This window comes from Copadichromis virginalis, linkage group LG4 (genome assembly GCF_057382275.1).
Source record: "Copadichromis virginalis isolate Kocher_CV1m ecotype Utaka linkage group LG4, C_Virginalis_male_GT1.1, whole genome shotgun sequence".
NCBI classification, from domain to species: domain Eukaryota; kingdom Metazoa; phylum Chordata; class Actinopteri; order Cichliformes; family Cichlidae; genus Copadichromis; species Copadichromis virginalis.
The window spans coordinates 21,519,913-21,624,134 of NC_140621.1; the positions used below are offsets into that span (position 1 = coordinate 21,519,913).

General features: G+C 39.7%; 5 protein-coding genes across 5 annotated transcripts; all 5 read right to left on the reverse strand.

The window, feature by feature from the left end:
- Positions 1–12,977: 12,977 nt before the first annotated feature.
- On the reverse strand, positions 12,978–38,261 carry LOC146711363 (nuclear GTPase SLIP-GC-like). The gene is made up of 22 exons (XM_085454209.1): positions 38,126–38,261; positions 37,966–38,010; positions 36,570–36,594; positions 36,291–36,354; position 36,189; positions 34,877–34,898; positions 33,652–33,739; positions 29,990–30,209; positions 29,574–29,846; positions 27,670–27,876; positions 27,387–27,562; positions 26,591–26,675; positions 26,424–26,511; positions 26,160–26,281; positions 25,704–25,874; positions 25,463–25,611; positions 24,907–24,957; positions 22,069–22,168; positions 21,816–21,924; positions 15,573–15,703; positions 15,351–15,432; positions 12,978–15,221 (listed from the first exon to the last, which is right to left on the reverse strand). The coding sequence occupies exons 1-22, from the start codon at positions 38,126–38,128 to the stop codon at positions 15,157–15,159; spliced, it is 2,277 nt and encodes a 758-aa protein (XP_085310335.1). The 5' UTR covers positions 38,129–38,261; the 3' UTR covers positions 12,978–15,156.
- Positions 38,262–50,409: 12,148 nt separating this feature from the next.
- Positions 50,410–52,584, reverse strand: LOC146711364 (nuclear GTPase SLIP-GC-like). Its single transcript, XM_085454207.1, has 7 exons — positions 52,534–52,584; positions 52,293–52,447; positions 52,066–52,183; positions 51,863–51,971; positions 51,667–51,797; positions 51,449–51,530; positions 50,410–51,345 (listed from the first exon to the last, which is right to left on the reverse strand). The coding sequence occupies exons 2-7, from the start codon at positions 52,421–52,423 to the stop codon at positions 51,281–51,283; spliced, it is 636 nt and encodes a 211-aa protein (XP_085310333.1). The 5' UTR covers positions 52,424–52,447; positions 52,534–52,584; the 3' UTR covers positions 50,410–51,280.
- Positions 52,585–53,642: 1,058 nt separating this feature from the next.
- LOC146711365 (nuclear GTPase SLIP-GC-like) lies at positions 53,643–61,249 on the reverse strand. The gene is made up of 13 exons (XM_085452959.1): positions 61,211–61,249; positions 60,888–61,072; positions 60,400–60,591; positions 59,168–59,232; positions 58,947–59,039; positions 58,697–58,784; positions 57,619–57,832; positions 57,257–57,508; positions 56,205–56,402; positions 55,955–56,127; positions 54,562–54,616; positions 54,385–54,472; positions 53,643–54,299 (listed from the first exon to the last, which is right to left on the reverse strand). The coding sequence occupies exons 1-13, from the start codon at positions 61,247–61,249 to the stop codon at positions 54,130–54,132; spliced, it is 1,812 nt and encodes a 603-aa protein (XP_085309085.1). The 3' UTR covers positions 53,643–54,129.
- A 10,896-nt stretch (positions 61,250–72,145) lies between these two features.
- LOC146711366 (uncharacterized) lies at positions 72,146–77,663 on the reverse strand. Its single transcript, XM_085454201.1, has 8 exons — positions 77,521–77,663; positions 77,176–77,294; positions 77,024–77,096; positions 76,799–76,914; positions 76,401–76,475; positions 75,396–75,464; positions 75,079–75,147; positions 72,146–74,987 (listed from the first exon to the last, which is right to left on the reverse strand). Exons 1-8 carry the CDS (start codon positions 77,591–77,593, stop codon positions 72,948–72,950), a joined length of 2,634 nt encoding a protein of 877 aa, XP_085310327.1. The 5' UTR covers positions 77,594–77,663; the 3' UTR covers positions 72,146–72,947.
- A 9,280-nt stretch (positions 77,664–86,943) lies between these two features.
- Positions 86,944–92,425, reverse strand: LOC146711367 (uncharacterized). The gene is made up of 8 exons (XM_085454202.1): positions 92,283–92,425; positions 91,938–92,056; positions 91,786–91,858; positions 91,558–91,673; positions 91,160–91,234; positions 90,158–90,226; positions 89,841–89,909; positions 86,944–89,749 (listed from the first exon to the last, which is right to left on the reverse strand). Exons 1-8 carry the CDS (start codon positions 92,353–92,355, stop codon positions 87,746–87,748), a joined length of 2,598 nt encoding a protein of 865 aa, XP_085310328.1. The 5' UTR covers positions 92,356–92,425; the 3' UTR covers positions 86,944–87,745.
- Positions 92,426–104,222: the final 11,797 nt, after the last annotated feature.

Genomic DNA, 104,222 nt, shown 5'->3' on the forward strand with positions numbered 1-104,222 from the left:
TTTGTGGATGAAAAAGTTATTTTTGATCTGATATGAGTTTCTTGGCTGTGCGGACCAATCAGTTTCAGTTTATACTGTTTATTCTTGTGCTCTGTGTGCAGCTGGGTTTGCTAGTTCACAGACTTTATAGAGCGTATTAGATCGTGACAAGAGGAATGCAATGTACATTTTATCTCTTACACCCTAAACCTCCCCACCCCCAACCTCCTGGCGCATCCCACGGCTCTGGAGAATGTACAAAATGTTTACATTGGACTGCAGAACAATGTTGCAGCACTTTTAGTAAAAGATTTTATGTTTCACAGTTAACACATCACATCAGTATGCCTGCTTTGATTAACCACGCTACCATGTTCCTATTGGCTTCAAATGCTTTTTCATTCTGCTTGCCTGCTTTTCTGTCTATAGAATATCTGTACCCATCAGGGACACATTTCAATACTTCACCTTCAAATCTCTCCAGCCACTTACTTAGGCCCAATTTTTTTGCACAAAATTATCCATATGCAAGAAACTAAAACTAAAAGATAAACTGTAATATTTAATTTTAAAAGTACTGCTTGAAAATGAGGCCTTTGTAATCAACTGCTCCTTAAATGCATTGGCTCTGATTCTATATTCAGATAAACTTTTATTCAATTCAGATTAAAAGTTGAAACTACTCACAACGCTAAACCTAGACAGAGTAAAGTGGGTGTGCAGGGAAAAGCAGAGCTGAGAAAACAAAAAAGGGGGTGGGGGAGATGAAGAAGTGGTGTTGATGCATGTAGAAAGCGGTTTTGTTTGGTGACAAAAAAATCGAATGGATTAAAGTTTACAGATTATTACAGATTAAAAACAAAAGACAAGAAATAAGAACACTGTCTAATATATGTATATAGCAAAAATAGTGATAAAATCGCACAATTATGTCCCGTTTTCTAAGCTTCATTCCGTACTAACAAACAGAGGCGTCATAAGGGTGAGAAAAGTGATAACATGAGCGCTAGAAAAATAGTAAACCGTCAATTACTTTTAGTTTTAAAAAATATTATTAACCTATTAGAATAAAGGCATGTTTGTTTCATAAGGTACGTGTTGGGGGCGTTACAGGAGTCAATTCCGTTTTGTTCTGGCAGCAAATAATGAAATCGAGTCAGCGTCTAACACTGCCCCCCCTCCTTATCTCATGATTTGGCTCGGTCCAGTGCGCCAGGCTGAGCTCCAGAGCACTAACGGATCTGGTGTTTCATAAGAGTGAGAGAGAGAGAGAGAGAGCAATGGAAATAATAAGAAGATAGCGAAGTCCATATGAATGAAACTGCTCGACATTCCTGGTATTTGTAATGTGTTGTATTGTCGGTTTATTTTGGTTTTCCAAAACAAAAGGAAAACCAAACAATAATGATTATTAAAAAAGAAAAAGAAAAAAAAGAAGCATAGCATAAGTATAAGCTTTTTTAATCCCACCCTCTTTCCAGTAGTAGGTGTCATGGAAAATTTAACAATAACCTGCATCACACCCAGTGAGCTTGATTTGAAGTGGGTTTAATAAACACATTGCAATGTGGAGAGAGCACCCCAGTGAAACACCAGGACCATCTCTGAATTGTGGCCACCGCCCTTACATCTTATATACAGAGACACAGACAAAGAACATTCCACAAACTCTTACATGTTGGTATAGCCCCCCTCTCACGGGGGGCTATACCTTCTCCCTCACAGAGAGAATTATGACCTTGTTTTCTGCTTGGCCATCACCTAAAGATTTACATCCCTGATAAGCAGAAGGAGTCTCACTATCTGTTTAACGTCTCCCATTACAACGGCCTCACTGTGTTAACTTTCCACATTCATGTAAACTAGTGACAGGAGTGCTCTTACTATAGTAAAGTGAGAAAGTGATATTACTATAACTGATGTAATATTATTAAATATGTGATTAATATATGAGAAAAGAAATCTGCCACCACATTGGTTACTAACAGTCAGCACTTTTTCTTCCTGTTTATCGATCATAAATTCTTCCTTACAATTTGTTACATGTATTTGCTTTTATAACCCCAGTAACGCATGTAAAATCTAAAAAATACAAAGCAATGATAGGAACAAAGCATGATGATAACAACAACAACAAACTTTATTTATAGAGCACATTTAAAAACCAGCGGTATACCAAAGTGCTTAACATAAGAGACAGAGAAGTAACACGAGTATTATAAGGCTTTAGCAAAGTATCAAATATACTCACAGGTCAATGCCACTAATACACAGGGGTAATATAAAATGCATATCAAAATAAAAACATAATAAAAGCACAAGCCATAAAAAATAACTATAAGAAAAAATAGAGTAAGTCTAAAAGTCAGGTGCGAGCATTAACAAACAGGAAAGGCGAGATTAAACAAATAGGTTTTTAACCGTGATTTAAAAGATTGGATGGAATCAGACGCCCGGATCACAATCGGAAGGTTATTCCACAACTCTGGTGCAGCCAGGGCAAACGCCCGGTCACCTCTAGACTTCAGCCGAGATCTAGGCTGCACCAAGAGTAACTGAGTAGATGATCTTAATGCTCTGGCAGGAACATACGATTTAAGGAGTTCTAAAGAGAAAGAGAAAAGTAAGGAAGCATAATTAAACAACTGGAACTACTGTAATCACAGGAAACTATTCTGTTTACCTGGGAGTAAGCACTCCTCAGCCTTGAATGTTCAGTGGATTCCATCATGGTTTTCTCCGGCGACTTCAGGATGTGTACCTAATTTAAAACTGTAATCATTTATCATAGATCAAAATATTGCTCTTGAGTCAAACATGACTTCTTCAGATGTGTATTTAGAAGCTTCTCATACTGAATACTGAAATATTAATAGTAACGTACAGTTTCGTATAGACCTATTCCACTAACACAGAGTAAAATGGGTTTAAGTGAAATTGTGGCTAAAAAGCACATGTGTAACAAAATAATGATAATATTTCTTTATAAAACATGACAAACCATCAAATCAGGCAACTCTGCCAACATGGTGTTTTTTTGCCTCTTCAAACATGTCCTTCTTTGAGTGCACATGGAATTCAATAGTCTCCCTCATGTTGTCCAGCACGCCTTCTCCACTAAATACAGCAACATCTACAATAACACATAAAGCTCCAATCAGATTTCTCTTGGTGAATAATGATAAATGTGGCACACCCAAAATACATGGCCAGTTTTGTGTTAATCATTTAATGTAATTTATTTAATTTGTTTATTTGTGATTTTCTGTGACTATGAATATTCACAATGACTTTGGAAACATGACCAATTTATGCAGTATATTATTTTGTCACATGGACTGTACAGAAGGACAGAAAAATGGAGCAACACCTCAGGTGGAACTATTATGTCAAGGCAGGTGCACCCCAGTTGCTTTAAGGGGATGGACGTCCACCCACTATTCAGATGTATTTGCAAGTTAGTACTTTGTAAAAAAAATACTACCACTATGTATGTATATATATACATATGTGTGTGTGTGTGTGTGTGTGTGTGTGTGTGTGTGTGTGTGTATGTATACATCTCACTTACACCCTGAGCTGTTTCCTGTTGTTTTCGTTATAAGGCCCATGATCATGAGTTTCACATCCTGAGCACATCCTGTACCAAATTTACCATATGCAGTTACAAGCAGAAAACTTCTTTTAATACCCTATGATTTGCACATTTATTAACTTCTGGATTACTATGTATATATTATATTACTATATAGCTATATATATCTATATATATCTATATATCTATATATATATATATATATATATATATATATATATATATATATATATATATATATATATATAAGTAAACAAAAATATCACAAAAAAAGAAAACAAAAAAACTGTGCGATAGACTGACATCGTGTGGATGTGGAGACTAAACTGTGCACAAGTCATTGGTGCACAACAGTTGTTTAATTGTAGAAACAAGCAATTTCTATAATATTTCACATCCCGTAAGCTTAATCTGCAAACATTGTGTAAAAGCAAAGCACATCATTCAGTTGTTACAATACACAGTTTTTGGCAGTATTTAGTTTAATGAAACTTTTTTAAAGCAACAAAAGGACTCCGTGAATTCAAGAACTTTTTTTTATGTGATTGTTAAGTTTCTCCACCCACCCATCCCACTATCTTCCATCATCTATCATCCATTCATCCATCCATTCTCTTTCACTTATCCAATTCAGGATTCCAAGAGCCTATCCTAGCTACCATGGGGCTAGAGGGTGTTTATTAATGCAAATTGGACATGTGTACAGCATGGTGTATTTTTTTTAAAATCAAATATACTTCATTGATCGGAGGAGTGTGAGTATATTACATGCAGAATCGAATCGAATTAAATCGAATCGTGGATCGAATCGTGGATCGAATCGTGGATCGAATCGATTCGGGACCTTGTGAATCAGAATTGAATCGATTCTAGAAATCAATGACGATACCCAGCCCTAATCAGAACGCTTGTATTCCAAAGGTTTCTCCATGTAACAATCTGCTAGGGAGTGTGGGGAGCCATAGCCCCGTCCACCAGGGCATGAAGCAAGTATGGAGGAGATCCAGGCCCCAGACATCCAGAGGCCCCAGAGTACGAGGACCCAAGGAGGACCACCAAAGGGGGCAACCGTGCCACCCTCCTGGGAAGACCTGAGTGGAGCCCCAAACGAGAGGTCACCCAGCAGCCACGTTGCAGAGGCCAGAGGGGGTTGCAGTGGCGTGCCCGCAGGCTCTGCCAGGCCACAGGCGCCAGGCCCCGCCAATCGGCCACCAGGAGTGAGCCGGTACATACATGAGCGCCCAGCCCCAGTCGACAAGAACCACCAACACACCAACGTCTGAGGGCATCAGCCACCGGCAGGGAGTGTGGTGAGGGGAGATAGGCCTCCGTACTTTGGAGGGCCTGAGATGTTCCCAGAGAGGTCGAGTCTAAGACACAACCTGACATATAGACACAGACGAACAGGCGCACACAGACACAAACGTGCATTCCCACCCCCATATACACAACCAAATACTCGGCACTCACCCAACGTGTAGACAGACACAAATAGACACTGCACAGACAGTCACACTCCCTAAACATACTCTATATCCCAGGTCCAGGTACCCCCGCCCCCAGAGGGGCAAGCCGCACCTAGACCCAGGAGATGTAACCCTTCTCTCTGGGGTGGAGGCAAGCGGACCGCCTCCTTATCTGCAGTAGCAGGAAGGCCCCACATCCCAGACCCCAATCTGATGGCCAGCACCTCCTCCCAACCCCCCAACCCTGACGGTCAACAGAACCGGGGTGAGTGAAGACCCCAAATCCCCCTCCGCCCGCTGATATGTAGTGTTGCTGTGTGCTGTTCTAAAGTGCATTTAAAACACAGGAGGGCATGGTGCTTCCTGCCAGAGAGCAGCACGGCTCCTTCCGAAAAAGGAAGAGGGAGGCAGCTGAGGAGGGGGAGGGGAGAAAGGGAGGGGCAAGCGGCCCCTCCCTGGGGCCAGCTCCCCCGCTGACCCCAGTAGGCACCCCCACAGTCTGGAACCCACCAGGGCAAGGGGGCCCAGGCCCATCCGGACCGGGGCCCACAGCAGTAGCACCGCCCAGCCCCACAGAGTCTGGGGCAGCCCACCCGACTCCATCGCAGAGAAAACTGCACCCACCCCATCATCCAATCATCTCCCAAACTACACAAGACAATAGACACCCAGGTTGAGTTCATTCTCTACCTCTCCTATATCTCTCCTCCACCTGCAGAGTGAGCCCCTGTAGAGAGGAGACCTCCTGCAAAGACATAACAGAATTTTAATGAGCTTAAAATTAAAAATGTCATATGAGCTACTTTAGTCTTCAACACAGATTGAACTCTCTTAACCAAGCTTTCTGGATGGTGATGTCTTCTTTTTATTGAATTTCTTTAAGCATGGTTCAGGAATAGTTCGCCAGGCTTTTTGTTCTGTTCTCTGTCAAGATGATCCCACACAACTTTAATAATGCTGAGGCCAATCTATGCATTGTGATAATGTAATTATGTCATCATCATTTATATGTAATTTAACTAAATAATTTACAAAACATTCTGGCTTTGCAGTAAATATCTTTGCCTGTTTGAGGAAGAATACCTGCCAGATGACCCCGAGCTCCAAGAAGCCATTTCAAGGTCTTTAGACTCAAGTGCATGTGAAAGGTCAGTACAAGAAAAGCTTTTACTTGTCATGTTGAAAGGTCAACATATTAACCGTTATTTGATGTTTGTTGCAGAAAAGGAGTCACTTACTGGCTAGTTTTGGATCAGTTTGAATAAGCAAACTACAAACTGCAACCTGTGATTTGAAGATTACCAAGGCCATCAGATTAATTATATTTTACTTGATATATGTTTTGTTTTTTTACTTTTTTGAATGGTGGTTGGTTGTCAGTGTTGGATCTTGGTTTTTTTTGTCTTGTTCTACTTGTATTTATGTAGTGTATTATATATATATATATATATATATATATATATATATATATATATATATATATATATATATATATATATATTTATAAATACTAGTGTATTTATGACAAGATAATTTTTGACAAGATTTGTATCTCTTGTTTGTTAAATTACAGTCGGTGGTACCTCATTAGTCTGTTGGTGGGTTATTGCCATTGAAACAAGTATATTTCTTTACCGGTTGTGTGTGTGTGTGTGTGTGTGTGTATATATGTACCTATACATCTCACTTACACCCTGAGCTGTTTCCTGTTTTTCTCGTTATGATCTTGAGTTTCACATCCTGAGCACATCCTGTACCAACTTTACCATATGCAGTTACAAGCAAAAAACTTATTTTAATACCCTATGATTTGCACATTTATTAACTTCTGGATTACAATGACACTTACTGAAATACTGCTACACAATATATATATATGTATATATATAACTTAACACCCAGCACGCCCCTGCGGGCGGTTTATCCTTCAAGCTCGGGTCCTCTACCAGAGGCCTGGGAGCTTGAGGGTCCTGTGCAGTATCTTAGCTGTTCCAGGACTGCGCTCTTCTGGACAGAGATCTCCGATGTTGTTCCCGGGATCTGCTGGAGCCACTCGCCTAGCTTGGGAGTCACCGCACCTAGTGCTCCGATTACCACGGGGACCACTGTTACCTTCACCCTCCACATCCTCTCGAGCTCTTCTCTGAGCCCTTGGTATTTCTCCAGCTTCTCGTGTTCCTTCTTCCTGATGTTGCTGTCATTCGGAACCGCTACATCGATCACTATGGCCGTCTTCTTCTGTTTGTCTACCACCACTATGTCCGGTTGGTTAGTCACCACCATTTTGTCCGTCTGTATCTGGAAGTCCCACAGGATCTTAGCTCGGTCATTCTCCACCATCCTTGGGGGCATCTCCCATTTTGACCTTGGGACTTCCAGGTTATACTCGGCACAGATGTTCCTGTACACTATGCCGCCCACTTGGTTATGGCGTTCCATGTATGCCTTGCCTGCTAGCATCTTGCACCCTGCTGTTATGTGCTGAATTGTCTCTGGGGCATCTTTACACAGCCTGCACCTGGGGTCTTGCCTGGTGTGATAGACCCCAGCCTCTATGGATCTTGTACTCAGAGCTTGTTCTTGTGCTGCCATGATTAGTGCCTCTGTGCTGTCTTTCAGTCCAGCTTTGTCCAGCCACTGGTAGGATTTCTGGATATCAGCCACCTCCTCTATCTGCCGGTGGTACATACCGTGCAGGGCCCTGTCCTTCCATGATGGTTCCTCGCCTCCCTCCTCTTTCTTGGGTTTCTGCTGCCTGAGGTATTCACTGAGCACTCGGTCAGTTGGGGCCATCTTCCCAATGCATTCTTGGATGTTCGTTGTCTCATCCTGGACTGTGGTGCTGACACTCACCAGTCCCCGGCCCCCTTCCTTCCGCTTAGCGTACAGCCTCAGGGTGCTGGACTTGGGGTGAAACCCTCCATGCATGGTAAGGAGCTTTCTTGTCTTTATGTCAGTGGCTTCTATCTCCTCCTTTGGCCAGCCTATTACCCCAGCAGGGTACCTGATCACGGGCAGGGCATAGGTGTTGATGGCCCGGATCTTGTTCTTACCGTTCAGCTGACTCCTCAGGACTTGCCTGACCCTCTGCAGGTACTTGGTGGTTGCAGCCTTTCTAGCGGCCTCTTCATGGTTCCCATTTGCCTGCGGGATCCCCAGGTACTTGTAACTGTCCTCTATGTCTGCAATGTTGCCTTCGGGTAGTTCAATCCCCTTAGTTCTGACTACCTTCCCTCTCTTTGTTACCATTCGACTACACTTCTCCAGTCCGAACGACATTCCAATGTCATTGCTGTATAGCCTGGTAGTGTGGATCAGTGAATCGATGTCTCGTTCACTCTTGGCATACAGCTTGATGTCATCCATGTACAGGAGGTGGCTGACAACTGCTCCATTCCTTAGTCGGTATCCGCAGCCAATCTTGTTAATGATCTCACTGAGGGGGTTCAGGCCTATGCAGAACAGCAGTGGGGACAGAGCATCTCCTTGGTAGATCCCGCACTTGATGGTGACTTGTGCTATGGGCTTGGAGTTGGCCTCTAGTGTTGTACGCCACATCCCCATTGAGTTCCTGATGAAGGCTCTTAGGGTCCTGTTGATCTTGTACAATTCTAAGCATTCCAGTATCCAGCTGTGGGGCATTGAGTCATAGGCCTTCTTGTAATCAATCCAGGCAGTGCACAGGTTGGTCAGTCTGGTCTTGCAGTCTCGGCTGACTGTTCTGTCTACCAGTAGCTGGTGTTTTGCGCCTCTGGTATTCTTGCCAATCCCTTTCGGTGCCCCATTCATGTATTGACCCATGTGCCTGTTCATCTTAGCCGATATGATGCCTGACAGGAGCTTCCATGTAGTACTGAGGCAGGTTATTGGTCGGTAGTTGGATGGGACCGGTCCCTTCTTGGGGTCCTTGGGGATCAGGACCGTTCGACCTTCGGTTAGCCATTCCGGGTGTTTCTCGTTAACTAGCAGCTGGTTCATTTGTGCTGCCAGACGCTCGTGGAGTGCAGTCAGCTTCTTCAGCCAGTAGGCGTGAACCATGTCGGGCCCTGGTGCTGTCCAACTCTTCATACTGGAGACCCTTTCTTGGATATCTGCCACTGTGATGGTTACTGGACCCTGTTCAGGGAGGTCGCTATGGTCTGCCCTCAGATCCACTAGCCACTGAGCATTGCCGTTATGGGTTGCGTCCTTCTCCCATATGCTCTTCCAGTATTGCTCCGTCTCCAGCCTTGGTGGTGCTGTTCTCTTATTGTTCCCTTGCCACTGAGAGTACACCTTTGCTGGTTCTGTGGAGAACAGCTGGTTTATTCTCCCTTCTATCTCTCTGGTGTACCTCCTCAAGCGGCTGGCCAAGGCTGTGTCTTTGCTTGGCAGTTTCCAAGGCCTCAGGTATGGACAGTTTGCTATATTTCTTATGCACCTTCTTTGCCGCACCTTTCTGCAACTCCGTTAGTTGGCTAACCTCCCTCCGTGCTACTTTGATCTTGCCCTCTAGCCTCCTTCTCCATGGAGGGTACTGCCCCTTGTGGCTGTTCAACTTGTAGCCAAGCATCTCATCTGATCACTGCTGCCGTATTGTAGATCAGCTTGTTAGTGTCGGTAATCGTGGTTGTAGGTATCGTCCATAGTGCTGCATTAACATCATCTAGCAGACCTTCTGAGGGTACTTCACGTAATCTTGGTAACCGGCTACGGGGGATCCAGGTTTCAAGCTTGGCCATGATCCTATTTTTCAGGTCAATTCCTCTCGCACTCAACGATTCTTCTCCTATCGCACTTGGGGCTATGTACCCAATCTCGGGTAGGGGTGATGATATCTCCCCCCTGACCTGGCGTCCTTACTCCTCCTTGCCGTAGCATTTATGTTGTACCTCGTCAATCTCTAGCTGTCCCTTCTTTCGAATGTTGGAACACTGAGCTACTAGTTGTTTCGCCGTCATTGTGGATGTTGGGTATCAAAGAATCCATAGGTCCCTCATCCTATTCGTGTAGCCCCTTCCGCTAGGGTTACTTGCGTAGTAGCATTTCAACAACGCCCTGTTTTCGTCTCTTGCCCACCGATGCCTCCTTGTTCCAGTAGCCCACTTGTCATCAGGGTGCCCTGGTTCCTCAACACCTGACGCGGACCTTGTTGGTCCGGGCGACGTCCGAGCTGGCATGCCTTCATATTTATCTGTCTCGCTCATGTCTGCGGTAGGCTCGCTTAGCATAGGGGGTCTAGCCTTAGGACCCTTACTGGATACAGACGCCCCAGGCAGGAATCGAACTTGCGATCCTCTGCTCCAAAGGCGTGTAGTGTAACCACTACGCTATCCAGCTGCTATTTATAGATTCATAGATTACATTAGCTTAGATGAAACTTTATTTATCCCTCGGGTGGGTTCCTCCGGGTAATTCAGTTTCCAGTTGCACAGCACCGACAGAATGTGAGCAGAAATATACCATATATACACATATATAAATACAGAAAATACAAAAGGGATAAATAGAATAAATAGGAATAAGAATATACAAGGGAACGGCACATTTCAAGTATTGTGAGTCTATTACACCGTTGGTTATTAACAAAAACTATTGCACAGTGAAAAGGCACTACAGCTTACTTGTTCCCCCCTCCGTTGTCCCCGTTTCCCCTCCCTCTCCCCTCCAGCGAGGAGTTTAACAGTTTGATGGCGTGTGGGACAAAGGACTTTTTAAGTCTGTTGGTTCTTGTCTTTGGGAGAAGCAACCTGTCACTGAACAGACTCCTCTGGTTGTTTATGGCCATGTGCAGAGGATGTCCAGCATGGTCCATAATGTCCATATTGCACCTTAATTTGTTTTTATATAAGTGCGTGAAATGAGTCTTCAGTTGAATGTTTTTTAATAGGCAAAAAATACTTAAATAAGTAAATGGCGAGTCGAAGTTTTGTCTTTTTTTTCTATTTTTGCTGATCCAATCCGTGACTTAAAACCGTGATCCGATCCGAACCGTGAGATTTTTGATCCGTTGCACCACTACTCGACACCACCGAACAGAGGCAGCAATATAACATAGCTAACATTAACAGTGCAGTGAATCCTGCTTGTGCCGTGATATTCAGGACTGCAAACCGAGCAGCATCACTGACTTTCAGCTTGTTGTGTTTGTGGATATATGACTGACTTTAATTATCCACAAAATCATCACATTCTCTGTAGGATTAAGGTCAACTAATGGACGGTGTATATTTTAAAGCAATTATTTTTGTTGCTGAGAATTTTAATTGTAATTTTTGTATTATTGTTTCTCAACAGTACTTGTTTGTTTTAATTTGTTTACTGGTTTGCATGCACTTTTTATTTAAGATTTGTCACCGCTACTGCACATCACTACCCCTCAGTCTGTGAGTGAGACGATAGATAGCCGTGAGGAGGAGAGTGTGAGTGCATTGCAAAAACATATGTTACCCGTACACGAAGCAGCGTCTGGCTGCAGTTTTAAAAAAGAAGCAGATACTAGCTAAGAGGAAAAAACGGATAAGCCCATCCAAGCTGAGGCATTTGATTTTTCTGAATATCAACCTGCACTGAGGACGTGCTGTTTGGCTAATGAGCTTGATTCTGTTTCAGTTCTCTGAATTTGTTTGCAGTGTTTTGTTTTTGTGTTAAATTAAAATGAAAAGTTTGATTAAAATATTAAACAAAAGTAAGAATGCCTGCTTTTGTAACAAAACAAATACACAAAATTAGGCAATAATAAGGCTTCTCATAAAAACACTAAATGTAAAACACAAAGCTTTCACATTTGCCAAGTAAAGCTAAAATATGAGGCTGTGGATGATAATAAATTAGGAGCCATTTGGGAGCCAAAAGAGCCAGCTCTTTTTTGGGAGCCGTGACAAAAGAGCCAGCTCTCTGAAAAGAGCTGAACTTCCCACTAAGTGGCTCTACTATAGCCCCTCCCTGATGGCTGAATTCCTCATCCTATCTCTAAGCTTTTTCATTTAAAATAAATATGAATAAGGTTATCACAAATCAATAGGGAATATTTCACAGTACAAACACACAATCTCTCATATTAAACTGTTAAGGCGAGAAAATATCTCTGGGATGTTTAAAAGTTTAGGCTTTCTTTAGCTTGTTCCTAAAGCTCAGCCTTTCTCCGGATTATAATGAGTTAGCTAGCTTTAGTCTGATAAGTCAGCATCAAGACAGGTTCATCTGTGCTCTTGAATTAAACAAATAAGATTAAGTTGTATGCTTCAGTGGCACAATAAAAACCAATAGGATCTCCTTAGGTTAAGAAGGTGATCAGGTTAAGGTTTGGCTTATCCTTTCCTTTATCAAGGAGAATCCCAAAGATGTTTCCATGGAATCTCAAACCCCAGCTACTGATAAGTGACCAACAAGAAGGCCCCAGGACAAGAAATGAATAAGTTCCAGCATACCCATCAGTTTGTAATCCAGTCTTTTATCAAAACAAATCCACATAAATCCTAATTAAAACAAATTGTCCTTGTGGTATTATCTGATTATTTTAAATGTAAAACCAGTCCAGGACATTTTAAAGGCCATTTTCTCGAATTTTAACCGGCTTCAACCTACTGCAACTGTGTCCCGCATCCTCCTTTCTTCCCATTTTCTCTCTCTTGAATCTTCTTTTCTCTCCCCTTTAAATAGAAGAGCTGAAATCATCACCAATCAACTACTCCCTGTATTCATCTTCAAATAGCTGGCAGCTAGACTAGAGTGAAATGTCCACTCCCACATGGGTGTAGCCTATATCTCACACAAAAAACAAAAGCTTGCAATAATTAAAATAGAAAATAATGCATCCAATGTTTGTTGGGAGATTCTCTCTATTATTCCACCATGCCACTTTCCACTACATTACAACAAGGATGTTTTTGCATGAATATAAAACATGCCTTTTTCATGTTCATGGGATTAGAAAAAACGGTTCTTGTGACTACACATGCTTTTAAACTCAAGTTATATTTTATTATAACAGCAATACAAAAACGAAGCACATGCATACATTTAGAATTAGTATAGATTAGTAACAACAAAATTCAAAATGATATTGTAGCTTAAGTAAAAGTTGATAGTAGTTATTTGCTACCGTTTTATTAATCATATGATACTCAAAGTCTGTATTGCAGAAAAGATATATTTGTATTACAAATTGAAATTGTCATTCTTGTTCACAAGGTTAAATCCAAATACCTAAAAAAAATAAAGTACCCACCTAATGAAGCAAAACTAAACATAACATATTTAAACACAGTATAGGAAGTAAATGAAATAATTAAAATCATGAAGCTCTGGATCTTCTTTTGGTTTAGACCCTTAAAATTAAAACCACAACAGAAATACAATGCAAATATCCCTGGTTGACATGAACCAAGAATGTTTGCATCGTAATCCTTTTACCTTTTCATTTCTCTCTAATTTTCTATCTACCTCAAGTCCACAACTAATTAAAAAGCTACTACCACTACAAAAGCAAAAAAGCAATCAGATTTTAGATACAGTATTTCCATTTTGTTTTAGTTCTTTATGATTAAAACCTTGCCACTGCTGGTTTGAATTACTATCTAAATATGTCTTTATATGAAACTGTGTTGTTAAGCGATGGCATATGAACCCTGTTTCTGGGTCCAAACAAACACTGCGGCAATACTGAGAGTTAAAACTGTCTATATTCTTTCATCTTTACTAAAATTATCAGTGTGGCTGCTCTACTAAGTATGACAAAGCAGTTTAACATCCAGACATCCATGAAAACAGCATTTATGAAGTTTAACAGAGTTTGAAGATAACAGGAAGTTCGAAGTTAGCTCACTAGTTTCAACCTAAAGAAGTTATACCATATTCTGACTGAGGGATTTCTGAAAAATTAAAACGTAGAGCTCTGCTACCACTTCCGACATAAATCAAGACAGAAAACTAAACATTAGTGACCTTTATAGCGTTACTGAAGTTGGGATAGCTGGTATATGATGATGTGCTACGTCATAGGTGTCAAACTCTGGCCCGCGGGCCAAATTTGGCCCGCAGCCTAGTTACATTTGGCCCGTGAAGCCATACCAAATTATTATTAAAGCTGGCCTACTGGTATTATACAGCTAATATATATATTGTTTAGTATTAAGCTTTGCTTGTTCCATATTAAGTTTTTCAGCAAAACTTGTTTGAGTCCATAAGAAGAGATTCATTCTTAAATCTGGAGGAAGATTTTTTTTTACAATAAATATTAATGTTAGCCCGCGACCTTGTTCCAGTTTTGAATTTTGGCCCACTGTGTATTTGAGTTTGACACCCCTGTGCTACGTGGTGGCTAGCTACACAGCTATGGTTAGCATACTATAAAAACATTAGCACAGTGAAGCTGGAGGATGAACACTAACCTTCTTCCACTCGCTAAAAATTAACGCGAGGGTTCCCGATGGTTCGGGACAAATGCAATTGCATGGCAGGATGTTGTAAACCGACCAAACTTCAGTCAGGAGAACAGCTGAGATAATCCATCCACAATACGAGGTTAGTCATTAATGCACTGCTGCATGGGTTGGGCTGTAGTTATATCATAAGGTTTTAAAAAGTGCTGCCGATGAATAGGGCTAATAAAACCCAGAGACGGCAACAATGACCATCGACTTTTTTCAGGGGTTTGTTCAGATTAAATAGAACAAGATACAAAGCATGAAAACATGTTAAAACACAAGTGCCTTAATGAATTGGACCTGAAGCACAGTTTGTATCAGGAAACGGCTAATGACTTCAGATGTAAAGACTTGATTGAAAGTCAAAAGTAAGCATCAGCATAACATTCAAAGAGAGAACACAAAACAACTTGAAAAATGTGACTGAAGATATCACGGGTGACCTGAAATATCAGAAATAATTTTTTGAAATAATCAGAGAGATAAATGCTCAGCCATTGAGGACAAACAGTAAAATCCCCCTAAAATTTGCCTAAGAAGTGTTCATAAAAAATGTTCACACTAGTGTTGTTTTTGTGTTCTTCACAAAAAGTCAGCTTCACTAAAATGGAGCCGTATATACACCATGGATTTAGAGCAACTGCTGGGTGGATCAGTTCACATTATTTAGCACAAAAACATTTTATCAGTATTTACCCAGTTACATTTTTTAATGTTGACTGCTTAAAAGTTCATCATGATGTTTTGTCACTTTCTCTAGCGCTTCTGAAACATCTAAAAAAATAAATAGATAAAGGTTAAAACAAAATAAAGCATTATCATTCTGTATATATATTTATCGTTAACGATGTGGAGATAGTTAATGCTCAGTAATAATTATTTACTTTAACATATTCTGTTTACCTGGGAGTGAGTTGTTGTCAGTCCTGAGAGAAAATTCAATGGATTCTGTCATGGCTTTCTCCAGCTCCTCCAGGATGGTGCTCTAATTGAACATCAAAAATTTATTGCTTTCAGCAGAGACTAACAGGTCAAAAACAGCCAGAAAGAAAATAAAACAAGACAAAAATAGAACAGGAAAAAATAGCAACGACTACATAACATACATTTTAAAATGTGACAAACCTTTAAAGCATCCACCTTCTCCAACATGGCATTTTTTGCTTCCTCATACATTTCCTTATTTGAGCGTACATGGCTCTTGATAATGGTCTTCATATTGTGTAATTGGCCATTTCCACCACATTTTGCTGCCTCTACAACGATATAAAATTGGGCCAGAATAACTATAGGAATCATCATGATTGTTTATTTATTTATTTGTTTATTGTAAATATTCATTGTCTTTTTTGCTAAATCTCGATGCTTCTACAATGAGAGAAAAAATCAAGTAAAATGTCTATACACAATCAAGGTGAATACATTAAGAAGAAATAATTATTTCATTCTCTGCTGAATGAATAAAAGAAATTAACAGTCTCTAATTGTATGACTGTTTAATTTTAGTGGAAAGACAGAATATCAATCACAAATCTAGAAAAAACCCCCACATTATATAAAACATCTAAATTGATTTGGATGCCATCGAGTGAAATGGGTATTTGATTCCCTAAAACCCAGCCAGATCTGGTGCATGTTGCATACAGATTATAATTAATCAATTGCAAATACTTTTGATCTTAACTCATTATGTATATTAAGCACCAAAGGTGGAAAGTAACGAATTACATTTACTTGCGTTACTGTAATTGAGTAGTTTTTTTGTGTATTTATACTTTTTAAAGTCATTTTTCAAGTCGGTAATTTTACTTTTACTTAAGTATATTTTTTTAAAAAGTATTGTACTTCGCTACATTTTCAATCACACCTGTTACTGAGTAAATTAAAAGAACAAAAAAAAAACCCCAACATTGCGCTTCGGAAATACTGCAGGGAATGATGGGTAATAGAACAAACTGGCGTTGGGTCACGATAAAGATGGAGTCTGACATCGGTGGTACGGATCCAGCGAAAAAAGAAACCCTGTCGAATTCTGCTGACCCTGAACTCGAAGAAACCGATGTGAACCCCTGGCCGTATTTAAGGGACCATTTCGGCTTCAAGTGCAAGAAAGGCAACAGCTTTATTATGCAGTGTAAGCTGTGTTTGCCCAGAGAGACTGAGTTAGCAGCTTTTAAAAATTCCACATCAAACCTGCGCAAGCATGTAGAGGTAAGTTAAATGAAACTTGTACATTTATTTTAGCAAAAAGGCTGTCCTCAAGTTAATCACATTAAGTTAAGACATAAGCTGTTATTGGGCACGTTGTTGTCCACGCAACTTAAATTTTTTTTACTGGATTGGTAAATTGCCAAAAGAAAATGTGTTTACTTACATTTTTCCTGTTTGTTAATAATAATAATTTATTTTAAAAAAATAGTTAAATTAGACAGAAGACAGAAGCGGCTACTTTCTTACTCAACCCACACATGTTCACACTGCAGGCAAAAGAATAACATGTGCTATGTGCACAGAGGTGTTTTTTTCTGTTCTCAAACTGATCTCCCTGTTGGAGCTCAGTCTGGGGGGAGTTATTTTTTTCTCCTTATTTTTCCTCATGTTGTGCATTTTCCATTGTTATACCTCTCTGATCTGTCTTCCCCATGTGATGTTTGTGTAATGTATGTATGGTCAGAAGAGTAAGATTGCGCTGGCAAAGGTCAGCAGCCTTAACCCAATTTCCTTTGGGGTCAACCTTCAGGATCAATAAAGTTTTATTGAATTGAATTGAATTGCTCCTCAAAATTAACAGAGCAGGGCCAAGTTTAAAAAATTAAAACACATTTTTATAGCAGCTGCCGTACAGCTCAATTCAGTACTTGTTCTCTTATTTGACAGTTTAGAACACATTCTCATGTAAAAGAATTATATGGTTTTGACAGGTTGGTTGGTTTGGTGACCATTATCCATTTTGATGTATAGACTTGCAGTTTAACTGCCAGTGCACTTTAATTTGTAAAGTTTTTCTTTTAATTAAAAAACAACTACTTTGAGATTTATCCCATTGTCTTTTTTGCACTACTCAGAAGTAGGGATGGGTATCGAAAACCGGTTCTTGTTGAGAACCGGTTCCCACTGTTTCAATTCCTTGGAATTGTTTGCCATTTTTGCAAACGATTCCCTTATCGATTCCAGTCGCCCTGAATGACGTCACCACGTTGCGGAGCGTCATTTACCTGGCAGGAAACATGGCGGCTCAAACGCTAAAAAGTTTGGTTATACTTTACAAGAATGGATGACAACAGGGCAACTTGCAATACTTGCAAAGTAGATACTTCATTTAAGGGAGGAAACACTACGAATATGCAAAAGAATTTGCTCACAAAACACGTGATAACCTTAAATGAATGTCGTGTTTTTAATTCCGCTCCGGACTCGTGAATCTCAACCCAGCAGCAGCGGTAACGTTTGCACGTCCTCTCCCGTTAATGCGGCAGGTAAATAATCAACTAACAGTGCATATTATGTTAGCGCGATCTGCCTTATCTGCCATTACTGTGCGTTTAGGTGACCATGATGAGAGAGACAGAGTCTGGCTGGCGCTCGCTGGCAGTTCTCGCTGCAGTCTACCGGTAGCATCTCCTTTCAAGCCAGGATAGACTAATGTTACCAAGCAGTGACTAAGTTTGTGGTAAAAGGCTTGCACCCATTTGCCACAGCAGATGCCCCCGATTTTCGGTAAGTGAATGTGTTTAATTGTAGGCAGGGACATTACTGGATATTCTTGTGTAATTGCTACAGAATAATTTATGTTATACTTTGTTATTGCTACAGAAGAATATTTATTTTATTATTTTACATTTACAATTTTTTTCCCCGGGGTCCCTGTGACACCACATTGAAGAGCCATAGGCTGGATCTCTTAAGATCTCACTGCTGGGTTTGTAAGGCCATGTTACGCCTACATTTCTATCTTGTTCAAAGAGAAGATATAAAACAAAGTTCTAAGCTAATCGACCTTAGTGTTCTCCTTTTTTAAAAAGAATCGATAAGAGAATCGATAAAGAATCGAATCATTAAACAGAATCAATCGTGAAAATCTTATCAATACCCATCCCTACTCAGAAGAGGCTGTCCTCCTGCTGACAAAAAAGTAACTATGTAACTTTTACTCTGAGTACATTTTAAATGAGCTACTTTTTACTTCTACTTGAGTAAATTTTTAGACAGATAATTTTACTTGAGTAAAATTTCAGCAAAGTAATAGTACTTTTACTTGAGTAAAATATTTTAGTACTCTTTCCACCTCTGTTAAGCACACCTGTCCACAGAATCAATTTTTTCTATTCCACTTTCTCCGTTACTATGGACAAGACCAAAGAGCGGTCAAAGGACATCTGGGACAAGATTGTAGGCCTGCACACAGCTGGAACGAGCTACAAGGAGGTCAGCGAGAAGCTCGGTGGGAAGGTGACTATCATGGTTCGGGTGAGAGGATGTGTTTTTTCACTAAGCTGTGGTCTCCACTATGGATGGACCGATCCGATATTACGTATCAGTATTGGCCCGATACGAACTTAAATTACTGGATTGAATATCGGACAGAGATAAAAAATTTAATCCGATCCATTAACAATCACAGAAACATCTCACAAAACTTGCGACATGGCGTAACCCAGCTCATGACCTTAGCACGTCGGAGCAGTATGCATCACATTACAGAGCACCTGTGGCGTGCGAGACCTGTCGGCGGTCTGGTGGAGCATTTGGAGCCTCGCTATGCGATTCCAAATCATGGCATTTCATCTCAGAGAAAACTATCCTGGAGAAGTAAAGCAAGTGTGTAAGTTTATCTCTGAATGTTTGTAAAGCCATGTTAAGCTTAACAGCCAATATCAAGAGCGACTGTCTTTTTTTTCTCTCCCCTCCCCTCTCCTGCTGCTACTTCAATCATGAAACTGATCAATGATAAGCTGATTGGCAATTCTGTCGCAAGTCCTGTCTTTCTTGTTTGTATATCGCCCACTTTGCCCCAGAAAGAGGAAACCAGCGGATAAACAACAGCAGCATGTTTAAGCTTGATAAACTGTTGTTAGAATTTATTTAATACTACTTTCTACACCAGGATAATTTTCTACGTAGCTTATGGCTGGTAACTGTGCAGGGGCGGATATAGCAAAGTTTTGCCAGGGGGCCAGGTAGGGTATTAACAGGGAAAGGGGGGCACAAAGACATACTTTTCTTTCTTATTCTCTTTAATATGTCTAGCTTTTCATAAATAATTACATGAATCTTACAACCAAAGTTTTAATCTGATGTAAAATGTATATAAGTCCATTATAGTATATAGTAACGTTATAACTATTAAATCTAATGTACACCCTAGTAAGCTATAATACTTTTTCCCTTGGGAAGGTACCATCTGTGCAGTCTGCAATTCTTTTGAAGAAAGATGTTGAATCTATTTAATTATTGTAGAAAAATAATGCACATGCATTAAATTAAAATTGATTACGTTGATTAAACATCATGAGGTGGGGGGTGGTTCCTTATGTTTTCCCCTATGGGAGTTGGCAACCCTGTTAGTTGGGTTGGTTAATATTTCTGCTAAGTACTCTTTAGAATACCACAATAGGGAGGATGGTGTAGGTTTAAGTTTATTAGATTGATCAGTATCGCTGGACTATGAAATATTTTGCGTGTATTTTTCGCATACAGGTATAACAGAATAGCTTAAGTGTTTTGTTTTTTAAAACTTAAGTATGAACTTGCAGCAAGATATTTAAAAGTACAGTTTTATTGATTATAAAATACACTACATCGGATTCATATCGGTAGATATCCAAATTTATGATACTGGTATCGTGCCATCTCTAGTCTCCACCTCATCATCCTGCCTATTGTCCACACCTGATGGTGAATTAGTTGCCTTTACTTAAGACCAGCGCACTCAACAAGTCTTTGCCAGATCGGCTGCCAACCTGCATTAGTGTTGGGCTGGTAATGTTTCTGGAAAACTCATTGTCCCTCTGTTGCAGTGATTTAGATCAGCGGTCCCCAACCTTTTTAGCGCCACGGACCGGTTTATGCCCGACAATATTTTCACGGACCGGCCTTTAAGGTGTCGCGGATAAATACAACAAAATAAAACTAGTACCGGTACCGAAAAAAAGAAGATTTATTCATAACACACGTGAAAAGACCCAGGAAAACCGAGTAACCGATCAAAACGATAACAAAATAACGCTGAAAACCGATAAAAACCCTGAAAACCATACATTTCACACCTGAGCCTCAAGTCTTGCGGCCCGGTACCAAACGAGCCCTCTATAGCTCCCACTTCATGTTCACAACATCAAGCACCTGACTCCCACCATAGTTCGTGGTTCATGTCCAGAACTCTAAGTAAAAATGTTCTGATTGTTATTAAAGCTTTGTCATTAAGTCTAACTCAGTGCCTCTGTCTGTATCTGCATTTGGGACCACTTGGATCCTGGCTGCCCTGCTGAAGTTTTTCAGAAATGAAAGAAATATAAAACGGCCATTAACCACGCTCACTCTGAAGCTCCATGCAAAATCTTGCCTGGTGCACCAGCCCAAAACTGCAGAGGCACATGTTGATGGAAGCTTTGGGACCATAGTCACCAAGAACAGCATTAGTAACACACTAAGGTGTAATGGACTGAAGTCTTGCAGTGCTCACAAGGCCCTCCAGCTCTAGAAGACATATGCACAGGCCCATCTCAAATTTGCCAGTGAACATCTAAATGAATCAGAGAATACTTGGGAGAATATGCTGTGGTCAGATAAAACCAAAATAGAGCTCGTTGGCATTAAATTCAACCTATCATGTTTGGAGGAAGAGAAGCGTTGAGTATGACCCACAGTCAGGCATGGCAGTAGAAACATTGTACTTTGGGGCTGTTTTTCTGCTAAGGGTACAGTACAGCTTCACTACACTAAGAAGGCAATGAACAGATGGGATAATGTACAGAAAACTCTTGGACTAAAACCTGAAGCTTGGAGTTCCCAAGCTGCAGTCAAGAAATGTAGAGGATTTAAGGAGTTTCATTAAAGGTGAGTTGAGAAGATGTCTTACCGCTGTGCTTGCCAACAAAGGTTCCTTAATAAGTGATGTTTGGCTTGGGGATTAAACACATATTTCATTGAATGACATGCAAATCAATTTACAAATTTTATGTTATTTTATTTTTTCATGGATTTGTGGTTGATATTCTGTCTCTCTACATTATAATGAAACTGATATAAAATATAGGTAGTTCATTTTATTGTAATTAAAAAAAAACTTACAAGTAAAAAGTCAAATAATTACTTCCAAGAGTATATTATGAAATGTTTAAGTAGTGATACATTGACCTCCTTTCTTACCTTCATAGCATTCTTTCATCTTTGTCTCAATTGTCTCCAACAGACTGTTGTAGATCATTTTCTTTTCTATCCGGATGGTTTCGTTGAGTTTCTCCTTAATTTTTTCTTCCTTAAAAACATAAAAATGGATTAAAATGAGTTTAAAAAATCATTAAAATAAAAAAAACAAACAAAAAACAAATCAAGGCTATTTTGGGAGTATTTAGGTTCATCTGTTGACTATTCTGTTTAAAAGGAGAGTTTAGACTTTTACCTCCATCTTGAGAAAATCCAGTTGTAGTTTTAGATCTTTGCACTCAGTAGTCAGTAAATCGGTTCCAAGCGAAAATGCACTAATGGATCCATTGAATGGTCTGAAATATGTTAAATCACTTCAGAATGACAGTATTGAGATGTTTATTAAAAAAAAGATGTAACTTATACAAATGTATACCCCCCGGTCTGGGGTGCTGGCCGGGCCTTGGGAGCTTGGGTCCTGGCTGTTGTGTCGCCGGAGCAGTGGGCGGGTGGGTGCAGAGGGGCTCAGCCCCAGTGCAGGGGACCTCTGGTGCATCGGCCCTACTAGGGGGCTCTCTAACTGGTGGGGAGGTTGTTATATCTTGCAGGTGGTCTCCTCACTACAGGAGCTCACTCTGCAGGTGGGGGGAGAGATATAGGAGAGGTGGAGAATGAACTCAACCTGGGTGTCTATTGTCTTGTGTAGTTTGGGAGTTGATTGGATGACGGGGTGGGTGCAGTTTTCTCTGGGGTGGAGTCGGGTGGGCTGCCCCGGACTCTGTGGGGCTGGGCGGTGCTGCAGCTGCGGGCCCTGGTCCGGATGGGCCTGGGCCCCCTTGCCCTGGTGGGTTCCAGAGTGTGGGGGTGCCTACTGGGGTCAGCGGGGGAGCTGGCCCCAGGGAGGGGCCACTTGCCCCTCCCTTTCTTCCCTCCCCATCCTCAGCTGCCTCCCTATTCCCGCTCTACCACACCCACCCACACACGCAGGGCTTGGGGTGCAGGTATCTCACCAGGGTGCAGGGGAGGCACTCCCCCTCTGTCCCCTTCTGACCGCCTGTGCCTCAATTTTATCCTGCAACCTAGACATCCACATTACTCACACTCTCACATAACACATACATATAGGGCCTTGGGGGTGGGCACGTTTTACAGCATCCAGAGGATGGTCGGTGTACTCCAACCCACCTCTGGCGCTGGTGCCCTACCCTCAATTTTAAATGCATTTAGACACTAAAGGTTTTCGGGAAGAGCCGTGCTGCTCTCTGAGAGGAAGCTAGTACCATGCTCTCCTGAGTTTTAAATGCACTTTAGAAAAGCACACAGCAACACTACATATGAGCGGGCGTAGGGAGGTTTGAGGTCTTCACTCACCCCGGTTCTGTTAGCCATCAGGGCTGGGGGGCTGGGAGGAGGTGCTGGCTGTCAGACTGGGGTCTGGGATGCGGGGCCTCCCTACTACTGCAGATAAGGAGGTGGTCCGCTTGCCTCCACCCCAGAGAGAAGGGTTACATCTCCTGGGTCTAGGTGCGGCTTGCCCCTCTGAGGGCGGGGGTACCTGGACCTGGGATATAGAGTATGTTTGGGGAGTGCGACTGTCTGTGCAGTGTCTATTTGTGTCTGTCTACACGTTGGGTGAGTGCCGAGTATTTGGTTGTGCATATGGGGTGGGAATGCACGTCTGTGTCCGCGTGTGCCTGTTCGTCTGTGTCTATATGTCAGGTTGTGTCTTAGACTCAACCTCTCTGGGTACATCTCAGGCCCTCTAAAGTACGGAGGCCTATCTCCCCTCACCACACTCCCTGCCGGTGGCTGATGCCCTCAGACGTTGGTGTGTTGGTGGTCCTTGTCGTCTGGGGCTGGGCGCTCATGTATGTACCGGCTCACTCCTGGTGGCCAATTGGCGGGGCCAGGCGCCTGTGGCCCGTCTGGGCTCCTTCCGGGGGGTGGGATGCCCTCAGGCCTCTGGGCCTGAAGCTCGGTCCTCTCTGGCACAGCTGGCTGCCGGCAGAGCCCGCGGGCACGCCACTACAACCCCCTCTGGCCTCTGCTTCGTAGCTGCTGGGTGACCTCTCCTTTGGGGCTCTACTCAGCTCTTCCCAGGAGGGTGGCACGGTTCCCCCCCCTTTGGTGGTCCTCCTCGGGTCCTTGTACGCTGGGGCCTCTGGATATCTGGGGCCTGGATCTCCTCCATACCTGCTTCATACCCTGGTGGACGGGGCTATGGCTCCCCACACTGCCTAGCAGATCGTTACATGGAGAAACCTTCGGAATACAAGCATGCTGATCCACACAGGTGTGCACACAGGTGTACACACGGGTGTTCACAGACGCGGACTACACCTTTCTTGGCTGCTGCCTCAAAGCACATTGTGCGCTGTCTATCTTGGTTGCTGCACAATATCGTTTATTATTTAGTATCTACTGTTATCTACTGCTAGCTAGTTTATTGTGATGGTGCTGTTTTTTTTATTATGTTGCTCTTTGTTGTTTGCTTTCTCTTCTGTTTTTTTTCTCCATACAGGTGATCCAGGTGTTTTGTTTGTTTTTTGTTTTTTTTCTCTCTTCCCCCCCTTCTCACCGTCTCTTCTCCCCTTTGGTTTTCTTTCTCTCCCTCTCTTTCTTTCATTCTTTCTCCCTGTCCTATCCCCCAGTCATGTCTGTCCCGTTTGTAGCAACTGAAAATAAAATAAATTCATACTTATAATAAAGGTCAATCAAATGGACCAATATGCCAAGGCCATGATGATCCACTTGGTAAAATAAATCCGCTTGGCATCTTTCTTGGCCTTAAGACAACAATTCTGATGGCTAAAGATCCAAACGGGACACAAAAAACAAAAAAAACAAATGTATATGTATATTTTTGTGTAATAGTACTAGTAAGTATTTTGTTTTTTCTCCATGCTTGAAAGATGGACAAGTTTTAAGCCCATATTAGGTCCTTCTTTTTTCTGTTTTTTGTATTGTACTTGTATGCTAAACACCAAAGAAATGGACAAAGACTTTGAGGTTAAACAAAACTAAATGCAAATAAGACTAGATAAATAAGAATAATTTAACTTAAAATGTGTGTTTGCGTGTAGTGTATATTTACTTGTATGTAACTGCAGGATTGATTCGTATAGTGTCAGACCAGGAGGCACACCTGATGGGAGGCATTATTCTTTCCATCATCCATCATCATCATCACAACTCCAAATAAATCAGGCAGGAAAAGTACTGTCACGCACAACAGTATAGTGAGGAGAGAACACATGTTGGATGGGTGGCAAGGTTAGTCATGGCACTTGAACAATATATAAATATGGATATGTATATATTTTTTTAATTTTCTTTGAATCAAGAATAAATGTACATCACGTAGGTATAAATTTTGTGCCCAGTTTTAAACCAAATTTTGAGTTGTTGTCTTAATTCTTATTGTCTGTAGATATTTTCCTTTGTTTAATTTTGGTTTCTTTATGAGTCTTGTCACGATCCCTGTAGGGAGCTTCCTCAAAAGGGTTGATCCCTTCAAAATTAGGATTAGGGGTAACAGTTTAATAAACCATATTATTATCTACCATTTATAGTACCATTGTTAACACTATGATCATCTTTTCCATTAATAAAAAGAAATTGAAGAAGGTATAAATATACAGGATTCTTACGGGAAGATCTTGCTGAATTTTTCATCAATGCTGTTAGTCAGGCATGAAGCTAATTCCACGTTGAAGTTTATTTCTTTCCTTGTTTTGTGGACGCCACCTCCCAAAACAACAGACTTTAATGTCTTGTGAAAACCACGGCCATCCTCTTTCTGAAACAAAACAGAAAACAAATTCCTGAACATAAGGCCATTTGAAAGGCAAAATAAGTAGTTTTAATGCAGTCTTTAAAATAAATACATACGTCCAATAACTTCGTCAATTTTTTTTCATCTTCTTTTTTGGAGTTTTTAACCCCCTTGCTAAGGCATTTTTCAAAGGTCTTGTAGACCTCTTCTATTTCTTTCTTGATTTTCTCATATTTGCATCCCAGGGTGTTTTTAAGTTTTGCACACACATTTTCGTTTTTATCACCCTGAAAATAAAAACATAATAGAAAAACAAAATTATAAATGCCAATACCTGATGGAAAATGCAGTTCTAGATTCAGTGTCAGTAAACTTATTTTAAGGTTTTTTTGTTTTGTTCTTTTAGAAAAAAGTAAATAAAAAATACAAAAGCTTTCAGTGAAAATTTATATATATATATATATATATATATATATATATATATATATATATATATATATATATATCACTTATTAACCTTTGCTTTTGATAGGTAATACAAATAGAAGAATTTTATTACTTGAGTATCTTACTGCTTTTTTGTGTTTGGCATCTTGAATCAGAGACAGAATCGTAAAAGCTCCAGACACATAATTTTTTGTCTCTGAGTGAAGGTTGTTGAGCTCTTTCAGAAGTTTTTGAAGTTTGGGTATTTCTGTTGATAATAATTGAATAATTCATTTTAACATTAATTGTAATAAAAATAGCCATTATTTGAAATTAAACTAGACTACAACAGCAGCATTTGATATCTGCTTTATGTCTAGTACATGCTCATATCAGGGAACTTCACCTACCAGTTTCTTCTGGATCTAGATGCTCTTTTTGTAGGAACTCACGGGAGCTCACTGTGAACACTTCGAAACAGTTATCACTGAAGGGTTTCTGGAGAAAATTGAATACATTTTAAAGCTTTCTTGCTATTGTTTTTGGGTTAGATTTTCACTCTACCTATAAAACTCACCTTCTTATTTTTTATTTTTTGCTTTACTTGTTCCTTGGCTTGTGTGTTTCTTTTAACTATGAGTTTATGGACTTCACCTGGCAAACTATAAGAATACATGTGTGTTACCCAGCATTAAATCACTGAGAGAAATGCCAGCACATTCTTGTTGGTCATTGATATACTATTTTTCCTAAAACTTTATAGACCCTGTACAAAGGCTATCATGCCACTGTCTGCCTCCATGCCTCTTTCTTCACTTTTTTCTCTTTTACCGCTCATTGCTCTCCAGCTGTTCCTCACCCTTGTCTTTCTTTCTCTCACTGAGTGTAATGGGAAGGCCACTATGAGGTTTTGGTGGCATGACCCCAGTCAGCTCTTGGCTGGTACACCTGCCTCCAATCTATGTACTGTGGACTGTCTGTTGCAGTTAGTCAAACTCAAAAAATCTCTGTTTTCTATGTCCTGGGCTCCCCTCAGTTAGCCAGACAGTCTGTTGCATATCTCTGTCACTCTCTTTGAATCAAACTTTCCCTTTGTAATCCATTCTCTGAGATTTTTTTAAGGAAATGTTTCCCTGCACTGCCATTGCTAACTTAACTCTCTTCTTGCCAAGGAATTCTCCACCCACTGGTTCAATAAACGTGCTAAACTTGTACCTGCCTCTGAGTCTGCTCAGTATTAATATTCATGTTTTTGAGATTTGTCTCATCTTTAAGGAATTACCCTGCACCTAGATACAACATGCTTTACTATCTAATTTCTTTTCTTCTTCTTCTTTTTTTTTTTAAAATTCTTGACATCTTAATTTACTTACCGGCCATGTGAAATTCCAGTTACATCAGACTTGGAGCAAATAAAGCAAATACGCTGGCACTCGCCACCATTTCCAATGAACCTACTGACACGGCTCAAGATTTTCCAGGCTGTCTCTTGAGATGCTGCTCTTTTAATCTCAGTCACAATCCACACAACGCAACAATCACCAACAATCTGAAATGGAATAATAGTCATATTAACAATTAATCGTTAATCATCAATTCTTGACAAGATGTCATTTCTGGTTCAAGATAACAAAGCAGTAAAAGTGAATAAATGACCCTTTTCCACATTTCATCTCTGCTCTTGTTACAGTCACCACTTCCAGGAAGGTCCACAAGTGTGACATGCTGGAGAAGATCCTTGTTTGGCACCTTGACAGTCACACACTTCACTATTGGCCAATAGTACCTCTTTCCTTTTTTGCTCTGAGAAGGTAAAGGGCTATTCATTGTGTATGGGGTAAGTTTGCCAGATAAGTCCATAGCCTGCAATAAAAAAAGACATGAATGTATAGTGCCCCTTCAACATCACAATAACCAGGCTAACTGGTTAGAAATCCTGTAGAAATCCCAGAGAATGTCAGAGTGTTAGTATTTTTCAACAACAGGTCCTGAAACTATGTCAATAATCAAGTACTGCACTAATTGTAATGAAGATTTAGTTTCTGAAATTGAGTATGAGTTTCCAAATGCAGAGCACCACTGTAACTTAACCCAACACTTATCACCTTGAATTGTTTAAATATCCTGTCTAGGAAGTAAACCAGATTTTGCACAGCCAATGCTATCGTCTGACGATAACGTCATAGTGATAATTTCCAATAATAAAACAGTCAAACAAAAATCTTCACTTAATAAACATTCCTTTTCTAATGCTGTTAGAGTCAAATTGTTGAATGTTGTCATTGTGTTTCTTAAATTTGTAAAGTCTTAGTTTAAACTGTGTGATCAACGACATTCCTTTGTCCCCCTCCCCAGCCTGTTAAGGGTTGGGGGGGGGGGGGGGGGGGTGGGGAGCTGTAGTGTTTTATCACAGATACATCCCATGTGAAGGTTCTGTTTGATGTTTGGTAAGCTTCCTGCCCTTTTATGGCTTCACCTGTGTTGTGTATGGTGAACCAATACAGGAATTGAGCCTTAAATTGGGTGTGGGGGAGATTACCCTCTTTATGACCAAGGATGTTGTTAAAAACAGTTGTGATCAGGAGGACACACACACACACGTGCTTACACATACACACACACATAGTGCCTTATCTTTGTAACCAAGGGAGGTTTTACAGTGGGAGGTGCTTGTGTTGTGTTATGTTGTGTAAATTGTAATGGAAATAAAAAGGCTACGAGGAGGGCTGCTCTTTGAAGGACTTGGACCAAGAAGGACTGACCAAGCTTCCCTCGTTAGCGAGTAAAGGACTGGTTGAAGATGTATTGTGTTGTTTTCGTTCTTCATGAGGAATAAGTCTCTAAACTAGTGGGGCCTGTGGAAACACAGACTCAACAAATGCCAGTGTGGTATATCATGATTATTGTGGGAGGTTGACCAGTCTGATTACAGTAGAGATTTAAAAATAGGTTCTTATGTGCATATACACTTTTAGTATAATTTCTAAACCGTTTAATCCACAAGACTCTAGAAGTCAAAAGCAAAGTAAAATTAAGTGATGTTTAAAAGTGATTTTAAAAAAAGCTGTCAAAAAACACTGAACATTAATGGAGTAAAATAAATTAGATATATGAAAAGTCACAGAAAATAAAACAGAAAATGAAATTGCTAGTACTAGCCAAACAAAATCAAGTTAAAGCACAAGGTAAAATAATTACTTTAAGAACAGTAAATATATACATATTATCTAATAACTAACTTTGAGGGTTTGGGCAGATAGAAACTGGCTCTGCTGTTTTTTGTTTGTTTTTGGATTTTTTGTTTGCTGGTTTATTTTCTCTGTGTGCTCTCAGGGCAGAGGTGAGGTATACACCCAGTTGCATTGGATCCCCCTCAATAAGACAGCATACCTAAGAGGTAGTCCGTGGGGCAGTTCTTCACCTGATTATTAGCTTATTAGCCTCCTAACTGAGTTCTATGTTATAAATGATTTTTATCTGTGATTCCTCCAGTTATCTGACTATAGGGAGAGAGATAGATAGAGAGAGAAAGAGAGAGACAGAGAGAATTTTTGACTTACAGTTTTACATGTGAAAGTCTTCGTCCCAGACTTAAGAAGTTCATGAATGTCACTGAAACATTTTTTCTCCTTTAGGTCTTTAAATGAATTTTTTTTCCATTCTCCTCCGTACAGTGCTGACAGTTTGTTCTCAATGTAATCATTACTGTCATCATCATCATCATCATCATCATCATCATCATCATCATCATCATCATCATCATCATCAGCTGTTTCTTCATTGTTTTTATCTCCAGCTGACTGAAGCAAATACCACAACTCCTCGTTCCACTCCTAAAATACAACAACAATAATAATAACACTGGTTTTATTAAATAGAATTTATTGCAACTACAAACTGTCTTTTTGCAGTCGTAATGAGGCTCTTGGATTAGCATATTAATTAGCTCCAAGTAACAATAAACATATGACTTTACCTTTGTTTTAAGGAACTCAATGAGTGCCTGATACTTGTCGTCCACTGAGGCCTCCACCTTTATGATGACTGAGGTGCATGCACTGGTACATTCATCAGAAGAGGGCAAAAGATTTTCCTCATCAATGATTGCATTTATCAAAGAGGATTTTCCTGCCCCGGTTTCACCAAAAACACCGATTTGTACCCTCTTGTCTTTGTCCAATTCTGTTATTTTTTTCCTAAAGAACAAGAATAAACATGGGTTAATCAAATCAAATAAATACATCAAAAATGTAAATATCAATGTAATAACTAATTTTAAAATGTATATAGTAGAATAATAGCTATGCTTATAATGTGAAAACAATTGCAAAAACGTTCATGAGAAAAAAAACAATTTGTAATAGTATAGAAATATTTTGGTAACAGTATGAAAAACTGCTACAAGTAAAATTGCATTAGCTGTGCAGTATTTGGAATTTGGAGTAGTGCCTTAGTAGCCTGTTAACAATAAGGTAATTAAATTTATATGTTTAATTTTTTATTTGGATACTATAAGCACATTATAATGCTGAAATAATCATTAATAATTCATTTGTATTTGGTAATAATGGCAATAAAATAGTAATTAACTGTAATGATGTAAATCAGGGGTTTCAAACTCCAGGCCTCGAGGGCCGGTGTCCTGCAGGTTTTAGATCTCAACCTGGGTCAACACACCTGAATCACATGATTAGTTCAGGCCTCTGGAGACTTGTGTTGGACCAAGGGCAGGATCTCTAACCTGCAGGACACCAGCCCTCGAGGCCTGGAGTTCGACACCTGTGACGTAAATATTATGTGCTGTGGTTTGTCTGTAGTAGTTTCTTGCCCATAAAACAGGGCTTCAAATATGAAATGAAACTGTTTCTATGTAACAGTTTTTGAGGCATTAGACTGAAATAAAATGTATCCACCAACTTGTGGTCTTTTTTGTTAGAACAGGACTTAAACACACACAAACAAACTTTATTTGTCACATAATTGTAGAGAGTACAACATGTAGTTAAATCCTCACGTCCGAACTGCGGACAGGCTGCGAATGTAGCCGCGCCATTCCGGGGCTTGGTTTTTTAGCATAGGGGGTCTAGCCAGGACCCTTACTGGATACCAGGTGGGAAACAAACTTGTGACTCCCACTTTAAAGGTGTGTTTTGTCTATTTGATTAATAAATAATTTTGATGGACAAACGTTCCTTGTTTAAACTTTTTCTTGTGACTTCTTCATGTTTTTTCTTGATGTTTTTTTTATCTATAGATAAAAGAATACACTATATATATTATACAACTGTCAGAATTAATAATTTAAGATTGTCATTTGTGCTAAGATATATACAACCATACTTTTATGTGTCTTAATATGGTTGTCATTATGTAAAAAGAGCTAGATCAGCTTTAGTTCCATTGCTTGTATGTGTGCTGATTAAAATACTAATGTAGCTTTGTGCAGACTGAGGATCAGTCTCAATGCTATAATTTTCCATTATAGCTTTAGAAACCAGAGTGTTCTCTTCTATTAAAGTGCAAGATTTCACACCTTTAAATGTTCATTTGAGATATGACCTGTTGCAAGTTCCTGTTTTTATAGTTTAGCGAGATGCTCACTTCTGCTGTTCCTGCATGACACACTCTGTAAGAGGGCAACTGGAGAGATTAATATCATGCTTTGTATGGTGTCAGGATGTCTCACTCACACACTCTCACTCACACACACACACACACACACACACACACACACACACACACACACACACACTGTGATGGCTGCACTTACAGCCACACAGTGGTAATACCCACCATGTTAGTGTAGAGGCTTATAAGTAACATTGCATTCACATGTCTTTCTTTAAATATAGGAATTAATTTACAGGACAATAAATAACTGGTTTTGGTTTAGAGTTAATTCACATATCCACATAACACTGCATTCTAAAATAAGTGCGCACATTTTAGTTTACACTGTTATGTATGATTAATTTTTTGTTTTCTGAGTTACCTTAGTTGCAGCTGTTCCAGTCCCTTGATTAAGGAGCCAAGAGGTGGAAAAGGGGCGGAGCGAGCTTTAAAGGAAGACTACAAATTGGTTCACGCCATAACTCAGGACCATGGGGGGGAATTGGAGTTCATTATGTTTGGTTTAGTTAGGTTTTGTGTGTTTTACCCCTTCTCCTGTTTTTGTGGGCTGATCAGCCACTATTTAAGTTTCCCCTTTGTCTCGTTAAGTTAGGTCAGTTTGTTTGAGTTGTCAACTTTGAGTAGAGTTCTGTTATTTTGACCTCTTTTATGGGCCCAAGATTTTGATTCTTTTTGCATGATTTAACCAATTATGTTTTTTGGGTTAAATAAAAAATAATTTCTTTGGACTTTAACCTGTGCCTAAGTTTCTTTCACTGCTCGGTCCATCACACACACACACACACACACACACACACACACACACACACACACACACACACACACACGCACGCACACAGGTGTATGCTTTGCTCACACACACATGCCTGCTTAAAACTGTCACATGGTTAACTGAATTGTGTTTAACCTCTGTTGTCAATAAAACAGTGAGCCGGACGGAGAGGAGTGTGAGTTGCTTGGACAGGTGAGTGGCAACACTGCCCTCCGTGAAGCTCCCCTTGCAAGTGAAATGGACACTAGTGTCTGTGTGGCTGCTTTCAGTAACAGCTTCTGTTTACCAGCAGGGTTGAGTTAAACCCAACACAACACAATTTTATATTAGGTTTGGAGAATGCTTTTGCTTTGAGATCCCTTTCCTTCACGTGAAATGTAATTAACAGTGGACAGGTACATTTATATATAATATACTATAACTTATATCTATATGTGTAGTATATTTCTTATGCAGGTGTCAGACCTGGGGTTAGAATTGCTTATAAACTGGTTTTTATTTATGAAAAAGTATATAACATTCTACTTGAATTAACTTATAGACATTCTTTGTTTAAATGCAAAAACATATTAATGTAAAATCACTGTTAATGTACAAATATCTTACATAAAATTATTCAGAACATAATCATGTGAAATCCAGTTTTAACTCACTGGGTAAGTCACCTATTGCAATGTTCAACTGTTTAGATTTAATGACAACTGGAAAAACTACAACAAACACACAAAAATAAACATTAGATTCACTACACTACAAAAATAATGAGATATACAGTAGTATGAGCTCAGCATTGTAAAAAAAAATAGTATCATAGTATATGTAAAAACATTCACTGTTAACTTATTATTGCGTTACAAATTAATGTCCCTATATTAAAATGTTTAATTTCAAATACTGCACACAATATTGTTAAATATTTCTACACTATTTCAGTTAGTTTTGCCTCATGGGTTTTGGGAAATGTTTTTCCACTTACTAGTCTTTGCTTTTATTAAGTTACATAAATTCAAATCTTTTATTTTATCACTATTTTATAAGGGAAAAGTCTAGATGCTGGTGTCATTGAATAAAACTTGATTACCACTAAAACATAAAGTGTTACAGCTATTCTATTGTTTGTTTGTTTTTTATTATTTTGTTTTGTTGCCAATTTCAGGGAAACTTTTGAACAAAGTAACAACAACCTCTTAGGGAATGATTCATCTAACATAGAATATATACAAGTTTATACTCACTTTAGGAAAGCACTTAGTTCATTTTGATCTTGTAGTCCTGCCGTGACCTCTTCCATAATGGCTTTAATATCAGGCAGTATCACAGCTTCTGTCAATGTAAAAGTAAAAGATTAGAAACCAGTGGAAGATGTGAGGTGCCATTGTTTAGAGCAGGGGTCTCAAACTCAAATGAGCCGCGGGCCACTTCTGGTACCGTCATCTCATTGGAGGGCCACTTTAGTGTCCAAGTAGTACAAAAAACCAAACACGAAAACACCCTCTAATATTTTCCTAAAATGTAGTGTTTTGTTTGTTTTATTTAATTCCAAATATTGTGTAACAAGACAAAATTGTAAACATGAATGAATTTTTTTTCTCACTCTTAACTATCTGAAGCCTTTCAGTTTAAGTTTCATTTGTCATATGCAAGTTAGCACAGGGTCAACATTGCAATGAAATGTATTTGACGAGCAGAAGACAGTCACTCAGCAGTATAGTACAGTATAGTAGAGTAGTTTCATTGAACTACCAAATAAACAGCTCTTTCTGGCCAGACACATGGAAGCACTTTTGCTACAATTTTGTTTGTATTTAACAAAATAAAAATGCAGGTATAAGCATACACATTAGTTTTCGACTGCAAGTGAAAATTGTTTTCTTTCCAAATAAACCTCTCACTGAACTAACACAGCTCTCAACATGTTTGCGCTCTCTTGTTACCTCGGCCAGGTCCGTGGCTCCGAACCTTGGTAAGGAGACCTCTGGCTTATACTTTGGGTTCCATGTCGGGCTCGTAGCTGGGAACTAGCTTTACTGTCTGGGTCAACTTTGCTAGCGAGAGACAGAAAGAGGCACTGAAAGGCTGCTCCAGCAGAACTTTATTGTTTCGGAGGAAAACACGAAAACAGTGTACAGTCGAGTCTTAATAGCTTACTGGGCTCATCAGGCACTCTTTTTGGGACTCATCAGACTCATCAGACTTTCCTTTTTCTCCCTCCCTCAAGCTCACACTGTGGGAGGGGCGGTCCCACACGTTCTCCCTGCAGCAAGGACTACACCGCCCATGAGGCTACAGTCTTAAAGCGCCAAGCATGTAACGCTCTGCCGTCGTGTTAAATCATTTTTCGTATAATAATTAAAAAAAAACAATTTCTTCATATCAATATGCAAGTAGAGGTGACGTGGGCCGCAAATGGCCCGCGGGCCGTGAGTTTGAGACCCCTGGTTTAGAGAAAAACTAAAATACCTGAGTTTTTTCCTGGTGTAGACTAGAGATGGACCGATCCGATATTACGTATCGGTATCGGTCCGATACTGACCTAAATTACTGGATCGGATATCGGAGAAAAATAAAAAATGTAATCCGATCCATTAAATATCACGAAAGCACCTCACAAAACTTGCAACACGCCATAACTCACCTCAGAACGTTAGCAGTCGGAGCAGTATGCATCACGTGATAGAGCGGCTGTGGCATGCCGGACCTGTCGGTGGTCTGGATAGCATGTGGAGCTTCGCTAGCAACCTGGCATTTCATCTCCGACAAAGTTATCCCCGAGAGAAGTAAAGCAAGTGTGTAAGTCCATCTCTGAATGTTTGTAAAGCATTCCCACGTTAAGCTTAACAAGCGACTGCCTCTCGCTCTCCGGCTGCTACTTCAATCGTGAAACTGCTTAAATGATCAGCTGATCGGCTTTTCTGTCGCGAGTCCGTCTCTCTTGTTTGTTTTTGGCCCACTTTGCACCAGAAAGAGGAAACCAGCGGCTGAACAACAGCAGCACGTTTAAGCTTGATCAGCTGTTGTTAGAATTTATTTAATATTTCTTTCTACACCACGATCTTTTTCTATGTAGCTGACGCTGGTAACTGTGCAGGGGCGGATCTAGCAAAGTTTAGCCAGGGGGGCCGATAGGGCATGAACAGGGAAAAGGGGGCACAAAGACATACTTTTCTTTCTTATTCTCATTTAAAATGTCGAGCTTTTAATAAATAATTATCTGACACACAAAGTTTTAATTTGATGTAAAATGAATAGAAGTCAATTACTGTATATAGTGACTATTAAGTCTAATATATACCCTAGTAAGCTATAGTACTTTTTACTTTGGGAAGGTACCATCTGTGCAGTCTGCAATTTTGTTGAAGAAAGATGTTGAATCTATTTAATATTTCTTGAAAAATAATTGATTTCTGTGCATTTTTTTTCACACTGCATCAAATTAAGGTTGATTACGTCGATTAAGCATCATGAGGTGGCGCGTGAGGGGTGGTTCCTTATTTTTTATTTATTTATGTTTGTTGTTGCTGGGAGTTGGAACCCTATTAGTTAGGTTGCTTAATATTTACGCTAAGTACTCTTTAAAATACCAGAATAGGGAGGATGGTGTAGGTCTAAGTTTATTAGATTGATCAGTATTGCTGAACTATGAAATTTTTTTTTGTATACAGGTATAACAGAATAGCTTTAGTGTAGTTGTTGTTTTAAACTTGAGTATGAACTTGCAGACTTGCAAAATGCAGCAAGATATTTTAAAAAACAGTTTTGTTGATTAAAAAACACTATATCGGATTCATATCGGTATCGGCAGATATCCAAATTTATGATATCGGTATCGGTATCGGACATAAAAAAGTGGTATCGTGCCATCTCTAGTGTAGACACACGCTGTTGTTTAGCTGCTGGCTGCTTGCTAGATTTGCCCTGAGGATTGGGCTTCCTCTTTCCTATGTGGATTTAAAACAACAACGAGGACGACGATGACAACAAATAATAAATAAATATTAAAAATACAAAAAAAAAGAGAAGAATGCATTGAAACTTTCAGTAATGAAACGTGTTGTCAGCAGATTTATTTAGTCCAAACAAAAATATTACTGCCTTGAAAACTTGGATGAATTTTAGATCAACAAAACTAATTAACACTGTACATGTATCTCACCTTTATTAGATGTGGATGGGAAAACCTGAGGACAAACATAAACATTTGACTTTTAAACAGTATAGGATATAACACATTAGTCTTTAAAAATTGTGAGGCGTTTAATAAATCCCTACCTCATGCTCTGAAATGTAAAATTTCAATCCAATCTGTGATGAAATTGTCAAAATTCTGATTTTCAATTTATAAAATCAGCTTTTTGCTTTTCAGTAAAAACTGTATTAAAATTTGTTAGACTTCAGTTACCCCTGTACAGGAGGTCTGGACCCACTCTCCATCTAACGGGTCAGAGTCTTTATATCACTATGGGTATTTTATTAGGTGAACTGAGACTGGTTTAAGACGGCAGTGAGGAGGACTCGCTTAACTTCTAACTGCTTTAATCCAGGCGCCCACCCTGCACATCCTCTGACTCTGGGTACCCACCAGCAACCCTTAGTGAGACCCAATTGACAGCCACATGTTGAAGGCAGCTCTCATCTAGATCTATGGCACTTGTTATTTGCTAAGTATATTTTAGAGACCCGGACAGACGGTCCCAAGGGTGTGTTATTTATTAATTGACTAGAATAACCCATAAGAACTCTAAACTGTTATCAAAGTATAACCTTTTAATCTTGGATGAGAACCATACAACGAATGTCCACAAATTTAACTGCAGATAGGAATTTTATTTAAGCAAGATTTTAGCAGGGTCAGCTCAATTACAACACTTAAAATCACTTCATACTTAACCATCCTACAATACTGTACTCTCTCTATCCTGTTGCTAAATATCTACGACTTTGTTTGCAGTGGGTTTTGGAAAGGAAGAAAGACCATCCTGGCCACGGATAAAATCATCTTCCTCCTGGGCTGGAAGGAATCCAACTTTAAGAAATTGTGCAACCCTGTACAGGGCTCCCTGACTTCCTCTTCTCGACTCCAGTTTAGGTCAGAAAACAATGAGCAGGGAATCCAAATTCTATCATCAAATTTATACATTTCCTGTTGTGTTCTTTTCTGACAGTTCCTCTTTTTACCACACCCAAACGGTCACGGTCTAATTTCCTCATTATGTAATCACTTAAACACTGAGATTAAAAATACAGACAAAATAATTTCTCAGGATGTATTTCTTTTTAACTCCAATTCATTTTCAATATTCAATACATTATTCTTATGACTCTGTGTCATTATTCTTATGACACAGAGTCATTATTCTTGGTTTTACCACCCATGGAGTTATACCAGGGAATCTCACACTCATCTGACAAATTAAATTGAACATGCCTTACCTTGTCCTGTTTCCTTTAAAAAACTCTTCAGGGCAAGACCATGTAAAATGTTCAGATTTTGAATGTGTAATCTATGTTACAGATAATATGAAATCAGAATAAAACTGCATTGAACTTACTTGAGTTGCAAAACTGTCCATTTCCTGACTTGTGTATTGTTCTTCCTAGCAAAATGGAGACAGTTTCAAATCCATAACTGTATAAAATGTATAAATTCTAGTAAATTATTTTTTCAAAATTATAGTTTTCAATAATACATAGTTTTTAGTGTGTGAATACCATGATAACTTTGAAGTCAGCAGCAAGGTGCCAATCAGTAACACGTAGTAAAAACAAAAATAAGGCAAAGTCCAAATTCAAGCTGGAATGGATGAAGCCCAAAGGAGTTGTCACGGCCGATCAGGGGATTTGTATGTGTTGAGAATCAAGTGTTGAGAAAAGTAGGAAGGGCTGGTTTTATTGCAGGGCGGATGGGAGTGGCTCACAGGCTGCAAAAAGACAAAGAAAAAATGCCTTTGTGAGAAATAGAAACAGAATTTCTAATGAATGAAACTAATGAAACTATGTAATTTCTATTCTGCATATGTCCAAGTCAGCAGACTGTGTTAATTATAAGGCTGAAGAGTTTACAACTGAAAGGAAGCTTTGATAGCTGATGAAAAATTTCAAATGTTAAGCTAAGCTCAAAATACATATGTTATATTGTTTTATGTTTTAGCAGTTCCAAAGACTGGTAACCATTGTAACCTTCCTGAAAGTAAAGCTTACCTGAACTCAGGCTTAAATTTACTTTAAGACAATCATCTTTGTATGGACATGAGTAATAACATATGCAAAACTAAAGCCATGTTAGAATAAGTAAATCTGATGTATGTATTTAGCATTTGTATTTTAACCTTTTAGTCATTTCTTATGGATGCATGTTGTTGCTCTTGTCGACACTTGTAAGCTCTTGGTTTCCTTTTATTAGTAAATTACATCAGCATTTTGCACTCAGTTTCAACATACTGCAGTGGCACCAGAAAAAAAAAACTTGAGATAAAAAACAGAGGCAGTTTCTTCTGCCCTCGTGTGGTGTATCATGTAATTACAATGCAGGTATGCGCAACTGTAACATTATTTGTGCATAACTGAATTGTAACTACTTAAGTAAAGCTAATTCTGGGAAGGTAACTTTGTCATTGTTAGTATTTCCTGTTCTCCTACTATTCACCAGCAACCGCAACATTTAAAAGAGAACATAATAGCTCTCCCTAAGAATAAACTGGTGGAAAAACAAGTGCTTTCAATGAAAACGTTGGAAAGCATGAGACAACTTCACCTGCTATAGCCAGTGAATCATTATTGTCTTTTAAACAGCAGAAAGAGTTGCTGTTGATCAAGTTGAAGCACATTTAAACAGAAAATCTAATGTATGTTTTCAGGATTTTGATTTGTTTGTTTTTTTATAACCTTTTTATTATTTTGTATTTCCAATTTCCAACTAACAGAGTTGCTCTTAAGATATATTGATCTTTTTGCGTATTATTTTTGTTAAGTTGACAGTAAAGCTAAATCAGAGTGCCCTCTTCAAAAGCTGTGTTTACACTGACAGACTTGCTGGTTGGTCCAAAAAAAAAAAAAATAGGTATAATAAACTTTGTGAAGAATAAATGTAGCTCATGTGCTACAAAAAGAAAGAAAAACAAACAAACAGAAAAAAACAAAGAACAAAAAACCCCCCAAGTATAAGATCACAATTATGTCACACATAAAGCAAGGTCAGAAAGGTTGCAACAGGAATGCCTGGATGATGAACAGAAACCAAAACTATGATCATGTGCATGTTTTAATAAACAAAACCATCTAATGCAAATCTTCCAAAAAGGTATGGAAAGTTTCCATTTGCCAAATACATGTTTGTTTCAGAATCCTTATCACACACTGAGTAATTAGGTTCATATCTTAAAATCTCTTACAGGTATTATTGGTATATAAGTATCTTATAGGTATACATGTTTGAGTCTGTATGTTTTCTTCCTTTCACATAGCAAAATTGGTATGTCCCGGATCTGGCCCACACAATGTGCTTACACATGGCCCACATACCGCAAAGAATGACGGCCCTTTGGTGGCCCAGATTTGGCCCACACTGGTGGTCCTGTACTGGGCCACGTGTGGACTACCTCTGGCAAACCTGATCTGGGCCACCAAAGGGCCGTCATACTTCGTGGTATGTGGGCCATGTGTAAGTTGTGTGCAGCCCAGAACAGTTTCAGCTCTGGCCCCAGATGTCAGCCCTAATGTGTACCTTAATCAAACCATGTAATAACAAAATGTGCCAGACAGTGAATGGACTGACTTATATTTACCACTTTTCTAATTTCCCGGCTTACTTAAAGCACTCTATACATAATGCACCCAATTGCACACTTTCTCTAAATTGAGTGCTTCCTAATTACATTCATACTCTTGACATGCAAACTGGAGGAGCCAGGGATCGAACCACTGACCTTGCAATCAGTAGGTGACCTCAGAAAACTGTCAAACCTGCATTTGAAACGTTGGCTACCATAGCAGTATAGTATTGCAACATGGGATTTGGGTCTTCTAACTAAAATAGGAAAATAGGAACATAAATAGTGCCATCATTGCCAGACCTGGACCACACCTGGTTGACATACACTGTGCCATGACACTGGTCAGTCAGAAGTGCCAGCTTGATGCCAGATCCAGGCTAGACATGTTTTCTATGAGCATGGGCCACATAACCCAAACCAAAATCGAGCCAGATATTGGCTGTATCCCAATTCAGGGTCTGCAGCCTTAAAGTACGCAGCCTCAACGGTCCTCAAGGGCCGCGTACTCAAAGACCGTTAAGGCCGGAAGTGTGAGGCTTGTGAAATGGGACGGTCTAGCCTCCGTCGTGCTGCCCAGGTTGCCTAGCAACCATGATAGCTGGAAACGTGTGGTTGACAGAAAAGAGAACACATTTTGTTCGTTTGTTTGTTCCTACATGAGCTTTGTGTGATTTAATAAGTATCTGTGGCTGAGACCACAGGACTGTGAAACATGATTGTTGGGCTTCATAGCTGTACTGAACAAAGATTAGCTAGTAAATAACAATTAGTTAATGTTGTTCATGAGACTAAAGTCAGTGTAAATATGATATGGCCAATATTATAGTTATTATACTAATCATTAGTTATTACAGCAGTGAGTTTGAACTCTCAAATCAAATCACTTCTATTGTCACATCACATGTGCAGGTACACTGGTACAGCACATATGAGTGAACTCTGTGTCAAATACGGAGCTTCAGTAAAGATTCAAGTTGCAGCTATTCATATGTCCTATCACCTTAAATCTTCACTCAAAGACACTCAAGTATCTTTGACAGTGTATATATAGATGTATTATATATAAGAGACAAATGTTGTTCCTTCAGTATGTTGGCATTATTACGTTTGGCTCAATGCTTACATATATATGTGTAAAAAGCAAATGTATGAGCTGTGATAACTGTGAGAATGAAGAGTAGACTGATGTATTAAATATTCCTTTATTGGGTGAGAAAATCAGACCATGTCATAACTGTTTTAAGTCATACAGAATAGATATCAGAGCCTTAAACAGGCTGACTTCTGCTAAATGGGTCAAACTGGACAGAAAGTATACAAACACATAACATCCTTATAGAATATGATGTAACACTATAGATCAACTTACCTCAGAATATATAAAGCATATAAACAATTACAGCAAAATGATGCAACAAACACAGCAGTACTACTAATCCAAAATACTCAAAGCTTCACAGAACTGAAACAAACATTTATTTTTAGGTCCATTCTGCTGCAGATACATACTTTAGGTTTCTGAATATTAAACTTGTTGCTGCCTTTCATAGTGTGTAACTTGAAGGCCCTGAGTACTTTCTCCCACACTGAAAACACTGGAATGATAAAATTATTTGAACATTACCTAATAAGACTGATTCAGGACAGACAATTAGTTATTTTAAACTTTTCTAGCAGTCCTTCACAAACAGGGAACAGTCTGTTTATTCTCTCCATCTGTCAGCTGCTGCTGGCTCTTCCTCCTCCTCTTCCTCACACACTGCTGAGTTTGTCCTGGTGGATCATCAGGGGTGCAAAGCCTCACAGATGATGTGCAGCAGTGGGTCCCTCAGTCTGTCCTCACTCTGGACACTTGCAGTTGTCACACATGGAAATCAAATGTGTGATAAGCTGCAGGATTCAAACACAAGTGTAACTTATAAATACATGTTCATACTTTTATTCCACAATCAGAGAGAAAGAAACAGAGAGAGAGTGCAGGACAGACAGACGGGTGGCAGTCTCAGGTGTACACACTGCTACAAAACAGCACAAAAGAAGGAGGATTTAGTGTTTGTGTTATTACGAGTGCTAAACAAGAAGAGTTCCCAGATGGTACAGTGGACACATGTGTGACTCCTGTGATTAAAGAATCTTTCTTTCAGCTTAACGAGTGAACCGTCAGCTCGTTCAAATACACGTTAAAGTCCGTTTGGCTCGACACCACCGAACAGAGGCAGCAATATAACAGAGCTAACATTAACAGTGCAGTGGATCCTGCTTGTGCCGTGATATTCAGGACTGCAAACCGAGCAGCATCACTGACTTTCAGCTTGTTGTGTTTGTGGATATATGACTGACTTTAATTATCCACAAAATCATCACATTCTCTGTAAAATTAAGGTCGACTATTGTATTATTATATTTTAAAGGCTTTAAAAGCAAGTAAAAGCTGAACGTACAAACATCGCTAATGGCAAATAACTTTGCCGACATGTGGCCAACAGTAATGTTTTCATGTTCCTCATTATTAAACATTTGCACATAAATAAGTGACATAATATTCAGTACTTACTTTTCACAGTTTACTCTTCGGCCGCTCCGCTTCTGCCGTCTGCGGCAGAATTATCCACACCGACTGCCGCGCTATGAATTGTGGGATATATGGGACCACGAAGTCTACACTGCCACAGCCTTAAAATTCAGGGAAATGAAGGACGCATTTGAGGGCCGCATTTCGAGCAGCCTTTGAATTGGGACAGCCTTCGGCGCACCACTGTGACATAATTGGCCTTGAAATGCAGCCTTTAAGGCTGCAGACCCTGAATTGGGATACAGCCATTGTCACGGCTGCCGAGGCGAGCTGTGTGGTGTTGGAGGGAGAAAGGACCCAAAACGCAGGTAGTAGATGATAATGCCTGTGATGTTTATTTGCACAGTGGCGTAGTGGCAAAACAGGCAAAGAGGGATAACAAAACTAAAGAAACCTAAACTGGGAAAACTAAATAACCAACCTGAGATGACAGGGTGAGCGGCAGAGCGCCGCAGACAAGGAACAGGACACCGTGGAACACAGACGAACCAGCAACAAGCAGAAGAACACACAGGGCTTAATTACACACAGCAGTAATCAGGGGATGAGAGACAGGAGGGCAACACACCTGGGAGAAATCAGAGCCGACGGGACAGGGGAAACGTAAATAGAACACACTCACATGAGACGGGGACCTTCAGAATAAAACAGGAAACTCAGACACAGAGAACCAGACAAGGCACTGAACTAAACAGACAGATTCACAAACAGACAGTGTGACACCAAAGACAGACAGAACACAGAAGTGGGACCAGGTGAGGCACAGAACAAAACCTAACAAATGGCAAATCATAACAGAATACATACTGAGAATAAACAAAAGCATAAAGAAACACAAAACACTGAGTCAGTAGACTCAGGACCATAACAGATACAGTGGGGCAAAAAAGTATTTAGTCAGCCACCGATTGTGCAAGTTCCCCCACCTAAAATGATGACAGAGGTCAGTAATTTGCACCAGAGGTACACTTCAACTGTGAGAGACAGAATGTGAAAAAAAAATCCATGAATCCACATGGTAGGATTTGTAAAGAATTTATTCGTAAATCAGGGTGGCAAATAAGTATTTGGTCAATAACAAAAATACAACTCAATACTTTGTAACATAACCTTTGTTGGCAATAACAGAGGTCAAACGTTTACTATAGGTCTTTACCAGGTTTGCACACACAGTAGCTGGTATTTTGGCCCATTCCTCCATGCAGATCTTCTCGAGAGCAGTGATGTTTTGGGGCTGTCGCCGAGCAACACGGACTTTCAACTCCCGCCACAGATTTTCTATGGGGTTGAGGTCTGGAGACTGGCTAGGCCACTCCAGGACTTTCAAATGCTTCTTACGGAGCCACTCCTTTGTTGCCCGGGCGGTGTGTTTTGGATCATTGTCATGTTGGAAGACCCAGCCTCGTTTCATCTTCAAAGTTCTCACTGATGGAAGGAGGTTTTGGCCCAAAATCTCACAATACATGGCCCCATTCATTCTGTCCTTAACACGGATCAGTCGTCCTGTCCCCTTGGCAGAAAAACAGCCCCATAGCATGATGTTTCCACCCCCATGCTTCACAGTAGGTATGGTGTTCTTGGGATGCAACTCAGTATTCTTCGTCCTCCAAACACGACGAGTTGAGTTTATACCAAAAAGTTCTACTTTGGTTTCGTCTGACCACATGACATTCTCCCAATCCTCTGCTGTATCATCCATGTGCTCTCTGGCAAACTTCAGACGGGCCTGGACATGCACTGGCTTCAGCAGCGGAACACGTCTGGCACTGCGGGATTTGATTCCCTGCCGTTGTAGTGTGTTACTGATGGTGACCTTTGTTACTTTGGTCCCAGCTCTCTGCAGGTCATTCACCAGGTCCCCCCGTGTGGTTCTGGGATCTTTGCTCACCGTTCTCATGATCATTTTGACCCCACCGGATGAGATCTTGCGTGGAGCCCCAGATCGTGGGAGATTATCAGTGGTCTTGTATGTCTTCCATTTTCTGATGATTGCTCCCACAGTTGATTTTTTCACACCAAGCTGCTTGCCTATTGTAGATTCACTCTTCCCAGTCTGGTGCAGGTCTACAATACTTTTCCTGGTGTCCTTCAAAAGCTCTTTGGTCTTGGCCATGGCAGAGTTTGGAGTCTGACTGTTTGAGGCTGTGGACAGGTGTCTTTTATACAGATGATGAGTTCAAACAGGTGCCATTCATACAGGTAACGAGTGGGGGACAGAAAAGCGTCTTACAGAAGACCTTACAGGTCTGTGAGAGCCAGAGATTTTCCTTGTTTGAGGTGACCAAATACTTATTTTCCACCCTAATTTATGAATAAATTTTTTACAAATCCTACCATGTGAATTCATGGATTCTTTTTTCACATTCTGTCTCTCACAGCTGAAGTGTACCTCTGGTGCAAATTACTGACCTCTGTCATCATTTTAAGTGGGGGAACTTGCACAATCGGTGGCTGACTAAATACTTTTTTGCCCCACTGTATGCCATGCCATCGCATAAACAGTGGCATCATTGCCAGACATGCCCCACACCTGGTTGACATACACTGTGCCATGACACTGGTCAGTCAGAAGTGCCAGCTTGATGCCAGATTTGGGCCAGACCTGTTTTCTATGGGCCTGGGCCACATATCCACACCACAATCTAGCCCAGGGGTGGGCAATCTCAGTCCACGAGATGTCTCTGCAGGTTTTAGATCCCACCTTGGGTCAACACACCTGAATCACATGATTAGTTCATGCATGTATGTGTGTTGCATAAAATTTTCACTATGTAATAAATGTCCCCTACAACCACTAAGAGGTCGCATGTACACATAAACATTGCAGTACCAGACTGTGGTCAGACAGTGACTCAGTTTGCTTTTGGATAACCAGGTTTCATATTTGCATAAGGAAATATGCAAATGTTGTGACATGCAAATATAAAGTACAAATGATTTGGGAACATGATGTCCTCCATCCCCTCTTTCCAACCACATTTATGCAAATGTTCTCTGCCACCACTGCACACACCCCAAATATTTTCACTGTGATCCTCTTTTCTTTGATTTTTTGCTCCCTGTTAGAATTTCTGGATGCAGTTAAAATGATATTGTGTGATGAAATTGTGCAAAAAGAAACTGACTTATCATAGTGTCTGAAGGAAAGATTTAAAAAACATTTGACATAACACATAATCACCACAGATAAATAGTAATTTTTGGTTCACCGAAGCAAACGTTTTTTCTATCCATTCATTAAAAGTGTCAATACTTGAACTGGGTGTCCGATATATACAACTTATTATAACATTTCTCTTTTTTTCATTCATAATCTCAATAGTCAAACATTCCAAAATTCCATCAATAGCCATAGACATAGTTGTTACAACATTATATTTTATAGAGTTATGAACATATATAGCAACCCCGCCGCCCGCCTTATTTAATCTATTCATGTATTTTAAATCATATCCATTCAAACAAAAATCTATTCCTTTATCGACATTGAACCAAGTTTCAGTGATGGCTATAACACTAAAGGGGCGAGAAAATTGTTGCAAATAGTCCTTAATGAAATCAAAATTAGAGTACATACTTCTGCTGTTAAAGTGAATTAATGAGAGCTTCCCGTCTAGGTTAATTTCTTTTTCATATTGTTCCTGAGTGAAATAATTACAATTTTTAACAAAAGAAGAGAGAAAGTTACTTTCAGAATCTATTTCTGGATCTATTATACTATGCTCCTTATATTCACAATCTAGATCAATTACTTTCTGTTGAAGAACTAATTTCAACGTGTCCATGTCATTTCCTGGTGTAATTGATACATTGGTGTCAGTTATACTTGTCCAGATCCTCCATGTTCCTCACTATCAGTACTTTTGCCTCTTCTGGTGTCCCGTTTAGCTTAATGAAAATCTTACAGTTTGTTACCCATGTATGTTGTATTTTACCGTTCTTCTTCAGTTGCCTTGCCTTCCTCGCGATGTCTGCGTTTTTTCGTGTCAGATGCTCATTAATGAAAACGTCCGTGCCTTTCAGTTTGCGTCCTTGTTTCAGCAGTGCGACCTTGTTCTTCCGATTGACAAATCTCATAATGATGGCCGGCAGTCTGTCACTCCTCCTGGGCAGTGAGTGACATGCTTCTATGTGCTCCAGGTCCATCTCTATCCCCTTGCTTTGGAGGAAGGACGCCACCTGTTGCTCTACCGAGCGGGTCTCCTCGTCGCTGGGCTCCCCGACGTTCCCGGCCACCGCGCGCGCGTACGAGCGCGGCTTGATTTTAATACCGCTGATGACCACGTCGTTCGTACGGGTGTACTGCTCCAGCTCATCCACCCGCCGCTCGAGATCCATGATCCGTCTGTCCTTCTTGGCATTTTGGAGGCGTAGCTGTTTTACCTCCTCCAGAAGCCCCAGAAGCAGCTCCTGCTGTGCCCTGACGGCGGCCACGTCTCCGCACAGCGCTCCGAGGGAGGTTTTAATGTCCTCAACCTCCTCTGGTGTTGGGCCTTTCTTGGGTGGCATACTGAAGCGAGAGCACGAGGCGGCCACCACGAGGGACCCGGAAGCGGAATTTCTGATGATGGCGCCTGGCTAGGCCTGCTGGCTGATGGTGGAGCCTGGCTGTGGCCTACTGGCTGATGGTGGAGCCTGGCTGTGGCCTGCTGGCTGATGGTGGAGCCTGGCTGTGGCCTGCTGAGCCTGGCTGTGGCCTGCTGGCTGATGGTGGAGCCTGGCTGGGTCTGCTGGCTGTGGCCTGCTGGCTGATGGTGGAGCCTGGCTGTGGCCTGCTGGCTGATGGTGGAGCCTGGCTGGGTCTGCTGGCACCCTCCAAGGAAACAGGTGGCCTTCAGATTGAGAACGTCCTTTCTAGGCACCTCCAGTGGCATCCAGTCCTTAGATGGCACCGCTCGGTCCTTGCAGCAGATCGTTGAGTCGATTGTGAGGTAGTGTAAAGATGAATGAATCGGCCGGGTTATTGCACGCTGTCAACTGTAAAATGTGTCGATAGCTGACAAGTACGCCAACCACAGGGACAGCAGCAGCCAGAGGAGCGGCTGGATGTGTCATTTGATCTTGGATGTAGTAAGCGAGGTACGAAGAACGGACCCCGTAGCACAATATAATTTATTGTGTTCTGTATACGTCACTACAATGTGATTTTGGAAATATATATACAGACAACAGGCTCTTCCGCGGCAATCTCTTGTCGTCAATAAGCAACATTTAGGGAGCTCTATAGTATTCAATGAGAGGACCCTGCACGTCAATTCTCGACGCGAGGGGGGTACCCTGCACATCGATAAGTGAAGCAGAGGGAGCCTAACCATGCGTCACACATTTGACGAGTTGGGAGTAAGAACGTGTTGCAATTAAAGGAGTTGAACTGACTAACAAATCTCAGTCACCTAAACTAAGACGAAAGTTTAGACAACATGTGATTTTTCATTAAGATAACAATTGGTTGTGTTACAAGAACAAACTCTATTTCTTGACTTAACTTAAAAATTTAAGGCAGCCCTATTTTTAAGTTGAAACAACAAGTTATATTTTACAGTGTAGGAAGGCAGCAATCCAAATACAAAAAATTACTGTTGATATCCCAGAATAGGACAAGTTCAAATCATTTGCACACATAATGACTCGTTTGCACGCATGATAAATGGTGTTGGTGGTGCAAGACGTCATTGGTTTTGAGGAAAATTAGGCCACGTCTAGTCAAACTAGTGTGCAAATCACTTGTATGTACTCCAGGATATCTACAGCAGCTTTTTGCCTATCCAAATAAGAAACTTCTTTATTCTAAAAAAAACCAAACAAACAAAAAAAAACCTTGGTATGTGCCACTTGATTTAACTCTCTGGTATCTGCATTAATTTCAACACTTTCTGTAGCATTTCTAACTCTACACATCTAAATTCAAATCCCTTGGATGAGTGACAAAACGTTTCTCCCACTGAAAACGCTACATTCAGATGAACAGAATCCACCTTTTGGAATTTTCCTACCTGGATGACTCAGCATGCATCAAGACAACTCTGTTGTGACTTAATGTCACACTGAAGGGGTTTATTATTGTCATGTCCAGGAAATAAAGTGTTTCAATCACCTATATGGTCACAGGGGTATAAAACCAAGCGCCTAGACATTTAGACTTATCCTACAAACATTTATGAGACCAGATCACCTTTGTGATGAACTGACTTTGAGACCTATCCCCTCCATCACAGACACACACTGCAGTACCAGTCTCTGTGGCCAGACAGTGGCTCAGAGTTTTTGTTTAGGATAACCAGGTGTGGCATTAACCCGACCCGACGACGTTCAAAACACTCGTTAACACCTTTTATTGCACACTTTTTTCACACTGTTACCGTTCATCTTTCCAGCTGCCAGCCACACACCACCACCACCAATAATAATAATAATAATAATAATAATAATAATAATAATAATAATAATAATAGCAGAGAGAGCACAGACTTTAAGCCGGCGAGGCGTAATTGACGATGCCACTGCAGGTGCATCCATCACCCCTGCAGCAGCACCGCAGACCACGCCCTGTTATACCAGGTTTCATATTTGCATGGGCAAACAGCTGCTTTGATTCCCTGAAATATGAAGTACAAATGATTTGGGAACATGATGTCCTCCATCTCCTTTTTCCAGCCACATTAAAGCCAATGTCCTGTTCCACCCACTGCACACACCCAAAGCAAACAACCTCATGCAAACAGAACACACCATATTTAGTCAGAAGAAAAATACTTAAAGCTTAAACCACTTGCTGAACACAGGCCATCTGATTGCCTGATATCATACCAATAATCTCAATCTAATATTCTCTATCAGTCAATATTTTCTTTGTAATCCTCCTTTTCTCTATTTTTTTGCTCCATGTTATCGTTTCTGTTGAGAGAATTCACCTTTTGGGACCTTCATTTAGAAACTCCATTTTGTGTTTACTTGTATTATTTTTTGTCTAATGTTGTTATTTGTTTGCTGTTCTGAAACACTGAAGGGTGACAAACACAAAAAAGTAAGAAATCGGGAAGGGGGAGCACTTTTTCACACCACGATATGTTGGTCCTGCAATGCAAATTTTTGGTGGCTTTAGGGTAAAAAAATCTTATGTAAAAAATAAAAAATTTGCTTGCACTTTGGATTTATTGAACAGTATACAATATCAAATACATGCATTCTTTTAGAATCAGTACACATAAGGAAGCAAGAAAACTAAATATTATAAAAGCTGCATCACAATGTGGAGGAGTAAAAATCCAGATGTGTGACTCCAACAGGAAGCAAAATAAACAATCTGACCACTAGTGAGCTTTATTAATTGATAAATTGTCAAGAGAGCTTCTATAAATCCTTGTCGAGGAGGAGATATTATTATAGCAGTATAATAATCAAAACATATGTGTGGCTCTAACAGTTTGTTATGCCAAAATAAAAAAATATAAAAATGAAAAGAACACTTATAATTAACATTTAAATGCTCTATGCCACAAGCCTAGTTTTTATAACCTAGTTCTTCAACAACTGTCTGTCACTATAAATTACGAGATGTAAATATCTTTATTTCACAAAGGAGGGTTCAGTGTATCCTAATCCTGTATACTGAAGGAGGTAAAAAAAGGAAGCACTGAAGTACCTTTCCTGAGCATTTTTAAAAATCAGTCAGCTTTTATAACGACATTACTGAAATAAGATTACAGGAAACATGAAAGTAAATGCTAAACATGAATGAACTGTTTCAGGAAGAAAATACAGGAAAGCATTATCAGGGGAGGAAACCCGAGATAATTAATCAAGACAAAAATCAAAGCAGGAATTCAACAATATGCACAGAAATGCTTAAAATGTTAAACACCTAAAATAACAACAATAAAACAACCCTGAACCTAACCCCAAACTGTAATATATTGACAAATAATTCCAAAGCCAGAAAGAGCAAAATGGCAGGGAGATGACTGAAGTAGCTGCTGATTTCCTACAACTTTACTTACACCTAGTCTTTTGGTTTCTTTGATAGAGTTCTGCTTTCTGCGTTCCTTAGTTGCTCTGTCTCCCCTGTCTGCTGTATCCCCTTGTCAAGTCTGCGTCTCTGTGTTATGTTTCCTGTTTTACTTTGAAGTCCGTGTCTCAGGTTAATGTATCAGGTTTTGCTTCCCCTGTCTCGTTAGCCCTGATTTGCCCCAGCTGTGTTTCCCTTCTGTCTCTAATCCCCTGATTGCTCCCTCTGTGTATTTAAGCCCTGTGTTTTCCTGTTTGCAATCTACTATGCTGTGTGTTCTGCTTGTTTATGCTTAGGTCATGTTTTCCAGTTTAGTTAGTTTTTTTTGTTCTTTTTTGCTATCCAGCAATAAAGTTGAGTTTAAGTTTGTCTCAGAGTGTCTGCACATTGGGTCCTTCTTGCCACCATTCCTGCCTGTACATCAGCCTTCACATAACATAATCAGCACAAAGAGTTCATGATCAAAGCCCTCAGAACAATTTGTGAGATTTCAATATTTACCCAGTATGGTTATTTTTTTAATCTTGACCACCATAAAGTTCATCATAATGTTTCTTCACCACCTCAAGATGTTCTGAAACATCTAAAAACAAAGCATTTGTATTTATTATACTTGTATTGTTACCATTTGTATTGAGAGGATTCCTAATGCTAACATAAATACTTTACTATATATTTTTGTTTACCTGGCAGTAAGCAGGCCTCAGTCTTGAGTGAGTGTTTAATGGATTTCTTCATGGTTTCCTCCAGTGTCGTCAGGACAGTTTCCTAATTTATCATCAAAAACTTTGTTACTTTTTACAGAGGCAACTATTGAATCCAAAAATAACTGGACAAGAGACAAACTTTTGGTTTGATATGTGCTTCAAGACTGATTGGGCATTTTTGTACATACGTAACAAACCTTCAAATCGTTCAACTGCTTCAGCATGACATTTTTTGTATCTTCAAACATGTACTTCTTTGACTCCACATGTCTCTCAATAGTGTCCCTCATCCTCTTCAGGGTGCCTTTTCCTGTAAATGCTGCTGCTTCTACAAGGACACAACAATTGTCATGCACAGTTGAATAGAAATACCTTAATTCATATCTTTCTTACCTTTATAGCATTCTTTCATGTTATTCTTGATTGTCTCTGTCAAACTGTTGTAGATGAATTTCTTTTGTGCGAGGATGGTTTTGTTGAGCTTTGTCTTCACTTTTTTTTCCTTAGAAACATGAAATATGGATTAACATTATTGAAAAGATGATTTTCTAATAACAGATAAGCTAACAAGTCAATGATTAGGGAAGTTCTTTTACCTCTGTCTTCAGAAATGTCAGTTGCAGTTCGACATTTTTGTACTTTTCAATCAATGAATCAGTGCTGAGTGAAAACTCATCAATGGCCCCATTGAAATTTCCACATTTTAGGTTGTTTCTGAATGTGGCAAAAATAATGGCAGTGTTAGCAAGCTTATAATACAGTGCGATTTGTATACATGTATTGTTGTACATATTGGTGCTCTTCAGAATTAGATTATTCTCACGGGAAGGTCTTTCTGAATTTTTCATCAATGCTTTCAGTCAAACAAGACGCTAATATCATGTTGAGGTCTTTTTGTTTCCCTCCTTTTGGTTTCTGGACGCCATCATTCCTAACTGCAAACTTTAGCGTCATGTGAAAAGCTCCGCCACTCGTTTTCTGAAACAAAACAATTTCTATTTCATTTTTCAAACACATGGTTACAAAGTGTAAGGTTTTGATCTAACTGTAATTAAAATACATACACTGGGGTATAAGAAGGACTTCAGGTTTTTTACACATAAATGTAGAGATTTTTCAACCCCCTCACTTAGGCGTTGTTCAAAAGCTTTTGTAATTTTTTCAATTGCTTTTCTAACATCATTAAGTTGGACGCTTAATTTTCCCTCAAGGAGGTCATACAGATCAACCTGAAATAAAAGAAAGATCATTACTTAAAGCAGTAAAACAAAACATTGTTCTTTACTCATTTTAGAGAATTAGGTTTTGGATAAGTTCAGTCAGATAAGTCTGTCATCATTCGTCTGCCTCTGTCTATTCTTTATATCAGTTCTATTTTCCCACACTATTGACCTCATTACTCTAGTCCAATCATTTTTTTGCCTTCTGCAGGCCAATCAGCTTCTGTTCTCTGTGCTTTTATCTGCTCTTCTGTCATTCTGCCTTTCAGACTTTCATTCATGCAACTCGCCTCCTGTCCATCTTCACCTCAACCTTAACTCAGAGCCCAATCCAAACTACCATCTTCACTACGCCAAGAAACTAGACTCTTGGGGTCCTGTCCTAACTCCCATCATTTCTGTGCCCTCATTGGTTGACTGGAGTCTAATTGGTAAATAAATATTTCATCAAATTCTGTTTCTCAATAAATACTATTCAGTTCTTCCAAATTATCTCTCCTTATTCAGTCCCTATTCTTTTTTTTATTGAAAGTTTTGTAATTATGACAGTCACCCACATGAAGAAAACAAAAACAGCAAAAAAACCCCACAAAAAAAACACAAAAAAATCCCCAGAAAAACAATCAACCAAACAAACATAATACGCACTGACAATAACATAATGGCACAGTGAAACCCACAGATCTGCCCGGTCTGGGGGAGCTCCCCTCCACCTCTTTACAGGTCCCATGTCGTCAGGTTTTTGCTATTGTCCACGCAGCACTTTACAGTCCATCCCTGATGATATTCGGAAGGGTATTTCCAATCTCTTTTATGAGCTACCTTATAAAAAACCGTGACCACGTCCTTAGCAGACCTTCCTTCTTCCAGTAGTTGTGTGAAAATACTTAGTTAAGCTCTTATATAACCCACCACCCCTCATCCCACATTACCTTCAACAAATCTCTCCCACTTCCTCCAGTTTTTATGAAATTGGTCCATTTTGAGGTAGTTAAAAAAAAAAAAAAGTAAGTTTTTCCATTCTATATATTTCCTCCATTATTCCTATCGAGTCTTTCTTTGTTGGGGGCTCTTTCTCCAGCCACCTCCTGGTAAGCGCTTTTTTGCCCGCTCCCAACAGGATGTTTATCAAATATTTGTCCTTTAAGGAGGCTGCTGATGGGATATCGCCCAAATACACAGTACAGAAATCCAAATTTAATTTGAGACCAGTCACCAAGTAAATTGATTCGACCACTTCACTCCAGTATGGTTGGATTATTGGGCATTTCCAAAATATATGAAAATGATCTGCCATGTTTTCCCCACAGTTTCTCCAGCAGTATTCAGTCACTATTAATAAATTATCACATAGATTTATGATGTCCAGCATCCCACATTTTCAGTGAATGTGAGGATACCTTACAATACATTAATACACATTAGTGGCTATGAACATTTTTATTTTATGACCTTTAAGAAGAATGAGGCTTTATTGCCTGATCTCACCACTTCTCTGCTTCTGGCTCCTTGAATCAAAGACAGAATCCCATGAGCTCCAGACACATAGTTTAATGTCTCTGAATGAGCGTCATTCAGATTTTTCAACATTTCCTTAAGTTTTGGTATTTCTGTAAAAAAAATTGAAAAGAAATATAAATCTGAGCAATAAATTTTCTGTCGCTGTATGTTCATTCATAAAGTGACTTAACCTACCATTGACATCTGGATTTACATTCTCCCCTTTGTGGAACTCTTTGGAGCTCACTGTGAAGACTTGGAAACTATCCTCACTGAAGTGATCCTGAGAACATTTTTGTTAGTCAGTTTTTACTTTTCAGGCAGTTTTAGAAGATATTTGTTTTAGATTTTGCTGTCAGATTAAAAATGTACCTTAATTAATTTCCGCTTTTTGAATTCATTCTTCACTGCATTCTTGACTTTGTTTCTTTTAGAAAGGAAATAAAAATTGGATGCAAAATTATTTTATTGTTACTGTAATGCAAAATTCAGATTATTCTCATTTAAGGTGTAAGCATTTATGTGCATAGTTGTGGCACCGTAATGGAAACTTCCACCGAACAGTCTAAAACTAGATGAACTTATTTCAGCCTCAGTAGTTGAAGAACACAACTCCCTTTGCAGGTGCTGATAATGCCAAGAGCACCCAACAACATACCCATTGTTCAGTTAGGTTTCATAGCGAGCTGCGTGATGTGTGGTATGATCAGTTTGTAACTTCCTGCATTTTCTTGAGAATACATAAAGGAGCAAGAGCTCCACTTCTGTTTCAGGGACTGCATAACGGAGCCTTGTTGTGTGTACTCTCTCATGCATATGATAATAAAGAGTGTTGATTGTAGCCAACTGTGTCTGCAGACTTTGTTAATTAAATAGTCACCACAGTATTTATCTAATTAGAAACTTATTAAAACAGATATACAGAAATTTTTAAATTTATAATTGTAAACATATTTTTAAGAATAATATTCATCATATATCATGATATTAGGAGTTATATCTGATAGAATGTAATATTAATAATGTCTAATAATGTTGTATTAGATAAAAAGAAGTAATTGTTGGGTCTGTGTTTCCACAAGCCCCGCTAGTTCTAGAGACTTATTCATCATGAAGAAAACAAGACAGTCAGCGATCGATCGATTTTCCTTGCAAGGGAGGCCTCGTCTGTGTCCACCACGAAAATGACCCCAAATCCGGCCTCCTCCCGCTGCCTTTTATTGAGAAACGGTTCACACAAAACACATCACAGCACAGCAACGCCCACATGGTTCCAAGACAAGGCATTGTATGTATATGTGTGAACTTCTGTATGTAAGTAAGAATATGTGTGTGTGTGTGTGTGTGTGTGTGTGTGTGTGTGTGTGTGTGTGTGTGTGTGTGAGAGAGAGAGACCTCCTGCTGGGCAGGAAGCTTACATCAAAAGAAACCCTCACAAGGATGTGTCTATAATAAAAGACTACAGCCCCCCACCCAGAACCTTGAAAATCTGGGGAGGGGGACAGTGGAATTCCTTTTGTAGAGATGACAAGGATAAAAATGGCAACATTCAACAATTCACTCTAACAGTAATATTAGCATACCTCTAAAATGATACATAATAGTTCTTAAATTAATTTGTCATTTTTCTGAAAGAGTGGCCTACTACAATGGGAGAATTTAGCTTCTGTTGTAATGGACATCCTCACTCTTAAAATAAAAAAAAAAAGTGAAGTATATTGTCACCGTGTGCATCTGTGCCAAACTTTTGGCATATTTGACTTACATATCATCTGGTTTTTCATTATCTGACTTAGTGCAGATGAAATGAATTTGCTGACACTCGCCACCATTTTCCAGCAGGCTACTGGCACCTTCCAGGATCTTCCAGGCTTTTTTTTCTGAGGCTGCCCGATTCACTTCAGTCACAATCCACACAGTTGAACAACTGGCAACAAACTAAAAAGGAAATAAAAGCATATAAATTATAAATAACTGATGCTTCGAAGAAAGATGACATGACTTCAGTGAATTACCTCTTTCCACATTTGATCTCTGCTTCTGTTAGAGTCACCATTTCCAGGAAGGTCCACGAGTGTGACGTGATGAAGAAAATCATTGTCTGGCACTTTGACAGTCACACACTTCACAAGCGGCCAGTACCACCTCTTTACTTCTGTCTCATTTGACTCACTTCTTGTATATTTCACCAATTCTTCAGACAACCCTTCAGCCTGCAAAATAATAACAGTATGAATACAAGACAATTTAATTTAACGGGCGATCGTGGCTCAAGAGTTGGGAGTTCGCCTTGTAATCGGAAGGTTGCCGGTTCGAGCCCCGGCTTGGACAGTCTCGGTCGTTGTGTCCCTGGGCAAGACACTTCACCCGTTGCCTACTGGTGGTGGTCAGAGGGCCCGGTGGCGCCAGTGTCCGGCAGCCTCGCCTCTGTCAGTGCGCCCCAGGGTGGCTGTGGCTACAATGTAGCTTGCCATCACCAGTGTGTGAATGTGTGTGTGAATGGGTGGATGACTGGATGTGTAAAGCGCTTTGGGGTCCTTAGGGACTAGTAAAGCGCTATATAAATACAGGCCATTTACCATAATGTATGTGCTCATAACAAAAAATGTAAAAACTGCATGAAAAGAAGACAGGAAATCAAACTAAGAAATAATATCGCAATACATGCTATCAACACATTTCTTGAAAAATGTATTGATAGCAATGTTGAATATTCTTACACACTAAAAAGAAAGAAAGAAAGAAAACTACACACAAAAAAAGACATATTCCCAACATTTATCTTAGCAATAGACTGCTGCAACATCTCCTTCACCGGCGCTTTGTCTCTGTCTACACTTTCCAAATAGGGAGGTATTAGATAGCATGGACATCATCTTCCTACTGAAAAGATGCAGCTTTATTGCAGCTAACTGCTGCTTTAGTGACTTCCTACTACTCTCTATATGATGTTCATAAGCCACACACTGATCTTCCTTGAATCTAATGTATGTTTTAAACTGCAAGTATTCCTATGTTCTAGAAGAAGAAGTGAATTTTATTTTGGTCTGTAGTACTGCACACTTACTGAGTCACTTTTCAAAATTTTTATTTCGGAATTTAGAAACTCTGGAATATCCACGAAATATCCTTTCTCCATGAGGCTGAGAGTGGATTTTTTCCCCCAACCTTCTCCATACAGCGCTGATAACTTTCCATTAGGGTCAAATAGATCATCATCATCATCATCATCGTCATCGTCATCGTCATCATCATCGTCGTCATGGTCGTGGTTGTCTTCAAAAACCTGTCTTAGTGATCGCACCTCATCTTCCCAATCCTTCAAAAAAAACCCAAAAAAACATCTTAATTTTAGTAAAGCAGTTTTTGCAGCTAGATTGTAACACATAAATTTTCTTTAAGAATCATCATATTCATATTTCATTCTACCTTTTTTGTAATGAACTCGATGTGTGCCTCATACTTTGATCCATTGGTAGCCTCCACCTTTATCATTACTGAGGTACATGCACTGACACTTCCAGAAGGCAACAGGCCCTCCTTATTTATGACGGCATTGATTAAAGCGCTCTTTCCAGCCCCAGTTTTACCAAAGACACCAACCAGGTGTCTCTTTTCTGTCTCCAAATCCTTGATTTTATCCCTGTTGAAAGAGTTTAAATATGGATTAACTCACCCATTCTTAGGAACATTAAACTTAAAATGTGGCAAAATCAGAAAGATTTCCAAAAGGTTGATTCTGTTCATCTGGACTTGGCGTTTTCAGTGGGAGAAACGTTTCATCACTAATCCAAGTGACTTCTTCAGTTTCAGCTGACTGCAGGTTTCCTCAGCCTTATAAACTAGCCCACTGAATGAACAATGGGCTGTGAGGTCACTTCCTTAATCATTAATATGCAAATTGTCATGACAACCACTGATCAACCAATGGGATCTACTTACCTGGATGATTGAGATTTCTTTTTGAAAATTTGTTTTAAAAAAAAACTATTACAATGTTTAGACTTGATATTTATAATTTCACGTCTCTGAAGACTACATGTGTGGAAAAACATGAAATATTAATCAGTATTCAAAAGCTACTGATCACCTCTGAAGTGTGAAATGATGGATTCTGGTACAATTCACCTTAACAATGGAATGAACTGAATCACAGCTCCATGTTGAGCTCTGACAGAGTTTAAATCTTTATACCAAATTACAGCAAAATGTTCCTCCAACTGTTTCTTTTTGCAAACACTTACTTTCTAGATTTTTTTTTTAATTTGCCTTCCTAACCTTTCTGAGACATGGTGACATCAAACACAAAATTACCCAATTACTTCTTAAAATGGTGCATTTTCTCAGCTTAGGAATTTGATATGTTTTTGTGTTCTGTTGTCAATAAAATATTAGAGTAAGAGATTTCATGAATATTGTTTTTATTTTCATTTTACAGACTGTCCTAACTTTTTTGGAACTGGTTGGAACAATGTCCAACAAAAAAAAGGAAACCTTTATTACTCACTTTAGGAAAAGTTTGAGCTTGTCACGGCCATGTAGTCCTTCACTGACATGTCTCATTATCTCTTTGACCTCAAACAGTATTTCTTTTTCTGTCAAAGTGAAACTAAAAACTAATTAGTAGGAAACAGGAAGCAGTGTAATGCAAAATGTGGCCCACTGATATTCAAAAACAGTAAAGAGTGTGGATTTTACAAGTTCATACTATAGCTATTATATTAAAAAAAAAATGCATATTAGTACTTTTCAAATACCTGACTGTGATCCTGCTGCACAGTTGTATTGTCGTTTAGGAGGTGGTTGCCATTGGCTGGACTCACCCTGAAAATGATCTGAGTTTCTCTTTCCTTATTGGATAAAAAAAAAATCTTTCAAGATTGAAAATTGTGATCACGGTGTATTTTAGATGCTGCAAAAATGATAAAAATAAATACATCAGATGTAATAATATGAGAATGAGACAAATATTTCTCACCTTTTTCACTTATGGATGGCAAATCCTGAGGATAAATGTAAATATTTGACTTTCGTATTTGAAATTAAATTACTACACATGTATGCATATCTGAACTTATACAGGAAGCCATCGCAACTGTACAGAAACAGTTTGTTCTTTAGCAAACTGCGATTAAAAAAATGGAAAACTTTCATATTCTTACCTGTTAATAAACATGATTACATGAGTCAACTTTCCAGCCTCATTCAGTGCCAGTGACACAGACCTTGAGAACAGTTGGTGACCACCCCATCAATGGCAACCACCAGCTGTCAGGGCAGGGGTAGGCAACTCCAGGCCTTGAGAGCCAGTGTCCTGCAGGTTTTAGTTGTACTTGATCCAACACAGCTAATTTAAATGACTAAATTACACCCTTAACATTTCTTTTAGTTCTCCAGAGGCCTGGTAATGAAGTAATCATTTGATTCAAATGTGGTGACCCAGGGTGATATCTAAAACCTGCAGGACACCGGCTCTCGAGGTCTGGCGCTCCCCACCCCTGTGTTAAGGTAAAATGTGTATTAGGTATCAGGTAACTACATCAGTTGTTTAGTAGTGATGTTCGATTCGTGAACGAATCGTTCAGTACTCGAGAATCACTTTACTGACTCGTGAATCATGATTCACAAGCCCAACTGACTCACTGACTCATCCCTGTTGCTGTTAGCAAACTAATTCCATTAGTAGAAATATATCTAGCTTATAATTAAAATTGTGGGGGGAAAAAAAACAACAGCCAGTTTCTTAACAAAAGCATTTCTGCTCTGAACTGGAAGAAAAAACCTTGAGTAGAAACCTCACATCAAGAAAATAGCTCCTTGGTTCACTGTAGCATCGCTCAGCTAACATGCTAACAGCACATTTGAGTTACTCACCCCCTCCCTTGCTGTGCTGAATCGTAGCATAAGCGAATCACTCAGGACTCACTAACCCCCTTCCTTGCTGTGCTGAATCGTAGAGTAAGCGAATTACTCCGGACTCACCCCCTCCCTCCTGGCTCACCAACATTAAGGTACATTAGCGCCCCCTGGTACACAGCTCAGTGGACCCTCATGCTTCATAAGACACACTCACCCCTCGCTCTCGGTTATCAGCTGTTGAAACTCAGAGCGTGTTACCTTGGAAGAGTCGCTCCTTCACTGAAGACGAAGTGATGAAAGAGAGGGGGAGGGCGAGCACAACCAAAACAAAGGCTTGGAAAGAGGGCACACCGGGCTGGAGCATACAGGCTTGACTTGGGACACATGGAAAATATTGGAAATGCGTATATTGCATTTTTGGTCTCCCAGAAGATGGCCCCGACCAGGTAGGAAGGTGCGAGAATGAGTTCGGGGTCTTCCTCCTCCTCTGTGGTGTTGAACTGCTGGGAGAGCGCATCCGGTTTCACGTTCCGTGATCCTGGTCTGTAGGTGAAAGAAAAGTCAAAACAGGTGAAAAACAAAGCCCACCAGGCCTGCCTGGAGTTGATACGTGTGAATGACCAAAAGTATTCCAAGTTTTTGTGGTCAGGCCATACAATGAATGGTTGTGCGGCCCTCTAGCCAGTGCCTCCATTCCTCCTATAAAAGTTTAATAGCCAACAGCTCCCAGTCCCCGATGTCATAATTATATTGTATCTATGAAGCGCCTTGAGGCGACTTTTGTTGTGATTTGGCGCTATATAAATAAAATTGAATTGAATTGAATTGAATAATTATACGTTGTGGGGGAGAATTGGCGAGAGAAAAAGGCACATAGGTGGAGCTTGTCATCCTTTTGTTGAGACAGGACCGCCCGCACCCCAGAGTTAGACGCATCCACATCCACAATAAACTGCTGTAGGATGGGAGCTGTAGAAAACCTCTCTTTCAGCTGAGTGAAGGCTTGCTGAGCCGCTCTGTCCCACTGACATGGAACTTTTGGTGAGGTTAGTCTGGTGAGTGGAAGTGTGATCTTACTAAACTCTCTGATAAAATGCCGGTAAAAAAAAAGCTGAAGCTGCTGGTGATCGGAGGGTTCGGGCCACTACACCACTGCATGTACCTTTACTGGATCAGGTTTCAGATTCCCTTGCTCAATCATGTGACCCAAAAAAGCCACAGAGTTCACATGGAATTCACATTTCTCCCCCTTCACAAAAAGCCTATTTTCCAAGAAGTGATGGAGGATTTGCCTCACGTGAACCTGATGTTCAGCAACTGCCTTTGAAAAAAAAAAATCCCATGCTACCACAGGGGAAGATGAAGAGCAGATGATGCCTGTCGTGAGTGATTCAGTTATGTATTTGTCCATTCCTTCACTCTCGGGCCGAGAGAGGCTTAATAAACAACTGGAGGGAAGTGGGGCTCCCGCCCAGCGGGATAGGTCTGGTGTTTCAGATTATTATTATTACTTTTTTGGGGGGCGAGGCAGGCGGAGTAGCATCTCACAGGCAGTTCAAATGGTGATCAGTCATCTGAATTAACAATAATAATAATAATAATGGATACTTTATTGATCCCCATGGGGAAATTACTTGTTTTTCTCTGCATTTGACCCATTCACTCAGTGAAGCAGTGGGCAGCCCACTAAGCAGGCGCCCGGGGAGCAGTGTGTAGGGACGGTACCTTGCTCAGGGGTACCTCAGGGTAGCCGTTAAGTGGATTCGAACCGCCGACCTTCCGATCATGGGGCGACCACTTTACCTACTGAGCTATCCCTGCCCCTCCCCCCAATGAAAGAACAACAAGAAGAAAGAATGTCTTCGTTTACCTGCAAAACCAGAACTTAATTTTTAATCATTTTTAAATCCATCTTAACCTAATCCAAATATTGTATTTAGGAAGAACATCCTCCTGAATAACTTATTCTGAGGTTTTATGAAAATACTAGATACACACATGCAGGGCCTTGGAGTAGGGGTGTGTCACCAGGGTGCAGAGGAGGCTAGAAGTGAAGACACATGATGAATGTACTACTGAGAATGCGTCACAGGGACACACATTCATGAGCTATGTTGTGATGTGTAATAAGAAACAAGGAGGACGAACAACAAAAAAACATGGGTGTTACAGAAGGAATTAGGGTTTTCTTAGTCATTTTCGTCTCTTCTGTATACTTGTCTTCCTCTCTCATTTGAAATGTTTCGTGTTTCTTAAATTTAAAAGAAATGTTAATTAAATTTTTTATATACAAAAAAAAAAAAAAGAAAAAAAAAAGAAAATACTAGATAGTTTAATGCAGTTTAGTGCAGGCTAAGCTGGTTAATTTGCAGTTCTGTGATGAAGTTTGTCTAACTGGCTGTCATTGCTGTGAATTTCCATGTAACAACGTATCAGACATCAATCTAAATTTAAGCTGATGATCCACCTTTATATTTGCTTGATAGCTCATGTAATATTTGCTTGTATCTTGTTGAATTCCAGTGTGTAAATCCACAATCAGGAGTAAATCCCAGATCAGCGAAGATCAGCTGATCACATACTATAAAATTATACTGGACATCCCAAAACAATTTATTGTGACTTAGTTTAAGGTAATTTTGATTTTGTTTTCTTTACACTACACCGCCACACCAGGCATCTCCCATTTTGACCTTTGGACTTCCAGGTCATATTTGGCACAAATGTTTCTGTACACTATGCCGGTTATTGTTCCATGTATGCCCTGTCTGCTAGCATCTTGAACCCTGCTGTTATGTGCTGGATTGTCTCGGGGACATCTTTACACAGCCTGTACCTGGGGTCTTGCCTGGTGTGGAAGACCCCAGCCTCTGTGGATCTTGGGCTCAGAGCTTGTTCCTGTGCTGCTATGATTAGTGGCTCTCTGCTGTCTTTCAGTCCAGCTTTGTCCAGCCAGGATTTCTGGATGTCAGCCACTTCCTCTATCTGCCGGTGGTACATACTGTGGAGGGGCCTGTCCTTCCATGATGGTTCCTGCTCTTCCTCCTCTGGTTTCTGGTCCCTTAGGTATTCACTGAGCACGCAGTTGGTTGGGGCTATCTTCCTTATGTATTTGTGGATGATCGTTGTCTCATCCTGGACTGTGGTGCTTGACACTCACTAGGGCATGGCCTCCTTTTTTCTGCTTAGCATCCATCTGGCTTTAGGGTGCTGGACTTGGGGTGAAACCCTCCATGCAGGGTTAGGAGTTTCCTGGTCTTGATGTCAGTGGCTTCTATCTCCAGGCCATCTTATTATCCCAGCAGGGTACCTGATCATGGGCAGATTGTGTTGGGGAGTAACGGAATACATGTACCGGCGTTACGTATTTAAAATACAAAAAGTAACTGTAACTGTATTCCGTTACAGTTACCATTTAAGAAGGTGATATTCAGAATACAGTTACTTTGTTGAAATAAATGGATTACACAGCGGTCTTTTCCCATTTCATATGTTAGCCTATGCTCTCTCTGTTTTTGGTAATTCCACGCCAGTGGAAACCCAAACTAAACACACATTTAGAGGCTCTAATGCCTGTGTTTCAATCTCACAGCCCGTGTCACCTCTACTTGTTTTTTTGTAAAAAATTTTTTGTTATAATGTATATTGTATATAATGTATATTGTAATAAAATGATATTATGTTGTTCAAATGTGAAAAGTATATTGTGAGAACAATAAAGTTTTCACATTACATGTGATATAGCTCTATTTTTCTTTTGCCTGGGTGGGAGCTCTACGCTTTCGTAATGTTTCGCTTTGAAACCAGACTGAAATGTTTCTGAGATATCGTTAATTTCCAGTAGAGCCTGGAACTGAAGGAAGACAGGATTTTGGACAGGAAGGAGAGTTTAGAGATTGGTTTAAAATTTGAGAACACTGTTGCATTGAGATTTGTTTGTTTTGTTTTGTTTTGTTTTGTTTTTTTTGATAAATGGGTTCACTATGGTATGGTTAAGATCGGCTGGGCTGGTTTTAATAATGGTTAAAACTGTAGGTCCAATAGTGTCAAAGACACTATTATCTTTGACATTATTAAAAGAGAGAGGGGATAATAGTGTCACAGGACATTCACAGACACATTTACACCTAACATCCTTCTAGAAAAAGGCTTTGAGTTAATTTGCCCTTTCCACTTCCACAAAAACAGTCTATAAAGCACTGTCATCTTGTTGTTATTAATAAATTGTTTGTAATATATAGCACCTTTTCACCAAAGCAATCGTCAGATAAGATATTCATTTTTGACAATCTAAGACTTTTTTCAGTATTATGAATATGTTCTCATAAATTATAAAGTCTAAGGAGCTTAGAAAGAAAAGCGTCTGGACTTCTTTAAGTTGCTTGAAGACATTTCACCTCTCATCCGAGAAGCTTCTTCAGAGTCCCAGATTTAAGACCAATGGGAGTGTAGACCCTTTACATGGGTGTAAAGGGAATCAAAACTGGATCATAGATGGCAGACAATTGTAGACCGTGTCGTAAGCCACCGCCTCTGTTTACCCTCTGCTTTACCCTCTGTTTACCCTCTTTGAACAGAGGCGGTGGCTTACGACACCAATTGTCTGCCATCTATGATCCAGTTTCTAGATCCCGTGCCTATGCACATCCTGGTTCTTCTGACCTCAGGAGATCACATGATAGGGTGGGGCTTGGTTTCACAATGAGTTCACCCGAAACTTTGGCTGATTGTGACCAACACCTGTTTTCACACCTTGGCTCATGTGATTAGGTAGAGGATCAATAGGGGGTCCATGTCCATCTTAGGGGATACTCCAATAGGGCTTGAATCTGGGACTCTCCACCATTTGACCCAGGAATGAGAGGTGAAACATCTTCAAGTCCAGACACTTTTCTTTCCAAGGTCCTTAGACTACGATGACCTGGATGGCTGAGAACCCCCACAGACATAAACTATATTCGCTCCTCCAGGAGAAAGCTAAGTACCCCAAAGAGAGAGTGGCTCTTTCTGCTGCCACACAGAGGTCTCTGGACAGGAAAAAGAAGTAAGAAATTAAAGGGAAACACATGTTTTTATGGCAATGCTTTTTAGATCGAGTGATTAGTGGTGTATGTGGTACTGGAGTTGGTGAGTCTCCAGCACAGACTAGGAAGATGCAGCAGAAGCCAAAATGCCCCACTACCAACAAATACGATATTACTTCATTATTACTTTTTAATTGATTCTAAATTTCACTTGATGTTATTTCTAAATGATCGTCCTCAAAAGTTATTTACATACATTCATTACTTCTTTCCTAGAGTCTTGAAGCCAAGCCAAAGACAACATGTTTGTGCCTCAGGACAGCTTAACCGTCAGGAGCAAGTCTGTACCGGTACAGATTGTAAAACATCTATTATAACCAGTGTTGGGACTAACAGTTACAGTACAGTTACAGTAACTACGTTATTATTGTGGTAACGAGCACGGTAACTAGTTATTATGCCAAAATCAGGAACGCGTTAGTCGTTACTGGGATTTAGATAGGGTCGTTACTCGTTACTTCGTGTGGTGGCTGTCGCGGCGCTTCCACAGATTCAGTAACATTAGCAAGTGGTGGAGGCCAGCAGGTGGATGAAGGAAAAGGGAGGCAGGAGGAAAAGAGACCCGAGGCGGCCGCCGGTCCAAGTGTGAACTGAACTTCAGGTAAGAAGTTATAACCTGCAGTCTCTCTGGGTCATATATGAACCAAGTTTAGTTGGAGTTTATTTTCGTTGTGCTGACTTTTTCGTACTGCGTGCTAGCTAGCATGACGGAGTTTCTATACAGCTGGGTGGGTGCTATGTTACTGATGTTGAACTTTATTTTGTTCATAAGTTATTAGAGTTGCCAACCGTCCCGTCTGGTATTCAGAGAAAATATTACGCGTTTCTTATTGAGGTGAAAAGGAACAGTTTGTCCCCTAATTCAGCTACAATGAAAAAGGCACAAAGCTGGAGTTATTCTGTGTCTTTACGCTGCACAGCTGTCTCTTCTTCTTTCATTCTCCCCCCTCCCTCTCCCGTTTCAATCATGAAAACTGATCAGTGATCAGCTGATCGGCTTTTCTCTCTTGTTTGTTTATCGCTCACTTTGCGCCGAAAGAGGAAACCAGCGGATGTCGCGCTAAACAACAGCAGCACGTTTAAGCTTGATCAGCTATTGTTAGAATTTATTTAATATTAATTTCTAGTATCAGCTGATGTTTGCTGGAGCCACAGCTGTAAACCTGCTGGTCATGATATGGTTTGGTTATCTGGTGAGAGGGAAACATGAAGATGAAACCAGGAGATGTCCTTACTGGATCATCAGAGCTGTGATGGAGAAACAGGTTCACCTTTTAGGTGACATGAATGAGTTGAAGGGAAGTTATGAACTGTTTCTGAGAGACAAATAACACCAGGATCCTTTTCTAAGTAGCTGACAGCTGGTAACTGTGCAGGGGCGGGTCTAGCAAAGTTTTGCCAGGGGGGCAGGTAGGGCATTAACAGGGAGAGGGGGGCACAAAGAAATACTTTTCTTTCTTATTCTCATTTAAAATGTCTAGCTTGTAAAAAATAATTATCTGAATCTTACAACAAACGATTGATAGATTGATGCATATATACCATCAGAACAGTGTACATCACTGTCACAACAGCGTTTATTTTCATTCAAAGGCTTTATGATTTTTCCTATAATGGTGGGCCAGTCTCTAGTCAAAATGCCCGGGCCAATTTTCTGTCCCAGTCCAGCCCTGTATGCAGCTCATCTGCAGTCTGGTGTTGCCTACATCTTCCTATTCAGAAGGCAGAATTTCCGAGTTCTGAGTACAATCGAAAGCACCACGACTGCAGTTTTTGTGTTGGATGTAAAAGACGCACATGACGCTGTGACGTAGGCTAGAATCATGGCAGCAGTCAATGACGGTCCAGGCGTGGGATTTCTCTCGTGGAAATATGCACATTATCTTTTCCTTTCTATTGGTAGGTGGCACAGTGCACTTGTGGCAAGTAAGCAAGCTAGAAGACTGGCAAAGTTATGGAAGCAACACATTAACAAGAGAATTCTGAGTAAAACCAAAGTTACTTTCCCTAGTAACTAGTTACTTTGAAAGTAACGAGTAACTTGAAGTAACTGAGTTACTTTTGAGAGAAGTAACTAGTAATGTAACTAAGTTACTATTTTAAAGTAACTTACCCAACACTGATTATAACACACCCATTGCCTGAAGTCATTCTTTCTCAGTACATTGTCCACCGAGGTTTCAATATTTTTTATTATAATTAATTATAATTATAACATAATTTGTCACATATTAATAAAAGTAGCAGTCTTCAGACACAACCTGCTTTCGACGTATAAATAAAGATCTTTGTTTACACACTGGCATGCTGTTACATTAATTGTAAGGGGCAAGTTTGTACTTGTCCAGTAATTATTGTACCAGTATAGTACCAGTAAACATTGTAGTCATTCTTTCTTAGCTCAGTGTCCGCAAAACTTTAAACATTTTTTGTTTTTTATAGATAATTAATTACAGTTCTAACATTATTTCAGTCACATATTCATAAATGCAGCAGTCTTCAGACGCACCCTGCCTTTAATGTATTTAAAGTCATGCCCTAACTGGAGTTTTTACTCTTTTAATGCAAACCTTTCACCACTAAGACTTTAGTCAATGCTGCTAACCACACGATGGTCCTTGAATTAGCTTTGAAAATTCACATGAATGAACTGTTGCTCACCGAGTAGAGCCGTATTGTGAGAGGGTCACCATGGCTATTAGCCAGGCCAGCTTCTGGGAGAAGGGTTCTGGCCCCTGTTTTTTTGTTTACAGTGTGATGATGTGAGGGGAGCCGCGGTGGAGCAATGGACTCCAGGATGAGATGGGGATAGGAGGGTTCTCCTCTTCTGCCTGGGACGAGGCTGGTCTGGACCCTGCTCTGAAGGAGGAATTTCGGTCCTGCTTGTGAACACCTAACAAACATTTATCCTTTGTTGTGGGACAGTTACATTGTGGGACAGGGTGGGAGTTTAGCGAGCATAGAACATTGTGTTTTATATGTTTTTTTGAAATTGGGATTATTTATTTCTGGGGATTTTAGTACCATGACAACATTTTATTGCTTGTTTTTAGAATTGTTTTTCATTCTTCCTCCCTGGTTTGGAAATAAGCTGTTTCTGATGAGACTTACATCATCTATGTGCCCTGGGTTTCTGACTCGCGCACTCTCCCCTTGTATCTAAAGAACCAGCCTGTATAGTAAGACATTCGCACCAGCGTGTCTACATATTCACGAACAAAAACATCACAGTGCTGTTGGTTTGACTGTTGCCACTCGCCAAAATAATTTGTGTCAACAGCTGATTGTCAATGAAGGAAAAAATAAGTAGCTATAGTTAAATGTAAGTCAAAAGAAGCTAAATTGAAAACACTTAAAAACAGTTGTGTGCCTAATTACTCTGGCTTTGTTATCTGTCATGTTTTAGTGATGCATATATTTAATATCAACTGCTTATAGCTGTAAGTTCAGTTTTATACAGACAGTCAGACAATTTAGTTGTGGTCAAAATACAATATTTAAGTGTGTATGATTTATTCATTGCATTTTTTTTTCTTCAAGGGCTTTAATTACCAGATGCATGCTTAATCATCAAGGTAAGTAAATCCCAAATGTACTGTTTGGGAAAACCTGCAGTCTGTTGAGACTGAAGAAGTCACTTGGATGAGTGACAAAACATTTGTCTCACTGAAAACACTACGCGCAGATGAACACAATCAGCCTTTTGGGCTATAGTTACCAATTTGTACATTGTTCCTTCTTTATCTATGCTGAGTTTTCAGTTCTCTGAGTCATATCAAAGTGTTTTAGTACTTGGTTTTAATGACTTATGAAAAGGAAAAAAGATACAATCTCTGACATCTTCAGTATTCTGATTATTTTTTCATAAACTATAAACTACATTCACTCCTACAGGAGAAAGCTAAGTGCCCCAAAGAGAGAGTGGCCCTTTCTGCTGCCACACATCGGTCTCTGGACAGGAAAAAGAAGTAAGACAAGAAATAGAAACACATGTTTTGCATTAATGCTGTTGAGATCCAGTGATCAGTGGTGTATTTGGACTTCTTTAGGGTTGGTGAATCTCCAGCACAGACTAAAAAGATGCAGCAGAAGCCAAAATGCCCCACTACCAACAGGTGTGAAACACGGCTGTGGGATGTTATTACTTTTTGGTTCATTTTGTGTTTCCCTTTATGCAATTTCCAGATTATATTCTCCAGAGGTTATTTACATACAGTGGGGCAAAAAAGTATTTAGTCAGCCACCGATTGTGCAAGTTCCCCCACCTAAAATGATGACAGAGGTCAGTAATTTGCACCAGAGGTACACTTCAACTGTGAGAGACAGAATGTGAAAAAAAAATCCATGAATTCACATGGTAGGATTTGTAAAGAATTTATTCGTAAATCAGGGTGGAAAATAAGTATTTGGTCAATAACAAAAATACAACTCAATACTTTGTAACATAACCTTTGTTGGCAATAACAGAGGTCAAACGTTTACTATAGGTCTTTACCAGGTTTGCACACACAGTAGCTGGTATTTTGGCCCATTCCTCCATGCAGATCTTCTCGAGAGCAGTGATGTTTTGGGGCTGTCGCCGAGCAACACGGACTTTCAACTCCCGCCACAGATTTTCTATGGGGTTGAGGTCTGGAGACTGGCTAGGCCACTCCAGGACTTTCAAATGCTTCTTACGGAGCCACTCCTTTGTTGCCCGGGCGGTGTGTTTTGGATCATTGTCATGTTGGAAGACCCAGCCTCGTCTCATCTTCAAAGTTCTCACTGATGGAAGGAGGTTTTGGCTCAAAATCTCACGATACATGGCCCCATTCATTCTGTCCTTAACGCGGATCAGTCGTCCTGTCCCCTTGGCAGAAAAACAGCCCCATAGCATGATGTTTCCACCCCCATGCTTCACAGTAGGTATGGTGTTCTTGGGATGCAACTCAGTATTCTTCTTCCTCCAAACACGACGAGTTGAGTTTATACCAAAAAGTTCTACTTTGGTTTCATCTGACCACATGACATTCTCCCAATCCTCTGCTGTATCATCCATGTGCTCTCTGGCAAACTTCAGACGGGCCTGGACATGCACTGGCTTCAGCAGCGGAACACGTCTGGCACTGCGGGATTTGATTCCCTGCCGTTGTAGTGTGTTACTGATGTTGACCTTTGTTACTTTGGTCCCAGCTCTCTGCAGGTCATTCACCAGGTCCCCCCGTGTGGTTCTGGGATCTTTGCTCACCGTTCTCATGATCATTTTGACCCCGCGGGATGAGATCTTGCGTGGAGCCCCAGATCGAGGGAGATTATCAGTGGTCTTGTATGTCTTCCATTTTCTGAAGATTGCTCCCACTGTTGATTTTTTCACACCAAGCTGCTTGCCTATTGTAGATTCACTCTTCCCAGTCTGGTGCAGGTCTACAATACTTTTCCTGGTGTCCTTCGAAAGCTCTTTGGTCTTGGCCATGGCGGAGTTTGGAGTCTGACTGTTTGAGGCTGTGGACAGGTGTCTTTTATACAGATGATGAGTTCAAACAGGTGCCATTCATACAGGTAACGAGTGGGGGACAGAAAAGCTTCTTACAGAAGACGTTACAGGTCTGTGAGAGCCAGAGATTTTCCTTGTTTGAGGTGACCAAATACTTATTTTCCACCCTGATTTACGAATAAATCCTTTACAAATCCTACCATGTGAATTCATGGATTTTTTCTTCACATTCTGTCTCTCACAGTTGAAGTGTACCTCTGGTGCAAATTACTGACCTCTGTCATCATTTTAAGTGGGGGAACTTGCACAATCGGTGGCTGACTAAATACTTTTTTGCCCCACTGTACATTCAGCATTCCTTTCCTAGAGTCTTGAAACCAAGCCAAGGACAAACGGTTTGTGCCCCCAGGACAGTTTAACTGTCAGGAGCAAGTCTGTACTGGTCCAGATTGTAAAACAACTTTATAACACGACCATTTCCTGAAGTCATTTTCTAGATAATCCTTCTAAGCTCATTGCCCACCAAGGTTTAAACTGTTTTTTCTATAATTAATTATAATTCTAACATCATTTGTCACATATTCACATAAAATGTCACATAAAAGTAGCAATTTTCAGGCACAACCTTGTTTCAACGTATAGACAAAGATCTGTGTTTACACTCTGGCATGCTGTTACATTAATGTAGCTTCACACAACCACAGATGCACAGCAGGCATTCAGTGTGGACTTTGTTTCAGAAATGACTGAAGAATAAGAAATTGATGGGACCAAGAAACAATATAAGACATTTATATAAAAAGTATTTCTGTAATATTGTGTGAATTGATGCGTTCACTGCAGCACCACGCTGATTTCATATTTGTGCACTTGTAGCATTCAGTGTTGAGTTTTTTCTCCCACACTGCCATGTGTGTCTTTTAAACGATGTTTGATTTAATTTAAAATGTCAGATTGTTTTTTCTTTTTAGTTTTAGGTCAACTTACGGCATAAGTCTATATACGAGCTTCTTTTCTGTTGTTTGCTTCACCGATGGTTCATGACCCGGTAAACATGTTTAACATGGTATTAAACAAGTGTTCCACCCCAGCCTAGGCAACCGGCGTGCAACACAGAAAAAAAAAAAAATAATAAGGAAAAAAAAACTACTACGGTTCTCCACCAAAATCCCAAAACGAAAGTATCGACAGCTATTTACATCAAAGCAAAATAGGACATTTATTTACATCAAAACACCAAACTGTTTACAACCGGGGGGGAAGATCGCGACCATGACAAACTGAAACACAGGGCTTAAATACATAGAAGGAGCAATCAGGGAATGGACAACAGGAGGGAAACACAGCTGGGGCAAATCAGAACTGACGAGACAAGGAAGCGTAAATTGAACACACTGAGATAAGACAGACTTTCAAAGTAAAGCAGGAAACACATAACAGTCACGCCTAAAACAAAACACTGACAACACCGAATCGTAACACAAGGGTCCTACTTAGATATTTAATTCTGGCCTATGATAAGGTAATAAAGCCACATATGAACAGTGGTCATGTTTATTTTTCAAAAATCTCTAAACATCATTTACTGTATTTACACATCCTTTTTTCTTTTTTTTTTAAGGAACGACACTAAAATTTGAATTGACTCTGAATAGCAGCACAAATCCAGAGTGAAGAAGGAGGCCAAACAGATTTTTCAGGCATATTTAAAGTAATAAGACTAATTATAATCATTTTTATGTAGCAGGATACAAACATTCTTGAGCAAATCAATCTGTATTATATTCAATAGACTTGCACACATTGCAACATTAAACAGAATAAGTCTCATCAGCCATTACACAATAATATGAGGTAATATGAAGCTTTATGATCTGTTATCTCAGTAATAGCAATCTGTATCAGGATGCAGTAAACCACATTGATCCACTCACCCCGGATTTTTAGCGTTAATTCACAAAATGTTTATGTGTCACAATAATTTGCATTTCATATTGAATAGAGGTAAACTGACATGTATGATAAATACGTAGTGAATACAAAGTTGGGAAAGGCAAGCTTTTGGCTGTTTACCAATCACTCCATAATTTCCTCCATATACAGATAATACACATACAGTACTGAGTGATATAATCCTACATTACACTGACTACATTATGTCCACACTGTCACACCAAAAGAAAACGTAAGCCACAGATCTCGCACACATATGAACAAAATGACTCCAAACTCCTTTGAAAAAACTTCATCATCGTTCATTTTTCCAAGATTTTCACTGTAGTAAAAACAGCCATGTGCCATGATATACAAGACAGAGAAAGCACCTTAGCTGTGCTGGAACTTTAATATCTTTCATATGAGTTTGGTAAAGGCACCAGCCAACCATCCACATACATGCATTTACACCTAACATCCCTCAAAAAGAAGGCTTTGGGCTGAGTTGTCCTTTCCACTTCCACAAAGATAGTCCTTGATGCACTGTCAGGAATCATCCTGCTGTCCTCTGCATCACGTTTGATATAAAATAGCTGGACCACAATGACTGAAATAGCCGAGCACACACAGTTGGATGTGCAAACACAGTTCTCTTTAAACCTGACGATGAACTGTATTTCTCCATAGCAGCCATTCTTGAGTTTTATGACACAGTCTGTTCTGTCTGCCTCTTCACCCTTTACAGAGTAAACAGTATTTCTGTTGATGAAGCTGTCAAAGGCTTCCACTGATCTGAATGAAACAGGTCGATTTAAGAGCTCTTCTATTGCTAGTTTTATGGATCCTGTGATAGCCAGATGCCGTGAATTTCCAAGCAGATTGTAACAATCAGTGGTTTCATTTACTGGTGAAATGCTGGCTAACGGAGAATTTCCGTTAGAAACAAGGGAGCGAAGGTGACTCGGCAGGCGCTGCCAACGGAGAAACTTGTCTTGAATTTTTTGAGGATTGTAGTTTATGTTGCTAAGCAGTGCCCTTAAATTTGCACTGTTCCTCTCAAAACTGAATGCTGATGTTGCCCAGAGAGGCCCCCAGTTACGCACACAGTCAGCTAAGTGGATCAACTGATGGCAGTTGAATGAAACGTTTTCTTCACCATAGAGTTCTTCCATGTTTCTAACAAAGAGTACCAAGTTCTCATGGGCCAGCTGAAGGTCATTTTGGGAGACTGATTCTTGTAGCAGAATGTGAATGCTGATCGACAAACAAAAAAAATGTTGGAGAAATGAAGGCTGAAGGATGCCTGGTAGGACACTAACAGCATAAAATAAAAGGAAAGCTCGCCACTCAGATGCTTTCCAAGTGTCCCGACCCTTCAGTGACTGTAGAGATCTGCTCATTTCTGATGGAGGCTTTAACATTCGGAGATAAGAGTCCATCTGTGAAATCTGTTGACCTACATACCAGTCTTTCATGGAGTTCTCTGAGTTCAGCCACAATCCAATAAGTTGCTTAGTCACACCAACTAAAACTGAGTGCATATATTCTGGTACAAATCCAAACACAATGTCAAACAAAGGAAGTCTGGAAAGTAAGGACATTCCTTTTACTCCACACTCTGAGGTGTTTTCATGGGAGCTTTCAGCCTCTCTTGCATTTTCAACAAACATATTCTTTGATCTTGATTCTTGTTTAGTTTCATCATATCGGTATGACCTCACAGATCCAGAGCCCTTTGGTACCACTGTGCCAGGGTGTAAACACCAGTCACAACCATATTCTCCATTGAATTGTTTGCAATTCCGGAGAAGTGGCCTCGCCACAGCGTCAGAGGAGCAAACCAAGCAGAAGACTTTTGATGAATGAAGAGTGCCTCTGCTGTCTCTCCACTGAAATGGATTTTGGGCTAAATCACAACATTCATCCACAAATGGTTTCAGAAATGTGTTCATATGAGGTTTTCCTTGGCCAAACCAAAATCCAGCAACTATCATATTTACCTGTCTTTGTGTGTAAGGAAGTTCATTAATAACAAACTGAAGGGGCCAAATTGAGTATCTGGTTGTGCTAAAATTTGGTACTTCATCAAAATTCCATGTCAGTGTGAGATCATCTGCAGCTAGTTTACCCTCTCTGAGGAGATTCTGGTACATCATCCCATCCATCACATCTTTGATGTTATCATGCTCATCTTTAACTGTTTTAGGTAACAACTCAGTGCTGTGGTTCTCAAGGATACCTTTCAGAAGGTCTTTCAGGGATGAGTACAGAAAGAAGTTTCCATTTTGAATGCTGCTTGCTTTATTGAACACAGAGGCACAGTGAGAACAACAAGAATCAGGATTGTTTCCCATGAAGTTTTTACACTCTTGACAGTAAAACATTGTAAATGTGGTTGGACTTTGTCCTTGTGTCACTGTTGCCCAGGAGCGAATTGGTTCGTTACTCTGAAAAGACAAACAAACATGTGTTTTATATACACAAATAATATCGGCATAACAAAATGACTTGAGGAGAAACATCAATATTCCTTCTTACTGTGTCACTGCCTCTGTCAACTGCTGAAGCAGACTCCAACTGAAATGGAAAAATGTTGTGGTCCTGCATCTAAAACAAGGCCAAAACATCAGCCAGGCCTACCTATACTCTTAATATTTCATATTCACTTGATGAAGGTGCATTTCAGATATGTATATTAAACAAATTTAAAGCAGTTTGCATTTGTTAGCTTCATTATTTATTGCTCCTCTTAATGCAGCATTATGGAGACAAAATGTTTGTCTGCAGATAAAATCATTGTAAATCACTGGATCTTCAACCAGTTTAAAAATATTTTTTCTGACTTCATTTCTTACCGTGTCTCTGCCATCTGTTGTGTCAGACGCTGAAGCAGATTCCAAATGTTGAGGAAAAATGTTTGGCTCCTACGTGAAAACAAATACCAAATAATTATCCAGACAAGGCACAGGCCTTCATGTTGTTTACTCACAGTTTGTGAAAAACAGTTGAGCTGTGTTGGAGAATTCTGCAGAGGACTTAGGTAAACAGCTAACCTGGTTCACTTTGCTCATATTGACACCTGTTTTACTCTAAAGATATGAGTCCTTGAATCAATCAAAATGTATTTTTATTAGTGCTGTCAGCATTAATCTCTTTAAAATGACGTTAACGCCATAATGTCATTTTAACTTAATGGCGTAAGCGGTTAGCTTGTTATTGTTTAGCGGCGTCCAGCTCCACGCATGGGGAGATCCACGGTAACCAGCTAACGTAGATTTGCTGCGTTAATGCGGCTATGGCGTCAATGTCATTTTAAGTCTGACATCATGTCAAGTTCAGGGTTCATTTTAAGATTATAATCATGACCTATAGGGCCCTGCACGGTGTAGCTCCAACTTACATCAGTGATCTTCTTCTGCCTTATCGCCCCAGCAGGTCCCTGAGGTCTTGTGACCAGGGACCAGGGCTTGCTGGTTTTCCAGCATACAAGGTTAAAAACAAACAGTGACAGAGCGCTTGTATCAATGGCTCCCAGACTCTGGAACTCGCTCCCTTTGAGTTCGAGATCTGTGGACTCAGTCATTTCATTTAAAAAGCAGTTAAAAATGTATCTGTTTAAACTTGCTTTTGGTTGCTTTTGTTTGTTTGAGGTTGTATGTCCATTTCTGCTTGTGTGAAGCACTTTGTGATTTTATCTTGAAAGGTACTATTTAAATAAAAATTTACTTACTTACTTTACTTAAGGAGATTAACGCTGACAACATTAATTTTTCTATAATAACATGATGACATTAATAACAAAAATGATCAAAGATTAATCACTCAATAATGAACCATGTTCAGACACAATGAGATCATACCATTTCTGGACTGTCCTCTTGCTCTGCGCTTGTTTCCATCATGTCAGCAGAATCATCATTTGTTCTATTCAAGTCCTGCAGTGGTGAGGGATAAATTTAAGATGTATTTCGTATAATAAAAGAAGTGTGATCAGTTTTGTTATATTGATACCTGCCAGTGTGAAATGCATTACATGCACAGTAAATGCTACATTAAATACATTATCTTGTACTCGAGTATTGTGAGGTTATTTTTCTGAATGTCACAGCGCTCACACACAACCTCCAATCTGATGCATTGCATACACTATTAATCTACTGATCTTAACCGCCATTTGTTTTATTAAAAAAAACAGTATATTTAAACTTTTATGGCTTTATGTTCCAGGATTTTTTTGTAACATTTAATAAAACATTACCTGTAAGTATTCTCTGAGCCTCCTTTTAAACTTTACTCTTGGTCCAATTTTTGGAATCAAAGTATTGATTCTGCCTGACTCGAGACTTAGGAAAGCTTCTTTGTCAATACCTTCCTCTGCAACAAAACGAAGTATTCAAATTGAAATTAGACAAACAAATATCAATATGAAATTACAGTACAGCAGTAATTTATGAAGGACCAAAACCAAACTATAATAAAATACCTTCAAATCTGTGAATCAGCTCACTGAGATGCCATTCAGTTAATTTTTCCTGGACAAAATGACATGTCTCCATCTACAGAATCAAAACAAACACATCACACATTAATGAAACAATAGACCTGCTGATATAGAATAAAAAATAGATGCCTTACCTGTAAGTAATCTTTCAGTCTCTTTCTAAACTTTACTCTTGGTCCAATTTTAGGAAACAGTAAATTAATTCGGATTGAATCTCCAAGGTTTAGAAACGTCTCCTTGTCAATGCCTTCATCTGAAATAATGCCAACAACAAAATAAAATATTCAAAAGTCAGATGAAGCTAACACTGCAAAACATTAATATTCATCAACTTTGAATATGAAAGACTTTTGTTTTCTATTACAAGTCATAAATCACAGGAATATCCAGACTGACTTCTAAATCAGTAAATTACGATGCTGTTCTAGTGCCATTACAGATACAACAATTCCCATTAAATAATAATAATAAACTCATACCTTTAAATCTCTGCATGAACTCACTGAATCCCCATTCAGTTAGTTTGTCCTGGACAAATCCAGATGTCTCCATGGAATTTGCTGTGGGGACAATCAGCAATAACTGATTTATTCATATTTAAAGTATTATTCACTAAATAAGATCATTTACTTTCCTGTGGGGTTCTGAAGTGTCAGAGGTTTAAGTTTCTATGTATCTCAATAACCTTTTTCATGTGACAAGAGGAGGTAAATGTTTTTGTCTCTTAGCTGGATTGAACTGTTGCAACTTTTGCGACTTCATGTCACTCTGTAGAGTTCATCTAAATATCTAAAGTTTCCAGTTTAGTGAAATGTGTTTACACTGATACAAAGGTTTAAGTTTTATTTTTCATTTGATTTCATTTGATTTGGAATAATATGATTTTTACAGAGCCAAAGTTTTTTAAGGGGCAAAAAATGTGAAATTAGCAGGAAACTGTTGTAGCAAACATATTGACATTTTCACAAAAACATATTCTAAAAGATCTCATTAGATCTTATTAATTTCAGCGTTGATAGTTTACATACACATAATGTGCTACAGGCACTGTTTAAAAAATGTTTTAGTCTCCAGATGTCATTTATATAAAATGTATTTGTGATATCTTGTTTAATCTCTCCACTCACCTTTGCTGTCATCAACACGTTGACAAAAGCATGCATTTTTGTCATTGGCACTAAAACTATAGAGACTAAAGACCTGATACTTTACCATCAGCATACTTTTTTCTTCATACAAGGAAGCAAAAGCAACTGAACTACTCTAACCTTCATTTCTTACTTAATAGTCAACAGGAATAAAAACAAACAATAGGAAGGACACTGTCAAGACTGACAGGCAGGCAGGAGTAGTGTTGGCCGTATGACACTGATGCTCCCACACAAGCTTCAAACTCAAAGTTACATTTTCCTTGAACCACTATTTCAAAGGTTGCTTCATTGTGGAAAATCACATGTCCCATGTACATGATCACACCCCACCCTAGTTACTGAAACATGCCCTACCATCCCAACACATCCTGCTCCACCAAGGACACCTTCATCTACCTGCTACATTACATAAGTTTACAGAATCAACTGACCAATCAATCCATCGTTACAAAATTGTATTTATATCATTCACACAATGAATGATATAAATACTTTGATACAATCAGCAAATGGAAATTGAGATTTCATGTGCTGTCTCCTATTTCATTACTAGATGTCACTGAACAAAGCTTTGAATGAATGAACCAATTTTCAACAGGACTGATCAAGTGGTTCAATAGAGGTTCATGGTTTTATTTGCACATCAGGAGTTGGACCCAAACGCAGCATTTGGAAGATGGAGTGGTAAACTAAAAAGTGACCTTATTAACTTGAACTACGTGCAAAATAATTCAGATAAAAACAAAACAAACAAAAAACAAACAAACAAGGAGATCTGAATCTTCGAGGAAAACAGACTACACAAGACTAAGGAGCTTGGAAAGAAAAGCGTCTGGACTTCGCTTGAAGACGTTTCACCTCTCATCCGAGAAGCTTCTTCAGGTCTAAGGTTAAATAGTGGAGAGTCCCAGAGACTCCCAGATTTAAGCCCTATGGGAGAGTTCAAATAGTGAACAGAGGCAGTGGCTTACAACACCAACTGTCTGCCATCTATAATCCAGTTTTGAGATCCCTTCCCAGACACCTCAACACCCACACACATCATAGGGCCTTCTGACCTCACATGATAGGGTGGGGCTAGGTTTCACAATGGCTGTGTCCCAATTCAGGGTCTGCATGCTTGAAGTACGCGCACTACGTACGGTGCGTACTATAAGTACGAGAAGTGCGGAAGTGAGAGGTTTGTGAAATGGGACGGTATACGCTTCGTCGCGCTGTTCAGGTTGCCTAGCAACCATGATACTAACAGCGAGATACAGCATTGTTTGACAGAAATGAAGGAGAAAAATGTTTTGTTGGTCATTCATTTTTGTCATGACATCACTTTGATTAGTTGAGTATCTGAGGCTGAGACCACGGGACTGTAAAACATGATTGTTGGGCTTCATTTCTGTACTGAACAGTCATTTAAGATTAGTTAGTAAATAACAATTAGTTAATGTTGTTCATGAGACTAAAGTCATCTCACTGTGGTAATGTAAATATAATATATAGATATATATATATCTATATAATGTATATTGTATATAATGTATATTGTAATAACATGATATTATGTTGTTCAAATGTGAAAAGTATATTGTGAGAACAATAAAGTTTTCACATTACATGTGATATAGCTCTATTTTTCTTTTGCCTGGGTGGGAGCTCTACGCTTTCGAAATGTTTCGCTTTGAAACCAGACTGAAATGTTTCTGAGATATCGTTAATTTCCAGTAGAGCCTGGAACTGAAGGAAGACAGGATTTTGGACAGGAAGGAGAGTTTAGAGATTGGTTTAAAATTTGAGAACACTGTTGCATTGAGATGTTTGTTTTGTTTTTTTTTGTTTTTTTTTTTGAGAAATGGGTTCACTATGGTATGGTTAAGATCGGCTGGGATGGTTTTAATAATGGTTAAAACTGTAGGTCCAATAGTGTCAAAGACACTATTATCTTTGACATTATTAAAAGAGAGAGGGGATAATAGTGTCACAGGACATTCACAGACACATTTACACCTAACACCCTTCTAGAAAAAGGCTTTGAGTTAATTTGCCCTTTCCACTTCCACAAAAACAGTCTATAAAGCACTGTCATCTTGTTGTTATTAATACATTGTTTGTAATATATAGCACCTTTTCACCAAAGCAATCGTCAGATAAGATATTCATTTTTGACAATCTAAGACTTTTTTCAGTATTATGAATATGTTCTCATAAATTATAAAGTCTAAGGAGCTTAGAAAGAAAAGCATCTGGACTTCTTTAAGTTGCTTGAAGACATTTCACCTCTCATCCGAGAAGCTTCTTCAGAGTCCCAGATTTAAGAGCAATGGGAGTGTCCCCCATGGGTGTAAAGGGAATCAAAACTGGATTATAGATGGCAGACAGTTGTAGACCGTGTCGTAAGCCACCGCCTCTGTTTACCCTCTGCTTTACCCTCTGTTTACCCTCTTTGAACAGAGGCGGTGGCTTACGACACCAATTGTCTGCCATCTATGATCCAGTTTCTAGATCCCGTGCCTATGCACATCCTGGCTCTTCTGACCTCAGGAGATCAGATGATAGGGTGGGGCTTGGTTTCACAATGAGTTCACCCGAAACTTTGGCTGATTGTGACCAACACCTGTTTTCACACCTTGGCTCATGTGATTAGGTAGAGGATCAATAGGGGGTCCATGTCCATTTTAGGGGATACTCCAATAGGGCTTGAATCTGGGACTCTCCACCATTTGACCCAGGAATGAGAGGTGAAACATCTTCAAGTCCAGACGTTTTTCTTTCCAAGGTCCTTAGACTACGATGACCTGGATGGCTGAGAACCCCCACAGACATAAACTATATTCGCTCCTCCAGGAGAAAGCTAAGTACCCCAAAGAGAGAGTGGCTCTTTCTGCTGCCACACAGAGGTCTCTGGACAGGAAAAAGAAGTAAGAAATTAAAGGGAAACACATGTTTTTATGGCAATGCTTTTTAGATCGAGTGATTAGTGGTGTATGTGGTACTGGAGTTGGTGAGTCTCCAGCATAGACTAGGAAGATGCAGCAGAAGCCAAAATGCCCCACTACCAACAAATACGATATTACTTCATTATTACTTTTAATTGATTCTAAATTTCACTTGATGTTATTTCTAAATGATTGTCCTCAAAAGTTATTTACATACATTCATTACTCCTTTCCTAGAGTCTTGAAGCCAAGCCAAAGACAACATGTTTGTGCCTCAGGACAGCTTAACCGTCAGGAGCAAGTCTGTACCGGTACAGATTGTAAAACATCTATTATAACACACCCATTGCCTGGTTTTGAACCTCCAATCCTCCCTCCTCAACCACCGGACGAAGCCCCCAAATGTTAAGGTTCAAAATTGAGGAAGGAGAGTACAAACCACCCATGGTCCAGAAGGTCTTGGTCAAACAATGATTTTAATGAATACACACGTGTGGGAAGAACACTCTGTACGCCGACAGCAAGTGATCTCCAACTTAATCAAAGCATGAACAGATATTTTATAGCATCAGGGTTTGATTTATTGACGCCCCTTCATGCGTCACAGATACATTTTATACATAGATCAGATCAACACCACAATGGCTTTTCACCCAGAAGATCATCTTCTATTTTCATGGCTGGTACTTTCCGTTCTTGTCTTAAAGTAAATTGTTCCTCTTTCTTGCCGAGACAACAAGGACGGTTCCTCTTTTACCGAGACACTTTTGCAGTTACAACCAGACATAACTAATCTCTCCTCTAAATAAATTTAACTCATGTGTGTGTGTGTCACGACCTCACATGCTCTTTCTCAATTCACCTGTTGCACTTCTGACCTTTTACCAGACCAGAGGCTCACTGAGACTATATGTATGTCTTCTACTAAATAAATGTTTTAACCAAGAACCTCTACTTAAAAGCTTAATATAAAATGATCTGATATATAAGTGTTTTGTAAGCATGTATTGCAATTCCTTCTATGGCTCCAAGTCACTTGCACAATAGATTGTCCGAACATCGCGCCGAACAAAGCTTCCGACCCCCAATTAATTGACCGAGCTCCAACTCTTTAATAAGCACAGATATGCATTGTGTATGAAATAGTCATAACTGCACCTGAAATACAAGGTCAACATAATAACTGTATGCATAACATCTTAAGGCCTTCTTAAAGCTATCTGTTACATTGTTAAAGCCTCGTCTTAGCCTGCTGCTCAAAATAACTTCCACTTCTGCAAAACTCTCCAAGCCTGTTTCCTGTCCTGTTACTTTTAGCCTTTCTGAAAGACACACACTGTTCAACCCCTGAATGCAATATAAACTCCAGATTATATTATTAATGCAATGGTAATGATGACAATTATTTAACAATAGCAGTAAAATAATTTCCCTGCTCCACATCACATATTAATAAAAGTAGCAGTCTTCAGACACAACCTGCTTTCGACGTATAAATAAAGATCTTTGTTTACACACTGGCATGCTGTTACATTAATTGTAAGGGGCAAGTTTGTACTTGTCCAGTAATTATTGTACCAGTATAGTACCAGTAAACATTGTAGTCATTCTTTCTTAGCTCAGTGTCTGCAAAACTTTAAACATTTTTTGTTTTTTATAGATAATTAATTACAGTTCTAACATTATTTCAGTCACATATTCATAAATGCAGCAGTCTTCAGACGCACCCTGCCTTTAATGTATTTAAAGTCATGCCCTAACTGGAGTTTTTACTCTTTTAATGCAAACCTTTCACCACTAAGACTTTAGTCAATGCTGCTAACCACACGATGGTCCTTGAATTAGCTTTGAAAATTCACATGAATGAACTGTTGCTCACCGAGTAGAGCCGTATTGTGAGAGGGTCACCATGGCTATTAGCCAGGCCAGCTTCTGGGAGAAGGGTTCTGGCCCCTGTTTTTTTGTTTACAGTGTGATGATGTGAGGGGAGCCGCGGTGGAGCAATGGACTCCAGGATGAGATGGGGATAGGAGGGTTCTCCTCTTCTGCCTGGGACGAGGCTGGTCTGGACCCTGCTCTGAAGGAGGAATTTCGGTCCTGCTTGTGAACACCTAACAAACATTTATCCTTTGTTGTGGGACAGTTACATTGTGGGACAGGGTGGGAGTTTAGCGAGCATAGAACATTGTGTTTTATATGTTTTTTTGAAATTGGGATTATTTATTTCTGGGGATTTTAGTACCATGACAACATTTTATTGCTTGTTTTTAGAATTGTTTTTCATTCTTCCTCCCTGGTTTGGAAATAAGCTGTTTCTGATGAGACTTACATCATCTATGTGCCCTGGGTTTCTGACTCGCGCACTCTCCCCTTGTATCTAAAGAACCAGCCTGTATAGTAAGACATTCGCACCAGCGTGTCTACATATTCACGAACAAAAACATCACAGTGCTGTTGGTTTGACTGTTGCCACTCGCCAAAATAATTTGTGTCAACAGCTGATTGTCAATGAAGGAAAAAATAAGTAGCTATAGTTAAATGTAAGTCAAAAGAAGCTAAATTGAAAACACTTAAAAACAGTTGTGTGCCTAATTACTCTGGCTTTGTTATCTGTCATGTTTTAGTGATGCATATATTTAATATCAACTGCTTATAGCTGTAAGTTCAGTTTTATACAGACAGTCAGACAATTTAGTTGTGGTCAAAATACAATATTTAAGTGTGTATGATTTATTCATTGCATTTTTTTTTCTTCAAGGGCTTTAACTACCAGATGCATGCTTAATCATCAAGGTAAGTAAATCCCAAATGTACTGTTTGGGAAAACCTGCAGTCTGTTGAGACTGAAGAAGTCACTTGGATGAGTGACAAAACATTTGTCTCACTGAAAACACTACGCGCAGATGAACACAATCAGCCTTTTGGGCTATAGTTACCAATTTGTACATTGTTCCTTCTTTATCTATGCTGAGTTTTCAGTTCTCTGAGTCATATCAAAGTGTTTTAGTACTTGGTTTTAATGACTTATGAAAAGGAAAAAAGATACAATCTCTGACATCTTCAGTATTCTGATTATTTTTTCATAAACTATAAACTACATTCACTCCTACAGGAGAAAGCTAAGTGCCCCAAAGAGAGAGTGGCCCTTTCTGCTGCCACACATCGGTCTCTGGACAGGAAAAAGAAGTAAGACAAGAAATAGAAACACATGTTTTGCATTAATGCTGTTGAGATCCAGTGATCAGTGGTGTATTTGGACTTCTTTAGGGTTGGTGAATCTCCAGCACAGACTAAAAAGATGCAGCAGAAGCCAAAATGCCCCACTACCAACAGGTGTGAAACACGGCTGTGGGATGTTATTACTTTTTGGTTCATTTTGTGTTTCCCTTTATGCAATTTCCAGATTATATTCTCCAGAGGTTATTTACATACAGTGGGGCAAAAAAGTATTTAGTCAGCCACCGATTGTGCAAGTTCCCCCACCTAAAATGATGACAGAGGTCAGTAATTTGCACCAGAGGTACACTTCAACTGTGAGAGACAGAATGTGAAAAAAAAATCCATGAATTCACATGGTAGGATTTGTAAAGAATTTATTCGTAAATCAGGGTGGAAAATAAGTATTTGGTCAATAACAAAAATACAACTCAATACTTTGTAACATAACCTTTGTTGGCAATAACAGAGGTCAAACGTTTACTATAGGTCTTTACCAGGTTTGCACACACAGTAGCTGGTATTTTGGCCCATTCCTCCATGCAGATCTTCTCGAGAGCAGTGATGTTTTGGGGCTGTCGCCGAGCAACACGGACTTTCAACTCCCGCCACAGATTTTCTATGGGGTTGAGGTCTGGAGACTGGCTAGGCCACTCCAGGACTTTCAAATGCTTCTTACGGAGCCACTCCTTTGTTGCCCGGGCGGTGTGTTTTGGATCATTGTCATGTTGGAAGACCCAGCCTCGTCTCATCTTCAAAGTTCTCACTGATGGAAGGAGGTTTTGGCTCAAAATCTCACGATACATGGCCCCATTCATTCTGTCCTTAACGCGGATCAGTCGTCCTGTCCCCTTGGCAGAAAAACAGCCCCATAGCATGATGTTTCCACCCCCATGCTTCACAGTAGGTATGGTGTTCTTGGGATGCAACTCAGTATTCTTCTTCCTCCAAACACGACGAGTTGAGTTTATACCAAAAAGTTCTACTTTGGTTTCATCTGACCACATGACATTCTCCCAATCCTCTGCTGTATCATCCATGTGCTCTCTGGCAAACTTCAGACGGGCCTGGACATGCACTGGCTTCAGCAGCGGAACACGTCTGGCACTGCGGGATTTGATTCCCTGCCGTTGTAGTGTGTTACTGATGTTGACCTTTGTTACTTTGGTCCCAGCTCTCTGCAGGTCATTCACCAGGTCCCCCCGTGTGGTTCTGGGATCTTTGCTCACCGTTCTCATGATCATTTTGACCCCACGGGATGAGATCTTGCGTGGAGCCCCAGATCGAGGGAGATTATCAGTGGTCTTGTATGTCTTCCATTTTCTGATGATTGCTCCCACTGTTGATTTTTTCACACCAAGCTGCTTGCCTATTGTAGATTCACTCTTCCCAGTCTGGTGCAGGTCTACAATACTTTTCCTGGTGTCCTTCGAAAGCTCTTTGGTCTTGGCCATGGCGGAGTTTGGAGTCTGACTGTTTGAGGCTGTGGACAGGTGTCTTTTATACAGATGATGAGTTCAAACAGGTGCCATTCATACAGGTAACGAGTGGGGGACAGAAAAGCTTCTTACAGAAGACGTTACAGGTCTGTGAGAGCCAGAGATTTTCCTTGTTTGAGGTGACCAAATACTTATTTTCCACCCTGATTTACGAATAAATCCTTTACAAATCCTACCATGTGAATTCATGGATTTTTTCTTCACATTCTGTCTCTCACAGTTGAAGTGTACCTCTGGTGCAAATTACTGACCTCTGTCATCATTTTAAGTGGGGGAACTTGCACAATCGGTGGCTGACTAAATACTTTTTTGCCCCACTGTACATTCAGCATTCCTTTCCTAGAGTCTTGAAACCAAGCCAAGGACAAACGGTTTGTGCCCCCAGGACAGTTTAACTGTCAGGAGCAAGTCTGTACTGGTCCAGATTGTAAAACAACTTTATAACACGACCATTTCCTGAAGTCATTTTCTAGATAATCCTTCTAAGCTCATTGCCCACCAAGGTTTAAACTGTTTTTTCTATAATTAATTATAATTCTAACATCATTTGTCACATATTCACATAAAATGTCACATAAAAGTAGCAATTTTCAGGCACAACCTTGTTTCAACGTATAGACAAAGATCTGTGTTTACACTCTGGCATGCTGTTACATTAATGTAGCTTCACACAACCACAGATGCACAGCAGGCATTCAGTGTGGACTTTGTTTCAGAAATGACTGAAGAATAAGAAATTGATGGGACCAAGAAACAATATAAGACATTTATATAAAAAGTATTTCTGTAATATTGTGTGAATTGATGCGTTCACTGCAGCACCACGCTGATTTCATATTTGTGCACTTGTAGCATTCAGTGTTGAGTTTTTTCTCCCACACTGCCATGTGTGTCTTTTAAACGATGTTTGATTTCATTTAAAATGTCAGATTGTTTTTTCTTTTTAGTTTTAGGTCAACTTACGGCATAAGTCTATATACGAGCTTCTTTTCTGTTGTTTGCTTCACCGATGGTTCATGACCCGGTAAACATGTTTAACATGGTATTAAACAAGGGTCCTACTTAGATATTTAATTCTGGCCTATGATAAGGTAATAAAGCCACATATGAACAGTGGTCATGTTTATTTTTCAAAAATCTCTAAACATCATTTACTGTATTTACACATCCTTTTTTCTTTTTTTTTTAAGGAACGACACTAAAATTTGAATTGACTCTGAATAGCAGCACAAATCCAGAGTGAAGAAGGAGGCCAAACAGATTTTTCAGGCATATTTAAAGTAATAAGACTAATTATAATCATTTTTATGTAGCAGGATACAAACATTCTTGAGCAAATCAATCTGTATTATATTCAATAGACTTGCACACATTGCAACATTAAACAGAATAAGTCTCATCAGCCATTACACAATAATCTGAGGTAATATGAAGCTTTATGATCTGTTATCTCAGTAATAGCAATCTGTATCAGGATGCAGTAAACCACATTGATCCACTCACCCCGGATTTTTAGCGTTAATTCACAAAATGTTTATGTGTCACAATAATTTGCATTTCAGTTTGAATAGAGGTAAACTGACATGTATGATAAATACGTAGTGAATACAAAGTTGGGAAAGGCAAGCTTTTGGCTGTTTACAAATCACTCCATAATTTCCTCCATATACAGATAATACACATACAGTACTGAGTGATATAATCCTACATTACACTGACTACATTATGTCCACACTGTCACACCAAAAGAAAACGTAAGCCACAGATCTCGCACACATTTGAACAAAATTACTCCAAACTCCTTTGAAAAAACTTCATCATCGTTCATTTTTCCAAGATTTTCACTGTAGTAAAAACAGCCATGTGCCATGATATACAAGACAGAGAAAGCACCTTAGCTGTGCTGGAACTTTAATATCTTTCATATGAGTTTGGTAAAGGCACCAGCCAACCATTCACATACATGCATTTACACCTAACATCCCTCAAGAAGAAGGCTTTGAGCTGAGTTATCCTTTCCACTTTCACAAAGATAGTCCTTGATGCACTGTCAGGAATCATCCTGCTGTCCTCTGCATCACGTTTGATATAAAACAGCTGGACCACAATGACTGAAATAGCCGAGCACACACAGTTGGATGTGCAAACACAGTTCTCTTTAAACCTGACGATGAACTGTATTTCTCCATAGCAGCCATTCTTGAGTTTTATGACACAGTCTCTTGTCTCTTCATGGTTTACAGAGTAAACAGTATTTCTGTTGATGAAGCTGTCAAAGGCTTCCACTGATCTGAATGAAACAGGTCGATTTAAGAGCTCTTCTATTGCTAGTTTTATGGATCGTGTGATATCCAGATGCCGTGAATTTCCAAGCAGATTGTAACAATCAGTGGTTTCATTTACTGGTGAAATGCTGGCTAACGGAGAATTTCCGTTAGAAACAAGGGAGCGAAGGTGACTCGGCAGGCGCTGCCAACGGAGAAACTTGTCTTGAATTTTTTGAGGATTGTAGTTTATGTTGCTAAGCAGTGCCCTTAAATTTGCACTGTTCCTCTCAAAACTGAATGCTGATGTTGCCCAGAGAGGCCCCCAGTTACGCACACAGTCAGCTAAGTGGATCAACTGATGGCAGTTGAATGAAACGTTTTCTTCACCATAGAGTTCTTCCATGTTTCTAACAAAGAGTACCAAGTTCTCATGGGCCAGCTGAAGGTCATTTTGGGAGACTGATTCTTGTAGCAGAATGTGAATGCTGATCGACAAACAAAAAAAATGTTGGAGAAATGAAGGCTGAAGGATGCCTGGTAGGACACTAACAGCATAAAATAAAAGGAAAGCTCGCCACTCAGATGCTTTCCAAGTGTCCCGACCCTTCAGTGACTGTAGAGATCTGCTCATTTCTGATGGAGGCTTTAACATTCGGAGATAAGAGTCCATCTGTGAAATCTGTTGACCTACATACCAGTCTTTCTTGGAGTTCTCTGAGTTCAGCCACAATCCAATAAGTTGCTTAGTCACACCAACTAAAACTGAGTGCATATATTCTGGTACAAATCCAAACACAATGTCAAACAAAGGAAGTCTGGAAAGTAAGGACATTCCTTTTACACCATACTCTGAGGTGTTTTCAACAAACATATTCTTTGATCTTGATTCTTGTTTAGTTTCATCATATCGGTATGACCTCACAGATCCAGAGCCCTTTGGTACCACTGTGCCAGGGTGTAAACACCAGTCACAACCATATTCTCCATTGAATTGTTTGCAATTCCGGAGAAGTGGCCTCGCCACAGCGTCAGAGGAGCAAACCAAGCAGAAGACTTTTGATGAATGAAGAGTGCCTCTGCTGTCTCTCCACTGAAATGGATTTTGGGCTAAATCACAACATTCATCCACAAATGGTTTCAGAAATGTGTTCATATGAGGTTTTCCTTGGCCAAACCAAAATCCAGCAACTATCATATTTTCCTGTCTTTGTGTGTAAGGAAGTTCATTAATAACAAACTGAAGGGGCCAAATTGAGTATCTGGTGGTGCTAAAAATTGGTACTTCATCAAAATTCCATGTCAGTGTGAGATCATCTGCAGCTAGTTTACCCTCTCTGAGGAGATTCTGGTACATCATCCCATCCATCACATCTTTGATGTTATCATGCTCATCTTTAACTGTTTTAGGTAACAACTCAGTGCTGTGGTTCTCAAGGATACCTTTCAGAAGGTCTTTCAGGGATGAGTACAGAAAGAAGTTTCCATTTTGAATGCTGCTTGCTTTATTGAACACAGAGGCACAGTGAGAACAACAAGAATCAGGATTGTTTCCCATGAAGTTTTTACACTCTTGACAGTAAAACATTGTAAATGTGGTTGGACTTTGTCCTTGTGTCACTGTTGCCCAGGAGCGAATTGGTTCGTTACTCTGAAAAGACAAACAAACATGTGTTTTATATACACAAATAATATCGGCATAACAAAATGACTTGAGGAGAAACATCAATATTCCTTCTTACTGTGTCACTGCCTCTGTCAACTGCTGAAGCAGACTCCAACTGAAATGGAAAAATGTTGTGGTCCTGCATCTAAAACAAGGCCAAAACATCAGCCAGGCCTACCTATACTCTTAATATTTCATATTCACTTGATGAAGGTGCATTTCAGATATGTATATTAAACAAATTTAAAGCAGTTTGCATTTGTTAGCTTCATTATTTATTGCTCCTCTTAATGCAGCATTATGGAGACAAAATGTTTGTCTGCAGATAAAATCATTGTAAATCACTGGATCTTCAACCAGTTTAAAAATATTTTTTCTGACTTCATTTCTTACCGTGTCTCTGCCATCTGTTGTGTCAGACGCTGAAGCAGATTCCAAATGTTGAGGAAAAATGTTTGGCTCCTACGTGAAAACAAATACCAAATAATTATCCAGACAAGGCACAGGCCTTCATGTTGTTTACTCACAGTTTGTGAAAAACAGTTGAGCTGTGTTGGAGAATTCTGCAGAGGACTTAGGTAAACAGCTAACCTGGTTCACTTTGCTCATATTGACACCTGTTTTACTCTAAAGATATGAGTCCTTGAATCCATCAAAATGTATTTTTATTAGTGCTGTCAGCATTAATCTCTTTAAAATGACGTTAACGCCATAATGTCATTTTAACTTAATGGCGTAAGCGGTTAGCTTGTTATTGTTTAGCGGCGTCCAGCTCCACGCATGGGGAGATCCACGGTAACCAGCTAACGTAGATTTGCTGCGTTAATGCGGCTATGGTGTCAGGACGTCAAGTCTGACATCCTGTCAAGTTCAGGGTTCATTTTAAGATTATAATCATGACCTATAGGGCCCTGCACGGTGTAGCTCCAACTTACATCAGTGATCTTCTTCTGCCTTATCGCCCCAGCAGGTCCCTAAGGTCTTGTGACCAGGGACCAGGGCTTGCTGGTTTTCCAGCATACAAGGTTAAAAACAAACAGTGACAGAGCGCTTGTATCAATGGCTCCCAGACTCTGGAACTCGCTCCCTTTGAGTTCGAGATCTGTGGACTCAGTCATTTCATTTAAAAAGCAGTTAAAAATGTATCTGTTTAAACTTGCTTTTGGTTGCTTTTGTTTGTTTGAGGTTGTATGTCCATTTCTGCTTGTGTGAAGCACTTTGTGATTTTATCTTGAAAGGTACTATTTAAATAAAATTTTACTTACTTACTTTACTTAAGGAGATTAACGCTGACAACATTAATTTTTCTATAATAACATGATGACATTAATAACAAAAATGATCAAAGATTAATCACTCAATAATGAACCATGTTCAGACACAATGAGATCATACCATTTCTGGATTGTTCTCTTGCTCTGCGCTTGTTTCCATCATGTCAGCAGAATCATCATTTGTTCTATTCAAGTCCTGCAGTGGTGAGGGATAAATTTAAGATGTATTTCGTATAATAAAAGAAGTGTGATCAGTTTTGTTATATTGATACCTGCCAGTGTGAAATGCATTACATGCACAGTAAATGCTACATTAAATACATTATCTTGTACTCGAGTATTGTGAGGTTATTTTTCTGAATGTCACAGCGCTCACACACAACCTCCACTCTGATGCATTGCATACACTATTAATCTACTGATCTTAACCGCCATTTGTTTTATTAAAAAAAACAGTATATTTAAACTTTTATGGCTTTATGTTCCAGGATTTTTTTGTAACATTTAATAAAACATTACCTGTAAGTATTCTCTGAGCCTCCTTTTAAACTTTACTCTTGGTCCAATTTTTGGAATCAAAGTATTGATTCTGCCTGACTCGAGACTTAGGAAAGCTTCTTTGTCAATACCTTCCTCTGCAACAAAACGAAGTATTCAAATTGAAATTAGACAAAAAAAAAATATCAATATGAAATTACAGTACAGCAGTAATTTATGAAGGACCAAAACCAAACTATAATAAAATACCTTCAAATCTGTGAATCAGCTCACTGAGATGCCATTCAGTTAATTTTTCCTGGACAAAATGACATATCTCCATCTACAGAATCAAAACAAACACATCACACATTAATGAAACAATAGACCTGCTGATATAGAATAAAAAATAGATGCCTTACCTGTAAGTAATCTTTCAGTCTCTTTCTAAACTTTACTCTTGGTCCAATTTTAGGAAACAGTAAATTAATTCGGATTGAATCTCCAAGGTTTAGAAACGTCTCCTTGTCAATGCCTTCATCTGAAATAATGCCAACAACAAAATAAAATATTCAAAAGTCAGATGAAGCTAACACTGCAAAACATTAATATTCATCAACTTTGAATATGAAAGACTTTTGTTTTCTATTACAAGTCATAAATCACAGGAATATCCAGACTGACTTCTAAATCAGTAAATTACGATGCTGTTCTAGTGCCATTACAGATACAACAATTCCCATTAAATAATAATAATAAACTCATACCTTTAAATCTCTGCATGAACTCACTGAATCCCCATTCAGTTAGTTTGTCCTGGACAAATCCAGATGTCTCCATGGAATTTGCTGTGGGGACAATCAGCAATAACTGATTTATTCATATTTAAAGTATTATTCACTAAATAAGATCATTTACTTTCCTGTGGGGTTCTGAAGTGTCAGAGGTTTAAGTTTCTATGTATCTCAATAACCTTTTTCATGTGACAAGAGGAGGTAAATGTTTTTGTCTCTTAGCTGGATTGAACTGTTGCAACTTTTGCGACTTCATGTCACTCTGTAGAGTTCATCTAAATATCTAAAGTTTCCAGTTTAGTGAAATGTGTTTACACTGATACAAAGGTTTAAGTTTTATTTTTCATTTGATTTCATTTGATTTGGAATAATATGATTTTTACAGAGCCAAAGTTTTTTAAGGGGCAAAAAATGTGAAATTAGCAGGAAACTGTTGTAGCAAACATATTGACATTTTCACAAAAACATATTCTAAAAGATCTCATTAGATCTTATTAATTTCAGCGTTGATAGTTTACATACACATAATGTGCTACAGGCACTGTTTAAAAAATGTTTTAGTCTCCAGATGTCATTTATATAAAATGTATTTGTGATATCTTGTTTAATCTCTCCACTCACCTTTGCTGTCATCAACACGTTGACAAAAGCATGCATTTTTGTCATTGGCACTAAAACTATAGAGACTAAAGACCTGATACTTTACCATCAGCATACTTTTTTCTTCATACAAGGAAGCAAAAGCAACTGAACTACTCTAACCTTCATTTCTTACTTAATAGTCAACAGGAATAAAAACAAACAATAGGAAGGACACTGTCAAGACTGACAGGCAGGCAGGAGTAGTGTTGGCCGTATGACACTGATGCTCCCACACAAGCTTCAAACTCAAAGTTACATTTTCCTTGAACCACTATTTCAAAGGTTGCTTCATTGTGGAAAATCACATGTCCCATGTACATGATCACACCCCACCCTAGTTACTGAAACATGCCCTACCATCCCAACACATCCTGCTCCACCAAGGACACCTTCATCTACCTGCTACATTACATAAGTTTACAGAATCAACTGACCAATCAATCCATCGTTACAAAATTGTATTTATATCATTCACACAATGAATGATATAAATACTTTGATACAATCAGCAAATGGAAATTGAGATTTCATGTGCTGTCTCCTATTTCATTACTAGATGTCACTGAACAAAGCTTTGAATGAATGAACCAATTTTCAACAGGACTGATCAAGTGGTTCAATAGAGGTTCATGGTTTTATTTGCACATCAGGAGTTGGACCCAAACGCAGCATTTGGAAGATGGAGTGGTAAACTAAAAAGTGACCTTATTAACTTGAACTACGTGCAAAATAATTCAGATAAAAACAAAACAAACAAAAAACAAACAAACAAGGAGATCTGAATCTTCGAGGAAAACAGACTACACAAGACTAAGGAGCTTGGAAAGAAAAGCGTCTGGACTTCGCTTGAAGACGTTTCACCTCTCATCCGAGAAGCTTCTTCAGGTCTAAGGTTAAATAGTGGAGAGTCCCAGAGACTCCCAGATTTAAGCCCTATGGGAGAGTTCAAATAGTGAACAGAGGCAGTGGCTTACAACACCAACTGTCTGCCATCTATAATCCAGTTTTGAGATCCCTTCCCAGACACCTCAACACCCACACACATCATAGGGCCTTCTGACCTCACATGATAGGGTGGGGCTAGGTTTCACAATGGCTGTGTCCCAATTCAGGGTCTGCATGCTTGAAGTACGCGCACTACGTACGGTGCGTACTATAAGTACGAGAAGTGCGGAAGTGAGAGGTTTGTGAAATGGGACGGTATACGCTTCGTCGCGCTGTTCAGGTTGCCTAGCAACCATGATACTAACAGCGAGATACAGCATTGTTTGACAGAAATGAAGGAGAAAAATGTTTTGTTGGTCATTCATTTTTGTCATGACATCACTTTGATTAGTTGAGTATCTGAGGCTGAGACCACGGGACTGTAAAACATGATTGTTGGGCTTCATTTCTGTACTGAACAGTCATTTAAGATTAGTTAGTAAATAACAATTAGTTAATGTTGTTCATGAGACTAAAGTCATCTCACTGTGGTAATGTAAATATAATATATAGATATATATATATCTATATAATGTATATTGTATATAATGTATATTGTAATAACATGATATTATGTTGTTCAAATGTGAAAAGTATATTGTGAGAACAATAAAGTTTTCACATTACATGTGATATAGCTCTATTTTTCTTTTGCCTGGGTGGGAGCTCTACGCTTTCGAAATGTTTCGCTTTGAAACCAGACTGAAATGTTTCTGAGATATCGTTAATTTCCAGTAGAGCCTGGAACTGAAGGAAGACAGGATTTTGGACAGGAAGGAGAGTTTAGAGATTGGTTTAAAATTTGAGAACACTGTTGCATTGAGATGTTTGTTTTGTTTTTTTTTGTTTTTTTTTGAGAAATGGGTTCACTATGGTATGGTTAAGATCGGCTGGGATGGTTTTAATAATGGTTAAAACTGTAGGTCCAATAGTGTCAAAGACACTATTATCTTTGACATTATTAAAAGAGAGAGGGGATAATAGTGTCACAGGACATTCACAGACACATTTACACCTAACACCCTTCTAGAAAAAGGCTTTGAGTTAATTTGCCCTTTCCACTTCCACAAAAACAGTCTATAAAGCACTGTCATCTTGTTGTTATTAATACATTGTTTGTAATATATAGCACCTTTTCACCAAAGCAATCGTCAGATAAGATATTCATTTTTGACAATCTAAGACTTTTTTCAGTATTATGAATATGTTCTCATAAATTATAAAGTCTAAGGAGCTTAGAAAGAAAAGCATCTGGACTTCTTTAAGTTGCTTGAAGACATTTCACCTCTCATCCGAGAAGCTTCTTCAGAGTCCCAGATTTAAGAGCAATGGGAGTGTCCCCCATGGGTGTAAAGGGAATCAAAACTGGATTATAGATGGCAGACAGTTGTAGACCGTGTCGTAAGCCACCGCCTCTGTTTACCCTCTGCTTTACCCTCTGTTTACCCTCTTTGAACAGAGGCGGTGGCTTACGACACCAATTGTCTGCCATCTATGATCCAGTTTCTAGATCCCGTGCCTATGCACATCCTGGCTCTTCTGACCTCAGGAGATCACATGATAGGGTGGGGCTTGGTTTCACAATGAGTTCACCCGAAACTTTGGCTGATTGTGACCAACACCTGTTTTCACACCTTGGCTCATGTGATTAGGTAGAGGATCAATAAGGGGTCCATGTCCATTTTAGGGGATACTCCAATAGGGCTTGAATCTGGGACTCTCCACCATTTGACCCAGGAATGAGAGGTGAAACATCTTCAAGTCCAGACGTTTTTCTTTCCAAGGTCCTTAGACTACGATGACCTGGATGGCTGAGAACCCCCACAGACATAAACTATATTCGCTCCTCCAGGAGAAAGCTAAGTACCCCAAAGAGAGAGTGGCTCTTTCTGCTGCCACACAGAGGTCTCTGGACAGGAAAAAGAAGTAAGAAATTAAAGGGAAACACATGTTTTTATGGCAATGCTTTTTAGATCGAGTGATTAGTGGTGTATGTGGTACTGGAGTTGGTGAGTCTCCAGCATAGACTAGGAAGATGCAGCAGAAGCCAAAATGCCCCACTACCAACAAATACGATATTACTTCATTATTACTTTTAATTGATTCTAAATTTCACTTGATGTTATTTCTAAATGATTGTCCTCAAAAGTTATTTACATACATTCATTACTCCTTTCCTAGAGTCTTGAAGCCAAGCCAAAGACAACATGTTTGTGCCTCAGGACAGCTTAACCGTCAGGAGCAAGTCTGTACCGGTACAGATTGTAAAACATCTATTATAACACACCCATTGCCTGGTTTTGAACCTCCAATCCTCCCTCCTCAACCACCGGACGAAGCCCCCAAATGTTAAGGTTCAAAATTGAGGAAGGAGAGTACAAACCACCCATGGTCCAGAAGGTCTTGGTCAAACAATGATTTTAATGAATACACACGTGTGGGAAGAACACTCTGTACGCCGACAGCAAGTGATCTCCAACTTAATCAAAGCATGAACAGATATTTTATAGCATCAGGGTTTGATTTATTGACGCCCCTTCATGCGTCACAGATACATTTTATACATAGATCAGATCAACACCACAATGGCTTTTCACCCAGAAGATCATCTTCTATTTTCATGGCTGGTACTTTCCGTTCTTGTCTTAAAGTAAATTGTTCCTCTTTCTTGCCGAGACAACAAGGACGGTTCCTCTTTTACCGAGACACTTTTGCAGTTACAACCAGACATAACTAATCTCTCCTCTAAATAAATTTAACTCGTGTGTGTGTGTCACGACCTCACATGCTCTTTCTCAATTCACCTGTTGCACTTCTGACCTTTTACCAGACCAGAGGCTCACTGAGACTATATGTATGTCTTCTACTAAATAAATGTTTTAACCAAGAACCTCTACTTAAAAGCTTAATATAAAATGATCTGATATATAAGTGTTTTGTAAGCATGTATTGCAATTCCTTCTATGGCTCCAAGTCACTTGCACAATAGATTGTCCGAACATCGCGCCGAACAAAGCTTCCGACCCCCAATTAATTGACCGAGCTCCAACTCTTTAATAAGCACAGATATGCATTGTGTATGAAATAGTCATAACTGCACCTGAAATACAAGGTCAACATAATAACTGTATGCATAACATCTTAAGGCCTTCTTAAAGCTATCTGTTACATTGTTAAAGCCTCGTCTTAGCCTGCTGCTCAAAATAACTTCCACTTCTGCAAAACTCTCCAAGCCTGTTTCCTGTCCTATTACTTTTAGCCTTTCTGAAAGACACACACTGTTCAACCCCTGAATGCAATATAAACTCCAGATTATATTATTAATGCAATGGTAATGATGACAATTATTTAACAATAGCAGTAAAATAATTTCCCTGCTCCACATCACATATTAATAAAGGTAGCAGTCTTCAGACACAACCTGCTTTCGACGTATAAATAAAGATCTTTGTTTACACACTGGCATGCTGTTACATTAATTGTAAGGGGCAAGTTTGTACTTGTCCAGTAATTATTGTACCAGTATAGTACCAGTAAACATTGTAGTCATTCTTTCTTAGCTCAGTGTCCGCAAAACTTTAAACATTTTTTGTTTTTTATAGATAATTAATTACAGTTCTAACATTATTTTAGTCACATATTCATAAATGCAGCAGTCTTCAGACGCACCCTGCCTTTAATGTATTTAAAGTCATGCCCTAACTGGAGTTTTTACTCTTTTAATGCAAACCTTTCACCACTAAGACTTTAGTCAATGCTGCTAACCACACGATGGTCCTTGAATTAGCTTTGAAAATTCACATGAATGAACTGTTGCTCACCGAGTAGAGCCGTATTGTGAGAGGGTCACCATGGCTATTAGCCAGGCCAGCTTCTGGGAGAAGGGTTCTGGCCCCTGTTTTTTTGTTTACAGTGTGATGATGTGAGGGGAGCCGCGGTGGAGCAATGGACTCCAGGATGAGATGGGGATAGGAGGGTTCTCCTCTTCTGCCTGGGACGAGGCTGGTCTGGACCCTTCTCTGAAGGAGGAATTTCGGTCCTGCTTGTGAACACCTAACAAACATTTATCCTTTGTTGTGGGACAGTTACATTGTGGGACAGGGTGGGAGTTTAGCGAGCATAGAACATTGTGTTTTATATGTTTTTTTGAAATTGGGATTATTTATTTCTGGGGATTTTAGTACCTTGACAACATTTTATTGCTTGTTTTTAGAATTGTTTTTCATTCTTCCTCCCTGGTTTGGAAATAAGCTGTTTCTGATGAGACTTACATCATCTATGTGCCCTGGGTTTCTGACTCGCGCACTCTCCCCTTGTATCTAAAGAACCAGCCTGTATAGTAAGACATTCGCACCAGCGTGTCTACATATTCACGAACAAAAACATCACAGTGCTGTTGGTTTGACTGTTGCCACTCGCCAAAATAATTTGTGTCAACAGCTGATTGTCAATGAAGGAAAAAATAAGTAGCTATAGTTAAATGTAAGTCAAAAGAAGCTAAATTGAAAACACTTAAAAACAGTTGTGTGCCTAATTACTCTGGCTTTGTTATCTGTCATGTTTTAGTGATGCATATATTTAATATCAACTGCTTATAGCTGTAAGTTCAGTTTTATACAGACAGTCAGACAATTTAGTTGTGGTCAAAATACAATATTTAAGTGTGTATGATTTATTCATTGCATTTTTTTTTCTTCAAGGGCTTTAACTACCAGATGCATGCTTAATCATCAAGGTAAGTAAATCCCAAATGTACTGTTTGGGAAAACCTGCAGTCTGTTGAGACTGAAGAAGTCACTTGGATGAGTGACAAAACATTTGTCTCACTGAAAACACTACGCGCAGATGAACACAATCAGCCTTTTGGGCTATAGTTACCAATTTGTACATTGTTTCCTTCTTTATCTATGCTGAGTTTTCAGTTCTCTGAGTCATATCAAAGTGTTTTAGTACTTGGTTTTAATGACTTATGAAAAGGAAAAAAGATACAATCTCTGACATCTTCAGTATTCTGATTATTTTTTCATAAACTATAAACTACATTCACTCCTACAGGAGAAAGCTAAGTGCCCCAAAGAGAGAGTGGCCCTTTCTGCTGCCACACATCGGTCTCTGGACAGGAAAAAGAAGTAAGACAAGAAATAGAAACACATGTTTTGCATTAATGCTGTTGAGATCCAGTGATCAGTGGTGTATTTGGACTTCTTTAGGGTTGGTGAATCTCCAGCACAGACTAAAAAGATGCAGCAGAAGCCAAAATGCCCCACTACCAACAGGTGTGAAACACGGCTGTGGGATGTTATTACTTTTTGGTTCATTTTGTGTTTCCCTTTATGCAATTTCCAGATTATATTCTCCAGAGGTTATTTACATACAGTGGGGCAAAAAGGTATTTAGTCAGCCACCGATTGTGCAAGTTCCCCCACCTAAAATGATGACAGAGGTCAGTAATTTGCACCAGAGGTACACTTCAACTGTGAGAGACAGAATGTGAAAAAAAAATCCATGAATCCACATGGTAGGATTTGTAAAGAATTTATTCGTAAATCAGGGTGGAAAATAAGTATTTGGTCAATAACAAAAATACAACTCAATACTTTGTAACATAACCTTTGTTGGCAATAACAGAGGTCAAACGTTTACTATAGGTCTTTACCAGGTTTGCACACACAGTAGCTGGTATTTTGGCCCATTCCTCCATGCAGATCTTCTCGAGAGCAGTGATGTTTTGGGGCTGTCGCCGAGCAACACGGACTTTCAACTCCCGCCACAGATTTTCTATGGGGTTGAGGTCTGGAGACTGGCTAGGCCACTCCAGGACTTTCAAATGCTTCTTACGGAGCCACTCCTTTGTTGCCCGGGCGGTGTGTTTTGGATCATTGTCATGTTGGAAGACCCAGCCTCGTCTCATCTTCAAAGTTCTCACTGATGGAAGGAGGTTTTGGCTCAAAATCTCACGATACATGGCCCCATTCATTCTGTCCTTAACGCGGATCAGTCGTCCTGTCCCCTTGGCAGAAAAACAGCCCCATAGCATGATGTTTCCACCCCCATGCTTCACAGTAGGTATGGTGTTCTTGGGATGCTACTCAGTATTCTTCTTCCTCCAAACACGACGAGTTGAGTTTATACCAAAAAGTTCTACTTTGGTTTCATCTGACCACATGACATTCTCCCAATCCTCTGCTGTATCATCCATGTGCTCTCTGGCAAACTTCAGACGGGCCTGGACATGCACTGGCTTCAGCAGCGGAACACGTCTGGCACTGCGGGATTTGATTCCCTGCCGTTGTAGTGTGTTACTGATGTTGACCTTTGTTACTTTGGTCCCAGCTCTCTGCAGGTCATTCACCAGGTCCCCCCGTGTGGTTCTGGGATCTTTGCTCACCATTCTCATGATCATTTTGACCCCGCGGGATGAGATCTTGCGTGGAGCCCCAGATCGAGGGAGATTATCAGTGGTCTTGTATGTCTTCCATTTTCTGATGATTGCTCCCACTGTTGATTTTTTCACACCAAGCTGCTTGCCTATTGTAGATTCACTCTTCCCAGTCTGGTGCAGGTCTACAATACTTTTCCTGGTGTCCTTCGAAAGCTCTTTGGTCTTGGCCATGGCGGAGTTTGGAGTCTGACTGTTTGAGGCTGTGGACAGGTGTCTTTTATACAGATGATGAGTTCAAACAGGTGCCATTCATACAGGTAACGAGTGGGGGACAGAAAAGCTTCTTACAGAAGACGTTACAGGTCTGTGAGAGCCAGAGATTTTCCTTGTTTGAGGTGACCAAATACTTATTTTCCACCCTGATTTACGAATAAATCCTTTACAAATCCTACCATGTGAATTCATGGATTTTTTCTTCACATTCTGTCTCTCACAGTTGAAGTGTACCTCTGGTGCAAATTACTGACCTCTGTCATCATTTTAAGTGGGGGAACTTGCACAATCGGTGGCTGACTAAATACTTTTTTGCCCCACTGTACATTCAGCATTCCTTTCCTAGAGTCTTGAAACCAAGCCAAGGACAAACGGTTTGTGCCCCCAGGACAGTTTAACTGTCAGGAGCAAGTCTGTACTGGTCCAGATTGTAAAACAACTTTATAACACGACCATTTCCTGAAGTCATTTTCTAGATAATCCTTCTAAGCTCATTGCCCACCAAGGTTTAAACTGTTTTTTCTATAATTAATTATAATTCTAACATCATTTGTCACATATTCACATAAAATGTCACATAAAAGTAGCAATTTTCAGGCACAACCTTGTTTCAACGTATAGACAAAGATCTGTGTTTACACTCTGGCATGCTGTTACATTAATGTAGCTTCACACAACCACAGATGCACAGCAGGCATTCAGTGTGGACTTTGTTTCAGAAATGACTGAAGAATAAGAAATTGATGGGACCAAGAAACAATATAAGACATTTATATAAAAAGTATTTCTGTAATATTGTGTGAATTGATGCGTTCACTGCAGCACCACGCTGATTTCATATTTGTGCACTTGTAGCATTCAGTGTTGAGTTTTTTCTCCCACACTGCCATGTGTGTCTTTTAAACGATGTTTGATTTAATTTAAAATGTCAGATTGTTTTTTCTTTTTAGTTTTAGGTCAACTTACGGCATAAGTCTATATACGAGCTTCTTTTCTGTTGTTTGCTTCACCGATGGTTCATGACCCGGTAAACATGTTTAACATGGTATTAAACAAGTGTTCCACCCCAGCCTAGGCAACCGGCGTGCAACACAGAAAAAAAAAAAAAAATAAGGAAAAAAAAACTACTACGGTTCTCCACCAAAATCCCAAAACGAAAGTATCGACAGCTATTTACATCAAAGCAAAATAGGACATTTATTTACATCAAAACACCAAACTGTTTACAACCGGGGGGGAAGATCGCGACCATGACAAACTGAAACACAGGGCTTAAATACATAGAAGGAGCAATCAGGGAATGGACAACAGGAGGGAAACACAGCTGGGGCAAATCAGAACTGACAAGACAAGGAAGCGTAAACTGAACACACTGAGATAAGACAGACTTTCAAAGTAAAGCAGGAAACACATAACAGTCACGCCTAAAACAAAACACTGACAACACCGAATCGTAACAGTTCCCCCCACCCAAAAATCAAACATTTAAAACATGTAACCCCAAAGAAAATGTTTGATTCATGCCCAGCGCATACGGCACCGGCTGCTGTTCTGCAGGTGACGCTGATGGCTGGATGGGCCCCTTGGATCCTCCAGTGGAAACGGAAGGCTGGAGCGGTCCCTCGGACCCTCCAGCGAAGGCGGACGAAGGCTGGAGCGGTCCCTCGGACACCCCCAGCGAAGACGACGAAGGCTGGAGCGGTCCCTCGGACCCTCCAGCGAAGACAGACGAAGGCCGGACGGGCCCCTCGGACCCTCCAGCGTATCCCGGACGAGCCGCCATTTTGTTACACCCCGGCCTAGGCAACCGGCGTGCAACACAGAAAAAATAAAAATAGGGGGAAAAAAAACAAAACAGAAAAACTACTACGGTTCTCCACCAAAATCCCAAAACGAAAGCATCGACAGCTATTTACTTCAAAGCAAAATAGGACATTTATTTACATCAAAACACCAAACTATTTACAACCGGGGGAGGGAAGATCACGACCATGACAAACTGAAACACAGGGCTTAAATACATAGAAGGAGCAATCAGGGAATGGACAACAGGAGGGAAACACAGCTGGGGCAAATCAGAACTGACGAGACAAGGAAGCGTAAATTGAACACACTGAGATAAGACAGACTTTCAAAGTAAAGCAGGAAACACATAACAGTCACGCCTAAAACAAAACACTGACAACACCGAATCGTAACACAAGGGTCCTACTTAGATATTTAATTCTGGCCTATGATAAGGTAATAAAGCCACATATGAACAGTGGTCATGTTTATTTTTCAAAAATCTCTAAACATCATTTACTGTATTTACACATCCTTTTTTCTTTTTTTTTTAAGGAACGACACTAAAATTTGAATTGACTCTGAATAGCAGCACAAATCCAGAGTGAAGAAGGAGGCCAAACAGATTTTTCAGGCATATTTAAAGTAATAAGACTAATTATAATCATTTTTATGTAGCAGGATACAAACATTCTTGAGCAAATCAATCTGTATTATATTCAATAGACTTGCACACATTGCAACATTAAACAGAATAAGTCTCATCAGCCATTACACAATAATATGAGGTAATATGAAGCTTTATGATCTGTTATCTCAGTAATAGCAATCTGTATCAGGATGCAGTAAACCACATTGATCCACTCACCCCGGATTTTTAGCGTTAATTCACAAAATGTTTATGTGTCACAATAATTTGCATTTCATATTGAATAGAGGTAAACTGACATGTATGATAAATACGTAGTGAATACAAAGTTGGGAAAGGCAAGCTTTTGGCTGTTTACCAATCACTCCATAATTTCCTCCATATACAGATAATACACATACAGTACTGAGTGATATAATCCTACATTACACTGACTACATTATGTCCACACTGTCACACCAAAAGAAAACGTAAGCCACAGATCTCGCACACATATGAACAAAATGACTCCAAACTCCTTTGAAAAAACTTCATCATCGTTCATTTTTCCAAGATTTTCACTGTAGTAAAAACAGCCATGTGCCATGATATACAAGACAGAGAAAGCACCTTAGCTGTGCTGGAACTTTAATATCTTTCATATGAGTTTGGTAAAGGCACCAGCCAACCATCCACATACATGCATTTACACCTAACATCCCTCAAAAAGAAGGCTTTGGGCTGAGTTGTCCTTTCCACTTCCACAAAGATAGTCCTTGATGCACTGTCAGGAATCATCCTGCTGTCCTCTGCATCACGTTTGATATAAAATAGCTGGACCACAATGACTGAAATAGCCGAGCACACACAGTTGGATGTGCAAACACAGTTCTCTTTAAACCTGACGATGAACTGTATTTCTCCATAGCAGCCATTCTTGAGTTTTATGACACAGTCTGTTCTGTCTGCCTCTTCATGGTTTACAGAGTAAACAGTATTTCTGTTGATGAAGCTGTCAAAGGCTTCCACTGATCTGAATGAAACAGGTCGATTTAAGAGCTCTTCTATTGCTAGTTTTATGGATCCTGTGATAGCCAGATGCCGTGAATTTCCAAGCAGATTGTAACAATCAGTGGTTTCATTTACTGGTGAAATGCTGGCTAACGGAGAATTTCCGTTAGAAACAAGGGAGCGAAGGTGACTCGGCAGAAGCTGCCAA

What these genes read in the sequence shown, in the direction of transcription:
- LOC146711366 (XM_085454201.1), bottom strand. Translation starts at nt 77,593, where the DNA reads ATGGAGACATCTGGATTTGTCCAGGACAAACTAACTGAATGGGGATTC. An exon ending in GGCTCAGAGAATACTTACAG is followed by an intron (nt 76,476 to 76,798) that starts GTAATGTTTTAT and finishes TCACCACTGCAG; the next exon opens with GACTTGAATAGAACAAATGA. An exon ending in CAACAGATGGCAGAGACACG is followed by an intron (nt 75,148 to 75,395) that starts GTAAGAAATGAA and finishes GCCTTGTTTTAG; the next exon opens with ATGCAGGACCACAACATTTT.
- LOC146711365 (XM_085452959.1), bottom strand. Translation starts at nt 61,249, where the DNA reads ATGATTGAGCAAGGGAATCTGAAACCTGATCCAGTAAAG. An exon ending in AGCCTGTATGCTCCAGCCCG is followed by an intron (nt 59,233 to 60,399) that starts GTGTGCCCTCTT and finishes TGTAGTAATTTA; the next exon opens with ATTTCAAATACGAAAGTCAA. An exon ending in AAAAGCGGAAATTAATTAAG is followed by an intron (nt 54,473 to 54,561) that starts GTACATTTTTAA and finishes AAATGTTCTCAG; the next exon opens with GATCACTTCAGTGAGGATAG.
- LOC146711364 (XM_085454207.1), bottom strand. Translation starts at nt 52,423, where the DNA reads ATGACGCTAAAGTTTGCAGTTAGGAATGATGGCGTCCAGAAACCAAAA. An exon ending in TGACATTTCTGAAGACAGAG is followed by an intron (nt 51,972 to 52,065) that starts GTAAAAGAACTT and finishes CATGTTTCTAAG; the next exon opens with GAAAAAAAAGTGAAGACAAA. An exon ending in AGCAGTTGAACGATTTGAAG is followed by an intron (nt 51,531 to 51,666) that starts GTTTGTTACGTA and finishes ATGATAAATTAG; the next exon opens with GAAACTGTCCTGACGACACT.
- LOC146711367 (XM_085454202.1), bottom strand. Translation starts at nt 92,355, where the DNA reads ATGGAGACATCTGGATTTGTCCAGGACAAACTAACTGAATGGGGATTC. An exon ending in GTTCATGCAGAGATTTAAAG is followed by an intron (nt 92,057 to 92,282) that starts GTATGAGTTTAT and finishes GCATTATTTCAG; the next exon opens with ATGAAGGCATTGACAAGGAG. An exon ending in CAACAGATGGCAGAGACACG is followed by an intron (nt 89,910 to 90,157) that starts GTAAGAAATGAA and finishes GCCTTGTTTTAG; the next exon opens with ATGCAGGACCACAACATTTT.
- LOC146711363 (XM_085454209.1), bottom strand. An exon ending in GAGATGAAATGTGGAAAAGG is followed by an intron (nt 27,563 to 27,669) that starts GTCATTTATTCA and finishes ATTCCATTTCAG; the next exon opens with ATTGTTGGTGATTGTTGCGT. An exon ending in GATGAAAGAATGCTATGAAG is followed by an intron (nt 15,704 to 21,815) that starts GTAAGAAAGGAG and finishes ATATCGTTGTAG; the next exon opens with AGGCAGCAAAATGTGGTGGA.